Here is a 103,063-nt window from a genome sequence, read left to right on the forward strand (position 1 = left end):
TTAATTTTCGTAAGGGTTACTTTGGTTGGGCTATGACCTTTGATTTCTTAAGCCCGGTGCACACTGTGAGATTTCAGCCACAATTTAGCCAAATTTTGAAACCCTAAAAGATTCCTGGAGTCCTTGGCTAAAATCTGCCATCTTTGATCGCCTGTTTGACATGTTCATAGACAGCCGAATAATAAAAGTTTGCCATAAAAATTATCCTCTGACAAAATTATGTCTGGAACAATGTTCATAACACTTTAAATGTGTTGATGTTACTTTGTCAATTTAATGTTACTAAATACTTAATTCAGATGCTTTTTATGGGTTTAAGATGGGAAATATCCCAATAACCCAGATTGAGATGTCTCATCAGGAAAACAATCAACTGTCTCTCGATCTGAGCTTCTCTGCGGAGTGTATTTATTTAGGTTTTAATCACTGGTTTGGTTCATTCCGAAGGTCGAACCTCACAGACTTTCACAATGGTAACAACATCAGAGATTTTTCTTAGTCTAGAAGAATAGGATTGTCTACATTCTACCAAAAACAAAGATAGTAACTAGATGATGTAGCTTGATGATGCAGTAATCAAAGGTTGTATGATAACAAAAGAACATTCTACCCACTATTTCACCTTGGCAGTTTTTTGAGTAGCTAGTAAATATGATTCTAAGCAAAGGATTATACATTCATAAATGGTAACATAATGTATTCAAAAATGTCATAATACATTTTCTCCAACAGGTTTAGTTGCCGCACTCCTCTTAAAAATCAAATGATCAGTGGCCGGTTGCATAGAAAGGCGGATAGAAAGGTGGATTGGTCTAATTTAAATCCAAATAAAAACCTGATTAGCCCTAACTAATTGCTAGTTAGTCAAACTCATTCTCAAGAAGCAGTCTTAACGTCACAGCTGTTTATGCAACCGGCCACAGGTTATGTTGTCCAACTGACCTTCCATTTATCAGGGCATAGTGAGCGGAGATTGCAGCAATGTCTATTTAATAGTGGAGGGGGACAGCCTCCTCTCCAACCAATGCTGAAGGAAAGAAAGCACAATCCTGATTGGGCATTCTCAGGGGTTCTCTCGTCGCTCCTAGAGAAACGAGACCCGTCTCCTCAGATCCGCAAGGGTCGTGTTCCTTCAATAGAAACATGACGCCTTATTGAAAGCATCCTCATCGTGCTGAATGCACAAGCACAAAAGACAGCGTTCATGACCATCCGTGGGACTCATGTAAATGCCGCACCTGGACATCTTTAAAAAGATGCAATCCCCCATGACACGAGAGAATGGCTGTCTTTAAAAAGACACAAATTGAACTCGTGTTGCACTTTTAAGGAAAACACTCTTTTTGGGTGGTCAAGTGATGAAGTAAACCCCAATGTTGTCCTTACTAATGAAATCAAGTTTCCACAACTTGATATTACTTAAAATATCACTTTTTAGCATCAAAACTTAAACAGATGTGTTTAATGTTTAATGTGTTTAATCGCTGATCAATGAGGCACTGGCAAAAAGAACCAACCGAAAAGAGGATGAGTCTGGATTGAGATTGGTAAGTAACTTACATATATAAACTTCTCTTAATTGCTTTTAAATGGTTTATTTTGAGGTTATTTGCAATATATAAACACCTTTACTGTTTTACTTCGGCAGCAGCACTAAAGGCAAGTCGTCGTAATGCAGTCAGTCAAGAGATTCGTTAAGGGGCACGTTACGCTTGTAAGTTAGTTTGCTAAATAATACGTAAATTAGACTTAGTTTGATTTTATAGTGGTACGTTATAAACAACTTTAAGTTGCTTACTTTTCGTAAAAATATAAAAAATTTCCCACTCAAGTTTACGTTTTCCTACCGCAGCGTCACCAGCAGGTAGGTGGGGATCCGGTGAAGAGAGTCGTCATTATGATAAATACCGCTGAAGTACCCAGGTATGTAAATGTTTAACATGCCTGTAAGTTGTACTTTATTGCCTGTTCAAAGTTTCGTTTTATACTGATGGACCAGGCATAATAGGGTTTAAGTTTTTGTGAGAACACGTTTTTGTTAAGTAAGTTTACCTATTTTGATATTTTAAAGTAATGTTTCTTTTAATTTATAAAAGTTGGTAAAAATCAGCTTTTAAACATCTACACTGTAAAAAAAACTTTGCTGCCTTAAAATTTTTTGTTAAATCAACTCAGATTTACAAGTCATGTCAACAAAAATTTGTTGTCACAACTTATAAAATATAGTTGAGAAAAGTCAACTTAAATTTATAAGTTAACAACTCACCTGTAGTTATAACAACTCCTCTCTAGTCAAGATAAATAATAGTAAGTTGAAATGACTTTTTAAGGCAGCAAAGTATTTTTACAGTGTATATTATAATAACACTGGGTTTGTTTTACCATTTTTGATAAATATAATTTGCAAACTTTCATTACCCCATAATATAAAGAGATAATTAAAAATGTCATACAAAACACGTTATTAAAAATAACACCCTTTTGTTCTTATTCTTTGTTAAATGTTTAAACCTGTTTAGTATAACAATTAACGTTCAATGTTTGATTCTTTGACTTTAAAGAAACTTTACATCCAGTAAAGTCTTTAGATGTGTGCCATCAACACATCTCGGGGCCATCTGTGAAATATGCGTGTCTCTATAGACATAGGAGCTGATGTGACAGTCTTTGTTCATTGTTAGTTTGTCTATTTTGGAATTTTAAAGTAACTTTTGTTTTTAATTTACAAAAGTTGGTGAAAATCAATTTGTAAAAATCTATATTATAATAACGCTATTTTTGTTTGACCCTTTTCTATATATAGAAATTACAAATACATTGTTGTTGTGTTGTTTACACATTGACCCCATAATATAAAGAGATAAAGAGTTAAAAATATACAAACGTTTGTTCTTATTCTTTGTTTAATGTTTCAACCTGTCTAGTATAACTATTAACGTATATAGGAACCAAAATATTTACCCCAAAAATATCTTTTGTCTGCTGTGTGCTGCTGTCATACATCTAGGTATGTAGACTGAATTAACACAGACATTAATTAAATCAGATGGTTGGAAACCCTGTACATTTGTTAAATGTCTGATTATTTGTCTTTAAAGAAAAGTTTTGATGTTACAAACAACTTCAGATGTGAACATAAAATCCGCATGGGCGCTTCACCTGTGAGGACTGGTCATAAAACCCAAAGATAAACAAAACACATACAAATAGTGGTAGATAACAACTACTGCTGGGATTCAAACCCAGAACCATTGTGCTGCTGACAACTTTTTGCCAGTTGAACTATATAGGATTACAATCAGTGATCATTTAGCAGGACCAGTCAAACAAGCATAGTACAATACAAGGTGAGATCTATACTGTAGATGCCTATTTTTGTCATGTGTCACATGAGTACTGACTCAGCCGTTTTGAGTATTTTGTTGTATTCATGCAAGCAACAGCATGTATATGACTAACTGTTAAAATATTAATTAAAGGGTTTTACATTGTAAACATATTATCACTTTCACAACAAGTTATATAAATAACTATAACAAGTTATACATGTCAGTAAGAGGAGAGGAGGATAAATGATCCCAATCTGTCTGCAAGCTGCTCCTCCAATCGCAGTTGGTCACTGCGCAAACGTCTGCTAGTTCAAAATATTCATGAACATGCTGAACAAATAATATCATACGGTAACAGAGATAATAGGGTAGGATAAATATAGGATAAATGTTATACAACATTATAAGCATAACCGTTTCAGTAAAAAGTTAGAAATTGTGTGTGTGTACCCAAGGCCGCCTTAATGCACGGGCTTACCTGGGCTGAAGCCCAGGGGCCTCCCAAGTTCAGGGGCCTCCCAAGTTCACGTTCATATTGTTTTGTAACTTGTCAGGTTATCTGTCAATCACTCTAACTGCACGTTACATGGCTGCTGATTGGTCCGTGGTAACTTACCGTGAAATAAAATATCAGACGTAACAGATTTTTCTATTCCGCGTAATGTAATTTAGTGCGCGTTGTCAACTTGGCATTCCTGCATGTTAGACTGAGTGTGACAGAGAAACGGGAAATAATCCACCATCAAATGAAAGAGTAATTTCTAAAATTTCATAATAAGCACTAGTGAGGTGCAGGTCTCTCTCTCTTTCGCGCGCGCGCTCGCTCTCTCTGTGCTCGTGCAGCTGAGTCTCTGGCATGCAGAAGCCTCTCCGACTCTGCGCAAGATACTGTGCCGCGGCCAAGGCCGCCTTAATGCACGGGCTTACCTGGGCTGAAGCCCAGGGGCCTCTCAAGTTCAGGGGCCTCCCAAGTTCACGTTCATATTGTTTTGTAACTCGTCAGGTTATCTATCAATCACTCTAACTGCACGGCTGCTGATTCGTCTGTGGTAACTTACCGTGAAATAAAATATCAGACGTAACAGATTTTTGTATTCGGCTTAATGTGCGCGTTTTCAACTAGGCATTCCTACATGTTAGACTGAGTGTGACAGAGAAACGGGAAATAATCCACCAACAAATGAAAGAGTAATTTCTGAAATTTCATAATAAGCACTGAGGTGCATGGTCTCTCTCTCTTTCGCGCGCGCGCTCGCTCTCCCTGTGCTCGTGCCTTCTCTGTCATGCAGAAGTCTCTCAAACTGTGCGCAAGATACTGTGCCGCCAAATAAAGAAAGGTGTTCGTTGTCATAAGGTTTAAGTTTACTCGCGTTTATATCAGTGACGCGTGCGCAGCTGTTGCGATGTAGTTTGACGCGATGTTGGCTCACAGTACATCTGTTGGTTTAGAAAGACGACGCAACGGTAAATGTGCAAGTCAAAGCGCGACAAGGCCATCTCTAATGATCATCCCGATCATTCATATTTATAATCTCCTTATCTAAAGATCTTATATACATGTATGTTCCCTGTCTGTTTTGTGCATATTCCTACGTGTTCGTTTTACATGCTTATGTATGCATAAATACTAAATACAATGCATAGGCTACTATATCTTCAATAGCCTACAAAATAAATAATTGATTAAAAAATAAGATTCTGTCTATAAGACTTATCTTTTGTTTACATTAATGCATTTTCACTTTAAAACTAACTTTAACTTCTTATATTTTTAAAACTGTTCTGAGCATTTAGTTAGTGAGTGGCAATTTTCTGCAAATTTGTATATTCCAAAAACTACATAAAGCTTATAAACATATATACTCTCACACAAGTTGCTGTGTGTGGTTGTTAAATAAAGTGTCTTGTGTTTATGCTGCTGAAGTGAGCTCAGTGATATGTTAATAATGATATTATGGTGTTTTCTGGGTCATAGAGGGAAAACTCACTGTTGTATGGATTGAAAGAAACTAATGCATTTTGTGATGTAGATTACCTAGATATTACACTTTTTTTTAATGAGACTATAAATTGAGGGTATGGAGGGCCTCCAAAACCTCTCAGCCCCAGGGCCTCACATTAGGTTAAGGCGGCCCTGTGTGTACCTGATACACTCTCAGAAATAAAAAATACACGAAGGTACAAAAGTTGTCACTGGGGCGGTACCTTTTCAAAAAGTACACTTTTGTACCTAAAAGGTGCATATTGGCATAACAGTTTTTACGTAGGCATAGATGAATAATAAGAGTTCTGTACATGGTAATGACATATATCATGAGCCTCAAACACGATTGTTTCCTCCTTCTCATATATACCTCGTGCATGCAAAAGACTGCTGGAAAACAGGCCAATCTCAACATAACCCAGACTGTGGCATTACAGTCGAGATGTACACCCCAACATTTAATTAATGCTTTACATTAATAACATTACATTTTAACTGTTACAGTGCTAAAAACAAAGTTATAAATGCTGAGTTAGCGCTGGTTAATGCTATGCTAACATTTAGGCTGGACGTTACAGTTACGTTTTGCAGTAACAAACTGCACTCAGAAACATCCATTAACAATCTTCAAAGAATTAATTATTCCTCGAAATCTGTATCTTCGTCTTATTTGTAAGTCGCTTTGGAATTGTAAATGTAAATGATGCTTTGAGGTAAAGTCAGTCACACTTACAGGGAACTTGCTCTTTACCTGCAAAACATCCTTTACTTTACACTGTACTTTATGTTGAATTTATCAAAAACACAATTCAATTATTAAGATCAATGTGTAATTGTATATCAAAAGACAGACGCCACTTTATTCTAATTAACAATGTATGTTAAATAAACACCATACAAAACTGATGCTTGAATGAAATTTTGCAATAAGCACAATATAATATAAAGAGCTATAAATTCTGTTGTGGATAGTACTCATAGATAAATATTTATCATACTGCTATGTTTTGGGTAAAACCTTAAAGACACACTGAAAGCCATAATGTTGTTTGGTCTTAAAAAGCCAATTAATCATGACTAAACATTACTTAAAATGTAGCATTTTGGATTAATAACTTATACAATATTAACTTATTAACTTACAAAAACTATAAACTAAAACATTCAAGTTGCAATGAACTTTAAATTATCAGTAAAAAAAAAAACTTGTGTCGTGGAATTTTAGCCGCATCAAATAATACTCACTAAGAGTCAAAGTCAAGGATCACACAGACACACTGTCGACAGAATTTTCTTTGTCTGAATTTTATATATTCTGCAGAATAGGCTCTCACCCCCATGGTGCAAGAAGTTTAAAAACCTAAGAGCCCCGATCACAAGGTTGAAGACACATTTATAGTAAGATGCTGAACCACGTACAATCATCCGTTTCTACGTCATTTAGAAGATAGCCTTCAGTTGTGAGTGATTAAGAGCAAAAACCGTTAAACATAATCATAAAGGACAGTACATGCTGGTACATGATGTTTAAGTCCTTCCTTGGACATTGTACTTGCTGAAAAGACAGAAAGAGCATAATTCTGTACGTTAGCAGAAAAACATGATTCTCATGTGAAACACACTCAATGAACTTTGTAATTAAAAAATGAAAAATAGGATGAAAAATAAAGCACAATAATAGGAAAAGAAAGCATAATAAAAATCCTCCACTACACTCCTCCCTTTTTATGATTTATTCATAACTTCATTTACTGTCATCGTTACGTAGCTCTGGTTATTACCCTTAACCATAGTGTACATATAGTTCTGTGCAGTTGCAAAAGTAAAAATGCACACACACATAGTATGATCATGAATCTCATTTTTGAAAGAAGAAAAATAGTTCGTTTTCTTGAAGAAATTGAGCACAGTTAGAGTTGGGGTCGTGAGCCCTTGATGATTCCGGATTGAGCACAGTTAGAGTTGGGGTCGTGAGCCCTGAGCACAGTTAGAGTTGGGGTCGTGAGCCCTGAGCACAGTTAGAGTTGGGGTCGTGAGCCCTTGTTGATTAATTTCCTTTGTAGGTTCGGGTTTGGTAGGACCACACGGTGCAGTCGTGCCAAGCTATCCTGCTTTCTTGTTTGAATGAAATTATCTTAGTGTCTAAATTAATGTGGGGTCTCAAAGCTGGTGTTGTAATTACAGTTATTAAGCTGCAAGCGTTGTGTCGATTACCCACATTAAAGATGTCGTGTGCATGTGTCCAAACCAAACCCAGAATACTGGAGTCGTCCTCCAATACTTTGTGAGCTGTTGCAGTTCTCTCGTGTCGTTCTTCGTATAAACTTGCAGTATACAGGTATCTGTGGTTCCCACCAATACGAAAAAGTGGTCCGTAGCAGTCGACTAGCCGTCCTCCCTTTGGTTTACACCTTGCAGTCCAGGACCAACCCTCCGGCAATGGGCAACGTGCACCCAGGTGGCACGCTCCGCGACCTTCACAGCGGTGTGAGTCGTCAGCAGAACCTGAAATGGCCCCTCCCACCGTCTGGCTTTCCAGGATTTCCTCCTGAGGTTCTTTACCACCACGTAATCCCCTGGTTTGATGTTGTGTAACATTTTTGATTTGGACCCATCCAAATCCCTTCAGGAGTTTTGGTTGCTCCACACGATTTCCATAGAGCTATTTCTGTTGGAAGAGAAAATGTTTGCATGCTTATTAGTAACTCCTGTGGTGTTTCGGCTTCCTTTTCCTGGGAAATCTGTGTAAGAGAAAGTTTTTGTTAGCAGTCATGAGAGATGCTTCCGCATCCGTGCGTGCATTTCCTCTGGAGATCACGTCCTGTTCCTTGGTGTGTGCTTTGCATTTGCACACAGCTATTTGAGAAAGGAGTAAAATTTGTTATAGGAGAGAAACTGTCAGTAAAATCAGCAGTCAATGTAAATGGTTATAGATTGATTAGTAGCAATTTTACAAGCTTGTGTTAGTGCATGCAATTAAGCCACCTGTGCAGATTTGTGAGGTGGTAAGCATCCGGATTTCACTACTTCAAAGTCAGACACAACTGCCCACCCCATCCTATTTATGCCTCTGTCATCTCTGGAAGAGGACCCATCCACATAATATGTCAGGGTGCAATTAGGTATGGGTGTGTCAGTAAGGTCTGGTCTTGGTGTACATACTTCCCGTAGGGCAGACAAACAGCAATGTGGTGTACCTTCATCAGGTGTAGGTAACAATGTCGCCGGGTTAAGAACTGTACATCTTTCAACTGTGACATTAGACATTTGTAACAATGCACAGGAATAACGCAGCCACCTTGCTGCAGACAAGTGAGATGTGCGCTGTTCGAGCAGTATGTGAGACCAACAGTCGTAGCTGTGCATACCCCACAAACTCACTGCTCGCTTGCACAGCTTTCTCTGCAGCTGCCACTGCCCTGAGACATCCTGGTAGGCCCCTGGCCACCGCATCAAGGCGTCCTGAAAAATACGCAACTGGTCTCAACTTGTCACCATGCTCTTGTAACAAAACAGAGGTCATACAGCCATTTCTTTCATCCACAGTTTGAACAAAAGGCTTTTTCGGGTCTGGCAAACCTAAAGTGGGTGCCTGCTGTAATGTCTGTTTTAGTTCCACAAATGCCTTTTCAGCCTTCTCTGTCCATTCTACCTTCTCTGATGGTGCCAAAGGTTTCTCATAAATCATATCATGCAATGGTTGTTGCATCTCAGAATAGTTAGCAATAAAAGTCCTGCAATAAGATGTCATACCCAAGAATGACATCACCTGTTTCTTTGTAATGGGTTTTGGTATGTTAGCTATTGCCTCTATTCTCTTTGGAGAGAGAGACTTACCCATAGGTGTAATTTCATGTCCTAGAAAGGTTACTTTCTGGACAGAGCACTGTACCTTTTTGGGGTTGGCCTTGTGGCCCTCCTCAGCTAGATGAGTGAGCAGCCGTATGGTGTTGGCTGTGCACGACTGCTGAGTCGGTGCTGGCACCAAGAGGTCATCCACGTACTGCAATAAAGCAACATCATCATCCAACACAAGTTTCTTTAATGAACAATGCAATGCAGGGTTTGTAAATAGTGCGGCTCTCGCTGTACCCCTTAAATGTAAAATCAAACCAAAACTGGCTATTAGAATGGACAGGAACTCTGGAAAATGCACTTGAAATATCCACTACACTGAAAACCACTGGCCATCAGCTGGTATCTGTCAGAGAATTGTGTAAGGGTTTGGCACGTGAGGTGCTCTTGCTTGTACCACAGCATTTCCTGCTTGGAGATCTTGAACAAACCTCCACTCTGTGGGCTGACCTGCATCCCTGACCTTTTGTACAGGAAAAATGGGTGTTCTCACAGGTGAGTGTGGGCAGGGAATAATTATCCCAATAATGCCTAAAATACTGGCCTTATCCCCTCAAGCGCCTCCCTTTTCAGAGGATATTGGGGTTTACATGGTCTATAATCACTCTTTGGGGTGATAGTTACTGGTTCACACCCTTTAATCAAGCCCACATCATACTTGTCTTTAGCCCACAGGTAATCAGGTACATTGTCAAGAACTTTTTGCGGTAAATCAATACTAGCACACGTCATGTGTACTGACAAACTGTTTTGTGAGTTGAAATCTGCAGAAACAGCTTTCTGTATTACAACTCTCTCAGCCATGAAAAAGCAGCATAATCTCTTCTGTGTGCTGATAACTGCTCTGAGAACTGTATGCTATCTGCCAATGGTTCCCAATCAACAGCCTCGCTGCAGGCCTTTGCAAATTCACCTGCATTTCTAACGGCTGACTAGTATTTTTTGCAATGGAGATGTGGGGTACTGAATTGTCAAAATCAAAAATTTGTTCCTGCTTTCCTGTCAACTGAACGAGTGCCACACACCATGAGTCATTCCAGCATATATGGGTTAAAGTCAAAACCCTCTGTCTTTACAGAAAACCATCTCTCTTGCCACTCTCTTTCTGTTATGTCAACAACATGAGCTTGTGCAATGCATGTTTTCAGCTGGAATGACCTCGCTGGCTTGTGGCAATCTTATCTTCCCTTCAGCATGCAACTCTTCATTCAGAAAGGCCCATTCATACACATATACAGACAGAGACATACATATAGATGACATTCTGGGATCCCAACAAGAAATATTCAGGCCTTGGTTGTTACATAAGATGCTAGCATTAATTTTACACATCAAATCCCTCCCCATGAGGTTTACCAGACACGCGTCAGATAAGAGGAACATATGCATAAACTCGTTACCGTCATGCATACAACAGAGTGGAGCAGTAAATTCTTCCCTCACTATATGCCCCGTAGCACTCATAGATGAGTTAAACTGCCCACTCAAGGTGACAAATGGGAATTCATCTTTGCGTATGACAGAGTTAGTTGCATCCAGAGTCTACCATAAACAACAATACCTGTCCCTCAACCATTATTTCTTCGAGAGGCAGTTTAAAGTATGCCTCTCGATTAAACATCAAGCAAAGCAAGTTCTTCATTGCATAGAGCGTTTCTTTCCCTTTCACACACATCAGAAAAAACAGAATCAGCAAGCAGATAATATGGCATTTGAACCGCAGAAAAAAACAAGATTGGACTTACCCCCTTCCGTCCGATTCTCTCTTTCCCCCTCCTGGCTTCAGTCCCCTTTTTCTTTACACCCCGCAAAGTTTCCCGCGTCCGCCTGGGATTCTGGTTGCTCTGGAGAATTTAGGAAATGAAAATGTCACAAGGTGACGATCTTTTAAGGGCGGAACCAAAGTTTGGGAAGTTTTGGTTCCGCCCGGAAGTTTCCCCACCGGGCCGCATATGAAGATGGACCTTGTTACTTCCTGGTTTCCAGGGCGACGCTGTTAGGGCTTCACGAGCCACAGGTGTAAAGAGTTAAGCGAGTGAAGTGTGATTGGAGGCTGTGTGAGAGGGAGATGAATAAGTAGCTCTGCAAGAACACAAAGCAGGGGACTCAGACACGAGAGGCGAGTGACACGGGGAAGCTCCTTTGCCAATGGCAGACAAAGACACGCACCTTTTGAAGAGCCCGAAGCTCTGTTGATCCGGCGACCGCTGAAGCGGGCGGAAAGAGGACAGAGTCACAGAGGGTGAAAGGAAGGCAAGTCGTGGATCTTTTAAAAAGGAGCACCCCGAAATCGCTGATGTTATCCACTGATGTGTTGATCGATGGAAATGAGGACATCGAAGATCTTAAAGGTGAAGTACTAGCCGGACACTGACATTGTTTGAGAGAAACGGAAGGAGAGGAAAACTTACCACTGTGAGTATATATCTGTGGGAAAAGTGGTGTTTGTGGCTGGAAAGCGCCCTGTCTAGCTGCCTGAGTTACTGTTGGCATGAAGACAACCTAGGACGAAGAAAGATAGAGATCGTGAGTAACCAAAACCCTTGAAGTGAATGTTGATATACATATTGGATTGATTCATTGTTTGAGTGTTCTTAAGAGAGAGATCGAGTGGCCCTACCCCTGGACCAGCGTGGTGGGTGAGCCGAAGGTTTCCGTGGGAAAGTAGCTACAGCAACGACAGCAAACAAACGCTAGGCCATTTACCATCTCCCTATTTCTCGCCCAGAGCGACGTGGAAGAGGACGGGTGTCTATTGTGTGCACTGAGCGTGGTGGGGTGAGTCTTTGGACATTTTCACTTGAAGTGGTGCTGTGTAATGCCGTGTATTGCAGTGTGAGTGCTGTGTCCTGTTTGACGTAATCCCGTTTTCAGTCACTCGTCCCGGGGCGATGAAGAAGAAAGAACGGCGCTAGGAACAACCTGTATAATAAAGCTGTAGTGTGCTTTCAGTCCCACAGAAATACAGAGTGGCGGCGAAGAACTGTGCGAGTGGCAGTGTGTGTGTGAGTACCGCACCTACTATGTTTACCCTACTTGTGTTCTTTCACCATCACAGAGTAGAGGCAGGAGAGATCCGCTGGCCCGAGGTCTCGACGAAAGGGCGCCCCGGTCCAGTTTTCGATTGACCAACGGGTCTCGAGGAAAGGGCAGCGCTCGACCCGGTGTGCCGGCGTGGCTTCCTCGCCCCTCTGTCCATCAACGAGTTCGCCGAGAGGGTCTCGGCCCCCGGCGTCCCATTACAAAGCATTGCTAAATCGCTGCATTGAAGAGAGCCAACGTGAACACGGAGATACTGAACTGTGGAGAGAAAGAGAGTCATACCTACCTAGAAGCTGTAATCAGCGCAGAGGTGAGCAAACGACTTGAGAACGATTCACTGTGTCCCTGTATCCTAGCAGCCATCTGTGGAGAGAAAGAGAGCCAACGTGAACACTGAGATATTGAGCTTTGGAGAGAGCCATACCTACCTGGAAGCTGTAATCAGCGCAGAGGTGAGCAAACGACTTGAGAACGATTCACTGTGTCCCTGTATCCTAGCAGCCATCTGTGGAGAGAAAGAGAGCCAACGTGAACACTGAGATATTGAGCTTTGGAGAGAGCCATACCTACCTGGAAGCTGTAATCAGCGCAGAGGTGAGCAAACGACTTGAGAACGATTCACTGTGTCCCTGTATCCTAGCAGCCATCTGTGGAGAGAAAGAGAGCCAACGTGAACACTGAGATATGGAGCTTTGGAGAGAGCCATACCTACCTGGAAGCTGTAATCAGCGCAGAGGTGATCAAACGTCTTGAGAACGATTCACTGTGTCCCTGTATTCCAGCAGCCGTCTGTGGAGAGAAAGAGAGCCAACGTGAACGCTGAGATATTGAGCCGAAGGAGGAGAGCCTAGAGTGGCCGTTATTTTAAGTTCCCCTGTTTCCCTTCCCTATTTATTATTTTTAAGTAAATTAAATAAAGTATATTTTAATTTATGCTTACCTTGTGTGTCTGGTCATTGGGGTGGCTTTGGGAATCTCCTCGAGGTGGAGAAAGGGGCGTGACCTTATTTACACCTGGGTCCACCCCTACCTGTGACAGATTTGGCGTAGTCGGCAGTCCACCTCGGGTTGAGACCAAGGTCCCCCAATGGCCTACCACGTTTTTAAATAAAATACCCTTTTAAATTTGTAGCAGTCCCCATATTGACCCGTTCTCGGGACGAGAACGGATTGGCGGGGGAGGATGTCACAAGGTGACGATCTTTTAAGGGCGGAACCAAAGTTTGGGAAGTTTTGGTTCCGCCCGGAAGTTTCCCCACCGGGCCGCATATGAAGATGGACCTTGTTACTTCCTGGTTTCCAGGGCGACGCTGTTAGGGCTTCACGAGCCACAGGTGTAAAGAGTTAAGCGAGTGAAGTGTGATTGGAGGCTGTGTGAGAGGGAGATGAATAAGTAGCTCTGCAAGAACACAAAGCAGGGGACTCAGACACGAGAGGCGAGTGACACGGGGAAGCTCCTTTGCCAATGGCAGACAAAGACACGCACCTTTTGAAGAGCCCGAAGCTCTGTTGATCCGGCGACCGCTGAAGCGGGCGGAAAGAGGACAGAGTCACAGAGGGTGAAAGGAAGGCAAGTCGTGGATCTTTTAAAAAGGAGCACCCCGAAATCGCTGATGTTATCCACTGATGTGTTGATCGATGGAAATGAGGACATCGAAGATCTTAAAGGTGAAGTACTAGCCGGACACTGACATTGTTTGAGAGAAACGGAAGGAGAGGAAAACTTACCACTGTGAGTATATATCTGTGGGAAAAGTGGTGTTTGTGGCTGGAAAGCGCCCTGTCTAGCTGCCTGAGTTACTGTTGGCATGAAGACAACCTAGGACGAAGAAAGATAGAGATCGTGAGTAACCAAAACCCTTGAAGTGAATGTTGATATACATATTGGATTGATTCATTGTTTGAGTGTTCTTAAGAGAGAGATCGAGTGGCCCTACCCCTGGACCAGCGTGGTGGGTGAGCCGAAGGTTTCCGTGGGAAAGTAGCTACAGCAACGACAGCAAACAAACGCTAGGCCATTTACCATCTCCCTATTTCTCGCCCAGAGCGACGTGGAAGAGGACGGGTGTCTATTGTGTGCACTGAGCGTGGTGGGGTGAGTCTTTGGACATTTTCACTTGAAGTGGTGCTGTGTAATGCCGTGTATTGCAGTGTGAGTGCTGTGTCCTGTTTGACGTAATCCCGTTTTCAGTCACTCGTCCCGGGGCGATGAAGAAGAAAGAACGGCGCTAGGAACAACCTGTATAATAAAGCTGTAGTGTGCTTTCAGTCCCACAGAAATACAGAGTGGCGGCGAAGAACTGTGCGAGTGGCAGTGTGTGTGTGAGTACCGCACCTACTATGTTTACCCTACTTGTGTTCTTTCACCATCACAGAGTGGAGGCAGGAGAGATCCGCTGGCCCGAGGTCTCGACGAAAGGGCGCCCCGGTCCAGTTTTCGATTGACCAACGGGTCTCGAGGAAAGGGCAGCGCTCGACCCGGTGTGCCGGCGTGGCTTCCTCGCCCCTCTGTCCATCAACGAGTTCGCCGAGAGGGTCTCGGCCCCCGGCGTCCCATTACAAAGCATTGCTAAATCGCTGCATTGAAGAGAGCCAACGTGAACACGGAGATACTGAACTGTGGAGAGAAAGAGAGTCATACCTACCTAGAAGCTGTAATCAGCGCAGAGGTGAGCAAACGACTTGAGAACGATTCACTGTGTCCCTGTATCCTAGCAGCCATCTGTGGAGAGAAAGAGAGCCAACGTGAACACTGAGATATTGAGCTTTGGAGAGAGCCATACCTACCTGGAAGCTGTAATCAGCGCAGAGGTGAGCAAACGACTTGAGAACGATTCACTGTGTCCCTGTATCCTAGCAGCCATCTGTGGAGAGAAAGAGAGCCAACGTGAACACTGAGATATTGAGCTTTGGAGAGAGCCATACCTACCTGGAAGCTGTAATCAGCGCAGAGGTGAGCAAACGACTTGAGAACGATTCACTGTGTCCCTGTATCCTAGCAGCCATCTGTGGAGAGAAAGAGAGCCAACGTGAACACTGAGATATGGAGCTTTGGAGAGAGCCATACCTACCTGGAAGCTGTAATCAGCGCAGAGGTGATCAAACGTCTTGAGAACGATTCACTGTGTCCCTGTATTCCAGCAGCCGTCTGTGGAGAGAAAGAGAGCCAACGTGAACGCTGAGATATTGAGCCGAAGGAGGAGAGCCTATAGTGGCCGTTATTTTAAGTTCCCCTGTTTCCCTTCCCTATTTATTATTTTTAAGTAAATTAAATAAAGTATATTTTAATTTATGCTTACCTTGTGTGTCTGGTCATTGGGGTGGCTTTGGGAATCTCCTCGAGGTGGAGAAAGGGGCGTGACCTTATTTACACCTGGGTCCACCCCTACCTGTGACAGATTTGGCGTAGTCGGCAGTCCACCTCGGGTTGAGACCAAGGTCCCCCAATGGCCTACCACGTTTTTAAATAAAATACCCTTTTAAATTTGTAGCAGTCCCCATATTGACCCGTTCTCGGGACGAGAACGGATTGGCGGGGGAGGATGTCACAAGGTGACGATCTTTTAAGGGCGGAACCAAAGTTTGGGAAGTTTTGGTTCCGCCCGGAAGTTTCCCCACCGGGCCGCATATGAAGATGGACCTTGTTACTTCCTGGTTTCCAGGGCGACGCTGTTAGGGCTTCACGAGCCACAGGTGTAAAGAGTTAAGCGAGTGAAGTGTGATTGGAGGCTGTGTGAGAGGGAGATGAATAAGTAGCTCTGCAAGAACACAAAGCAGGGGACTCAGACACGAGAGGCGAGTGACACGGGGAAGCTCCTTTGCCAATGGCAGACAAAGACACGCACCTTTTGAAGAGCCCGAAGCTCTGTTGATCCGGCGACCGCTGAAGCGGGCGGAAAGAGGACAGAGTCACAGAGGGTGAAAGGAAGGCAAGTCGTGGATCTTTTAAAAAGGAGCACCCCGAAATCGCTGATGTTATCCACTGATGTGTTGATCGATGGAAATGAGGACATCGAAGATCTTAAAGGTGAAGTACTAGCCGGACACTGACATTGTTTGAGAGAAACGGAAGGAGAGGAAAACTTACCACTGTGAGTATATATCTGTGGGAAAAGTGGTGTTTGTGGCTGGAAAGCGCCCTGTCTAGCTGCCTGAGTTACTGTTGGCATGAAGACAACCTAGGACGAAGAAAGATAGAGATCGTGAGTAACCAAAACCCTTGAAGTGAATGTTGATATACATATTGGATTGATTCATTGTTTGAGTGTTCTTAAGAGAGAGATCGAGTGGCCCTACCCCTGGACCAGCGTGGTGGGTGAGCCGAAGGTTTCCGTGGGAAAGTAGCTACAGCAACGACAGCAAACAAACGCTAGGCCATTTACCATCTCCCTATTTCTCGCCCAGAGCGACGTGGAAGAGGACGGGTGTCTATTGTGTGCACTGAGCGTGGTGGGGTGAGTCTTTGGACATTTTCACTTGAAGTGGTGCTGTGTAATGCCGTGTATTGCAGTGTGAGTGCTGTGTCCTGTTTGACGTAATCCCGTTTTCAGTCACTCGTCCCGGGGCGATGAAGAAGAAAGAACGGCGCTAGGAACAACCTGTATAATAAAGCTGTAGTGTGCTTTCAGTCCCACAGAAATACAGAGTGGCGGCGAAGAACTGTGCGAGTGGCAGTGTGTGTGTGAGTACCGCACCTACTATGTTTACCCTACTTGTGTTCTTTCACCATCACAGAGTAGAGGCAGGAGAGATCCGCTGGCCCGAGGTCTCGACGAAAGGGCGCCCCGGTCCAGTTTTCGATTGACCAACGGGTCTCGAGGAAAGGGCAGCGCTCGACCCGGTGTGCCGGCGTGGCTTCCTCGCCCCTCTGTCCATCAACGAGTTCGCCGAGAGGGTCTCGGCCCCCGGCGTCCCATTACAAAGCATTGCTAAATCGCTGCATTGAAGAGAGCCAACGTGAACACGGAGATACTGAACTGTGGAGAGAAAGAGAGTCATACCTACCTAGAAGCTGTAATCAGCGCAGAGGTGAGCAAACGACTTGAGAACGATTCACTGTGTCCCTGTATCCTAGCAGCCATCTGTGGAGAGAAAGAGAGCCAACGTGAACACTGAGATATTGAGCTTTGGAGAGAGCCATACCTACCTGGAAGCTGTAATCAGCGCAGAGGTGAGCAAACGACTTGAGAACGATTCACTGTGTCCCTGTATCCTAGCAGCCATCTGTGGAGAGAAAGAGAGCCAACGTGAACACTGAGATATTGAGCTTTGGAGAGAGCCATACCTACCTGGAAGCTGTAATCAGCGCAGAGGTGAGCAAACGACTTGAGAACGATTCACTGTGTCCCTGTATCCTAGCAGCCATCTGTGGAGAGAAAGAGAGCCAACGTGAACACTGAGATATGGAGCTTTGGAGAGAGCCATACCTACCTGGAAGCTGTAATCAGCGCAGAGGTGATCAAACGTCTTGAGAACGATTCACTGTGTCCCTGTATTCCAGCAGCCGTCTGTGGAGAGAAAGAGAGCCAACGTGAACGCTGAGATATTGAGCCGAAGGAGGAGAGCCTAGAGTGGCCGTTATTTTAAGTTCCCCTGTTTCCCTTCCCTATTTATTATTTTTAAGTAAATTAAATAAAGTATATTTTAATTTATGCTTACCTTGTGTGTCTGGTCATTGGGGTGGCTTTGGGAATCTCCTCGAGGTGGAGAAAGGGGCGTGACCTTATTTACACCTGGGTCCACCCCTACCTGTGACAAAAACATTGGTTTTTCAAGTGTTCTTTCTGTCCGCAATACCAGCAAATCTTCTCTCTCTGATTTTCTTGCCACTGCTTTCGCTCTTTTTCTCTCTTTCTCTTTGTTGCCAGTTCTCCTGGAAACGTTGTCCTTGTGAAGGGAAACTGTGCTGATTATGTCGTTGCTGGCCCCATTCGCTTATCTTGACAAAAGCTGAAGATAGTTGTTGATTTGCCTTTCTCTGCTGCTTTCGTTTTTCTTCATGCAGGCGTTCAGCATGTAGAGAATGTGTAATGACCTCACTCAGCTTTCCTGATTCCCATCCGATGCAGGTTTGCTTCACCTTTGTTGAAATTACAGGTTGAAGTTCCCCGAGGAACATTTGCTTTAGGTAGGATTCCCAGGATGTTACCTCTCCTGTGTTGATGTTTTTATCTGGACTTCCTCCTCTTCCTCTTCCAAGATGCTGTCGAGGAGGATTGGTGGGTTTAGCCCAGGTGATAGTTCTTGTGCTGGCGGTGGCGGGGGTGCAGTTGGTATTTTTGGTAATGCTTCTTGTGCGGGTGGTTGTGGGAGTCTTCTTGGAGGGGGTTGGAGATCACCGTCTAGAAGAGGTACCTTTGTATAAGAGAAATGTACCCCAGGTGGGGTACGTGCAGGTGCATAGGGAGGAGGAAAAGACAGAGAATTAGTTTCATCTTTTAAACAATCTGATGCAGGCAAACATTGTGCCTTGTTTTCTTTTTCCTGCTTCCTTTGATTTTGTAAGGCCACTTCTAACCATTCTTTTATATTCAGCTCTGACTTAGTCTGAATCAGCTCGTCCTTGGTTCTTATCTTACTCTGTGCTCTCATTTCTCTGCCATCCGCAATGATCTTTTCCCTTAATAAAGTGAGTGCTTTTACACTCAGTGTTCCTTTAGGAGGAAAATCATACCTTTTCTCCCAGATTTTACGCTTTCCAACGCCCCCGTGCCCTTTGATTTGATCACTCGAGCATACACGCCATTTTCCAGATCCATTGACTTTGTACTCCCTTTCGAATTACCCTGACCCATGGTCACGAACGAAATAACGCTTACCGTATTATCTATTCAGATGCCACCACAACGGTTCTTTTCCAGATTCCGTCAGCCTTGACTTCAGAACTGGTTGAGACTCTCCCTTCCCTTAGGCCTGGGGTACGGAGCCCGAGACCTCTTGTCTCAGGGGTGATCAGTCAGTCTCTCCCAAACCTGGAGTCTACAGCTGTGGAATCCGCATCCTCGTCGCCATTATTGTCGTGGAATTTTAGCCGCATCAAATAATACTCACTAAGAGTCAAAGTCAAGGATCACACAGACACACTGTCGACAGAATTTTCTTTGTCTGAATTTTATATATTCTGCAGAATAGGCTCTCACCCCCATGGTGCAAGAAGTTTAAAAACCTAAGAGCCCCGATCACAAGGTTGAAGACACATTTATAGTAAGATGCTGAACCACGTACAATCATCCGTTTCTACGTCATTTAGAAGATAGCCTTCAGTTGTGAGTGATTAAGAGCAAAAACCGTTAAACATAATCATAAAGGACAGTACATGCTGGTACATGATGTTTAAGTCCTTCCTTGGACATTGTACTTGCTGAAAAGACAGAAAGAGCATAATTCTGTACGTTAGCAGAAAAACATGATTCTCATGTGAAACACACTCAATGAACTTTGTAATTAAAAAATGAAAAATAGGATGAAAAATAAAGCACAATAATAGGAAAAGAAAGCATAATAAAAATCCTCCACTACACTTGCATCTGAAAATTTGGTCAAAAAATAACAACTGATGGGACATATAAACAGTGGTATACATGGACCATGTTCAACTCATTGTATTTCTCTCCACTAATAAACGTGAACTATGCAGTTTGTTGTGTGCTTCTGTGGAGAACTAAGTAAATTTGTTGATTGGCATCGTAATTTCAAAATATGTGTTCTGTGCGTCGAGTGAGCCTGTGTGCATCATGTGTTTTGTCAAAATAAGTGTCTGCTGCAGACGCATCTAAAGGGTTTATGATAAAAGAGACGCTCGCATTTGCCAGATACTTGCATAATCTTATGAGTTTACTGTTAAGGGAGTGTCTTGCGTATATTTTGTGAACGTGAGCGTCTCTTTTATCATAAACGGTTTTGACGCATATGCAGCAGGCACTTATTTTGACAAAACACGTGATGCACATGGTTCACATGACACAACAAAGACATATTTTAAAAATGCGAGCAACACACATGACACCAGTGTTCGAATTGAAGGGGGTCTGGGGGGTTCCCGGACCTGCTATAAGCCTCGAGGGACCCCTCATAAGCCACAAAAATATAAATTAGGGGGGCCCCTTAGTTTTTATAAAAATTAAAATACAACATGAATTTAAAATTCTCATGTTGCGCTGTCACAAAGCGATAGGCTATTGGCCGTTATTTGTCCCAATCTCGCAATAAACTAATTCAAATGATTTCAGTCTGAAATAAATATAAACTCGCAAGTGCGCCTCCTGCTGTTTTCTGGAGGAATTGACAGACGAGTTAATGTCTCTGTCTGCATGTTGTGTGGATTATTTTCACCTCAGTGACGGTAAGAATGTTTAGTTATCTTTAGGGTTAAGTTGGGTTTTTTTTTTATTCTTCACAAACTATTATTTAACAGTGGCGAGGCTACACACCCAAATTGACAGCTGTCTGGTCCACCAAGTCAAAAGAAACACAAAATATTTTATTGGGAAAGCAGAAGAAATCACGCATAAATGATAATAAATTATAGTCTCTTTAATACTAATTGCTCTAATACGTGTGGTTTTAAACCTTGCAAATGTTAACATGCAAGTGATTTTAAACAATTTGAGCACAAGATGCTAAAGTAAGCTGTTTTATGTGCGCACAGACAATGACACACACACATATTCAAATGGACGCACACTCAAAAGCGGACGCATGGAGACACGCGATTCTAAAGCATGCAAACACAACATTTTCTCGAAATCCCACAGTCTTGGCACCTATTCTCATAAAAACATTCAGTTATGTCTTAAAGTGAGTGCAAATAGTTCAGAAAGAAGTCAAATCTTTATGTTGGTCTGAAAGTAGCAGTTCTTATCTGCTTGTGTTTCTATCATTTATATTAATTAAACAACAGAAAACAAAGAAAAATCACTTCAGTATATGAATTATATTTAATTTATATAATAAAGAAGACAGTGTTAATGCTTATTTGATTCTATTTATGTACCTAAATACTACTGTTAGATCTTACTTTATTTGTAACTTTGTTCTTTTCTATTTTTATATGCTCATCATTTCTTAATTTGTTCTAATTCTATTTTCCTAGCCCCAGTTTTGCTGATCCGAAAATTATTCGATCTATAATTTAAAAAACGCAATGTAATCCATTTAACCACTACTATACAGTAAAATTATGTAATTTTTAGAATGAGGTCCACCCTATTTCACCCCTATTCTGTTGAAAATTTCTGGCCTTGCAGTGTTTCAAATCACAGCGACCCTATAATGAGGGGGTGTGGCTTGGCCAGGGGGTGGGGCTTAGGTAGGGGACCCCCCCTTATGCTTTGACATAATTCGAACACTGCATGACACCCAAACATATATTTTGAATCTGCTCCCCTCGGGAAGAGCAGTCACGAGCCGCCACTGGTGGCTGGTAAGCAAAAAAAAAGTCAAGCCCTGAATGAATTCAAGTAATTGTGTATTGTTAAAATTTGTTAGAATCAAACAAATAAAAAAGTAACCAGTTGAAGGTCTTAAGAAAGAGTGATTGACAATTTAATAAATGACAAATAACCTCTTCTTGTTTAACATAATACAATTGCTTAAATTGAACCATAAAAGGAACCATACACACCATACACACTTTTAAAGAAAGAACTGATAAACACACCGCCACAACTCTCACCTATTAATAAAGATAACTTGGAAAAAAAATTATAACTGAAAACCTAGCTTTGCTTATTATACTTAATGAAAAGCTCTAAAATATTATCCATTCTTGACACCAATATTATAGTAATAAAACACATGGTTTTAATCAAATCAAGGTAAGTATTCACTGCACACTAATTTTCACTTTAAATTTCTACTTTAAAAATAACTTTAATTGGTAACATTTCAAATCTTTAAGTTTTATCAACTTGTATATCAAAAATGTAAGGTGAAAAAACTAAAAAATTACTTCAGTTCATAACACCTAAAAAATATAAGCTTTTCCAGTTGAATTTTTTTAGGTGACACCAGTTGAAGTATTTTTTTAAACCAACTTTCACTTTGTAGAGCGTAGTGAGACCTAATGTATTACCTGAACTGTTTTCTAAGCCTTAGATCATTGATCTAACATTTTTGCCAAAGTCATCCTGTTACACTGATCTTACATAATAAAGCTGTGTTGATCTATCAAGTTTAACAACTGCATAATTTAAATAAAACAATTAAGGAATATATGTTGTTTACTGTATCTCCTGAATAACTGCAAAGTGATATGGGTTGTTTATACAAGGCACTTAAAAGTATTCATATACATTTGCAGTCACGTGTAAATCAATTTTCAATGTCCCTATCACTATCTTAAGAGCATGTGTGTCCAGTACAATTTTTATTCATATTTCACGTTAAAAGTGCAGTAAACAGTTTATCTGAGATTTATTCTAATTCTATGTTAAATATGTATATTTGTATTTGTTATATTTAAAATGTGTCTCAGTCTAATATGAGCTGGCCTATGGCTACTGCATGTTGAGTACAATATGTTGTTCCATGTGCCACCCACTTGATATTGGTTGAGACACAATATATTTATTTAAACGCCTGAATGAAACCGTGTTCTGCCGTAAAACGAATTGCACAAGACTAATCCTTTGATGATGCTTCCTGAAATGTTTGATACACCTTTAGGCCTACTGTTCTTACAACGACGGTTAACAAATCATCTGCTGCCGAATAAGAAGACAAATTTGTACCTCCACACATTTTCATTATCTGCATTTGAAGACCATTTGCAAGTACCCCTTTTGCAACATCACAACACATTTTAATGGCTGTATTCTTAAAGTCATTTTTCTCCTCATGTTGTTTCTCTAGATTTTTTCTCTCTTCCTCAAGGTGTTCAGCTTTCTCCTTAAAGCCTTTGTTTCGAAGTGCTTCCTGCTCCCTCAATTTGCTGTCCAGAGCTCTATGCAACTCCTCTCGCTGTTCCTCCATCTCCTTGTTGAACTTCTCCTTTATCTGCCTCATTAGCTCTTCCATGCGCTCTTGCTCAGCCTGCATCATTTGGTGACTTTCAGTTTGTTTCTCCTCTTCCTCTCTATGCTTCTGTTCCAGCAGAGCCGCCTTCTCTTTCTCCTCTGAACATTAAGTTAAAAGAAAAAAGAGAAAATGAGAAAGATAAAAGAGAGAATGACAGAGAAGTTAGTGTTTGGCTTAAATTTGGACAGTCCTGCTCTGGCCTCACACATTTCAAATTTGTCTTTATTTATAATTGATAAATTAAACTTGGATGCCTCTAAGTAAAGGTTTACCTTGGATCTTTCTGTCGTTTTCAGTGAACTTTTTATCAGCCTGAAGGATGCTGTTTGCTTCAGGTCCTTTCTCATTTAAAAACTCATTCAGCACAGCTTCAGCCTGCACATAAACAAGTACAGTAACTTACTGTAGAACACACAAACACACACAATCTATTAAACACAGATACATACTGTACATTCACAAACCTAATCTCACAAACACACACATACAGGAAGTGACCTCACCATGACTCCTTTGTTTGGTTCTCTGTGGTACTTTGTAATGATGGCGTCTCTTTCACTGCTGTAGACTTCATATCCTCCACACTTAATGTATTCTCCATTCTTCACTCGTTCAGTCATATCAAGAGACAGATCTTTCAGCAGCTCTCTGCACTTTTTCTCTGATGTCATCTCATTCTCTTCCATCAGAGTTTCACAGCAAACATTTATTGCTTCCTATATACATAAAACATAACAGTTACGGACATAAATGAAGATATAGCACATATTCACATATGACAATTTGTGCGGGTATGAATGCTATAACTAGCTTGTAGTTTGCTAGTATACTCGAGAATATCATAAAATACAGTTTTATACCCAAATATGATGAGCACAAATGCAAAACCCTCTAAGTATCTAAGGGTGTGTGTGTGTGTGTGTTTGTGTGTGTGTGTGTGTGTGTGTGTGTGTGTGCGTGCGTGCGTGCGTGTGTGTGTGTGTGTGTGTGTGTGTGAATCTCACCACCAGTTTCTTCAGGTATTCTCCTTTATTGTCTTCAAATGAGCGTTCAATGAATTTAAAGGTGGCCAGACTTCTGGACTTCTGATGCTTTGAGGTAAAGTCATACACACTTACAGGGAACTTCACCTGCAAAACACTCTTCACTTTACATTGCACTTGACAAAAAGTGATTATTTGGGCCAACATTTATGTACATACATACATATGTACATAATGTATATATACAGCCACAAAAAAATTAAGAGACCTCAGTTTTGCCTTTAATTATCATTTCTACATGTATTGTGATCATTTCAGTCCAGTGTTGAATTCCAACAAAACCTTTTGTTGGAATTCAACCAAAATACATAAAAGATGTGATACAAAAAAGATGTGGGGCCCTATTTTAACGATCTGAAATGCAAGTGCGAAGCGCAAAGCGCAAGTGAGTTTGTGGGCGGATCTTGGGCGCTGTTGCTATTTTCCCGGCGGGAGAAATAACTCTTGCGCCAGGCGCAAATCAATAAGGGGTTGGTCTGAAGTAGGTTCATTATTCATAGGTGTGGTTTGGGCGTAACGTCAAATAAACCAATCAGAACGCTATCCAACATTCCCTTTAAACGCAAGGGCGCAAGTTCCATGGCGGGTTGCTATTATTATGACCGATTTACCAGGCGCACGCCAGGAGCGGTTCACAGCCGAGGAGACCGACGTTCTTGTAAGAGCAGTCAAAGACAGAGAAGTTGTTTTGTATGGGGATAGGAGAAACCGGCCCAAATCAGCGTCGGTTAAACAGGCGTGAGAGGAATTATAGCCACAATTGTCTCATCAGCTGGCATCCCCAGGACGTTGCGCCAAGGGCTACAATGATGTCAGGAGACGGGGGAATCCCAAGCTTGCCAGCATAAATCGGGCACGCCGTGTAACGGGAGGTGGATCTGCCTCTATACATGACCTGACGCCAGCAGAGGACATCGCTGCGTCCACCCTCACCACTGAAAGGGTTTGGGGCAGTGGCGGTTCAAGGGAGGGGCCAGCGGGGGCCAGTGCCCCTGTGACAACAAGCTTGGACCCCCTTTTGGTCCCCCTAAATGTGGGGTGTGAAATTATTTTTACAAATTTTTTGCGGTCATTGTTTTTTACATCCGTAATTAGACAGTAGCATAAACATGGTATTTGGCCTCTTAATATCTTTAGTGCACACTGCAAAAAATTATTTTCAAGAAAAAAAGCTTTTTCTTTATGAGCAAAACGACCAAAGAAAATAAGTCTAGTTTTTAGACCAAAAATATCAAATTTAAGTGATTTTATGCATGAAACATGTATTTAGGGTTTAAGAAAAAAATTTAAGATTTTTTTCTTACCCCATTGGCAGATTTTTTGCTTGTTTTGCACAAAATCACTTACATTTGATACATTTTGTCTAAAAACTAGACATATTACTAGACTTAATTTTTAGATATTCTGAAAACAAGACAAAAATACTAAGTTTTTTTTTTCTTGAAAATAATTTTTTGCAGTGCAATGCAGAAAATAATATGACAAGAATAAGGTCTAAATGTAATTGGCCCCTCTAACAGTACAACTGACCCAGATTGGCCCCCCAGTTGAAATGGTCTAGATCCCCCACTGGTTTGGGGGCTTTGAAATCGGACCCAAGAAACGCAAGCAAGGTCCAACCACAAAGTACATTTACAAATCAAGTTCATTCATATACATTAAGGTTTCTTATGAAAACATTTTAATTATTATTTACATAAAATAAACGTAATACAGCCACACAACATACTTATGAAAATATTTTAATCGTTATTTGCATGAGAATTTTTTAATGCAGCTACACGCATCTCATGTGTTAATATTTTTATTGTAAGAATTTATGATTTGCAAAAATAACTGTTGCATCTGTGTAGATTAGATAAGCAAAGTGTGTGCGCGTTGTGCAAGCTATATTTTTTTGGTCAGTGGCGCAATTGTTTTTTGAAACTGCAAAATAGCATCAGGGATGGTTTGCGCCGGAACACGCCTCCTTTTTTGCGCTGAACCGCCCCAGGGAGCGCAAGTTCATTCCCTAGTTTGCCGACGTGCGTCTGTGGAGGGAAAAACCCGCTGTGCGCCGGTGCAAAATACGAATGATACATGCGTCACTGACAAAGTCAATTGCGCTGGGTGCAAGATAGGGCCCGTGATCTTATTCCATCAATTATTCATTTTTAAATTGTTCCTAAAATACATTAGTACTGTGTTCAAATGAATATAAGTATGTTTTCTTTGTAGTATTCAAGATCTGAAAACATTGCATGTTTTTGTTGGTTGCCTGTTTTCTACAAATAGATGCCAATTAAAACTTTTTTAGAAGTTGGCAGAAATGTTGTCACTAGTTGACAGAATGAAACAAGAAATTTAACTTAAACACAAAATATTACATTTAGATAAACTGAAAATAATCTTTTTGCAGCTGTACACACAACACACACACAGTTTGTCTAACCTCTTTCATCCCATTCTTATACACTTGTAAAGCTTCTTCAACAGCTGCCTGGTTCTCCAAATTTGCAAGAGCAACCACTGCATTGTCCAGACAGGCCACCTGACCACTGCTGATTGTGTCTACATAAATCTGAGCCAGTTGACCGAGCACTGACAACATAAAAAATTATAGATCAAAATAGATTAAATGAATCAATAAATTAGATTTTATCTTTCGATAACATTCACCTTTTCACAAATAACAGTTATGATGTCATGAGGAACCTTAAATACTCTTTCATAGGCTGGATTAGTTTGAAACAAACAAATTTGATAAAATACTAACTTTTTCCAGTAACTCTCCGACCCCCTTTCAGTTTTTTTACATCACTTTTGACAAAGATGTATTCACAGAAATGATCTGTGGCCTCTAGAAATCCTGGCGCAAGGTCCTGCTCTTGAAGGCTCTCTAAATGCGTCATGTTCTCTGATGAGGTCGGAGATGGGAACACGAAACACTTCCGGGATGGAAAATATCTCCGGATACATTCACGAGGCAAGTTGTATTCACTGACTTTCTTTGTCAAACCTGAATGAGTAATCAAGAGTATAAAATGACAAAAATGTTACATTTTCAGCTATATTTTTCAGCTTTCATTTGTGAACCATCTTAATAATGTCAAACACAGTATATTGAGAAAACAGCCAGATCTGATACAAAGCAAGTAATAATAAATCATTTATTTGTGAATTACCTTTCTTCAGCTGTAGGGCAAAGTCGAGGTATTCGTCCTCTGTAACTTTATTTCCATTAATGACCAATTCCAATGTGAAATCTCTAACGGCCCATACAAATGATGGGAAAAAACACACAAACTCAGAATCTTCAACTTCCTCCTCTTCATCTGCTCCTGCTGATGGTGATCTGATCTTGATCTGCTCGGCGAGCTTGGTAACGTAGCTGCAGAACATTAAGAAATCTTGTGTAACGTGTATATCTTGTGTAACATGTATATGTATGTAAGAGATGATAAAGGATACTGCAGCTTTTCCACTGCATCATTATCAATGGTTCCTCTGCTGTTGTACACCAGAGAGCTGCTGAGCAAAACCGCCAGACAGAAGATCCAGCCGTCATTCTCAGAGTCTCCCTGAAACACAGCATACTACCTTTAGATGAAAACAACTCAATATTCCCAATTTTTTAATAACTGTAATAGCTATAGATGATCTATTTGTTGTCTGTAAATTCATAACATTTATTAAATTTAACATAGACCATAATTGGCATGCAGTCCCAGGAAAGGTCTCAGAGCTCAGTATATTTATCCATATATAACCCAGAGTACTCCCCCCTCCTTAACTGAGATAGATATAGGCCTACCAGCTAAGAGTAAGGTGATGGAGTGGAGGAGGGATGCTCCAAAAAATATAAAAAAGGCTTAAAAGCTACTGAGGTAAGAGATGAGTGACTTAATGGAGAAAAGTTGAATAATACATTTAAAGGGTAGGTCAAATGCCTCAGAGTATGGCATTAATAGAGATTTATAGATTTTAATTGGTGGTTTATAGTTACATCTTTAAATTACTGACATACTTGAAAAGGAATTGCATCCAGCAGTCTAACTAACCAGCAATGAAGAAAGGAAAAAAATAATTAGATTTGCTGCCTGGCACTTATAAATTGATCACGACTGAGATTTGAATAGCCATAAAAAAGCATTATAGTGGGGGACCACAGAAAGGCCTAAGGTTCTTATATGAACACAGACCACAAAATCATTCACAAATGATTATACTGCAAGCCTTTGTTATAGGGTATAATAATATCATTATTTTATAATAATTCAGCTGTCTGTGGTATATATGGGCTATAATGGCAATATTTTTTTTAAATAATATGGGAAAAAAGAACTATAAATTAGTTCATTTTTGGAACTGTGAACTAGTTCAATATTTTGAAATATGAATTATGAACTGAACTAGTTCATTTTAAAATTTGTGAACTGAACTTTGAACTAGTTCATGTAGAAAGTGAACTTTCCCAACACTGGTTGCAAAGATATCCATCTGGGCATTCTATAATTCCAGTCTATGGAATCAGTTTCTAGGGGGCCCAAAATGGTTACTAGGGTGAACTTACACACCCCATTGTGGGGTACGTTCTTAAAGAGTCTAGCACCCTCTTCAAATTTAGTAACAAACATGTTAGACAGTACTGAGCCTGCTGTCTGTGTCAATAATGTTAATCAAACAACAGAAAACTAAGAAAAATCACTTTTGTAGCCTTTAAAAATATTCATTTTATCCATTTTAACCAGGGAAGACATTGCTCTTATTTCGTTATTGACTGTTCACTCTTTTTTTTGCCCCACCCCTATCTGTTTTCTGAAAGCAAATCTCAACATCATTCCCATTTTTGTGCTGTTTGAAAATGTTTTTCATGTGCAGGAAAACATCAGAAATCGTTTTAAATCCTTAAACATTAGAACAACTTATTTTCATTCATAAAATAATGTAAAATTCAAACAAATAACGAGTAAATAAAATACATTACTACACTTTGATCTTGTTAGTCTTTTCAAAGTTTAATTCATGTCAACCATAACTTCCCTTAACACACAATGTCCAACCTTTAAATCTGCCCTTTGAACCAGCATCAACTGCCAGTAGAACACCAGTGATAACACTGCATGGAAAGACTTTATTCAACACCATTTTTAAACTCATAGTTGAAATATTTTTCAGTAGTTTTTCTTTGTAGCTTTGTGTTTTTTCTAAACTTTTGATTTGTCTGTGTTTAATATATGTTGATTTGTTTGTGTCTTCTGCAGTGTTGGGGAAAGTTACTTTTAAAAGTAATGCGTTACAATATTAAGTTACTCCTCGAAAAAAGTAACTAATTGCGTTACTTAGTAACTTTTTATGGAAAGTAATACTTACATTACTTTTAAGTTACTTTTAAGTTACTTTTTCTTACTTGGTTGAGGTCTTTTATGATTGAAAAGTTCTGCATTCAGAAACTGCATATTTCCATCACAAAACTTTCAAGCTCTGGCCTGCCATCTCCATTTCTCATTCAAACTGTTTCCACTTAGACGCGCAGGCATACGCATGCGTAATTCTACGTATACATTCAGTTTAATTCTGTACATGATTTTTGTATCAAATTAATTAAACTGAAAAGTAACTTGCATTACTTTTTTTAAAAAGTAACTCAAATATTAATGTGTAAATTTATAAAGTAATGCGTTACTTTAATCGTTACTTCAGAAAAGTAATATTATTACGTAATACACATTACTTGTAATGCGTTACCCCCAACACTGGTCTTCTGTAACGCTGCTTTGCAACAGTATAAACCGTGAAAAGCGCTATACAGGTCGGTCCGTGTATCTTTTGGTCATTTGATATCCTATCTGAAATCAAATAACGAGAAACGAAAAATGGCTCATGTTTCATTTTTCCGTTTAATTTAACAAACGAAAAACTAGATTACGGCTCAATTTTTCATTTTTTATTTGTGGTGTACAAATCAATTCATGGTTTCTATTGCTGAGTCCCAATTCGCCTACTTATACTACGACCTAAAAGTATGTACTGTTTTTGTGAGGAAAACGTACATGCTTTTGAGTGTGTAGCAAAAGAGTATGCACGTTCTGGGACATCCCACCCAGCACAAGACGTCATTTAGACGTTGTTTTTTGGGCTAAATCACGTCGGCCCATCATGACCTTCATTTAGTCCAAAAAAAGACGTTGAAAAGTGGTCTTTGTTTGGTCCGTCTAATTCGGTCCAAATTTAGCCTAAAATAGACGTCTTTTTCGGACCACTTTTCAACGTGTCTCCATTCAATAATAATCCTGACAAAATATGCATGAATGTATACGTAGAAACAATAAATAGCACATTGAACGATAATGAAACACATGCTTTGTTTAAAGCCTATTAATATTTCTGTTTATTTTAATTAAATAAATATGTTAAATGTGCTCTAAATAGGTCATTTTGGTCTGGTACAGCACTGATAGAAGCACTTCATTTTCATCTTTTAACAAATATCTTTTTTTTTTTCTTTTAATATGATATTATTGGCAGAGGCGCGCGTCCGTCTCATGCTTTGTGATCACGTGATTATTCAACCGGAGACGCGCGTTGGGGATTTACCGATTTTCTCCTCAGACAAGTGTTTCTGTTTTGTGGTCGATTCTGGGCTAAGTTTCCTTAAATTCGTTGTTACTTTATTTTAGCTCGAGCGCTGTCAGCTTGACTGAGCTCGTCGCGCAGGTGTGAGCTAATGGAAATCTTTTATGTGTCTTTATATCTTCTATATAATCGTGTTATGCTTGTTTTTAAATGTATTTTAAATTGTTTAGTTAATTATAATGCAAGTTTACTCCAAGTATTGTAGTGTGGTGGGCTTTTTTCAGTTTACGGCTAGCCTGATTGAGCCCGTGGCACAGCTGTGAGCTAACAGTTACTTCGCTGCATCATGCAACGTGAACGAAAACGTGGTTGCCTAGTTAGGCACACCACGACTGTTAACAATATTTCATTCATTCTTATAACTTATGTCCAATATAATTTTATTTACTATTCCCATCTTTTTTCTCATTGTTTTTTTTTCACAATACATTTTACAATGTGTTCTACCAAGTTGAGGAGTGAAGCAGAGCGTCATCGTGCCAAACGCAGGTCGTTAGTGAGGCGGCTGGTTCTGAGGTTCATGTGCAATGTGTGTAACGAAAGCTACTTATTTTAAAGTCAAAATATTTAAAGTTTATAGTATAACTATTGTTTAACGTATTTTATAGTATATAACTCAAAAATACCCAGATGAAAATGAACCATCCCAGCAAACATTGGTCCGACCGCAACGTCGTGTCCCTGGCCAAAAATAGTCGCGGTATGACGGCACAAATCTGTGAAAATATGTAACACAGAACATTTCATAAAAATGCATTCAGATACATTTGTACATGTCTATAGTTCTATGGGGTTGCATGTATAATTGTTACTTTGACTTTTACTACGCGTGCTTCAATATTTATACCCTGTTGTGAATCGGTTGTAAGAGGACGTCACTAGGTGACGTCTTTTACACGTGCATTTATAGTCCATCATGACCCTCTATAAAAAATCATAAACCTTCTATAAAGTCATTGTGAAATATGCAAATGCTGTGCTTACACCTTGGTTAATACTGCAATAATTAATTTAAGTGCAAAAAGTAGGTTTTTAAGAGGTTGTGAATAGACGTCCACTGACGTCTTTTACACGTCTAGACTAGACTAGTAGGAAAAAAACAGGATAATCTTTATGAAATACACGATTTGTATACAAAGTAAATATATTAACTTTATCTTGTTTAAATAAATTATAATCACAAAGTGCCCAGTGTGATTGCAAAGCCACACTGCATTTTAGTCATTATTCCAAGCTGTTTTATTATTGAATGTATGCATATAAATGTAAAACAGATACATATCCGGTCACCATTTAGGTCTGAGTTGGATGTAATTTCAAAAACTGTGCTATTAATTTAAGAAATATAGTGATAAATCTGGGGATATTACAAAATCCCGCGATAGGACAGATTATCTCGCGAGATAGTGGTGACGTCACGCGTTCTTCCGGAAGTTCACATTCAAACACGAGGAGCGATTACGAGGGAGTTTTGTCTATATATCATTCAAAATCTACTGTTGGGTAAGTAGGCTACATTGTGTATTATTTGATTAACGTGCTTAAGTTTTACTTGTTTGACACGAAGGCTCCGAAATAAACGTTGCCAGAATTGTCCACACTGAGTATTGCAATAATTAGCTAGAAGGCTAAAAGCTAACGTACTTTGAACTTATACATGGTATAAAGTATGTTTAAGGATACAGTCAAAGTAACTTATTAATGTAGCCTCTTGAAAGTCTCTTTCAGAAAGTAAATTATCTGAAAAATAAAAGTTATTTGGCATTAATGGAATTACAATGATTTGATTGCCTAAACATTGCACATGCAAAATATTAAATACTGTTTTGCATTAAAAGTTTAGCAGAAGTTTTTGTTTGATTAACTTCCTTTGCTTTTGTTTTGTACAAAGGAAAAGCAGAACCTCATCCAAATAAAAAATAAACAAGCTGTTAAAGGCACTGTGTCCTACACAGACCCTCCAAAATATAACCACCCAAAACCCAAGTCAGGTAAATGTCTCAGTTTGAAAATACATTAACAAATTGGAGTTGTTATTGTGGAGTTAATATCAATAATTACAATTTCGTTTTATTTACAGTTGAAGGTCAACACAAACCAAATAAAGATGTGCATTCTACAAACAATAAAAAAAGGTATGGAAAACTGTAGATATTAATTTTTGTAGATATGACTTAAACAGTCTACACATTTGTTAATGTTCTAATGTTTCATATGTCCTTGTTTGTGCTAAAGATCAAGTTTTGTGTCCACCACACTTAGATGAGGCGTGCCCGACCCCTGACTTTGTCTACCCTACATTAAGTTGTAAGTTTTTGACTGCTTTTGCTTAATACTACGAAAAAACATGATTCTTTCAAAAATGACTTTTATATATTTTGATATGAAACTCAAAAATGTATATAAATTGTTTTGGTGTATTTTGTTTACACAGGCACACTTCATGACAGTAAACATCGGTATCACAATGGTGTGATTGATCTATACCCTAGAATAAGCTGTGACACTATGAGACGTACGTGCTACTGATGCTTTTTTTGGTGCATTCCCACACTATACAAACACATTGCTTGGCTCCTAAGTGCATACACTTTTGCCTTTTATAATGTCATTCTCATTTTTAGGTAAAAATGTATTCCATGAGTCAGGGTTTTGCCTGAATGTCAACATAATATCCAAAAACTTTGATATAAAAAGTGATTTATTTTAATATTTTACACTACTATGTATTTTTTAAAATATGTTTATTGTACTTAATGAAATTACATGCAAGGTGTCATGCAAGATTTTACATTAGTGACAACAAAGCTAAGAGTATAAACATATTTACATTTCTCTGAATCTGAGTTAATAGTTACAAATACAGAGCTTATAATATCTGTCATTGCTCAACCACAAAGACCTAAAAGTACAGCCAGCTGATTTCATAACTAATGCAGTATTACACTGTGAAGTGATTTACTGTTAATATTTTAAACTACCATATAATTAACTCTATTTGTACAGGTGAGGTAACACAACGAAAAAATTACCGGATGGAGACTACCTGATTCTTCACCTATGGCCTCACCTTCAAATGCAACATGTAAGAAATGCTATATGACTGTGTATTGTGCATTATGAATACATCAAATATGTTGATAACAAGGTGATCTGCGTAAGTTATGACATAAAGAATATGTATTTATATTTCCATCTATCTTTCTATAACATTATTTCAATTGTTTTCACATTTAGGTCCAGCAACTGTCTGAGTTGGTGGATATTCTGTCAGAGACTGCGTGAACAACGTTATGAACAGTTATGTATTTCTCTTGATTTGTGTAATCCTGCATAATATTTAAGGAATATATATTGATTACCACCATAATTAACCCAGCTATTTATATTACTTCAATTCAGGATTTAATCCGTCACACATCACTTGTTGAGAAGTTTTAATGTTCGTAATGACTTAAACAGTCAGCCATACTGAAAACAAGAAATCAAAACATAATTTCAGTGTAAGCCATTACTTGTCACCCAAAGTTAGGGATGAGGATATAGTTCATAGCACTTGTTACATGGTAGATGAAACAAGTGAAGTTGTGAAGTGTTAACACATAGTGTATGTTTAAACATTTTATGCAATTGCTCATTACTGTTAATTGTGATTTATTGACCTTTTAGGTTATTTGTCTAAGGTGAAGTAATCTTACATTTCTTTCACAGAATGATGTCAAATTGTCTTATGGCAAAGTTCAATATGAGGGGTGGTGGACATCTGGAAAAGAAGTCTTTTAAAGGCACACCTTTGTATTATGTTATTCAAGGTAATTTGGGGAATGTTGATCTAAAAAAAACTTGTTCTTGTATATTGATTGTAATTTTATTGTTATGCTTGATCTATTCAGGGGACATCACAGCTCACCTGTCTTTATCAGAAATATCCTGTTCATTTTTTGACACACCTAGTTAAGGGTCTTTCTCAAGGGCACCACAGTGGTTTTGTAGAGGGAGGGGACAAATGCTGTATCCCCCACAACTGATCTAACACTTATTTAAAGCAGAGCATATTTTGTACAATAATATATATAATATTAATATATCATTTTAGCTGTAGACCATAAATATTTTGAAAGTAAGTGCATGTCATTTACCTCAAAATTTTAATTGTATTTATTTTAAAAAGAAACATATTCTTCTCTTCCTTCAGATGCTGTGAAGAGGTGGAGCCCAAATGCCACAGACTCGGAAATAGATGCAGCTATGGCAGACCACCTCAAGCACGCTCCAGGAAGAGCTGGGGGTGGTGGATACAAAAAAGCCAAACAGCTGTGATGTGTTAAAGAGAGAGTTCACCAAAAAAGGAAAATTGTTATAATTTTCTTATCCACATGTTTCAAACCTGTATACCTTTATATTTTCTGCTGAACACAAAGATTGAAGAATGTTTGTAACTTCACAACCAATTAACTGTCAATATTTTTTTTTACAATTGTAGTAATGGGTTGTGGGATCTGCTTTGTTAAAAACATTCTTTCACATATCTTTGTGTTCAGCAGAACATAGAAGGGTATACAGGTTTGAAACATGAGAGGGAATAAATGACTAAATATTAATTTTTGGGTGAACTATCCCTTTATAGAAAGTGTTTTGAAGTTGTTATTATAGTTAAATGGTTAAAAAAATAAAAAGTGCTAAATCAGAACATGCTTCTTTTTTTGTTATGGCCACAAATAATGTATTCTTTAATGTGTTTGTGAAGTACACGTGGTTAAAACGGTTTATGGACGTTCAGGTCTGACTGGACCAATTTTGAACCGATTTTGAACCTTTGTGAATATGTGTTAAACCTCAATACAATTGATTGCCTTTCACGATGTTACACAATGGGTGTATATTCATTTTATATGCATACATTTAAACTATGCAGCAACACATTTAAACATCCAGAAGACGGCACATTTAGACGTCCAGGGACGGGCAGAAAAGACGTGTAATTCACGGCCAAATGACGTCAAAGACGTCCGCTCAACTTTAATTTAGGGTATTTTTCAACCGCGATGGGACGTGACGAAGGGTCATCTTTTCAACGGTCATAAAACGTCCACATGTTTGCTATATGACGGCTTAAAACATATATTTAAACTATGCAGGAACACATTTAAACATCCAAAATACGGCGCATTTAGACGTCCAGGGACGTGCAGAAAAGACGTGTAATTCACGGCCAGATGACGTCAAAGACGTCGGCTCAACTTTCATTTTGGATATATTTTTCAACGCGGACGGGACGTGACGAACGGACGTCTTTTCAACGGTCATCACACGTCCAAATGTTTGTTGGGATGCTTTTACTTTAGTAAAAGTTAAACTCTGCACCCATCTGACGCAGAAATATATATATTTCTGAACACATAATTAGTGCTGCTGCAAAGCTTCGCCTCTAATGTACCACATTTAAAAGATCGCAAGCCAACAGTATGCTGACACATAGTTTGGTGTATCATTTATGTGTCCTGGAGCAGTGTATCATTTTTGTAGTTTACGTCAAATGAAATTAAATATTGCATTATCTCGCAGTCTCACACTCGTATTTAATACACAACCTCGGTGTGCGTGTGTCACATACAAATAGTGTTTCACTGAATTTTAAAACATTATTAAACATTCATCCTCCTCTGATACTAAGTTAATTGTGTGTTAATGATCTGATTAGCCCTAAATAAAACTAAAAACACAGAATGCACGTTTACTTAATGTTATAAAATTCATTAAAAACAGATTTTTAAGAAAACCTTTGCAATTGTTCATCTAAAATGTGTAAAATGTTTGTACTGAAACCTCGTTGCTTTAACAATGTTTTCACCAGTAGGTGTCGCCATGATTAGGTGTTTCCAAATTCCAATGCATTGAAACAGTGTTTCAAATTTCGCTTTGCTTCTCCCATCACTAGGCCAGTAGATTGTGGCAGGCACGAAAGGCCTGTTGTGGGATGGGAAGCGATCTAATCCAGATGTAACAACACTTGTTGACAAATGCTGTTACGGGACAGTCACAGACGTGACAGATAGCTATAGACCTCTTCGTGCTGATTAGTTGGATTACATGATAATCGTGCTTCTCCTGACCTTAGTTTAAAAAAAAAATTATTTGTTTTGACGAAATTATGTTCTCACTTTCTCTACATCTCCCAGTCCTTCAGTGTCCAGCAGCACCAGAGTGTGTCCTGGTATAGATGGATGAGGAACACACCACATCCAGATACCTTTGGTTTTCGATTCAATTGTGTTACCAAGAGCAAAGCCTGTTGAAACCACATTTATGTAAATTGTTACAACACCCTTCAGCCATGACTGCAGTCCCACCATGGCACTGCCTCAAATACATTTTTTAGGTAAATTAACACAATAGCCAAATAAAAAATCAAGGACAAATGTGTAATTTTTAGTAAAATCATTAAAAGCTGTCATTAATTTATAGTCCCTGAAATGTTAATATAATGTTATATATTATATATAATTGAAATAAAATATATAATAAGTAATCATGGCATATCATAATCATGTTTATCTTACCTGTCTTTTGTCCTGCTAGACGGTTCATAAGATAAGACTTTCCAGTACGATAGAGTCCTACAATAGACACAACCACCACCGGCTCATTGATCCCATTCAAAACCTCAATAGCATCTTTACAAACTTCGAGAGATCCACCACACACGTTCTTCACCAAACACATGGGCTCTTGCATCAGTCCAGCTCGAGACATGTTGACTCTATGTATGTAAAAACCTAAATGTTTTGAAATCACAATTGAATCTCAATTACTAATTAATTTTAAGAATCAGCCAAATCAATAAATGAAGGTTACTTCTGTAACTAAAAGAATGTTTCTAATGTGCCAAATAATTAAAAGGTCTTATCGATGCATCTATGTATCCTAGACTGAGATCAAGCCAGCTATAGTTTGAAAACAAATAGTTCGAATTTCTAGTGTCCACCCAGTCTTTGTTAAATAGGTTGGTGTTACACAGGTGTTCACAGTTTTACTTTCACATTTGCAGTCTTTTGACATATGTAGAGAACAAAACAAAGCCACAAAGACTATAGCAGTGTCTGAAAACACTTCTTATGTCTGTCATTTTGTTATAGTGTGAAGAACTTTACTTCCTGCTATTTGTTTACCATTTTATTTACATTTATAATTTATATATATATATATATATATATATATATATATATATATATATATATATATATATATATATATATATATATATATATATATATACATACATTTTCTTCTGGCACTGAAATCACGATCCCACCCTTCATTCAAATTGCCATCCAAAGCCACGCCTCCTCCAAAACACATGAACACACGCACAGACCAGAAGCCCACTTCTCACATCTAATTTAGTGAAAAAACTTTGCAGTACAAAGTGATTAACTTACCAAAATAACAATAAAAAACACTATCTGTTAATAAACATAAAGTTAACTTATCAGTATTGAAAGTGTGGTACAATCAATCAGTTTCTATTAAAGACTGTTCTATTAGTCATCTCTCCTGGCAGGACATTACATTAAGGTGCAGGACCACCACTCTTTATATTTTGCTTTTTTTGGTTGCAAAATACATATTTTAATGGGGACATTTCACAAGATTTTATTAAGATGTAAAATAAATCTTTGGTGTCCCCAGAGTACGTATGTGAAGTTCTAGCTCAAAATACCATATAGATAATTTAGTATAGCATGATAAAATTGCCACTTTATAGGTGTGAACAAAAATGTGCCATTTTTGGGTGTGTCCTTTTAAATGCAAATGAGTGGATTTCTGCACTAAATGACAGTGCTGTGGTTGGATAGTGCAGATTAAGGGACGGTCGGTATTATCCCCTTGTGACATCACAGGGGGAGCCAAATTTCAATGACCTATTTTTCACATGCTTGCGGAGAATGGTTTACCAAAGCAATGTGTGCCCAATTATAGCACTTAAACATGGAAAAAGTCAAATTTCATGATATGTCGCCTTTAACTAATTTGCTTGTCTTGTAAGTAAAAATAAGTAAAAATGAAAATGTTAACAAAAACAAAAGATATTATTGTCATTAATTATTAAATGATGGATAATAATTATTATGAAGGAATTTTTGAAAGTCTAACACAACGTTGTGTATATTTAATTTTATTTCAAATTGTGAAATAAATTGCCTTCACCTCTGTATAATCATTTTCCTTACATAATTTCCTTACATAAATGCAAACACAAGTACATATGTACATGAAACAGATGAGTCTTTTGTTCTGACTCTAAAGACAGGTTAAACAAACATATAAATCCAGATATACATGCCAGTACAGGCACTCTCACTTGTACACATTCAGTCATAAACAATAGCCACTGCGTCAACAATCTGTAAATAGGACTATAATCAGAATTCAGTGATACTGAAAGTTGACACATGGAAACTTTATTGAGGTGTTGTCAACATTGAGTCATGAGCCTAAATATTCTCTGAAGCCAAAAATAAACTTCAATCTAAAAATAATTTAGGGGATCTGTTGACAATTCTTAATTCAATGTTTTTGTACATGTTTAAATTAAAACTTTTAAGTTGCACACATTTTTGTAATTCATTTTGCTCACGCATAATAATGTTTAATTATTATCAACCTTTTTTATTATCATGTGTAGTTGTGTGTTGAATTTCAACTTCAATATGTGTTTGTTAACAAAATGATCTTCGTTATCAACATATTGAGGGCTCATTTTATTCAGTATACAGAAAAGATTTAGTAAATTTTTTGGTAGAGAAAGTTTAAGGCTGCTTGCTTTAGGGCTTATTATTTATTTTTATTTTGAGTATGCTTTGCATGATTGTTTTGTCCAGTGTGTGGATGGTAAAGCTAAAAAAAAGTCACTTTCAGCAGCTTAGATGGTTGCCCACTGAAACCGATTAATATTGCTGAAGTTAAAGATGGTATATAGAATAATAAAAGAGCCCCAGTATATTTTCATTCTTATTTCTCTCAGGTTAAACTACTAACTAGACAGAGCATTATGAATCTCAACCTAAGTAGGTTTATGGACATAGGACATTTTTTTAGTCAGATGCACAAGAATGGATCAAGTTGCCCTTGAACGTTAAGGTCATAAGGAATTTTAAGAAAAAAGTTTTTTTGTCATTTGTGTGGTAGCGTATGCCACCTGTTGTCACAAGATGAAAAACAAGGAACACAATGGTAATGCATTTGTTAACTTTAATGTGCTAAAAGTGTGATGCAGTTGTGCTGCTTTTATGTCTAATGACCTCCACTCAACCCATCACACCCTTCTAGCATTTCTCCTAACAGAGTTTAACAAAGCTTTGATGCCAGAGCTGAAAATATTTGTACTAGTACATGTGCAAATGAGTCAGAGAATTACATTCGTGTTTTCTCAGTGTTTTTTTTCTCTATAGAATTTGGAGGCGGTCGAATTTGGTGCCGCCTCCAGCTCTCAATAGGTGTCTTGTCAATCATGTGTCTTCACAAAATACACGAACAATCATTGCACTCTGTGGATTTTCATTTGTAACTGTAGTTGCGTCATTACGCCACTACGATGGCGCTGTTTCGTTATCAGCACAGTGGAGTAATGCCGCAACTACACTTACAAATGACAAATGAGACACTGTGATGAGCGCAAATAACGCAAAATATGCACAAAAAAAACCCTGCTTCTAGGCTATTCACTTATTTTATTAGAGGTCCAAGCACCGTAGGGAAGAAAACCCCTATTGTATCCAAAAACTCTTTTCCCTTTTCATAGCATTCAGGTAAAGACGTATTTTGCTTTACTTACTGTATGTAAAATACCACTTTGCACCTGGTTTTACTTTGTGTCAAGCTTGTGTCAGAGCGACAACCCATAAGCATCACCACATTCTGAAAGACTACTTATGTTATCCTCATGTCAGTTTATTATAAGCAAGAAAAGACTTTAACCTTTTTAAGTGGTTGCAATCAAATTATTAAGCTACATTTTAAACAAAAAAGATTAGTAAAGTAAAATAAAATATAAAACTTTTGTTTAAATGTAGCTTAAATAAATTGATTCCAACCACTTACCTTAAAAAATATATAAAATTCAATTAATCGTTTTTTTTTTCAGTGCACAGTGGCAATAGAGACAGAGCCCCGCGCGTCATAAGCTGAAAACCACGCCCACCGGGGGGGAAACAATCCAACCGTCTCCAATTGACTTTGTATTGCGAGAGGCTGCCTCCTTGTCATTTCTGGCTTATAACAAAAAACAGAATAATGCCTAAAAAATGCTGTGTGACAGTATGTACAGCTAACAAGCCAAAGATCCCAGAAATAAGTTTTTATAAGCTGTCGAGCCGTAAAACCCAGCTTTTAAGGAGAAAAAGTCCCTAGTGGACGCAGTTCTACTAATAGTATTACTATGAAAAGTTGCCTGTTTCCATTTTTGTGTCTTTTAACGCTCGTTTTTGGGGTCGACAGCTTATAAAAACTTATTTACAGATTAAAAATTAAAATTAAAAACAGAATAATACATAAAAGCTGCTGTGTGACAAGGTGTACAGCTAAAAAGCCAAAAAAAACCAGAAATAAGTTTTTTTTAAGCTGTCGACCTCATAAAACGAGCGTTTAAAGAAACAAATGTGGAAACAGGAAACTTTTCATAGTACTTCTATTAGTAGAACTGCGTCCACTAGGGGGAAACGTAGTCGGCGATCCACTTTATTCTCCTTAAAAGCTGGGTTTTACGGCTCGACAGCTTATAAAAACTTATTTCTGGGTTCTTTGGCTTGTTAGCTGTACATATTGTCACACAGCAGCTTTTAGGCATTATTCAGTTTTTTGTTATAAGCCAGAAATGACAAGGAGGCAGCCTCTCGCAATACAAAGTCAATGGAGACGGTTGGATTGTTTTCCCCCCGGTGGGCGTGGTTTTCAAATTTGCATATCGGCGCTCTGTCTCTATAAAGTTAAGGTGTACATATATTTCACTGCTAAAAACAACGTTATTTTGTGTATTTGGTATAAAACAATGTGTAAATGGTAAAAAAAACACATTATTTTCCACATACCGTAGCCTACATTTTTGTAGCTCCAGATATCCCTGTCTAAGAAAGAGTGATTTTGCAAATAAACATTTTATTATTACACAAAAAATAGCTTGAATATATCTTTAAAGAAAACCAAAACAGTTTTTAAAGGTAGAAAAACTTGTCGTAGCCATTTAGTTATTTTTGACCTTCATATGCATAATCAAGCTTTGAGTAATAGCACTTTGTAAGTTATTCTATAATTATTATTTGATGGTTTTGAATGTAGGCCTATGTGTTATTTGGTATGGGTTTAAATGTGTGTGTTTACTAGTTTTACAGTAAGTGTGCCTGTTTACTCTTAGTTTTACGGTAATATGGAATACATGTGCAACTGGGAAAGGATTATATAGTAAGTTGCTTTTGTTTTAGTTAGGAAACAGGCCACACAAATGTTGGGTCTGTTGATACAATCTTTTGACCACTTTTCTCACTTATGTAACATTTCATGCTGGATTGGAAAAAAAGCATTTGGTTAATATCACAATCTCATTTTTGACGGAGGTGGTGTGTCATGGTCCCAGTCTGTCTGTCTGCCTGTTTTCCTATTTTTTCTTTGTGTGCCTTCATCTGGATTACATTCCCCATGATCCTCCACGATCCCTCACATGTTCATTGTTTGTATTATTCTCAGTCATTACCTTCACCTACTCCACTCCGTAGTACTATGTCTGTTCTTTCCATTGTTGTCCATTCATAAATAATGGTAAACACCCAGCAGCTGGTACGCATTTACTCCCATAGTATTTGGTTTCCTTCTACAGTATGGAAGTCAATGGGTACCATCAACTGTGTGGTTACATCATTTCTCTAAATATATTTTTTGTGTTCAATAGAATAAAGAAATTCATAGAGTTTTCATTTTTGGCTGAACTATCCCTTTAAATGAAAACGTTTGCTTTGCAAACATTTTTGTGATTAGTTGTGCTGGCTTAGTGATGTTGTTACATTAAGATGTATAACTCAATGTAATGATGAGCATGATTCTTCATTTGCATTAGAAAATCTGCTGTGATAGTTGTTGAGAATGAAAATGGTAGGCCCAACGTTTCGTATCAAAAATGTAATGAATTGTCATATTTTTTTATTCAATACTGTATATCCAAATATCTTATTTGTGACTGCTCAAAAATACTTACCAGTTAAAGGAGCTGTAAAGGCCCATTTTAATTGTGATTAGAGAAAGACCATAAATCTAAATGTAGAAGAGGCCATTTTTTAAGAAATAAAGAAGGTACTGCAAATAAAAAAAATTTCTGTGGTCCATTCAGTGTTACCTAAAGCCGGTGCTTTAACTGTGTCATCCTGTGGGTCAAGTTAAATCAATAAGGGAAAACACTCAAGAAACAGACTTTCTGCTGTGTATCTGAAGCTCGAAAGTTCCCAAAAAAATGCAGCACTTCCAAGAATGACTTACACAAGCTGTGAAACATTAAAAACTTTATTTCAATACAGTATTTGTGTCACTGCTTTTTTAAAAAAAAGCATCATGCATTTTAACAAATTGATTTTTACTTCATCTGTATAATGTCCACTGAAGACAAAAATGATTTTGTGGTGCTGCTGGTCATTTGATCTCACAGAGATTCTTCTGCACAGCCTTAGATGTTTCTCATATTATCAAAGTTCAGAGCCTGACATGAGTCTCCTGAGCGTGTCCGAGGACTCAGCTCGAACCCAGGGCTCTGTATCTATGGAGCCGGGTCTTCCAGGACACCGTAGGTTAAAGCGCTCATCACGTTGGCCAACTTCATCCTTATCTTCATCAGAGCCGAAACCTAAACACATTAGAATTACTGATATGTATCTTTACATTACTACACAAACACACCATTACATCCCCCTGCAACACAATAGCGCACCCTTTGATTGTTTGTAAAGTTGGATTCAACCGTCTAAGGCTGCATTTACACTGCCTGTTAGAAATTACTCAATTATTATTTTTCCCCTCAAGTGGCATCAATCAGATATGACGCACGGACGTGTAAGCAGGAAAAAAGTCTGTAATTTACAGATCTGGTTCAGGCCTCATTCGTATTTGAAAAAAATCGGATATGAAACGCAATGTTAGCGGACAGATCGGATATTCCCATGTCAAGACGTGTGATGCGTCATTAAAAAATGCAAAGTTGGCGCATGACATCAACTCAGAGGACACTACCACCAATCACATTACTCTTCTTATCAGCGCATCTTTGGCACGATGGCTCCACATAGTGTAGTAATGTTGAAGTTTTATCTATTATCTCGTATAATCAATGTGTCTGTGTCCATTGCATATCACAACGTTTTACTTCCTCTGTGGTTATTGTTTTGCCAAAACAAGAGTCACTTAAAAGATGATGTAAACAGGTCTTCAAAAACAAATTGGATATAGTCAACAAATCGGAATTGGGCATCAAGATCTGCAGTGTAAATTCAGCCTTAAAGTGTTCGGAGTAAAAATGTAATCATTAAGAGCCTTTGGCATTTCACCACAGGAATGAGATTTCTATCCTGTGGTTAAATTAGTGTAAACTGGGTCTATCTGCATCACCATGGTCAATGTAGAGCTGTTATACACTACTCACATGGGTGATTAATGACTTTTGACTTTTAATTTACATCAATGTATGAAATATCTGATGATCCACAATGTAAAAATTTCAATGAGAACCTGCAGTGATGTTGTGATGTCTGTAGGACTGTAGTTGGTTCATCCTGAACGTATTTGTTTCTCTGGGTTTCTTCATGTTGAATGAATGCTGCTGTACCTGCTCCCTTTCTGTAGCCTTACACACAAACACACACACGCACAAACAAATGAAGAGACTAAAATCAGAACTGTTCTTAAAATTGTATAAGCAAGGTTCAAAGTTAACTTTAGCCACACACCTGCAAACGTTTACCAGACATAGTGACTCAGTCTGTGAAATGCAGGCTAACGTCTTATGCACAAAGTCAATATTAAAGATATCAAGGTTATATTTAAAAAAAAAAATCTATTATTATGTATTAAGGATGATTTTATGTAGAAAATCACAAAAAAAGACTTTGGCTGTGTTTAGTGTGTTACAATTAAGTAAATCTGTAGTAATACAGACTATGTTTACATGGCAGGTGCTTAAAAAAACTTGAAGTCACAAAAAAAAGTTTTAATGCCAGTGTGAATTACCGACTGAAGGTTTGCTAATCTGCGTCGTTCTCGTGCCGACAGCTGAGAACATTTCCTCTCAACATCTGGAGGAACTGGGAACGCAGCTCCGTTTTGATCTAATAAGTAAGTAAAGCAATTAAACCAAGGAAAAGATTTCAGTGAGCAACATTAGCAGTTAGCAACAAGACTTCAAACCATCCAATCAGTCCTTGATGGACGAATTCAAGTCCCGCCTTACATTTTTTCCCATTTTAGAAGCCGTTTCACTTGAATATGGGTCATTCTACAAAAAAGGTGGAAATGCTTGTCCCTTGCTTTTGCACACCCCTTAATCATTTAATTTGACCGAATAATCCCATAATGATCTATATTTAATAAATATAGACTGTCCTTAAAATTAGGAGAGAGTTTATTTATTTAATGTTCTTTTTTTCCTTTTTTTAAAACTTTTTTTAATCTTTTTTTTGGTCCTGAAAATTGCCCTGTCCCTTTGATCATACATGGAAGTTGAACTGTGTACTTATTATTTAAAACCATGTTTTTTATAAAACAAATCTAATTTACATTTACCTTTAACCCTGCATGAATTTACTTCAACAGTGAAATGGTAAAAAATACACTATTAATATGAATAATATCAAATAAATATTTGTCCACCAAATTTATGTCATTGGTGTCACCCTACCCAAAGCACTTTTATTTTGAAACAATGCATCAGAAGTGCAGTGGAGGAAGGCAAAAGGTTTGTGAGATGTCTTACCTTATTTGTCGAAAATATCATGATATATCTAAGAATTTTGAGAGAAGATTTTTTGGATGTCATTAGTGTTACTCTTTTTTTATAGATGGGAGTGTTAAGATCTTTACATAAAAATGCATTATACTGAATAAGTGTGTGATTGTTACATCTCTGATGAAATAGCACATGGCTAATGGCAGCCATTTTGTTAAAGTGTTAGTTTTTTTCTGTAAATGGTCATTGGTGTTACCGTCATTGGTGTTACTTCTCTAATGAGTACTTCCTAAGCACTATTCCTTTAACTGACCAACATAAAAGCATAAAAACAAAACAAGATGGAAAAACGCTTAAGTTTATAAGTTTTACCATATTCATTATCTATATTATATTCTCATTTTGTCAGGTATTGAAGATACAACGTCATGGATTCTTTATTAAAATGTATTAAAAAGTTAAACATAGATTAAGCTCCCCGTTTTGCGAATTCATAGATTTGACAAGTTAATTAATGCTACTAAAGAAGTTTTGGGTATGTTGAAAGAAGTTCATTTAAGCAGATTTCCATCACCCGAATTCCACCTTTTCTGTAGAATGACCCATATACGTCATGACGTGAAAAATGATGTCATTGTGACTTTAAGACTTGACTTGAACATGTCTAGTTTGTGTTCTCACCAATAAATTCACTCTCTGACAGAAGCACAGATCCACGCCCTCCTTCGACATCTCTGTACCTCTGTGTGAGATGAAATGGAGACATCATGTTAAACTTCTTTTAAATTCTGCTAAATTCCTGGAAAACTCATATCCACAGGAAGGCCCTACTTACAGACTGCTGTGTTCTAGAAAGAGGCATAAGGACGTCTAGAAAAAGATAAAAAAAAGTTGGTATAGTTCTGTACTAGATTTACCTTATTTATAATTAGCTATAACAGCATATCAAAATGTATAGTATAGCGAATTCTTACCCCTGTACATGATATCATCATTTTCCTTAAAGCTGATTGGCTCATTGCCACGAGACGATGGGCCTCGGACAGGCATACGCAAACGTGCCATGTCAAAGACATCTGCTTTGTGCCTTCACAAATACACAGATCCATTTAATTTGACCTCTAAGGCATAATTGTAGCACAGATGGTAGAGCATTGCATTAGCACACCAATAGGTTGCAGGTCCGATTCCAGGAAACATGCGTTTGGCAGATGCTTTTATCCAAAGTGATTTATAGCGCTTTCAAGGTAAACATTTTATCAGTATGCATGCGACCTGGGATTCAAACCCATAACCATTGCAGTGTTAACACAATGCTCTACCAAATAAGCTTCAAAAATATCACCACACAATGCATGATTATATGATATCCATAAGAAAGATTATTTTAGTGATGTCTCGCAATAGTAATACAGTAAAGGACTTAACATATTAAGAACATTATTACTTAAACAACAATAGACCACAGATAACTTCTACCTGTCAGTGAGGGGGGAGGAAAGTAAATGATCCCAATTTGTCTGAAAGAGCTGCTCCTCCAATCGCCGCTGCTCGCTGCGCAGGCGTCTGCTTAAAGCACACAGCTCCTTAACCACCTCACTTCTGTCCGCTGGCAAGAGAGAGAAGTCTTAAATATAGCATACACTCAAAGTGTAATGATATGTGTTTGCTAGACATTTCAGGGGTTCCTACTATAAGGTCATGTTTTACTTTAATAATGTTAACTGGGTTGTATGACGCTGTTTGGGGATAGAGGATAAAATACATCAGTTGCTGGATGTCTAATACTAATATAGTAAAACAAAGTGTGTTTACTCTCTGCTCTGCTCAGATGGTTTTTGTTTTCTAAAGATGGAGGAGCCTGAGATGGAGGCAAATCCTAAAAAACAAAGATTTAAATGAACATGTTTGAAACATTTGTATGTTGAAAGAAATGTCTATGTTTAGGTGTGAGGCTGTTACCGTATTATGTGGCGGGTTGCGGTGTTTATTCTGTAATGTGGGGATGGGAGGGGAAGGCGGACGTTCAACCTAAAAAAAAACAGCATGAAATGATTAAAGCTGAACACTAACTACAAACACATATACACATATTTACTTGAGGACATACCATATACTGTTATTTATGTCAGATTTCTACACACACCTGCTGTCGCTGTATTCGTCGCTCTTGCTCCTCTTGTTTTTTCATAGCGGCTCTCTCTTTCTCTTGTTCTTCTTTCTTCTTTTTCTCATCTTCCTTTCGTCTCTCTTCTGCCAGACGGGCGAGTTCTTCATTTTTCCGCTTTTGCTGCAAAGTGATCACAAATCTCAGTTTGTGAGCTCAGAAATGCATTTTGGATGCAACAGCAGAAACCCTCCAGACACCAAGGATCTCTCTAAATCTCTATAGACTGTTTCATTACTTTAAAAGGACTTTGTTGTTATTTATTCTTCGCGGAGTTTACTGGAAGTTAAGTGATGACCATGAAAGCCGCTTGTTTATGTGGTTACTGCTGAAACCGTCTATAGATTAAGATAAATCTGGAGAACGATTTAAAAAAAAACATTGGACAATTGTTTAAATATAAAATATATCATATTATGAGACCTCCATCTCACGGCGCCTCCTGCTCTCCAGCTCTTCTTCATATTCCCTTCTGATTTTCTCTCTCTGTTCTGCCAATCTTCTCTCCTCCTTCTCCTCCTCGGCCCTCTGCCGCTCTCTCTCCTCCGCCTGCTTCCTGTGCTTCTCCTCCATCTAAAGCCATGCAGATCCATAAACACACATTCAAAAGCATGAAGAAATCATCATATCTGTGGTGCTTAAAGGGGACAGAGAATGAAAAATACTTTTTACCTTGTCTTTGTTGAATAATGGTAGTCTACCCGCATTCACAAACATACAAAAAGTGCTAGACATGCTAAACATCTCAGTCTCATAGAAATTCCTCTTTTAGAAATGTCAGCCAGAAAACGGCCCAATCTGAAAAACTGATGCTTATGACATCACAGGAATCTCACTGCCTCTCCACTTTAAAATAATTGGCTACATTTTTTGAGTGGCAGCAAAGTCAGCCAATCAGTAATGAGATTGCAAGTTAAGCCAGTAGGGGGAGCCAAATAGGTGCAAAACCACTTGTTTAAAATCCCCCACCCTAATAGAGCTATCTGAGAGAGGTTTTTAGGAAGCTTCTAAGGCATTAAAGACCCAAACAAAGATTTTTGTCTACATGTCACATCACAGAACAAGGATAAATACCCCGTTCAATCATTCTATGTCACCTTTAAATTTATTTGTGGTGCCAAAAATATTTTTTTTTATATATGCTATATACATTTTGTAAAAAGTAAAGCTTAATTAAATAATTTTTTTATTTTAACCTTGAAATATTTCTTAATGTATATCAGGGGCAACAAATATATTTCTAGTTTCACAAACCAAAAAAAATATATAAATATATAAAAATATATGGGGCACTTTCCAGGACAGGGTTAGGATTAATCCAGAACTAAGCCTTAGTTATTTTAAGACATTTAACGTGGACATTTCACCAGACTTTTTTAAGATGTCATGTCAAATAAATTTTTGGTGTCTCCAAAGTACGTATGTGAAGTTTTGGCTCAAAATGCCATAAATGTTAAAATTGCCACTTTGTAGTTGTGAGCAAAAATGTGTGTTTAAAATGCAAATGAGCTGATTTCCTCACTAAATGACAGTGCTGTGGTTGGATAGTGCAGATTAAAGGTCGGTATTATCCTCTTCTGACATCATAAGGGGAGCCAAATTTCAATGACCAATTTTTTTACATGCTTGCAGTGAATGGTTTGCCAAAATTAAGTTACTGGATTGTTCTTTTTCACATTTTCTAGGTTGATACCAGCACTGGGGACCCAATTATAGCACTTAAACATGGAAAAAGTCAGATTTTCATAATATGTCCCCTTTAAGTAGTTTTTACAAACAAACCTTACAAAAAACAATACTGGTGTGCATCTTGTGATAAAAAATGGCACTGATATATGTTAGGATATGTCAATAGATTAGGGCAGCTCAAATATGCATTTTAGTCTGGGACTAGGATAAACCCTGTCCGGGAAACCGCCCTTTAAAGTATATTTTGCAGTTAAAAATATATATTTAATTTTAATCTTTTCAAACCTGTCATGTTTCCAATGCGACGTGAATATAAATGCTTGAAAATATATTTATTTTTAAAATATTACTAAATATACAAAAAAGAGCAAAAAATATATTGGTGAAAAATACATTTTTGTTAACATATTAAAAAAAATATTTCAGTACATATATTTTTGGCAATTTTTCAAATACATTTAAAATTATATTTGAAAATATATTTTTTCCTGTATGGTATACAATATTACCAAGAGTGAAAATGCTGTAGTAACCTTTTTAACAACATAATAGCTTAAGTAAAAAGTAACAGATGTATATGTAAGTGTGTGTGTACCTGTTGTCTCAGGTAAGCTTTGTATTGGTCTTGCTCTAGATGTTGTTGGGGTGATTGGAGATGATTGGTGGACTCACTCACTCTTGTGAACTGTGGCGAGTGTGTCTGGACAAAACCTTTAGATACACACATATAAATGAGAAAATTAGAACTGTATATTCACTAGTTACAGTATTTTGTTTGTGTATGTTTAAGAGGTTGTGTGTTACCTGGTCTCTCTTGCCTTTGCACTCCTGCGGTTGCATTTAAAATGTGCATCTGCTTCAGATCGGCTACACAAAGACACACAGACATCATCAATATAGTCATGTTTCATAATTAATAGGTTAGCATGTTGTTTTTATTTTTAAAATATTGAAAGTCATACTAATCAAATTTCCAGTGCTGTCTCTAAGTGGAGCTCCGCCTCCCCCCCTTCCCCAAGGTTCATACGCTCTCATATCGGCCTCCAACTCCGCCTCCAGTCTCCGCCTCTCTTCTTTCTCCACCCTCCTCTGGGCTGCTCGCTCCTCTATCTAAACAGATATCAGATGTATTCTGTCAGACATTACTTCTTAAGTCAACCATCTATCCATGTTTCACATCAAGAACATTTTCTTGCACATTTGGAGATTAAACTATCACGGATTTCTGTTGTTAATGAGGACACACCCACTGCTGACTATGTCATCATTATATACTGTTTAATATTTAAAGGATAATATATAGACAGCAGGTTGATCAGGACTCGATGCGAAGCGGAGGGACTTGTATCATGCTGAATTTCGCGATATTAACTGGCTGTCTGTACATTATCCTAAATTCAAATCCATACTTTTATTTTCTAAGATTTGTTATAAAAACTGATTTTTTCCATGCAATGCAATAAATCCATGACAAGGTTTTTTTTTTCAAAATGCTATAAATCTATTGAATCTTTTTGCCATGTTATATTCATTTGGTTTACTAGTGGTATACACTGATTAAAAAAACATTTATGGCATTAATCAAAACACTTACTTTGTCAAACTAAGAACACTCTCATTATTGCTGTTATACTTGGGACATCGTCGCTGAACTTTTTTTGACAGCGATCAGCTGTAAAATGTTTTGGTCCTGCTCGATTTTAGTTGACTTTGCGTAAAATAATGTAAAGTTTTTCATAAGATCCTCTGGGGTCAATGTGTTAGCATGACAGAAGCTTGATCCTGTCGGGAGGACAAGCAACAGCGGGCATTTTTCTGTCTCCCGAGTGCCTCTCACTTAAATTAATCGATTTTGATGGCTTACGTTTCTTCCCCGCCACAGAAAACCACCACAGGTTTATCAATGCATCAAAGTATTATTTTGTTTTTATTTGTCTGTTGATCACGAATTACAAAGTAGATGAGGAAGACTAGGATTCAATGCGCCACCATTGTTTGTTTACAATGCGTAGAATGGTGCGTTGTGATTTGTTGAGCGGATTTATTGCATTCTGCAGAAAAGGAGGAGTGGTGTTTATCGCATTTTGGTAAAGATTTTGCGTAAAATTAAGAATTTACCTTTTAATACTGACCTGATACAATACTGATTTTCGCAGCAACTCATTTTTTTTAAATGGCGTTTATTGCGTTTTGGAACCAAACTCTTCATATGCACAGTATAAGAGCACACCTGCTTTCTGAGCTCCTCTTTATAGCCGAATCTGTCTGTCTGAGTCTGATGTGTAGGGAACACTGGCAGACCTGAATTTACACCTTCATTCTCAACCAGAAACTTCCTGAAACACAACAAATTAAGATGTAATGTGTATTACAGGAAATTATGAGTTGCATATGTTGTATACACTCTTACGATCTGTAAGTGTTTCTCCTGGGTTCATGGTGAGGAGGACTGAGTAAATGCGTCTCTCGTGATGATGTTGGAAAAGAAACTCCCGCTATTGGGCCATCTGAAAACACAAGCACATCCACTGATACAGGAAGACTGATTCAACAGATTTGTGAAACTACTGTACAGTATGTATGTCGTACAGGCTGTGCTGGGACTCAGTGAATTTTCAGCATCATTACTTGGACTCTTGTAGACCTCTGCAACGGATGGCAGATGAGAAGATGCCCTGCGAGAACGAAACAAAAACATGAGTAAATACGACACTGCATGTGCATTCCAGCTTTGGGACCACAAAACCAGTCATAAGTCGCATGGGTATATTTGTAGCAATAGCCAACAATACATTGTATGGATTAAAATGATCGATTTTTTATCATAAAAATCATTCGGATATTAAGTACAGATTATGTTAATGAAGATATTTTGTCAAATTTCCTACCGTAAATAAATAAAAAATTTATTTATCATTAGTTATATGTGTTGCTAAAGACTTCCTTTGGACAACTTTAAAGGCGATTTTCTCAATATTCAGGATTTTTTGCATCCTCAGATTCCAGATTTTCAAAAAGTTGTATCTCGGCCAAATATTGTCCTATCCTAACAAGCCATACATCAATGAAAAGCTTATTTATTAAATCTCAATTTAAAAAATTGACCCTTGTGACTGGTTTTGTGGTTCATATTTGTGTGTGCATCTGTATATGAATGTATACCTGCATGGAGACGAGGGATCTGTTTTATACTGTAATAGACATTCAGATGGCTCAGCGGTGTCCAGGCGAATGATGTCATCTCTTGGCAGCTTTCTGTCCATCTCACTGATCCGTCTGTAGTCAGACGGCTCGCTCACAAAGTGCTGTTTTTATAGGACCGGTACCAAACATCAACATAAAAACTTCACCAACATAAAATACACAAACACACAAACCTTTTTACCTTCCTCTCCAAATCCATTACAGTAAGTGGAACCTTGAGGTCCAGTTCCCTCTCCCTGAAGACGCACAATCACAAAACATTACAATAATGCTCACAATTCTTAAAATCCAATTGAATTTTTGGATAATTACACCAGTTAGATTTTTACACACACACACCTCCTCTTGTGCCTCTGTTTCTCCAAGATTTGCTCCTGTAGTTCACGTCTATAATGCTCCTTTCTCCTTTGCTTTGTGACCTCCCGATCGGCTGCACCTGTCAATCAAAATCTCCTGTCATTCAGATATCCGAGTCTCTGAAAGAATTTTGTGTCCAAAAAAAAAAAAAAAATGGACATATGTCCATTTCTGTCAAGGTGAGCTGGTTATTTCCTCAATAAAAAAAACAAATATCCAGCATTGCGTGTAAATCTATGGTGCAGTGACCTTCATCCAAACAATTAATACCAAAATGTAATGTTTACCTATTAGAAGTCCTGTGGTACACACGGTGTCCTGACTGGCCACAGATCCGCATCTTTCATTGGATTGAGTTGCAACAGATGCTGACGTCCTACATAAAAGTTAATGGAGCAACAATAAAGAAGAAAAGTAGAAACTGTTGCCTGGGATTGGCTTATTCTCACAGAAAAGTCCAGACTTTTAAATCTAATATACATATTTTTTAAATCAGGCGTGCCCAAACTTTTTTCTACCAAGGGCCAAAAATTAAACCTGATTGAGGGTCGTGGGCCGAAAGTAAATGTTGCTGTGTTATATTAAAATTAAGGTTTCTTCTAATTTATAATTTTCTAATACTTTAAATATATAAGCAAACATTACTTTGTTAATGCATAACTCATGCAGTTTTATTTTCAAATGTAATTATTTGCCAATCATTTTTAAATTGAAAAGTGTGCCACTGCTTCGACCTCTCCATTATTAGCCTATAGTACCCAAGTTCATTTAGTTTCGTGATGCATGCTATACAACTTCAAGTATGCATGTACATTAAAAAAAATATTCACTTCAATTCCTAGCATTTTGTTTGTAATGTACAAATAAAACAAAAATTTTTACATTTTAGAACATGTTTAATTAGAAATATAAACATCTGCATCAATGACGTTTATCATTTTTCCTTATGTCACGTGGCATGACAGGCCAAATTAAAGGTTATTGTGGGCCAACTTTGAATAAATATGAATAAAGCAAAAGGTTCATCAGTGTTGGTGTGCCCTTTACCTGTTTCTGTATTGTAGTTTGCTTGTGGAATGGCTTGTTTCTGTGTAACATTCCCCTCTTCTTCTGAAAGAAAAAATATGAGACAGCTCACATTTGCACATACCAAAAATCTTTAATTGTGCAACATCACATATCAATAATTTTACAATAAAAAATGCACTGTTCTGAGAGCTGACAAATAGTTGTATAGTAAAATATAAACTATCATACAATAAGCATCTCATTAAACATTTAGTCTCAAACAAGGTCAGCCCAAAGGGGCCAAACAATAATATCCCTGTCTGTCTTTTCTCACTTGTTTACAGTCCTGGTGTCTCTTTCTCTCTGAAGCCGCCTCCCTTGTAAAAGTATGAGTTCTTCATCACTGCAGTCTTCCTCGGAGCTGCAAACACCCCAGCCCAACCCGCACACCTCTGTAAGGGTGGCCGCATCCCTCACTCGGACAGTCTAAAAGTAAGAGAGATATTATGAAAAAGTACAGTTATGATACTGTATGAATAGTGTATTTATAGCATGTATTAGTAATAGCATAGTATTTACATGGTACTGTCCAAAACTATAGTGTTACCAGATGACATTGTATTTCTTAAGGGTAACAAACATTACTTTTCAACACGATGCTTCATTTTAAACCGCATTCAAATTGGAAGTTATGTAAGCTGTCACTAATGTGCTTTACTAATCCCTCGAAAAACACACCTTGGATAATCTTCTTCTCTCTGGAACAGTGTGAAAGTCACCAGCACCCCACTGATCTTTCTGTAAGTGACACAACAATTATATTTCATAATTTAATAATACAGGCATTGAAAACATGTTAAGCATGTGCGTGTCTCACCTCTGCCATGAACTTCCTGTAATCTTTCCTGAGCTCTTCTTGCAGTTTGTGTTTCTTTCGTTCATATTCCTCACCAAGCGGCAGACTCGCTCCATCTACACACCAATGAAACAAACGCATGTTTCTTTAAATCAGGTGCGCACACACAAAGCTAAATATGGAATAATAAAAACACAAATACCTTGCTGACTCGTGATTGGATGTATGTTTTCTTTTTGCAGATGTCCTCTTTCTTTATGTCTCTGGTTTAATAAAATATCAAAAAGTTTTGAACACACATATAGTTAAATGATCATTTATTTATAGTAGCTGCGTCTCTTAACTTGTGGAGTTATCATCAATTTTATTTTCTCCTAATATGTGATCTAATTCAAATTTAAATTGGAGATGACATAAGCATGTCTCTCACCCTTATCTCCATATAAGGGGGATCCTGTTTTAGAGAGGCTTTCTCTTCTGCTATCTTTATCTTCTGATCTTTCAGAAATTTCTCCAATACCTCATCCATCTGAAACAAATATTAGAGCAAAACATACAAACTGTAGATCTATAACATCTTTTAAAACATCTACAAACTGTGCATATATATTTGCATACAATAACTTATGTCTGAGACATTCTTTAAGTTTGGCTTAAATATTTACTATTCTGGGCTACTGACAACACATGCACGCGCACACAGAGACAAAGCACACGTGTACACACCTCGCTGAACTCCGTCCTTTCTCCACTTCAGTTGTTAGAAATCATATCAAATCCTTTCCAACATATTTAACAATTTGTGCACGTAAAGTCTCTATATGACTACGTGCCTTTGTCACCAACCAAAAATACATTTGTGCTTAAATGTATCATCTGATCGAATCATCTGTCATTGATGAATATTTTGAGTAGCATGTTATGCTGGTCCGATCACACCGAAAAACAGCATTCCTCTTTTCCTGTCTTCTACTTCCTCTTTTCCTGTCGTCCACTTCCTCTTTTCCCCGTTCCTCTCTTCTTTTCGTTATACGTGATACGCAGACGCAAAATAGCGGCAGCTTTCGGGAATATCATCAGGAAGGATGGAGAGGAGAGAACAGAAAAAATGAATTCACGTTTATGAAATGTGAAAGAATTATTACTGATGTTGTGTGTGTTTTTATTACTGCTACAGTAGCTGTTATATAGCGATAGAGGGCGCTGAAGTTGATCAGGACGAGAAACTCATTGACTTGACAGTTATATCACAATTAAAAAATTACAATGAGTGCAATTTTTATGTTTATTTGTTAAGAAACAGATTTGTGTCAATTAGTTGGATGAGATTTAAAATTGTATTAATATAAAAATAAAGAAATCAAAGGAAGATTAACAATGTTAGGCGAATGTGTGTTTTTACTGTTTAAGAAAAATATTGTGATCCATTGTTTTATATCCTTGATCATTAAAGAGAAAAGCTATTCAGAAAAAAACTCATGGAAGAACATTTTCGTACAGGAACACCCAACAGTCAGCAAATGTAAAGAGTTGTCAATAGATTAATCGCATTTAAAAATAAGGTTTGTGTTTGCGTAATATATTTGTGTGTGTACACACGTACATGCATTTATTTAGGAAACATTTTATTTATGTATAATTTTTTTAATGTATATATAATATAAAAATATAAAAATCTAAATAAATAAATATATATACATGTAAATGTTTCTTAAATACATAAATGCATGTGTGTGTGTGTTTATACAAAATAATTACACACAGTGCGCATACATATTTTATGCAAAAACTAACTTTTATTTTGAATGTGATTAATTCCAATTAATATTTTAAAGGAAACAATATCTCCAGTTTCTATTTATAATTAATTCCATTAAATAAATCACTTACAAACATCACTGAAAGGTCCGTATTATTGTAAAGAAAAAAAAATGTAATAACACTTACAATTAATTCTATCCGTTTTAGTATTTGACTTTTTATTTAGATTGTATTTGATACAATTAAATACAATCAAATTGTATTGATAATATTAAAAAAACACACGCAGTTACATTTTATTTCCATTAAACTCCTTTCGTTACTCAATAAACATAACACAATCTTTCCCATAGTTTGCATTGTGGACATTGTAGTTTTTATCGAATCCTGTCTAATTTGACTTCATTGTATAAAACGTCGCGTCATATAATAAATAAATTACGCTTTCAATATAAAACAAAATGCAACATAAAAATATTTGTATTATATAAAGTACATTTTAAAATCGTTTTTGAAAAATACTCCTGTGGAAACTTTTACGATGCTGTCGATTGAAAACGACAACTCCCACAATGCATTGCGGCATCCATAGGTCACACAGTGATACCGCTTCCGTGTTGTGTTTGTTACTGGAAAACAGAAACTGCGTGAGGTGACATAATTTTCTCTCGCCCGTCGTTGAATAAACAACGATGATTTTGTAAACCGCTCGGACAAAAGAAATAACATTGGATATGTCGTTAATTCCGGGCTCGAAGCAGAAAGACAGGCGCATTTTATGCGGGATGTGCCCGGACCCGCAGTGCCAGGCGAAGCTCTTCTTCCCCGCACACACCTCCATCAGCATCGAGTGCACCGAGTGCGGCCAGAGGCACGAGCAGAAAAATCTCTCAAATGTGGAAGAGGTAACCGACCCAGATGTTGTACTTCATAATCTGCTGAGAAATGCGTTGCTTGGTGTGCCGGGCCCTCCCAAAAAGGGGACGGAGCTGGTGAAAGTGATGGGACTGTCTAACTACCACTGCAAGCTGCTCTCACCTATTCTCACCCGCTACGGCATGGACAAACAGTCAGGCACTGCCAAACTTTTGAAGGACATGAACCAGGGAGACATTTTTGACTGTTCGCTTTTAGGGGACAGGGCATTTCTCATTGAACAAGAGCATGTGTCCACCGTTGGCTATGGTAGAGACAGGTCAGGGAGCTTGATCTACCTGCATGACACTTTGGAGGAGATCAAGAAGGCAAATTCGAACAGAGAGTGTTTCATTCCCGTGCATGTGGATGGAGACGGACACTGCTTGGTCCATGCCGTGTCCCGGGCCTTAGTTGGACGTGAGCTTTTCTGGCACGCCCTTAGAGAAAACCTAAAACTCAATTTCAAGCAGAACCTGGACCGCTACAAAGCTCTGTTCCAGGACTTCATAGATGCAGCAGAATGGGAAGATATAATAAATGAATGTGACCCTTTGTTTATTCCTCCGGAGGGCGTCCCGTTGGGCTTGCGTAACATCCACATATTCGGTTTGGCGAATGTGCTTCACAGACCCATAATCCTTTTGGACTCCCTGAGTGGCATGCGCAGCTCGGGCGATTACTCTGCCACCTTTCTTCCGGGCCTGGTTCCAGAGGAGCAGTGCCGAGGAAAAGACGGCGCTCTGAACAAGCCCATCTGCATCGCGTGGAGCAGCTCTGGCAGAAATCACTATCTTCCTTTAGTGGGTATAAAGGGCATGCCGTTACCCCGTTTACCCTCTGCACTGTTGCCCAAAGCTTGGGGCGTCCCTCAAGAGCTTATATGTAAATATGTGAGTCTGGACTCCAGTGGCAGCTGCGTGATCGGCGGCGATCGGAGCCTGCAGGATAAATACCTGCTGCGACTTGTCAGCGCAATGGAGGACGTCTTCATGGACAAGCACGGCATCCATCCTTCACTAGTTGCTGACGTTCACCAGTACATATACAGGCGCACCGGAGTGATCGGTGTGCAGCCTGAGGATGTCACGGAGGCGGCGATGAAATCCGTTCAGGAGGGACGTCTCCACCGTTGCCTTGTCTGCAACGCCCTCTCGGAGCTCCACGTGCCGGCTGAGTGGGTCATACCCGGGGGTAAGCTCTACAACCTGGCCAAGTCCACTCATGGCACTCTACGGGGTGACAAAAACTACAGCTTCCCTCTGAATAGTTTAGTTTGTTCCTATAACCCAGAAAAAGACGTGCTGGTGCCTGATTACAAACTTAGCTCTCTTACATCCTGCGCTTGGTGCCATGGAACTTCCGTACGACGGGTGCATGGTGATGGCACTGTGGTTTATTTGGATGGAGATCGGACCAACACAAGGTCAGAGGGGGGTAAATGTGGCTGTGGGTTCAAGCACTTTTGGGAGGGGAAAGAGTATGACAATCTACCTGAAGCTTTTCCAATCACTCTGGAGTGGGCCGGCCGCGTTGTGCGTGAGACCGTTTACTGGTTCCAGTACGAAACGGACCCATCGTTTAACAGCAACGTTTACGACGTGACCATGCGGCTCGTCACAAAGCACTTTCCCGGTGAGTTCGGCAGCGAAATCCTGGTGCAGAAAGTCGTAAATACCATCTTGCATCACACAGCCAAGAGAAGCCAAGATGAATACAATCCGGTTTCCATAGAGGGCGCTCACGTGCATAATAGGGCCGAGGGGGCTGAATCGGCCTCTCAGCCTCCTACTAAAATCATCTTGACGGGACAAAAAGGGAAAACACTTCATAAAGAGGAACTGGTGATGAGCAGGACTGAAAGGGTCCTGCAGCACAGCATCAGCGAGCAGGCGGCCCTCTCCCAACGGCGCAGCACGGACCGAGCGCGTCAGCAGGACAAAGCCGCAGACCCTCGCCCTTCGTCCCCTTCCTCTTCGTCATCCTCAGCTCCTCCCACTCCGACTAAACTCCCACCCACCAGTGGAGAGAAAAAGATCCGTGTAACCACAAGTGACGGGCGGCAGGCCATGCTTACTCTTCAACAGCACACCACCTACAGCGAACTGCAAAACTCCATCGTTCAGCTCTTCAACTTGCCAGCCGGCCAGCTGTGTATCCGTCACGGCTTTCCGCCAAGGGAGCTGCCTCCGCCACGCCCTGAGGACCAAAACCAGCCGGTCGCCCTACAGCATGGTGACCGGATCTCCGTAGAAGTGCTAAAAGAGAGCTCGCCTGACACTAATGTGAGCCAAACGCACGCTCACGCCCCTGAAACACACTCTGACCCGCGGCTCAGTCGTGCAAGCAGCAGGGAAGTCCAGGACAATATTGACCTTGAGATGTCTTCACTTTGTCTTCTAGCAGCACTCATGGGTGAGACACATCCTCCTATTAGTGGTATTTTTTTTATTTGATTACTTTAAGTTTCACTTAACTGACTCTGGTGTCTGTATTATACACTGAAAGAAGTAATCCTGTTTCTATAAGTGTGTAAGGCATCATCACAAAGATTACACAAAGTCTTAATCTGATTCTGCATATGTAGTTTTAAATCAGATAAAAACTGAACTGCTAACATGTGTTTCCACTTTTTTCTAGGTGAAGATGTCTGGTCTTACGCCAAGAAACTGCCTCACCTGTTTCAGCAAGGAGGAGTCTTCTACAATATTGTCAAGAAAGACATGGGTACATTTCTGTCTCTCTCTCACTCACTGTTTTTATTTTATAGTGCTTTTAAAATATAAACAATAGAATTAGGTTCCAGTAAGATAAAAAATTAATAGACCACTCCAGTTTTGCCTTTAATCATCATTTCTATATGTAATGTTACCATTTCAGTCTAGTGTCTGATAAATTCCAACAATAGAAAACCACAGGAGCGACAAAGTCAACCAACGGCATGTAAAACACTGAGAGCATCCCAAGACACATAAAAGATGTGATTAAAAGTCAGGGTTATTGCTTTAAATATTCATTTTTGAATTGTTCCTAAAATAAATGTAAAAATAGCATTGTATTGAAAATGAATTCGAAATTCTTCTTTACAGTATTCAAAATCTAAATCTTTTTATTATTCTGACAATCTTTCCCCATTAAATTTTCAGTAAATATATATATATATATATTTTTATTAGGAAATTGGCAGAAATGTTGTCAATAGTTGACAGAATTAAACAAAAAATATCATTTCACTTAAACACATACCTATAAAATTTTAAATTTATATAAAAATAATGAATAAACTGGTAATATACAGATCAAAACAGTGTTTGATTTAGCAAATGAAGAGTTTGGTTCTAAAACGCAATAAACGCCATTTTTGAAAAATATAAGTTACTGCCAAAATCAGTATTATATCAGGCCAGTATTTAAAAGTAAATTCTTAATTTTACGCAAAATACAATATCTGCTGTGTTGTTCTGTCATCTTTTCTCCCTTTTTTCCCCAAAACGCAATAAACGCCACTCCTCCTTTTCTACAGAATGCAATAAATCCGCTCCACAAATTACAGCACACCATTCCACGGAATGTAAACAAACAATCCTAGTTCTAGTTTTCCTCATCCACTTTGTATTTCGTGATCAACAAACAAACAAAAACAAAATAATACTATAATGGCATTGATAAACCTGTGATGATTTTCTGTGACCGGAAAGAAACGTAAGCCATCAACATCTAATAATTTACGCGAGAGGGACTCGGGAGACGATCGCTTGTTCTCCCGACAGCATCTAGCTTCTCTCGTGCTAACACATTGACCCCAGGGGATCTTATGAAAAACTTTCCAAAATTTTAGCCAAAGTCAACGAGAATCACAGCTGATCGCTGTGAAAAATGTTAAGCGACGACGTCGTCAAGTATAACTGCGCAGCAATGACAGTGTTCTTAATATGACAAAGTAAGTGTTTTGATTAATGCCATTAATGTTTTTTATCAGTGTGTACAACTGTTCAACTAAATGAACATAAAATGGCAAAAATGAATGCACATTTATACATTGATTGAATAGATTTATATAATTAAAAAAAAAAAAACTTTTTTGCATTTTGTGGAAAAAAATATTCGTTTTTAAAATAAATCTTTGAAAATCAAGTTATGGATTTGAATGTTTTATGTTTTTATAACCCAAAGATGCTATGTGAAAGTTTGTAACAGAAAATAGTTCTTTTCATCTCGTCACTTTCTTGGTATAGAAAACACGTTTTTACCGAAATTTGTCAAAATGGATTTATTGCGTTTTGGAACCAAACTCTTCAAATATACCTATTACGGATAGTAATAGGAAAATAATAATGTAGGATAATACGGATGGGTGATTCTCACGAAAACTTGGTTTTAAAAATGTCAAGCATGAAAATGTAAAAATTGCTTAAATTTACTTTTTTTCCCAGCAGACATTGAAAAACAAAGTCTGGAGTAAATGGGAACATTAATTTAAACACTTTTACTTATCATTTAACACTTTTTGTAACATAATTTAAAAAATTATTCCTAAAAAATCTCATTACCGCAACAGTAAGAAAACATCAACACTGACATATTTTCAAAATGACATGACAAACCTGAAAGAACATCATTTGGAGATTCTGCACATGCATTTAAAATCAAAGTATTATGCTTCTATTAATTAAATTAACATTTAATAAGCATCTGTTGCGGTAATGATAATCAAGATGTCGTGTAAGCATTCTGACAAGACAATATTTCAAATTAACTGTAAAATAAATGATCTTACCTGGTAGCCATCTTGAAGTAACTGGTCCATGTGCTTGGTCACTCAAAATCAAACTTTATTAAAATTCTGTATGTGTGCTTAAACTGTTCTCAAAAAGTGTTGCGGAGGATGAGAACATCAGGCATGGACACATCATTTTCCTAATTTTTCTTCATTATTATTATACATGAATATTCAGTAAATATTTTTTCTGTCATCTAAAGTAGTCTAGCAAAACATCCATTTATTTTTTTTCTAAATATTTTTGTGTTAATTTGATTAAATTATAACATAACGCATGTTCAAACACAGCCGGACACATTGCGGTAATGAGAATTTCAGCAGAAAATGAGATAAAATTGACAAATTATAAATTCTTATGTTGAAATCACACATTGTGCAAGGTAGAACACAGTATTGTGTTAATTCTGATGCTTTTTAATATTACTATATTACACATTTTATAGCTAAAATCATTAGTGCCGTGGTGTTTCAATGGTTTCGTGAGAATTACCTGGATAGTAAAAGGATAATAATAATGCAGGATAATACAGATAGTAATAGGACAATAATAATGCAGTGACTGTAATTTATTAATTTGTGAAAAGAATATGGAGCAAATCGACGCAAACCTATTATTATTTATTTTATTTTTTGATAATTTTATGTATAAAATAATACTAAATTGCATTATTTTTACTTATTGCAATAAATCTAAACTGCTATAAAACTTTTTTCTAATTTAATGTTTACCTCCAGACACTTCCGTAAAAAACTTTAAAGTGTCTTCATTAAAACAAAACAAAAATTAGGCTTCTAGACCTTAAAATGCCAGAGTTATATTAAAGGTCACGTTCTTTTTTGATCCCATTTTTTAAACCCTAGTTAGTGTGTAATGTTGTTAAAATATCATAAATAATACCTGTACAAAATTGATAAAGCTCAAAGTTCACTGCCAGGCGATATATTTTCTTAAACAGAATTCGCCTTTCAAAGCCTACAGCGAACAGTCGGTTTGGTCTACAGCCCTCTACTTCCTGCTTTATTGACGTCAGTAGAACAGTTTGACTAAACTCCGCCCACAGGAATATGTCAGTCGCCAGCTAAGCTAACGGCAAGCTAACCTGCTATCGAATCACAACACACTTAACAAGCTACACAATCAGATCTCGCTACATATTTCTGAAGGATAGACTTCATAGAACAAGGAAGACATCAGCCCGATTTTAGGACAGTGAAAACAGCGGTATTCAGATAAGTAAATTGTGTGAAAAATACAGCGTTTTTTTTTTTTACGTGAAACATGAACACATGTTATATTGTGCACTTTAAACACAATCAATGCTTCAAAAAATCAGAAAGAATGTGACCATTTAAAGGGGTACATGATCTTTTCACCCCCCACTCAAAATGGGCTACGTCGGAAAAAGGGTTAAATCTGTGTTTGATGTTTTTCAAAGCGTATAGGACGATATGGAATGACGTTTGAGATTTTCAGTGTATTTTTGATCTTTTATCACAACCTCAGCATTGTCACAGTGACCCCTGACTCCTTAGAAAGTCTGTGTGCATTTGCTTTTTCTATGGCTGTGATCACTGTGGCTGTTTCGATTCATTCGTCTCTGCACGCCAGAGATTTCACCAGAATGTTCATAAAATGCATTTGTGTAGCTCTCTCTCATTATCTCTCTATCTCATTTCCTTTTTCACATTCACAATATTTAATTTAAAATTGATTAGCGTCACAAACTCTACATTAATACCAGAACATTTGCAAAAGTGCTATTCCCAAAGCATAGGGGCAGGCAATGAGCCAATTTAACAATAAACCGGTAAATCCACAAAAAAGTCACAGAAAATATTTGCATTGCTTTTAGCCGCAATAATACAAATGATGTTCCTATTAGTGTTTGTTCTGTCACTAGCCAACATTGATTTAATGTCATTGAATTACCTTTGAAATGATTAAATATGACCTACTTTATCCCTGCATTTACAGTATAGGACCACTAGTAAAAATGCCTTATATTGCATTTTTGTTTTTGTTGTAAAGACAGCATGCACTTGTACTGGCATAGATTGCTGAAGTTTGTGCAAAAACCTGCTGATCCATGTTAGTTCCACATGATTTAAGACTGCTCTGAAAAGCAATGACCTGTTGCACAAAGTGGTTAAGATTTGCTAATGCGTCTAACGTGTTTTATATAAATTAGCATTTTTTATCAGGCTTATGTTTTGGTTCAGAAACTTTACTTTAATGGCAATGAAAAAGTTATTAGTCAATAACTTAATTGCCTTATTTTCACAAATGCAATTTCATTGGCATTTAACAAATTAGACTGTCTTTTGCTGCAAAACCCTCTAAGTGCAAGCAAGCTTTTTTGCAAAAACTCAAGACCGAGAAAAAGCTCACATTAGGGGGTGCTGTGATCCATGTGACTGACATATTCGGGTTGTATTCAAGTCCAAGTACTCAAGATTGAATGTGGTCTACGATCTGTTAATTTCATTATCTCATTTTGGACGGAGGTGGCATTTGACAGCTTTTGCATCTGAGCTACTTTTTTCTTCAAATAACAAACAGCAAAGAAGTCCTATCAACAGTTACAATGAAATATAAATAATGCAAAATAAAATAACAGTGTTGTATAAACATTTTTATATATGTGTGTGTTTGTAAGTGAAATCTAATTTTCTCCCCCATCTGTGTTCAGGTCTGATGGACGGGAAGCATTGCACACTGCCCCACTTGTCCGGAAAGACGTTTGTGTTTAATGCGGCAGAGGATCGACTGGAGCTGTGCGTGGATGCAGCTGGTCATTTCCCAGTAGGGCCCGATGTGGAGGAACTTGTTCAGGAAGCGCTTTCCCAGCTCCGCACCGATGCAACCTCTCGTAGCCGTGAGGGAAGCCCCGCCCACAGCCTGCGATTGGGCGCTGGTGGCGCAGTACGCAGGAAAGAACAGAACATCGCTGCCTTCCAGGGAAAAGGTCACTCACTTGGTTCTGCCCCTCCAGAGCACCGGCCAATCCGTCGACAGCACAGCAGCGGCGTGGATCTCAGCAGCAGCGTTCGAGGGGAGGGGTTAACTTTATCAGGGGAGGAGTTGATTCGCGTGGCCCCAGGCATGCTTACTCTACGCGAGGGCCACGGCGTAGGGCTCGAGCCTGCTGCGATCGAGGCTCAGCGGCAACGTTTGCAAGAGATGGTGTCGAACATACAAGCGTCCATGGACAAACACCTGCGCCAGCAGGCAGCAAGGCATGATGAGAAGGAAGAAGAGACTACTGAGAAGCAAGAAGAGATGGAGAGTCATGGGACAGATCCTCCCAGCACTTTTGAGCCCATGGACCAATCCTGATGCTTCATTACGCACACAGCAGAGCGAGCCTTCTTTAAAGCGTAACAAACACACATGCACACACACTGTGATTTAACTAATCAATATTGGTGCCGCATATTTACCGGTACATGCGTCTGTTCAGTGCGAAACGCATTCCTTAAATATTTTCAAGTCTTAAGATGTGAAATTTGGAATTGGTTATTTGCTGATTCGTGTGATGGCTTACATCCACCTTAAATGCATACTTGCCCCAAAGTGCACAACTTAACACTGATTTAACATCACCCCTAAGCTTTGCTAGTATGCACATGTGTAGTACTTAAATAATAATCTTAAAAAATAAAAGTGCACTTTGACCCTCATGCAGGTTGTTCGGCTCTGAACTAAAAATCTAGTTTAAACTTCAGCCCTGTGTTTACATAAATAAGTGAATGTGTGTGTGATTAAAAGTGACCATCTTCATCACAGTTTGTGTCCTTAGCGCAGTTTTTTTTGCCATGAGGAACAAACCTGGTGTCAGACGTCATATCGATTATATAGCCTGCGTTACCCATAATGCACTGTGGTTAAACTCTAAAGAGAACTCACTAAATCTAACAAGCTTTCATGTCCTGTTAAACACACACACATGCACAAGTTCAAACACTTGTCGTAGCAGGTCAACATAACGGGACCATTATTCAACTTTTTGGTCTTGTCTGTGTTGCCTTTTCTGCAGTCGAAGACCTACCAGGGTTAGCAGTCAGGTCGCATTGCCACAAGATAAAAATTCGGTTTTGTTGTGCCCTTTTGCATGTACTTATTTTTTTCAACACTGTTTGGTACAAGACGATAATTTTTCTTAGCACTAAAATGCAGTGGTTTTGGCTGAAGCCAGACTGAATGTAGCCAAGAGGTTAATGTTTTCAGGATTGTTTAATTTAGCCTGTTTTAATTCAGAGGAATTTAAATGGTTAAAATGGCTTCACTAATTTTATTTGAATTCAAATAAGACAGAAGGGATGTTAAACAAATCATACAAAATAAATGGTATCCTTAATTCATAGAGCTGTAGAGAGTTGATATCTATGCTTCGGTGAGTGGGTAAAGTACCAACCTGTAAATCCTAAATATACATGCAAAGTTGTAGAAATTAAGTTGAAAGCAGATGGAAACGTCACTACGCCACTACGTATCTGTTCAGGCTTTGGTGAGCTGTTGTGTTTACCCTGGTGTTGCCAATAACAGGTGAAGAGACCTGTTGTGAACAGCCTTAACAAGTCCCCTCCCCGGCTCTGATCTGCAGCGTTCCCAGATGGTCAGACCTGAGAAGAAACAATGCCTGACCTCAATCGTAGGTAAAAGGTCTGCTAGTAAAGCATGTTAAACGTGCTTGAAGGCTCCGCAAGCTTTTGCTTTTTAATTGATAGTTTGTTTTAAGTCAGCGATGAAACCAGAGCACTTTTTTTGTGTGGGAGTGTTTATTAGCTCTTAAACATTATTGTTATTGTTGGTGTAAAGAGCAGCACATAAGAGATGTTTTACTGCGTCATGTAACACAGACTCAAGTGCAGATTGGTTCTCTGTGACTGCTGCCCTTATGATATATTGTATTCTGGTGTACAATAGTGGTATATATTGTATTATACTTTCAGCTGTACAGATATCGAATCAGTTTTTTGTTTGTTTTCCTCTGTTTTTTAATAAACAGTTGGATGAGTCTACGCAGCTGTTGAATCTGCTGTTTGCATGCATGATTACTTTCCAGCCTAATAACAATAAAGTTATTCCATCTGTATGAAATTATTTGGTCATCGTTTCTGACTCGCCCAGCAAACTTACACTCTCTACTCTACAACAGTTGAAATAAAGTTTAAATACCAATACATTATAAAATGTTTCCATGTGTTGCAGTATTCTGTAGGATAAACACAATTTGTGCACCATTAACAATTAATTTTTGTATATATACATATTTGAGTTTAAGAGATTGCATTTGTAACAAAATATGCAATTTCCCACCATACCTCTTTTAATTGCAACACTTTTTACTCAGATGAAGTGGTTATATTGTGAATATAGGCTACAGATTTTATTTAACACTTTTTTTTTTAAATATATATATTTTGTAATATTTAAGAAAAAAGTAGGGTCACCCAAATTCATGTCTGTGGTGTTACAACAATAGACCCTTTAACTGTTTGTACACGATGATGACCTGCCAACGTATGCGCGCGCATTTTGGCAACGGAAGTATGGCAAGGATCAGCAGTGAAGCAACACAGACAGAGAAGTTCTTTTAAAACCTTGACATATCAACTTTTTCAACACAGCTACCAGATCCGTGTTATAAAGTGGAGCTGTAAAAGGGTCTATGGATGTCGCCCCTTTAAGAAAATTGGGAAATCTATTGGACTACTTCCTGACTGTGTGTAAAATCACTGCAGGTGCTGGTTGATCTGAGGGGTGCATGGTGAGTGGATTCTTATAATTTTCTGAAAGTTAGCAAAATTTCTGACAATTTCATGTATCACACTTTATTAGTGTATGTGGTGTCGCAGATTTTAAAAATTTTAATCAAAATTTTGACAAATACATACTTATTGATATTCTTAATGTCCCTGATCTTGATTCTAGTACGTTAGTAGAAGAATGTTACACAATGAAATCACTTATAAAAATGTTTAATGCGCATGTATGCCTTTAATTTTTTATAACCTCGCGATCCTCCTCCATTAATGATTTCCTTGTCTTTCTATATTAAATAAAAACGATAAATTAAACTAGTCAGCCCTCATTCATAAAAGGCGCCGTGTTAAACGATCAGCGCGTGACACCGCACTACCGCGAGATCGATTTGAAAGCCTATGTAGTCCGCTACTCTCAAATCACTCTCGCGCGACTGTGATGTCACAAGCTAGTCGGCCTGTCGAACAAACCTGTTTACCTAATTAACAAGCTGATGAGTTGAACCAGGTGTTTTATACATGGAGACTTCTAAAAAAAATTTGGAGGGTGGTCGTGAGGACTGGAGTTAAGAAACTCTTACGAAAATTAACCATGTTTTTTGTGGTAAAAATGTAGTATGTAACCACATTTTTTTTCTCCTGTATTGATTACTATTATCAAAACTATGGTTTTACTACAGTAACCATAGTTTTTTGGGTTTTATCTGTAGTAAAACCATAGTTAATTTTCGTAAGGGAACCCTAAAAACCATTTAATAAAAGCAATAACGTTACTTATTTAAGGTTGAAAAACGTAATGGATACAGCAAAGGACTTGCTATACAAACAGTATATAAATAAGAAAAATGGTTTAAAAACTACAATGTTTTACAAAATACATGGCATTATTGCACATTTTTACATCTACATTATTAATATAATTAACAGTTGTCTGTAGTATTATATTTGGACTGTTATATCTATAGTGCTTTTAAAAGGGTGTCTCAATATATTGTCAAATAGCAAATGAAAAACAGATAGCAGATGTGTCACAACAACAGATTTGTCAAAATATGGCAGAACCCAAGGACAATGCTGGATGATATTTAGCTTATATATAACTAAGACACACTTGTTGTGACATTGTGTGGCGGTTTATGACCAGTTCGTCTGTGTGTGGGAGGGGTGTTCAATAATAAATAAAAATTACAATGTTATGATTATAAACTTTTTACTGAAAATAACTATTACAATATATTTACATATGTACATTTGGGTCAAGTGGATACAATCATAGTGCATTTTCAGTGCCTAAGACCAGGTCAAGTAAAATGAAGTTACTGTACATGTGGACTGAACTGTTTTAAACTGGCTTAATTTCTGTTCTTCTGTGATCGTAAGGTAAAGGAGGAGCTTAGAGGTCTGGGGGTGGAGCTTAAAGCGAATTAAGTTTTGGGGCGGAGTCAGTCTTGATGGAATGCAGGATTGATGGAGCCGATTAGATGTGCTGCCTGTCCTTCACTGCGTCGACGGGGTCGAGTGAGCAGCCGCTGAAGTAATCGAGGTGAACCAGGTACTGCTGATAATGATGCTCGCCTTGGCAGTTTCAAAGAGCGTCTTTTGGAGATACAAATACCAATTTAGTAAATACACAAAATAACCAAACTGAGTTACAATAAAGACAATACATCACAAACTCTCACTCTGTGCAGCCACGGCGATCACGAGGAGATTCCTGTACGGAGCTCTGCTTAGTCACGATAGGCGGCAATGGTTCTGGTTTCTACACAAACAAAAATAACAAATTAAGCTATATGACCAAACTTGCATGAACACCCCTTTTTAATAAACACCCATTTTTAAAAGATGCATAAAATCCAGCAAACTGCGAGAATGTCACAGAATTTAAAGGAGACTTTTTTAAGATGTCTAATAAATGTTTGGTGTCCCCAGAGTACGTGTGAGGTTAGGGTAAGGGTTCTAGCTCAAAATACCATATACATAATTTATTATGCCATGTTAAAATTGCCATTTTGTAGGTGTGGGCAAAAATGTGCCGATTTGGGTTTGTCCTTTTTAATGCAATTGAGCTGATCTATGAAATGATCACTAAATGGCAGTGTCGTGGTTGGATAGTGCAGATTAAGGGGCCGTACATTTTATGACAGCCCACATATCAAAAAATAGTCTGACTTCCATCGGCCACGTCAGTACCTGACTTTACTAATGCTCATGTCTAAATGTGATCTAATCCCCACAGCCATGGTCCAACATCTACTAAAAAGCTTTCCCAGAAAAGTGCAAGCTTTTGCAGCAGTAACGGACAACTAATTTATTAAATGTTCGCATACGTCAACTTATTTTTGACTTTATGCATTTAATATTCATTTTGTATTTGGATGAGACATGCTTTGTGTGTATTTATATGAGTACCTGTGTGAAGCATGCAGTGGGCAGGTATCCCTCCCGTCCATTCTGCAGTCGAACATAACACCATTCAGCATCTTCCTGATATATCAGCATCACGACTTCACCGGCACAGACACACACCTCATCATCATATTCTGCATAGTATCCTGTCAGGACAACCACCTAAAGCACACACAAGCACACAAACGTCACCATCATTCATCATAAAACAAAAAACTATTGAATCTGCAAATGATCCTGCAGATCTAATGACTAAAAAGCATGTGTGTGCGATGTACCATTTCTCCTTGGTGCTTGAATATTACTCTTCTCCGACAAACTGAAACCACCGACATACAGTTAGACAACATGCATTTTTGTTCTAATGATCTGTAAATTACATAAACAAGAAAGATCACTAACCTTGAGGAGACATCACAGTGGTGAATACTTCAAATTCTTCATGACTGTGTGTGTAGATTTGCTGCATGTTTTCGGTGATATAATGCCAAGTAAAAACAAGCTCCACTTCTTTACCGGCTGACACTTTACTCTTATAGAATCACTGCTATACCTTTACTTGTCTTTAAATACTCTCGCACACACAGTGTTTTGATTCGATGCTTTTCTGAGAAAGTAAGTCTCTTAAGTCTATTTAAGTCTGCTCTATTTGAGTGTTTACCTGCCGCAGGTCACAGTTCTGATCAGCCAATCACATGCTTCTAAAACTTTATGGGGCGGTTTCCCGGACCAGGATTAGCTTAATCCAGGACTAGGCCTTAGTTTAATAAGGAAATATAACTAGTTTTAACAAACATGACTTACTAAAAACATTACCTGTGTGCATTTTGAGGTAAAACAAAGGGCACTTATGTATTTTAAGATATAGTGCAAGTTGTTTTCAGTTTGGAGAGCTCTTAAAAGTGTTTAAGTCTAGGACTAGTCTAATCCCTGTCCGGGAAACCACCCCTAAGCATTTCATTTATTTAAACTTTTCACACTTATGTCATTACACTTCATACCCAATACCCAGTCTCTTAACAGAACAGGTACTCATGCGTTTCGTGCATACTCTGAATATTTTCATATTATAAAGAGCTCTTCTGCATAATCTGTCAATCAAAAACTTGAGGTTTAGGCTCACATTCTTCTAAAAATAAGCATAAATAAAATGTATGACTAAATGGAAAAAGGTTTGATTATCTCGAGTTTCTCAGTTGTCTGCAAGTAACAAACACTGTAAAAAGTAAAAGTTGGATCTACTTAAAGAAATTACTTCAATTGGTAAAAAATAAGTTATATCAACTTAAATTTGTCACTTAAAGTGTGAAAATAAACTTAAAGGTGATTTTTTTATTACTTCAATTATTAACCCCTTAAAAATGTAACATTTTAAAACATAAAATATTCCCTTAAAGTGGGAAAATTTTAGTTGAATTTTTTTGCTAGTTACTAGTTGAAGTAATTTTTTTTTATTAGTCCAACTTTTACTGTTTACAGTGAAGCAGACTGAATTTGCACATAAGGTCAAAATACAAATATAATGATTAAAAAAGTACATTGTAAAAAAAATTGTTGTTGCACATTTTTAAGTTTAATCAATTTGAATTTACAATTAATTTTAACTTTCTTGACTAGTGAGGATTTGCTATAGACGGTTTCAGCAGTAACAACATAAACAAGCGGCTGTCGCGGTCGGCACTTAACTTCCGGTAAACTCCGCTAATAATAAATAACAACAAAGTACTTTAAACGTAGTTTATTTATACCAAGCAAAAAAACAACAACAAATAGATTACCTAGGAAACCAAAACATTTGTTATTTTCGACGAGGCATTTGTTCAAGAGATCAGTTTAGCAACTAGTCAGACCATTAAAAAAACGAAACCGGAAGTAAAGTTCGGATCCAGACGTGTATCACGTGCGTCCGATGAAACCGTCTATAAGTTTATAAAAATTAAGTTGAATTAGCATACGTTATTTCAACTTTTATTTTATAATTTATAGCAACTCCTCACTACAAGTAAAAAAGTTGAAATTTATTGTAAATTCAAGTTGATTAAACTTAAAAATTCAAGTGCAACAAGGAATGCATACAGTGTACTAACTGAGAAACATTGGTTTAGGTTAAAGGACCCCTAACTTAGTTGTTTAATCCCCACAATGTGTCTGTAAAGTTTCAGCTCAAAATACACCACAGATCTTTCATAATACGGTGATGAACATGGCCATTTGTGGCTGCAATGAAAAACATGCTGTTTTTTTGTGTGTGTCTCTTTAAATGCAAAGAAAGCTTCTGTTCCCCTCCCTTTATGCAAAGCATGTGCTAGAACGCTTACACTTGTGCTTTGGACTACATCAAAACATGTGTCTCTGGCAAAAGGTCAAACTATGCACTCATAAGGTGGAGTCTGTGAGTGGTTATGGTTGGTTTAATCAATGTGACATCACATTGATATGGAGATCCCCAACAGTCTGTTTTGTGTGACTGTTGTGGATTAAAGGAGATTACACAAAGAAGAATAGATAGATTTGTGTTGTAACACTTGTGTTGTTGACACTGGCGACTCATTTTCTGATAGAAACACATTTAAAATTGCATTTTTTAGGTTAGGGGGGCTTTAATATAGTAAATAACACAATCTAAATTTAATCTAAACTAATTTTGTTCCGATTCACAAATCAGTCACACATGTACAAGCCTAAGGTGTGTGGTCACAAATATAATTATGGGGATTTGTTTACAGCATATCATCATGATCTGTTACACGTGTATGCGTTTGTGACTCGATTGAAACACAAGAACATGTGCATTATTTACAAGTACAGTATCTGACAGTAAGGCACTACTGCAAACCCTGAAAGGATTAATGGGCTGTGCACTTAGATCAGTGTATTTGCTTACATAATACATTTAGCACAACTAATCTGTGAGTCTACGCTTCTGAGAACTGAGTTTGTTTTCAGTCCAGTGCTAAAATCTTTAGGGTGCTCAGTAGAGCTTCATGGAGGCAGCAAACAGATCAGCCAGATCCTCTTGACTGTGAGTCCTAGGGGACAGTTTAGTGACCCTCTCCTGCAAAACATACACATAACACAATTCATTACTAGTCTGAGAAACATACGTAATGTGCCATTGTTCAAATATTATTTGTGAGATTATCTGTTCTGCACATTTAGTTTTATAATACAAGACATTCAGCAATTTACCTGCATTTAATATAGACAGATTGAATGGCTGACCTGAGGTATAGTGCCCTTCACCAAAGATGGGATGTCCTCTTTAGTGTAGCCAATGGCAGACAAGCCGTCCTCCACATCCAGGTCATATAAAAAAGTTCTGATAGTGTCAGCCAATAAACGGCCAGCATCTTCTTTTTTAATGTTATGTACATCGACGCCTTATAAAACACACAATGTAAACCTTAAGCCATGACCAACATATTAGTGTAAATCAAAACATACATTTAAGATTGCAGGTTTTAAATGAACACTATAACTTTGCAAAAATGTCCATACATTACTTCTAGAATGAAACTCAGCCTGTGAAATCCATCATTCATTTCACATTGGCATGGCCTTACTCAGTCAATATTGAAGAGATCAGGGTTGTCTTTCACATAATGTTCTTTATATTATGTAACATGCTTTTATGTTAAAACAGTAAATCATAATGAATGACTTTAGCTTTGCATGTCTGTTACCAAGTATCTGTGCTGCCTCTAGATGGCGCTCTGGGCACATGCTTGCAGTAAAGGCAAAAACAGCAGGTGATGTAAGAACTACAGACAGTCCATGAGGCTGAAAAAAATGAAAATAAATTACTTAACAACAATACAGAAACAGGTTTCCTTATTAATATGTAATGCATTCTACAATATGTTACGTACTGTACTAGTATATAAAATATTTACCACTATAGGATGGTTAACATTGTAGCCTTTGGCCCTGTGAGTTTTGACATTCCCAGCAATAGGGTATGACATTCCGTGACTCATAAAAAAAAGAAATAATTAACAATTTAAAGAAAAAAAATCACCAAATAGACCATTACTTTTCCAGAAACATTCACAAATGTAAGCCAAATTAAATTACCCTCCCAGATAGAAAACTAGTCTTGCCTTTTACGTTTAAATTATAAGCACATTATCATAAAAGTCACACATTTTCATGAAAGTCAATGTCTGATTTGTTAGTCATTCCCCAAACTCTCACAGCAATGAGTTCGGTCCACCTGCACTGTCTGATATGCACAGGTGTAGAAATCAAGAAAATTATCGCAGTGTAGCACTAGCATTTTGATAAGCAATCTGATAAGTGCTCTGTGATTTAACGCTTGCAAACTCATTACCAGAATCAATTATGTTCTGGATGTTAGTTTGGTTTAATTACCATAAATGGACTCCAGCATTGCCGAAGCCAATTCCTGCGAACACACTGGCCAGGTGCATGCTGGACCGTGCCTCCACATCTTCTGGATCACGCACTGCCCTACAACACACATGTGCTTGTATCAATTAAAGGGCACCTTTTTCATTGCTAAAAAACAAAGTTTTTTGTGTATTTGGTATAATACAATGTGTTTGTGTGGTTCACGGTTTAAAAAACTTAAATTTTTGTAGCTCCAGATATCCCTGTCTTCCTGAAACACACTGATTTTGTACAAAACACATGGATTTGAAAAGCACTGTGTCCCTAATTGGCCAGCTAATCTGTATGTTGTGATTGGTCTGAATACCTCTGACGTCATGCGGAAATGTGACGCTCCTTACCATGTTTGAAAGATTCGGTCACAATGCAATGCTGACAGGAGTTAACTTACAGGCTATGAGTCAAAAAAGCGGGAGGAATTATGATAATGTCGGTCTTGTCTACATCATCAATCCCAGGAAGTAAACTGTTGCTTACAATCTGTGTGTTTGTTGTAGTCCTAGAAAAAAGATTTACGTTGGAGACGATAACTCGCGTATCTTTTGCATATCATTAACGTACTAATACACACTTACACACCAAAGGGAATGTAAAATTGTGAATCAGATGATAGGTGCTCTTTAACAACATTATAATTTGCATTTTGGATAAAGATGCTCTTAATGAAAAATTAACTATACTCTTCCACACACAGAAGCACGTTTTACAAACCCAAACACAGAAACATACCTTTTCAAATATTTGGCAACAATCTTGAGAGCATGTTTTGCCCAAACATCGCTGATTGGATTACTGCCCTGGTAGGCGGGGCGATTGATTGGGTTGGATGGGCAGGGACTCCTTAGGTTATAAGGCAATGCAGTGAAAGACTCTAATGCATGACTGAAAAGAAAGATTTACACATGATAAACATATTGCAGATGTAAACATACAACACATGTAGTCATATCAGCATGCATACCATGCATAACTATTTTGCTTTGATCTTGTATCTAAACACACACCAGAGCACATCAAACCCGCTGTTAGCTGCCACTCTGGAAGGCATGTGAAGAGTGTGCAACGGATCCACCATACCCAATGTTGGTTTTATTACTCGATTCGCTATGCCTAAAAACACACAAATATTGGGTTTCAGTGAAATATGCTACATAGATATTGACAGAAATGATATAAACCAAAACGCCTCAACTTACACATTAACTGTGAACGGATTGCCAGAAAAACTCGTCATTGGCAGGGAAGCTAATGGCGGGGAAAGTGTTCATGTATTGTATCCAACCTGATCTCACAAAGTTCCGTGGGATAGTAACAGAATTTTTTGCTCATTTTTTCATGGCATTCTCACGGATCTCCGCATTTTTCCGTAGCCCTGCTACGGACTGTCTTTTTCTGTGGCATTTTCACGGATTGGTTACTCAACTGCTTTTTCCTATTTTCAAACCATTTTTGCTTCGGTTTAGGGTTACATTTAGTGTTTGCGTTAGTATGTCACTTTTTTTCCGATTTATTCTTTTATATTTTCTAAACTTTAAACAATTGTGGCCTGGCGTTGGGGTTAGAGTTGGGTTTGGGTAGGGATGTCAATTCATGTAAATCTAACCCTAAACTGAAGTGAAAATAGGACAAAACAGTTGAGTAACCAATCTGTGAGAATGCCACAGAAAAAGACAGTCCGTAGCAGGGCCACAGAAAAATGCGGAGATCCGTGAGAATGCCACGAAAAATGAGCAAAAAATTCCGTGACTATCCCACGGAACTTTGTGAGATCAGGCTGATTGTATCGTAGGCTATGCATCAACATCGGCCTTAGTTATGGAGATGCACATTCATAATAAATGGAACTCACAGCAGACAGACAGTTGGAGGGGGAGAAGTTAACAAATCCTCCACCCAAAACGTCAAGCTAAGGTCATAAGAGAAGGTTCGCCACAAGAGAGTGGAAGTACATTTTCAGATTTTGATTAAAGTTTCAGGTCAGGCGTGTGACAAAAAAAAAATAATGACCCACACAAAGAAATAGTTTATAATGAACTCTGCAATATTCTATTAAACAAAATAAGAATTATGGGTTTTGATTTCATGGTGATTTTGAGTTTGGGCCACAAAAGCCATTTGCTTTTGTTGTTGCCGCTGACAGGGCCTATAGACTTTTAACCTTTGACCACAACTCTGACCCATAAACTTCTAACACTTATGCTGCGTTCCAGAGCCCATCCAAACCAGTGCGACGTTGGACTTATCCTACCAACTAGCGAAGTGGAAGTGGAACCTCCTACCGGCAAACTCGGGAGTTCGACCTACGCCGACCTCAGCAAAATTAAGTCTGAGGATAATGGCGGCGCCCATGGAGTCTCGCGTAGTGAGAGGTAAAGCTTCAACGAATAGGCTGTAAACTGTACTTCTCTGCTTGTAGGGTTGTTTAAGACACTGTAATTTAAACACAACTTGTTTTTTATATTATGGCGTGAAATTATGTCGTTATTACCTGTTGGCATGAATATACGGTAAAAGTATACCCAGTTACCTTATATAACGTTAAGCGATATGCAGCGCTTTTACATAATGGCTCCATACCACTTAGTGAAGATGTTTTAGGCTTTGTCCACACGAAGCCGGTGCATCCCCTACTATCCGATAATTTTTTTCCTCGTTCTAAAAAAAGTAATCCGTAAACACGGCGTCGTCTCAAGAAATATCTGCGCACACATGAAACCACTGAAACCGACTGAAAGCGGTGTAGTATATATACCAGACCAGTATGGGGTGCTGTAATTCTGCCACAGATATACACTATACATGGAGAAGAAGACTTTGAGCATGTGGATAACCTTGTGCGCTGTATACGAACCAAGAAGAAGAAGTGATGGTGAACGCAACAACTTCAAGAGCAAGAGCGGAGTCTTTCTCCTGGTTGTCTTCCGCGGTGGATCTGAGAGCATGTGGCGTATGGTGTTGTCCATTATCGCTTGTTGCTCACCACAATTGCAAAGAAGCAATAGATTTTGCTGTAATTAAGCTAGTAGGCTAGTAGCTTCTGTAGCACTAACACAATCATGTAGTCCGCCATTATTTTTGTTGCCGTTACGTGTGCCGCTGCCGACACATGATGTGATGATGTTTTCGCTTCACAAAATATACAGATTGGCTGTACACACGAAACCGCAAGGGTGTCGATTTCAGATTTATCCACTTTAGGACCCGGTCTCAAAAAATAGGGGTTTCAGTCTCCCAAAACGCTGGATCCGTGTGGACGAAACACCAATACGATAAAAAATGTATACGTATACAGTGATTCGCGTCTCCGTGTGGACAGCCCCTTAAACAAAGCGGGTATCAGCTTAGCGTAGCAGTCGCCCATGTTTTCTGTTTACATTCCACTTCAATTGCCTGGAACGCTTTGAAGTAGAAGCTAGTACTTATCCAGAAAGGATAAGCCCCACGTCCCACTGGTTTGGACGGGCTCTGGATTGCAACAGAAAGGGCGATTTATAGCCGTGCGTAGGTCCTACGGCGTAGCAGCGACGGGTAGGTTCCGCGTCGGTTTTCATTTATACTTGTGTGTCGCCGTCCGCGTCGATGTGCAAACACACGCAAAACCGCTTGTTGGCAGTAATCACGCGTGTAACCACAATAGCAGCAGAAGTCATCACAGAAGAAGAAGCTAAGCAAGTTAACCCACAAACGAAGAAGAAATAGCAACTTGTTGTGTATAATTTGAGAAGACCAGTAATGATGGAAGTAAATAAACAGCGACTTATGTTGCAGTTTGAGTTAAATCACTCCTCAACTTGGCTCATCTTTGTTTTCACCGTCTCAAACGGAAATACCTATGACGCAGTTTTTTTTACCTGACGGGAGGGGTTCTGGTGGACCAATCACAGAGCTTGCGGTCCGCGTAGAGCCGACGCGCTGTTAGAAATTTTGTGAGGTGCACGTCAGGCTACGCAGAGCTACGCACAGGCTACGGATAGCTACGGCGTAGGACCTACGCACGACTATAAATCGCCCTTAAGCCTTAACTTATCTCAATCTCATTTTAAACCTAAACTCTCGACACTCAACCCCTCTCTTAATGAATACAGAGCACAGTGAAAAGATGTTAATGAGTAAAATGTTCCTGCAAACCGGTTTTAGCCTTCATGTCTTCAAAATCAAAGATGGCCACTCCTGTGGTTTCACTTCCCGTACCAGCCGTGGTAGGAACTTTCATGGACACAGAAAAAAACACATAAAATGTTAGTTTAAAATAATGTTATTTAGCAGTGTGTGTGTTAACATACAGATGCACTGAGTTTTTATACCAGCAATAAGTGGCTTCAGTATGCCTGTGACAGGTTGTCCTTTTCCAATTGGTGCATTTACAAAGTCCAGAAATTCTGCATCTGGGTGTGATGCATAGAGATTAGCTGCTTTGCAGGTGTCGATCACAGAGCCCCCACCCACAGCAACATAAACATCAAAATGTCCTTTTTTGGCAAAGTCGATTGCTTTTTTAAAACTGTGAAGAGAGAGAGAGCAGTTTACACAATATTGCACAATCATGTTTTTGGTTGTTTGTTTATTCTTAATGCCATTTTTGCGTGCGTGCGTGTGTGTAAAGAAAAGAAAACAGCACTTTATTCTGCTATGTCACGTCTATGTATAGATTCAAGTTTATCCTTATATGTGCATTATAATTTCTCCATCGAGTAGAAGTCACCGGTATTACTGCACAGCACGCAACAACTTTGTTTTAACAAGATTTTTCGACAAAGGAGAAGAAAACCTTATTAAGCTTTTCTGCCCTCTGTCTTAAGACTACAGTGGATGCAGTTAATTTTTCCCAGACCGCAACAGATTTGCAAATGGGTTTATGTTTGTTCCCTGACTGCATTTCGGAGAGGACTGCTTCACAAACAAGCCTCAGTTTGACACCGGATTTGCCACTTGTTTACAACTGATGGAGCGGTCCCAACTTTAAAGCAACACTATGTAGTTTCCATGTAAAAATGACTTACAGCTCCCCCATGTGGTTGAAAAGCGCAACAGTGCCTGGTATCAGACACTCTTCTGCAGGCAGGGGGAGGGGCGGGGCTGTGTTTCCTACCCTCCACCGCCACTTTCAGAGTGTGCTTGTAGCAGCTAGGAGGCTGCTCAGGTTGCAGCAACAGTACAATTTGTCCAGTTAAAAGTTGTTCTATCACTGAAATAATTTTAGAGACATTATTTAAAGGTAAAAAAACTACATAGTGTTGCTTTAACTCTTTCCCCGCCATTGACGAGATATCTCGTCAATTAAGAGAAAACGCTTCCCCGCCAATGAGGAGATTTTCCGTCTTTACGCAATACCGCTATTATCCACCAGGTGGCGCCCTTCCGCAACTTTTTAAAACCGGAAGTATTGCCCTATGGCAAGCTGCTGCATGTCCGTGTCTGTTTTAAAGATCGCTCTGAATGGGATCTCTATGAAAAGTCCGTCATAAAAATTGAATTATTTCTGCTTTTTGCTCAAAATGTGGTGTTTTTGCAAAAACCTACCCATATTCAAAAGCTGATTGCAAAAGAACCACTAAAGGTAGGATGAAACGGGTTTTTTTTTGTTTGAAAGCAGAGGGTCTGTTCTTTCATTTGGTATATTGTATGTTTATATATTTAAAGAAGAACATTTTCTGGAAGGCATTAAACTTTGGTGAAAATCATGAAAAACGCTGGCGCTGGCTGGCAACTTTTTTTAAAAACGCTGGCGGTGAAAGAGTTAAAAGACCCCATTTAGGAGTCGCAACCACAGGCGGTAAGTAAATAAAAATACTTGTAACTCTTAAGCTCCGCCCACCGTACAGCTTTTAAGCGGCCATTCCCAAACTGTGGTCCGTGAGGGTACTGCAGGTGGTCCGTGTAAAGGCAAAAGAAATTTTAAAATAATATATATTTTTAAGAATATCTATATAAAGAATATTGATATAAGAATATTAATATAATTTTTTAATTAAATTGTCAGTTTTCAATTGTTCGAAATAAAGAATTCATTAATTCATAGCCTTTATAGTCAATTTATATGATACAAAATTTTTATAAATGGAATGAATAAGGCCAGTTATTATTTTAATTTCCAGTTAGTTTCTTGATCTCTTGATATAAGGTGGTCCGCGAAAATTCTTGATTACAAATAGTGGTCCACACACACAAAAAGTTTGAAAACCCCTGCTTTAAAGAACTGAAAAACATAATAACTGTATATAATAATTTTTCTTTTGGATTGATCTCTTTTGGTTGCACCTTTTGTCTGTTGGTTCAACTCTGACATCCTCAAAGATCTGATAATTCACTCCATGCTTTGTCATTGAATCTATTACTGCTGCAACCGGTGGCAGTCGAGCCAGATTTTGGTCCGTCATGAGACAGACATTACGCGCTCCCATGTTCTGCAAATCCTGATAAGAAAAAAAATCACAAACAGCCAACTCTCTAACCAATAGACTAAAGCAGTGGTTCTCAAACATGTTCAGCATGCGGCCCCCCCTTTTGTAGGGTGCATTCCTTCGTGGCCCCCCAATGAAAATTTATGACAAAAACATTTTAATTAAACAAAACATAAAATTGTATAGAGTATTGCTGTTGGTTAGAACCCTTATTTTTTTAGGTTTAATTACACAAAATTCATGATAAATTTATGTATTTTATAAAATGTCATAAAACTGGGCCCCCCGGCACCATCTCGGGGCCCCCAGTTTGAGAACCACTGGGCTAAAGAACAAGTTTTAAACAGAAATGACTTGAAACAGATATTGCAGGAATTTTGGAAATCAGTTCAGATTTACATATCAAACAAGGTGAATAAATGATGACCAAATTTTCCATTTTTGGGTTATAATATTTCAGAATAAATTGATATTACCATTCCAATTTCTCTGGTCACTCCCGGCCCAAATCTGATATTTGAACAAGCCATCTAAAACAGAAAATCATGAAAAATATATAGTAGTAATTACAAAGTGAGAAAATAACATGTTACGTTATATAAATAAAATTTGATATCAACAATGTGTTCTCTTTGCTTGACTGGTTCATTCATGAAAATAATTTTAATTGATTTATAAGTGTTTACTCTAAAAACTATGTTTACTGTAAGTTAGTTTATTTAAGTATAGAGCTCTTACTTCAAACGCGTAGTCAGTTTTCCGCTCATGAAGTTTACCTGCAGAAACTACACACACACATAAATCACACTCACAACTTTTCATTTAATCAGAGATGAATAATGACTGAACCTTACCTCCATGATGAATGTGTGAATAAGCTTGAGAATGAGCAGGACATCGGCATCTATAAGACATTTGCGTGCAAACATTATATGAATTATTATGATCCTGATACTACATATTATGTATATAAGGGGTCTTATTGTGTGTCCTTTAAAAGGGGTTGTTTACACTCTCAGGTCATCGAGTACAATATGCATACATACTTGCATAAATATTAAAGTGCATTAACTTAACACACACTTTAACAACGCGGATAGTGTGCATATGATTAAAATATGTAAACTTACGACGCGCTTGCCAGCTGTCGCATTAGATGAGCGACTCTCTCACCGCCTGCCATGATTTCCAAACTGCAATAACACTAATGGCGCACTGACTGAACTTTAACCGCTCCGTATGCGCTCCTGCCACCTGCTGACAGCTATGTGCGCATGACTCGCTCATGAATCTATCGATCAATCTAATACATATTTTTATATATACTGAATATATAACTGGCTACATTTAGGATAAGGCTGGATGTATAAACCTGAAGGCAAGCATTTACAAATTATATTTATTTGTACTGCAGCAACTACAGCAGCTTTACAAAGCATTCTGCCTTATGAACCCCAGTGAGTGAGATTAAGGAGACTCTAATAAGGAAAATACACTAGAACGATACAAAGCAATTGTATGTAGCAAGAAATAATTTTTTATTTTTTTCTCTGAACTTTTCTGGAGACCCCATTGAACATTTTGGAGGTCCTATAGGGGTCCCTTTCTATTAAAAGTTTTTAAAAATAGTTATTTCATTCCTATTTATAATCTGTAGAACATTTTTGCACTACAAAAATAATTTATGGAACCATACAGCCTGACAAATAATGTGTTAGTTAGAAACCAAAATGTATTCTTTTATTCCTTTAAATTTGATAGTTTTTCAGTTGCTTATTTGTTGCATTTCTCAAATCATTCTTATAATTTGCTAAATAATGTTTGCATTTCTCAGAACAATTCTTACAAACTGCACAACATCATGGATGACCTGAAAAAGCCTGTAACTTGTTCAAAATCCTTAGTTCATCTCTCAATAGTACATTTTTATGTCAGTGAACATGTCAGTCCCATTAAAATGGCAAGTCCGTGTGTCATTGTACATAAACAAGACAGTCAAAATATTTAGTTGTCAAATACCAAGTGTACACAATCATGTGTCAATATTTTCTGATGTAAACTGTGGACGAATTACAGTTTTTCTCAGTCGCTTTGGTACATTTCTCGAATCATCCTCGACATTTGCAAAACAATAATTCTCAAAACAATTAGTACAAATAGCAAAACAACCTGCTAAAGCCACTACTCAAAATCCTTAGTTCATCTCTCAAAAGTAAATATCTGTGTCAATGAACATCTCGGTGTCATCAGAATGACAAGTCCCTGTGTCATTGTGTACGGATAAGACAGTCAAATTGTTTAGTCATGTTGTCAATATAAGAGTTTACTCTGGAGGGATGTTCATGATAGTTATGGTAAATAAATTGTAGGTAACACATAGTTAGCCGTCATTTCACCGTCTTGGTTTTTGCTTGCTGGGGACGTTTCTGTCTGTTAGAGAAAGTTAAGATTTACCTGGGAGCATTTACCAATTCAGGACAGATTTAAAAATAAACGTCTGGAAATTAGATAAAAAAATATGTTTGACCACACCCTGTATTATGAGATTTTGTTAAACCGTTTTGCATATATTATACTATATACTAATGCCTAATGTTGTGGGGGGTGAGACTATTCAACAGAGACCCATTATAATACATTTTGATCAACATGACATAAGAAACTGATAATGTAGGAAAAAGCAGAGAATTGTTCATAATCATTTGCATGGACGTACCAAAGCATTTGCAACTTCTTCAAAGAAATGAGAAACTGCTTTTTTTATGTGCACAAGTGACACAATGATGTGAGAATAGAACAGGAGTTTTGAGAATTTCAATTCTGATCTGAGAAATGTACAAAAGCGACTGTGAAAAACTGTAACATTTTGCCTTTTTTCTGTTAACAAATTACACACATTTTCAGTGCCGGTCTTTCCTATACGCAAAGTACGCAATTTGCATAGGGCCCCGCACCACTAGAGGGCCCCCTTGATCTCAGAATTATTTAAAACCATTATATCAAAGAAAAATTATTATTATGTTTAATGAAAACAAGACGCTATAATTTAAATAATTTGCAAACTTCCGAATTTGTGCGGGTTTTTAAAAATACTTAATGATTTCTTAAATCACTGATATGTACTCGGACAACATGCAGGCAGTTTCTCAATCCGAAGGCTGCAGCCTTCAGAGGTCACATTTGTAGGCTGCATATGCGTCATAAAAACGTATTTTAGAATATTAACAATTATAATGTTGACTATTATTCTTAGTTAATGCTTAATTGTTATATTATGCTTATGACTTGCAAATGAAATGCTTATTTAACTTAAATAAATCAGGCTTGATGACGTATGCAGCGCGCATATGCGACATGATCCGGAGGTTGCAGCCTTCAAATTTAGAAACGGCCGCGTGCATGACGCAGAAGAGTGATTTGGTAACGATGCGCATATTATATGCCCACCATTGATTTAAAACAAAGACAAAGCTATCCGTCTGGAGAAGAATAAAGGGAAAAAAACGTGAAGCAAGGGAACAAGATAAAGGATTTGCGCGAGCAGATTAAGTCAATGTAAAGACACGCGTCTTAGCATGGGGCGATTCAAATGACGCGAATTGGGTGACACAATTGCCGCGAAAACACGCGCTTTTCCTTTGAACTTCAAGAACGCGCTCTCGTGCAGGATAATTTGGAGAGAGAGAGAGAGAGAGAGAGAGAGAGAGAGAGAGAGAGAGAGAGAGAGAGGTAAGAATGGTGCCCACGTCGAGAAAACTTAATAGAAGACTTGAAATTTGTAAAGGATTAAAGTATATGTCACTCGTTTAATTACAGTATGTTAACTGGATAACACTGGATATAACTCATTGTATAGATAATAAAATAATGTATTTTGATTACACAAATCAAACCTAACTATATGATTGTAGCTGCTGACCAGCATATGGAATCTCTATGGCTAATTTCTAAGACATGTTGCTGATACAGTAATGTGTGTTGTACCTTATCTTGTTAATTGAGTCTTTTTGGGCATCTTATGCCTAGAATTATTCAAGGAGATTGATTCTTTTAACTTCCTTTAAAGTTTGATCAGTTGTGCATAATGACATGTGCAACAAATGGATATAGGGTGTCAAACTCATAGATTTGCAATATTTAAAATCAGACACTATTTTTAAAATATTTGGGGTCAACCTCTGTGACAGCTTTAAAGGGACACTTCACCCATTTGCATTAAGCTTTGTATAGTTAGAACTCCAGTCATGTTTTTGAATGGTCATGCATCATTTCCTCAGTTGCCGCTGAGACTGGAGAAATACAGATTTCAGTGTTGCACATCCTTCTTTCAATGATGTAAAAATCATCATTTTGCATCATTGAAAGAAGGAAGTGCAATGTCTTTGTTGAGGGAATGAGACTACAAACACCCCTTTTCTCTGTCAAATAGGCACCAAATTCTAAATGTATGTTACATTTCGACTACAAATATGACACACTTTCAATAAAGATTAATGTTTCTACGGGTGAAATGCTCTTTTAAAGCTGAAACTTATCAAATCCTATCAGAGGTCCAGAATGTCATTGAAACACACCAGTGGCTTTGCTGTCATCAGTATTAAACATGTTACCCCTCGAAGTACCCCTCCCCACAGAGCCCCCCCCCCCACATAACAAATCCCAATTTAACCCCTGTGTATTAACAGTATGTATTTATATGTAATTTAATTTGATTCATTACATTCATTTAGATCAGGTAAATTTTTTAGTGCTTCTCACAACACATTTTAAATCAAAACAACTTATCAGCAAATACATGTTTCATGTTATAATCAGCAAGTTTATCAGTCAGGGTTTCAAAGTAATGTGCATATGGGAATATTATACAGCTATAAGATAATACACTATGTGGTTAGTTAACAACTAACTAACAGCAACATTGACTGGGTTTTACCCAGATAGCACAGGTACGTCTGTGAGATGTCTGGTAAAGATCTGGAGATCTGGAATACATCTGGTGTGTAAAAACATCTTATAAAGGAAAAGAGCTGCTTTACATACATTCTAAATCAAAAACGTCTTGCAGACATCTTCAATATGTCTATATGACATCTTTTAGAAGACGTCTCACAGACGTATTGCAGATGAGAAAACAATTTAAATAAGACATCTTGCAGATGTAAACGCAGACATCAAATAGACGTCTCCGAGATGTATGTGTGCTATGCTATAAGGGTCTGAATGCACTGACAGAGGGCCCCTCACAAAGCTTTGCTTAGGGCCCCCCAGCATCTAGGACCGGCACTGATTGTGATTTTGAAAAAATATTATCTAATTTTACAGTACATATAAAAAATTACAAAAGTAGATTGATTCACTATAAAAAATGTCACATTTTCTGTAAATCAAAATTTCAAGATTCACTTGACGATAATTTATCGATACAGTTCACATATAAAAAAAACCTAAATGTTTTGAGGTGAAGACTATTCAACATAAACCAGTGATGTATTTTGATGAAAATGACAATTGAAAATGTAGCAAACCGCAGACAATTGTACATAATCACCTGCATAATTGTGCCAAAGCATTTGCAATTTTCCAAAACAATCAGAAATTGCTTTTACTGTATGTTGTGCGCAGCTGACTTGATGATGTGGATGTAGAACAAAGTATTTTGAAAAAAATATTTCTGATCTGAGGAATGCTCCAAAGCGGATAAGGAAAAACTGTAAACTTGTGTGTTTGTTTGTGAATATAAATTTTCCAATGGTTTTTGCAATGCTAAATACTTTTTTTAAATGCCAATGGGGGATTAAGAGAGGGTGTGTATTTCTTGAGTATTATGTTAAGGAACATGGTAGGCTATGGTAAATATGATTATCTTGATATAAACATTGTGTCCATAAGAAGTTCAAATATACCTTCTAAACTAAGTGCAGGACAATGTGTCCTTAAATTTCTGTGACTAACTTGTTTAAAGAATAAGAGAGGAGGAGAACAGAACTTATGCCAAAGCAAATAAATTAGTAAATGAAGGCACATTCATATTTGTTGGGGATACTGCAGATACAAGAATGAATGTCTTCAACAGACTGCGACGTCACTACATCATCTTATTTCTGAGTTTAATGACAATCTGTTTACTTGTCTATATCAAAACCTCACAAAACATGGCCTTGAAAAGGTTGTGTTCTTGTAAGACTTGTGTAATGGACTTTATGGAGGATGAGTGGGTCGTTTATCATTTCAACCTCAAGGTTCCACCTATGCTCAACAGGAAAAACAGTGAGCTACACCAAGACATCTACAATTGGTGGATGGTAAGTCTACAACAATAGATTACAATAATAATCCAGAAAACTAAAATAAGCATCTTACATGTTCTCATTTAGATCTTCAGATACTTTAACAAACAGTTTGAATATCTTTTAGTGTAATAATTATTAGTTTTATACACACACACACACACACACACACACACACACACACAGCATTTAAAGTGAATAAAAAAGTTCATCAAAGTTGATCTAGGTCATGAACGGGTATTGTTCAAACAACTTTAATGAAAAGTTTTGATCCACTTCAAATGTGTGTGTGTGTGTGTGTGTGTATATGTATATGTATATATGTATGTATATATATATGTATATATATATGTATATGTATATATATGTATATGTATATATGTATATATATATGTATATGTATATATGTATATGTATATATATGTATATGTATATATATGTATATGTATATATATGTATATGTATATATATATGTATATGTGTATATATATATGTATATGTATATATATATGTATATATATGTATATGTATGTATATGTATATGTATATGTATGTATATGTATATGTATGTATATGTATATGTATATATGTATGTATATTTATATATATGTGTGTGTATGTATATATATGTATACTGTAGAGACATGTATTGTACTATAAGCAACACAAATTGTTGAATTCATATGAGGAAATTCATATCCTGATACAAATCAGACACATGATCTGTTGATCTTCTCATTTGTTTACATTGTAACCCGGTCTTGCTGTCTTGAGTGAGTGTAGTTTTTATCTTTTTATAGGGTCTGCAATATTCAGCAAAAAAATTCAACTACACAGAAGTTGTGGACCAGCTGTTTTCACTTTTCCCAGATAAAGAACACTTCTCAGATGGTGGTCCAGATCGCTGCAGAACCTGTGCTGTGGTGGGGAATTCTAGGAACCTCCTGGGATCCCATTATGGGTCTCTCATAGATATCCATGATGTTGTCTTTAGGTAGTACATCTAACTATAACTTTGAATGAATCATCATTCTGATTTTCCATTACTAATCAAAAATGACACTTTGTACTGAGGATATGTCCAATGAAAGGTTTGTTTAATGATAGGTTAAATTATTGGCATTAAAGGTGCCAAAGAATGCATTGAAATTATATGTTAAATTGTTATCTATTATCTACTTAAAATGTATGTGACTTTATTAATTGCACTTTAAAAATGGCTGGGTTATTTTTGACCCATAATGGGTAAATATTGGACAGAACACGTGCTGGGTTAAAATTGACCCAATGCTGGGTTATTTTAACCCAACTGCTGGGTTATTATACCCCATGGTTGCATAACAACAACCCAACATTGGGTCATTTTTGACCCATCATGGGGTCATTTTTAACCCAGCATGTGTTCTGTCCAATATTTACCCATTATGGGTCAAAAATAACCCAGCCATTTTTAGAGTGTGCAAAAAATATCCAGAAACAGTTTTACATGTCCTTTTACAACCCTAGGATTTGCCTTTAGAATAAAATGGTCTATTATTACCTTATTTGAAAAGGTCATGAATAATAATGTTGAGCTCTGCTCTGATTGGCTGTTTCACAGAGCAGATCCTTTAATAGATCTTGTGTGTATAAATACACCTTGGGCCCTATTTTAACGATCTAAGGGCATGGTCTTAAGCGCACGGCGCACAGTCTATACGAGTGTGTCCAATTTTACTTTTGCTATTTTAACAACGGGAAAAATGGTTTATGCGCCAAGCGCACAGCCTAAAAGGGTTGTTCCTATTCTCGTAATGAGTAATGTGTGTGTTTTGGGCGTAACGTGCAATAAACCAATGAGAGTTTCAGCTCTTATCCCCTTTAAAAGCCAGTTGCGCCTGGCGCCATGCCTAATCATCTCTATTTAGAAAGTGGAATTTGTAAACTGAAGAACTAAGCAGAGGAAGAAGACCACCAGTTTAAGAATAATGTAAAAAATTGTGTTTTTTTCATTTTTATTGAAATCATTTTTTTTAATAAAACCTTTAAAATCCGTTTTCTTTCAGTCAAGTAAAAATAGCAGGCTTTGAATTGCTGTAAATGTATTGATATCCTACATAATCAATGTAATCTCATAAAATAATTTGCAAATATGCAAGAAAAGATTTGTACATGTTACAAACGTGCGGAGAGCCGTTTCAGCTCGGACAGCGTCATGGGTTTTTTAAAAGCATTACTTAAAAAAACTTCTCATCTCACCATATCCAGAGTCATCATATACAGTAAATCCCTGGGGTAACATAAAAAAACATTTAAAAATAGATGCATTTGTTTAAAGCAAAAAATTTATTTACTTATCTGGCGTCCAGGGCTGGATCGTTTTTTATTTTGTCTGTGGTGTGGAGACCTGATCTAACGCAATCATCCATATTTTTTTATTGACCCGAATTTTTTTAAAGCCCCTAACCCAATCCAAATATCTTACAACAGTGTGCCTTACATAACACCGTTTACCTCTCTTAGGATAAATGAGGGTCCAACAAAAGGCTATGAAAGGGATGTAGGTTCTAAGACCACTCACCGGATTCTTTATCCTGAGAGCGCTGTGGATTTGGACGACTCCACTCACCTGGTGCTTTTTCCTTTTAAAATCATGGACATGAAGTGGCTCATAAGTTCCTTCACCACCAGAAACATCACACGGTTAGCATATGAACTCACAAAGTCTAATGCATTTTGAAAGATACAATATCTGTCGTAAGTGTTTGCATAATTTCTATGTCATGTATTTGTTTCTCAGCACATACATCCCAGTGAAACCTTTCATACATGCAAATAAGCATAAGGTGAGTAGGTGAGACCATGTTGCCGATTTATAGCTTCACAATATGACCCATGTCGACAAAATAGTGAAACATTTATTATAAGAAATGAATGCATGCAATTGAATTGCCCTGACAGAAAGATCTGATGTTCGTATCTAGGTGATGATTCTCCATCCTGGATTTATAAATTATGTCCATGAGAGATGGTTGCAACGTTATGGCAGATATCCATCCACTGGCTTTGTTACATTAATCTTAGCCTTGCACGTCTGTGATGAGGTAAAACTATGATCTAAATGTGATGTTTCGGTTTACAATTGCAGGTCGTAAAATAAGGTTCAGTTTGTAAACAGCTTACTGAAATCTCTTTCACTACCATAACAATAATTTGCATTTGAATTCATTCTCTATATTGAGAATAATTGAGAATAAGTGTGATATAAGTAAATTATATCTTTATTTTAGGTTTTTGGTAGAGGTTTAATATCTATCCATTGGCTCAGGTGTTAATTTAGTATTATATGTCTTTCATTCTAAAAGTTTGTTATTTAAAATGCATCATTTATTTTGCTTCTGAGTTTATATTGACAAAACAATCATTTTGCATGTAATCTGTTTACAGTCACATTATCTTACATTTGTAAATTACATACCTTTCTGTAATGCACAGGTGAATGTTTTTGGATTTGGAGCTTCAAGTGATGGAACGTGGCACCATTACTTTGATGAAACTAATAATCACTATAATGGAGGCCCTCATGTTGGAGACTTTGAAAACAAAACAGTGCATCAACTTCTTCAGAGAAAAAAGATTTCATTGTATAAAGGATTAAGATAAAGAAATGCATATAAATGTGTCTTGACAATGTGTAACACTACTTTCTGCATCTTGGTAATTTAAAATAAATAAATATGGTATTCAATTACACTGCTACGCAAATCCACCTCTCCTTCAAACCTCTTAGACTGCGTTGCTGAGATTAAAAAGTGGTTCACATAAAAATTTCTTAAATTAAATTGTGTTAAAACTAGATCCTGCTGAATCACTAGTCGTCCCTGTCTCTACATAGGTTAAAACCTTGGGTGTCATATTTGATAGTACCTTATCATTTAAAATAAATAAAAGACCCAGACTAAAATGCAAACAGCTTGGATTGACATACCTTAATAAAATATATCATTGCCATTAGGATGAGTAAATGATGACAGAGTTTTCATTTTAAAGTGAACTATCCCTTTAACAAAACTAATGAAAAACAGAGAACTACTTGCAAGAATGAGCTCTGCAACAACTACCTATCTATATACATGCCTGGATTTTGCATACAACGTTTTACTGTATTTACTTTTTACTCTATTTACTGTAAAAAAAAATGATGATTTTGAAAGATGAAAATTCATACAATAAAATATATTTTTACAATATAACACACAAACAGTTGTGTAAATTTAACAATTATAATAATACATTAAAAATATTATAATCAAAAATATGGCTCCTACAGTGGCCATAATTTAAAGGACACAATTATCAGCTCTGCCTCAACAAGGCAAGGCATAATATTCTACATTTGAATGAATTTGTTTACTCAATTTATGTGTTGATTGGTTGTTATTAATAATAGGCTCAAATGTAGACCAATTGAACACGCCACGTGGGAGGCTCTGCGCAATAAGAATTGCGTGTCTAACTTAATGTTTTGCGCATTAGTGCAAACAGTTTGAGCAGGTGGAGGTGCGTTTCTCCCACCACAAGTAATTTTATTATCAGCTGAGTCTCTCAACTGGCGGCACTTGAATCAGATTAAATGACACAAATTACGTAAAACCCGGATAATTCAGTGGGGAAATTTAATCTTCAACGTGAAACCAAACGCGCAAAGTGGAATATTAGAGTAGTTTAAAGCATTTCTCATGTTGGACTAAATCGAGACGCAAAGCAAATTATTTGGCGAGTCATTCCTGTCATATTTGAAACAGAACAGTGTTCGCGCGCATGTGCATGTTATATAAATAAATCCCACCGATGCTCGCGCTCCAACCACAGCCAGAGGTGCGACCGCGCGCGCGCTAAATTGCGAAACACTCGCAAAAACAAATCTGACACCCGCACTGAGGTAAGAGATATACATAGGCTACTTTTAACATACTGTATTATAACAAGGATCACGTTAACTCGTTAGTACATATTTGTATAAAAAATCAATAATGCTTATTGACAGGAAAAACTAAAAATAGCATATTTGAAATACTTTCCACATTAAAAAATACTGTTTAGTAATAACTACAATATAGTGAATACAATTTCTATATGGTAGTGTTAGAGCCTACTAAAAATAAGTAAAAAAGTATGCAGTGGTATTTACTATAGAGTAAATAGGCTATTAAAGTATACTCCAGTATTTTTTCACGTGGATATGAGCAATAAAGAATATGTCAGATTTGTAGTACATAATAGATTATTCATGTACATATGCAAGCACTAGTTTTACATCTCCACTTATATATCACAATTATCCAGATTCCCGTGAATTTCACTCAATGAAGCTGCACGTGCTGCTTGTGGTATCTGTGGGTGTGATCGTCTCGCGCTCTGTGTCCGCTCGCATACCTACAGTCACGCAGATGCCGCTATTGATGCGCTTAGGAGAGGAATATTTCATCAGGTTGGACAACGCGCCAGACCGGAGACCACCGCCGCGCACCGAGGCTCTTCAGCTGCAGCTTACGCAGAGGCTGTTAGGAAGTAAAGTCGGGAGTGTCGGTAACAGAATCACGGACAGCCAGGAAGAGCGTGACCGCCGTTCCGAGGATCCGGCCATCTCTCTGGATCTGACGTTCCACCTGTTGCGCGAGGTGCTACAGATGGCACGAGCCGAGCAACTTGCGCAGCGCGCAATCAGCAATCGCAAGATGATGGACTTTTTCGGGAAATAACATTTATGAGTGTTGTAATTCATTTTGTGCGTGCGAAATCTTTTAGATAAGTGACTTTCTTTTCTCCTTTGATTTCAAGAAAAATGTAAAGTTTTATACATTCATTCATAAATCATCTTTTATTAATGTTTTTCAATCAGCTACAGTAGTACTTCAGCTGCTTATTAGCTATTTATATTAAATAATTGTGATTTTTACCATTTCAATCACTGTCTACCTATGAAATGCATATTTATGCTTGTCATCAACTCATAAAATTATAGTTAAATTATATTAAAGTACAACAGGCATTTCTGGAACGTCTTAAGCAAGCAGTGATGTACTCGTGAGTTTTCCCCCGAGACTGCCATCACAATGAGGTTGCAGTTTTACAAACTTATTTTGGCGTATTTAACCAGGAAAAAGAGAAAACATGCCGTGGTCCGTCCTCCGATGTCTGGCTGGGACTGGCAGTTACCTAAATGTAATGGATTAAGAGAAAATTGGAGACATTAAGATGCATAAAAACAGCAATTTGCATATATGTGGTCATATGATAAAGTGAATAAAACAATAAAAAGGTATAAGTTAGGGTTTGATGTTAGATGTTTTGTGATATCGCACAAACTAAAAGTTTGCAGGAAAAAATCTAATTTGGATAGGTGCCCATATTTTGGCTTCTAAGGTCTGATTAAGTTTAGCTTGATGTAAGCTGTTGACAAAAGTTGGTATTGTTATTATTACGTTTTTTTTTTTTCTTTTTTTGTTCATAAAATTGCTAAAAAATAATATTTAAATATTGTTGCTTGGGCACTTACAATAAAATAAATCTGATGCACCCGACATTTTCACCCCTTTCTGTAAACATTAAAGATCACTAAAAACTGCATTTGCTGCAAGGTGAACTGACTTGCTCTCATTTAATGGAACAGTTTAATTTTTTAAGTAATTAAGATTATTTTATTATGGTCAGTTCTGGTCCTGGTAGTGGCACTTTAGATTTTTAGGAATTTAATTTCCAAGGTCTCACAAAATGGATATAAGTAGGAAAGTGAAAATCAAAAACAAAAAAGAGACATTATCTTGTTAATCTTACTTGAGCACTTGTGTCTGTGGAAGGGTTGTGGCCAGGAGCTGGGGTGGGCATGATCGAGGGCACAGTCTCTGCTGGTGTGATATTCAATGACTGGTTTGATTTTGATGATATCTTGGAGGACTCGGGTTCCAGCGGTGGGGAGTTTGATACAGGGATTTTTTTCTGCGGAGCAGAGGTGGGTGTAGATGCTTTGGTTGCTTGCGTCTCGGGTTTAACAGTTTCACCTGGTGTTTCTTCATCAGTATCATCATCATCATCATCATCTTCTTCACTGTCATCATCATCATCATCATCTACAGTAAAAAGAGAAGAAGATTCTTATCAGTAAACGGATGACAACCAAACTGGTGCATTGGGATAAGATTAGGGCTGGCTTACCCTTTGTGAATTCAATTTTGAGTATTGCTTTTTTTTCCTTCTTGAAGTTTGCCGTAAAATGATCCATATTCTCATATCCACGCTCCACCTTTTCCAAATGAGACACATTTTTGCCTTCTTCTATCCTGACAGACACAGCCAAAATGAATGAATAAATACGACACCAAGACATAGAAGTGGGAACCACTTCTGTAACCTTAAAATACTTTCATGATAATAACTGCAGTTGTGATTGATTGATTGATTGATTGATTGATTGAATGACTGAATCTGGCTTACTGTTGTAGTAGTGGCTTTGCATTCTGTTGGAAAAAATATACAGATTAGATAAGACATACTTCAAATATAACATATGATGTATATTTAAAGGAGTAGTCCACTTTATAGATGGGGCACATTGACTTACCATAGTATTTTTTGTCCTACTATAAAAAGTCAAAGGACCCCATCTTTAAAGTGGACAACTCCTTTAATAGGGGTGCTCCGATTCCAAAACGGTAAAAATCAAATTTTTAATTCTAGGCGAGCTGAAAAATTTGCACATTTTCAAAAAAAGTGGAGTGTCCCTTTAAGCCACTTCCTGGAGCTGTGTGAACCCAAAGAAGAACCTCCCCGCGTGGGCAAGTAGGGGTTTGAGGCCTAATACACACATATGCACAAACATTTATGCATTTGGCATACACTTTTAACCAAATAAGAGACTGGCAGTAAATTAAATCTATTTATTTTTCATCAGAATGTGTGTTCATAGTGTGTATGGTTCTTCGTCTGCAGCCCACATTGAGTTTCTGCACAAGAGCGCCCTCTGATTTTGGATGTAGCAACATTTCACCGTATTTCATTATGAAGCATAAAGAAGCATCATCGGCGGATCGATCAGAGCATCCCTAATATTAAAGTATGTTAAAAATGGCACACTGTATAAACATGTGACCTGTAAGAAGGTGGCCATCTCAGATTCCTCCATAGTCTGAATTCCCGTCTCCACTAATTTGGCAGAATTATCCAGGTGCTCTCTGTACCTGCACAACGTAGTAAGCAGGTTGAGTAATACAGTTATAGGGTTAAGAATAAATTTTGTAATGCCTTATGCGGCTTTCACATAGGATGCGGTGTGCGCTGCGCTCGCCGCTGGGTTCGGCGCAGCCAAGCGATTTGTGCTCTGATGGCCAGACCAAAGTAGGCGGGGTTTTCAATAAATTACTACAGTGTTTATATTTGCGTTAAATAGTCGACGAGGAATACAGAGACTGATGTTGCTCGTCTCCATTTCACGTTACTTTCAGCATACCTACAACAAGCTGCTTGACTTAAAACACACCTGACATGCCAACTTGAATTGCTACGTGTTTCCATGACAAGGCTTTCCTTCCGATGTCTCTGTAGGAGCATAAACTTGTATTATAAAGCTCTGAGAATCCCGAGTATAAGCTTTCGTCCATTTTGCTTGTTTGGATGCCCCGTTTCTATTGGCCGCGCGGGTAATCGTCACAGAGCGCAGCGCAAAAGTTAAACTATTTTGAACTTTGACCGCGGCGTGAGCGCAAGCTGCGCTCCGCTGCGCTTTGCTCGGCGCAACAAAAAACCGCCCTCGCGCGGCGCAAGCCATTGAAATGAATGGGTTTCATAGCGCAGCGCAGCGCACACCGCATCCTATGTGAAAGCCGCATTACACTTCACAAACATTATTATGTGTTTTTACATCTCTTGCAAATGTCCTTTTATAATTCAGTGTGCTGTTTATCAGAACAAAATAAAAGCTGTTCTTTAAATCATTTCTCATCTTCTATCTAGAGTAAAACGTACATTACCTGTCATCATGACCTTAAAGGGGACAGAGAATGAAAAACCATTTTTACCTTGTCTTTGTTGAATAATGGTAGTCTACCCGCATTCACAAACATACAAAAAGTGCTAGACATGCTAAACATCTCAGTCTCATAGAAATTCATCTTTTAGAAATGTCAGCCAGAAAACGGCCCAATCTGAAAAACTGATGCTTATGACATCACAGGCATCTAACTGCCCCTCCACTTTAAAATAATTGGCTACATTTTTTGAGTGGCAGCAAAGTCAGCCAATCAGTAAAGAGATTGCCAGTTAAGCCAGTAGGAGGAGCCAAATAGGTGCTAAACCACTTGTTTAAAATCCCCCACCCTAATAGAGCTATCTGAGAGAGGTTTTTAGGAAGCTTCTAAGGCATTACAGACCCAAACAAAACATTTTTTGTCTACATGTTACATGACAGAACAAGGATAAATACCCTGTTCAATCATTCTATGTCACCTTTAATTGTTTTTTATTGCTGTTTTATATTTGTTTGTGGTGAATTTTTGTGTGTACTTGCGCTGCAGGCCGCTGATATAATCAAGTTTTTCTTGTTGTTCTGCATTGATCTTCAGTGTGAGTTCCCCTCTGCGCTCCTCCACCAGTGCGTACAGACGATCAAACCACTCACATACGCGAGACTTCTGCCTACGTCCATTTTCCTACAGACACACACTTACACCGTTACTAAAACCGAAATGTAGGAACTGAAAGTTATGAGGAACAGGTCAAAAACTAAGAAAACTTAGTCATTACTGTATACGAATACTGACCTCCACAGATCTGCAGCTCTCTTCCAGCTGACTTATGATGCCCTGAATTCTGTCATTGTTTCCAAGTAACACGCTTAAACCATCTGACAACTCTGTCTGCACACATAATCACATAAAAACACAAAAAGACACATTCATGATAAAGGCAAATTATTATAAACCAATCATCAGAGTGAAAGGAAAATTTCCATAAAGAGCATACACAGAACTTTCATTGTAATGATAAAATGTTTGGGGGACCAAAAATGGTTCTTGCAATAAACCCCTTTCAGCACTTAATTTTTGTGTAAAGAGAGGTGGGGAAGAGATCAGAATCTTACTTTTTGAGTCTCGAAGACAGATTTAAGCGGAGCGACTTCACAGGACTGGTGACGTCCGAATACTTTACATAATGAACAAGTGGGAACAGAGCAGGTCACGCAGTATATATTAATCTTTTCATCCTGATGCTCCTCACAAATCAACTCCTCATTCTTCAAAGCTGGCTCTGGTTTAGTGCTGCTGAAGAAGAGATAAACAATACACTATTACAGCCCACAATGTAGAAACCCCAGATTTAAGGCAGACCCACATATAACTGTATACAGGTTTGGCTTACATAATTGGTGGTCCTCATTAATATTAAAGGCTTATAAATCATGTTTATGATAAATCATGCTTTGAGAACATTAGTCTATTGTCTAAGTCTATACAGTATGAAATGCCCTAGTGAACCAAAACGGTGTTTGTGTCTGTGTGCGTTGGGAAAACTGATAAACACAGATAGTGTGTCTGCTTCAATTTATATACTGTAGCTCCTGGCCTACTCACAAATATAGTTTTACCCATATATAAACCAACCTTACCTCAAGGCATTTTATGGTATAGTGACAAAATATTTGATCTATTTATTTGTGTTCATAAACACAATTTTCAGTTTTTTCGTGTCATTAAGCACAAATGTCTTTTTTGTGTCACTCAGCATGATTTTTTTATAAACAGATCTTCGTGTCCCTAGCACGACTTCTTTGTCGTGTCATTTTATGTATAGTTTTTTCCTTTTCTTTCCTATTTTTAAATAATTGTCGATTGGGGTTTGTGTTAGGATGTAATTTTATGTATTGGTTTCTACATGTTTTTCTTCCAATTTTTTAAACTATTTTCGCTTGGGGTTTGGGTATGTCTGAAATGTAGCAAAGTCATTTTAATCCCAACCCCAAGATACAATGGTAAAAAAATAGAAAGAAAAATTAGAAAACAATACAAAAAATGACATTCATACTCAATGACATGAAAAAAAAAACAGAAAATCGTGTCCATGAACATGAATAAATACATCAAATACTTTATGACGATACCTACACTTGCCTTGATATTGGATTGTATAGACCCATTTTTGAAAAAAAAAAAATGAGTTTGAGGCATTTAATGGAATAATTTCTGGGATTATTTAGGAACCAATTCTTAACCACTGTGAGAAAGTAAGTGAAAGTAGTTTTGGCTGCGAGACATGTTGAGAAAATAAAGGTGGCAGCCATATTAATATTACCTGCTGGTTTCTTGTTTGTACATATCTATGATGTTCTCCACCAGCAGGTTCCTCTGCAGGCCATACACTCCATGCCTATCCAGAACCACTTCATGCCTACAGGATGGGCAGCGGAACCGGCCGCCAGAACCCAAAGAAGAACCTCCCCGCGTAGGCAAGTAGGGGTTTGAGGCCTAATACACACAGATGCACACACATTTATGCATTTGGCATACACTTTTAAGAGACTAACAGTCAATCTATTTATTTTTCATCAGCATGTGTGGGGATCGAACCCATGACCTTTGCCTTTCCAACTTAATGCTGTATAGGCCTACTACACACACATAATAAACTGTTATATAATTTTGATATAAAATAAAAAGGTTATTTATGGTACCTGAAAGATGTCGTTGGCACATTTGCGGCAAAGATTGTGTTGGCACGGTAAGATCACCACCGGTTTGGTGAAGATCTCTAGGCAGATAGGACAAATCAGCTGCCTCTCCAAACTTTCCATGGTCTCGCGCTTTCTATGGAACGTGTAATCCAAACTCACGCTCATTACGCGGAGCGCACGCGGAATCTGCGCTGGGATTTGTTTGTTTTCAAGGTTCAGCGGATGAAAAGATAATAATTTGTAACGTCTTTTTCGTGTAGGGCCTGAGAGTCGCGAGCGTCAAAACGGTTCGTCACCCTTCTCCACGCGCCTGTGTCAGATCTGTTTTTAGCATTGGCACGTCAAGGTTGCCATGATTACGTGACCATATATGAAATGTCTACAGCGCGAGACTGGCCATCTGTTTCCCCCCTCCTCAAACTCTCGAACCTCTAATTCCCCGGAACCACAAGCGCGCCAATGGAAATCACTGCTACACACTGACTGCGATCTCGGTTTAATTTACGCATTTGCTGAACGATTTTATCCAAAGCGACTTGACTTACAGAGCATTAAATCTTTGTGCAATGTGTTCCCTGGGATCGAACTCGTGACCTATATGTTGCTTGCGCTCTACCTGAACTACAGGACCATTATGTCAGTTCTTCGTGGGAGATACATGTTACTTTGCAGAAGATCAACTATTAAGTATCATCCTAAACGTTTCATTTCATTATTTTGCATCAATTTAACTTAGCAAGTCTCAGAGACAGATGGACTGTGATGGGAAAAATCTAACTTCATACAGCAACTCTTATCAATAAAAGCATCCTGAGATGAATCTCATTAAGAATCTGGAGAATCTGGAGTGCAGATTCGTTTTTTTTTTAGTTGTGAATGCCACCCAAGATAAGTCTTGATTTGTCAAAAAAAATTGTTTAAGCTTATTAGCTTCCTATGATTTGTCAGATTTGTCTTTTGTCAGTACCGTTGAGTTATTTTTTTCTTTGTATCCTTATTGTACAGCATTAACATTATGTTGCCTCTGATTTCTCAAATCCGCACACACACAACACACACCCACACACTTTTATTTATTTAGCCTACTTACTTACTATTTATATAAATAGGGACATTTTGTACTTTGCACTGCTAGTTATAAATACCATAACCTAATGTCAACCCACACGCTAACCCTAACTGGAAACATTCTGCATTTTTACAATTAAAAAAAAATGTATTGACTATATTTTAGTGTTTTTACAAATGTGGACGTACCAAAAGGGTCCCTAAAAAGCCTGGTTTTAACTGGTTAAGCTGGTGTAGCAGGCTGGTTTTACAGGGGATTAGGACACTTTTTAGCTGGTCAGACTGGAAGACCAGCTGACCCACCAGCTTAAACCAGCTTAACCAGGCTGAAAGTTGGCCAAGCTGGTTGGCTGGTCTTATATGAAGCTGGTTTAAGATAGAAGTAGCTGGTTTAAGCTGGTCCTCCCAGCCAGGCAAAGCTGGTCAAGATGGTCTTCCAGCCTGGTCAAGCTTCTGGGTTCCCTGATTTTAGCATTTTTTTTTAAGCTAAAAAATGGCCAAAACCCCTCAAAAACCAACCTGGTACGCCAGTTGAAAAATCTGAAATAAAATCGATACATCGGTCATACAGTGCCACTGTGACTGTGAAGTGTCATGTGACAAGTTTGATGATGCGTTCTAAAATAATAGTTGCACAAAAAAACTTCATAATGGGGAGTCATTTTTAAATGCTATTAAGTTGTAAATTTAATTCCATCATTTCAAAAATTCTAATCAGTTTGAGGTGGAACTCCATTCCCCATTGATATTCACTCCTTAAACTCCGTCCCCACTCATTTCCCCTATTTTCAGCTCTGGTTATCAAGTCACAATGACACCAATCACGCAATTAAATTTCTATGTTATGAATTACTACACTGAAAAAAATTATTCATTCATTTTACGCAATTTAAGTGGTCGCAATCAATTTATTTAAGCTACATTTAAGAAAAAAAAGAAAAACAAAACAAAAAACTTTTGCTTAAATGTAGCTTAAAGAAATTAATTGCGAACACTTACCTGAAAAAAATTTTTTTCAGTGTAGAATGAGTAAAAAAATCATTTTCCAATAAAGCAAAGTTTTTTGTGCCAAATCATTTTATGTTTAAATTGTTACATATAATTGGTTATGTAAAGGCAGTGTGTTCCAATAGTGTTTACTATTGTAGTCTATTTATGGGCTGCTAAATATACATTTAAATGAAACTTTTGAAGTTGCATATAATTACGGAAATAGTCTTTATGAGTGATCCCTGCCCCCTACATGTTGTTTAAATCGGTTGTTTTTAGGATGTTTGTGAGGAAGTGTCAGTAATGTGTGAGGAAGAGGAAAAAAGAGGAAGAGTATGGAAAATAAAGTATAGATGTCCACAGTGGTCTCAAAGTCTAAAGTCCTGCAGTTTTTTTTTTTCAAATTAGAGTATATCACAAAAATCCGTTTTTGAAACCAGAGGTTCTCAAACTTTTTGGCATGTGCATCCCATAAAGCAATATCAAACTTGAAATTTGAATTAAACTAAACATGAACCAAAATAGTGCTGTTGGTTAAAAGCAGTGATGTAGCGCAGGGTATACGCATATATATGGATTATACCCACTTCTTTATTTGATGGCATTGGGTATACCCACTTCTACTTTAAAAAAAATTAAGAGTATACCCACTTCTTCAGGCACCATTAGAAGCCTTATTTTTCTGAGATTTAATTTCACAGAATTTATAATAAATAAATTTATTTATATAATGTGATAAAAACTGGGTCCCCCTGGCATAACCCCCCAGTTTGAGAACCATGCACTGATGTAAGCTATCCTGGCATGTTCCCAAAATTGCCACTAGGGTGATCTAAAACACCAATTGCTATTCTATTTTGCATTTATAAGGTGAACATGAATGTACTTACATTATGTCCATAAATTGTTTGGGCTTTGAGGGTCACATCATCTGCCAGCCACCCTCACACATTTTGATTTTCAACATTACAGTTGTCACTTTATATTTAAAAATGTTTGTTCCTGATACTAAATTGGTATATCATTGCATTAGCAATGCAAAGGTTGTGGGTTCGATTCCCAGGGAACACATAATATAAGTGACACATGACGCAGAAATATAAGCATTTATTTATTTTCATTTCTATTATAGTGTTCTGCTTTTATATGTAAATGTCTATACTGGAAGCCTCAAGTACCAAAGAAAATTATTTGTGTAATAAAGCTCTTATTCAAATTTTGCTTCTTGAGAAAAATGTCAACTGTTTTTAAGACATTACTGGAAAACAAATGAAAAGTCATGTTTTTACTTGAAACCCAAAGTTGGTATACATTTCATTTCTCATTGAATAGATTAACAGCAACACTCCTCTCTGGTGGGCATGCCCTGTGAAAACCAGTTTTTGTTACTGGCAGTACAGAAAAGCAAACAGAATAGACAGACCTTGTGGCAGGAC

The 103,063-nt window shown here is 37.7% G+C and overlaps 8 protein-coding genes and 2 long non-coding RNA genes across 13 annotated transcripts; 4 read left to right on the forward strand and 6 right to left on the reverse strand.

Annotated features, from left to right (window-relative positions):
- Nucleotides 1-7,031: 7,031 nt before the first annotated feature.
- Nucleotides 7,032-11,029, reverse strand: LOC135748513 (uncharacterized). The gene is made up of 2 exons (XR_010532100.1): nt 7,532-11,029; nt 7,032-7,421 (listed from the first exon to the last, which is right to left on the reverse strand). It is a non-coding gene; the product is annotated as an uncharacterized lncRNA (long non-coding RNA).
- Nucleotides 11,030-22,531: 11,502 nt separating this feature from the next.
- Nucleotides 22,532-37,802, reverse strand: LOC135747131 (guanylate-binding protein 1-like). The gene is made up of 10 exons (XM_065265814.2): nt 37,445-37,802; nt 37,046-37,173; nt 27,720-27,829; nt 27,434-27,639; nt 27,025-27,267; nt 26,701-26,849; nt 24,231-24,356; nt 23,730-23,942; nt 23,499-23,601; nt 22,532-23,324 (listed from the first exon to the last, which is right to left on the reverse strand). Exons 1-10 carry the CDS (start codon nt 37,635-37,637, stop codon nt 22,831-22,833), a joined length of 1,965 nt encoding a protein of 654 aa, XP_065121886.1. The 5' UTR covers nt 37,638-37,802; the 3' UTR covers nt 22,532-22,830.
- Nucleotides 32,237-35,583, forward strand: LOC135748502 (uncharacterized). 2 transcript variants are annotated; one of them, XR_010532090.2, is made up of 7 exons: nt 32,237-32,387; nt 32,776-32,875; nt 32,965-33,019; nt 33,120-33,191; nt 33,319-33,399; nt 33,891-33,969; nt 34,122-34,573. It is a non-coding gene; the product is annotated as an uncharacterized lncRNA (long non-coding RNA). The 2 variants fall into 2 exon arrangements; XR_012336917.1 differs by lacking the exons at nt 33,120-33,191; nt 33,319-33,399; nt 33,891-33,969; nt 34,122-34,573 and adding exons at nt 34,596-34,696; nt 35,080-35,583 and having other exon boundaries at nt 32,274-32,387.
- Nucleotides 37,803-43,414: 5,612 nt separating the features above from the next.
- On the reverse strand, nt 43,415-56,282 carry cspp1b (centrosome and spindle pole associated protein 1b). Of its 2 annotated transcripts, none has more exons than XM_065266714.2 (28): nt 55,866-56,282; nt 55,570-55,668; nt 55,342-55,402; nt 55,161-55,255; nt 55,022-55,081; nt 54,618-54,769; nt 54,323-54,382; nt 53,563-53,651; nt 53,258-53,354; nt 53,100-53,154; nt 52,877-53,019; nt 52,304-52,389; nt 52,125-52,221; nt 51,945-52,050; nt 50,677-50,824; nt 50,519-50,581; nt 50,310-50,425; nt 48,449-48,598; nt 48,005-48,148; nt 47,821-47,889; nt 47,674-47,737; nt 47,338-47,467; nt 46,833-46,945; nt 46,694-46,728; nt 46,540-46,600; nt 45,144-45,241; nt 44,646-44,760; nt 43,415-43,767 (listed from the first exon to the last, which is right to left on the reverse strand). In XM_065266714.2, the coding sequence occupies exons 2-28, from the start codon at nt 55,666-55,668 to the stop codon at nt 43,610-43,612; spliced, it is 2,664 nt and encodes an 887-aa protein (XP_065122786.1). In that variant the 5' UTR covers nt 55,866-56,282; the 3' UTR covers nt 43,415-43,609. The 2 variants fall into 2 exon arrangements, with proteins under 2 accessions (XP_065122786.1, XP_065122780.1); XM_065266708.2 differs by having other exon boundaries at nt 54,323-54,385; nt 55,866-56,281.
- An 862-nt stretch (nt 56,283-57,144) lies between these two features.
- On the forward strand, nt 57,145-67,696 carry vcpip1 (valosin containing protein (p97)/p47 complex interacting protein 1). The gene is made up of 3 exons (XM_065266703.2): nt 57,145-60,230; nt 60,456-60,542; nt 65,286-67,696. The coding sequence occupies exons 1-3, from the start codon at nt 57,635-57,637 to the stop codon at nt 65,930-65,932; spliced, it is 3,330 nt and encodes a 1,109-aa protein (XP_065122775.1). The 5' UTR covers nt 57,145-57,634; the 3' UTR covers nt 65,933-67,696.
- A 1,923-nt stretch (nt 67,697-69,619) lies between these two features.
- Nucleotides 69,620-72,126, reverse strand: LOC135748455 (uncharacterized). Its single transcript, XM_065266695.2, has 5 exons — nt 71,173-72,126; nt 71,049-71,089; nt 70,774-70,932; nt 70,044-70,123; nt 69,620-69,957 (listed from the first exon to the last, which is right to left on the reverse strand). Exons 1-5 carry the CDS (start codon nt 71,237-71,239, stop codon nt 69,804-69,806), a joined length of 501 nt encoding a protein of 166 aa, XP_065122767.1. The 5' UTR covers nt 71,240-72,126; the 3' UTR covers nt 69,620-69,803.
- Nucleotides 72,127-73,444: 1,318 nt separating this feature from the next.
- On the reverse strand, nt 73,445-82,829 carry adhfe1 (alcohol dehydrogenase iron containing 1). The gene is made up of 14 exons (XM_065266664.2): nt 82,712-82,829; nt 82,436-82,485; nt 82,320-82,366; nt 82,058-82,111; nt 81,439-81,593; nt 79,485-79,681; nt 79,309-79,386; nt 76,185-76,290; nt 75,910-76,062; nt 75,142-75,240; nt 74,664-74,742; nt 74,454-74,550; nt 73,993-74,150; nt 73,445-73,825 (listed from the first exon to the last, which is right to left on the reverse strand). Exons 1-14 carry the CDS (start codon nt 82,762-82,764, stop codon nt 73,742-73,744), a joined length of 1,410 nt encoding a protein of 469 aa, XP_065122736.1. The 5' UTR covers nt 82,765-82,829; the 3' UTR covers nt 73,445-73,741.
- Nucleotides 82,830-87,474: 4,645 nt separating this feature from the next.
- Nucleotides 87,475-91,510, forward strand: LOC135748446 (CMP-N-acetylneuraminate-beta-galactosamide-alpha-2,3-sialyltransferase 2-like). Its single transcript, XM_065266693.2, has 6 exons — nt 87,475-87,883; nt 88,669-88,862; nt 90,371-90,550; nt 90,648-90,693; nt 90,832-90,951; nt 91,343-91,510. The coding sequence occupies exons 1-6, from the start codon at nt 87,638-87,640 to the stop codon at nt 91,508-91,510; spliced, it is 954 nt and encodes a 317-aa protein (XP_065122765.1). The 5' UTR covers nt 87,475-87,637.
- Nucleotides 91,511-92,676: 1,166 nt separating this feature from the next.
- Nucleotides 92,677-93,616, forward strand: crha (corticotropin releasing hormone a). Its single transcript, XM_065266698.2, has 2 exons — nt 92,677-92,789; nt 93,194-93,616. The coding sequence occupies exon 2, from the start codon at nt 93,214-93,216 to the stop codon at nt 93,607-93,609; it is 396 nt and encodes a 131-aa protein (XP_065122770.1). The 5' UTR covers nt 92,677-92,789; nt 93,194-93,213; the 3' UTR covers nt 93,610-93,616.
- A 93-nt stretch (nt 93,617-93,709) lies between these two features.
- Nucleotides 93,710-100,191, reverse strand: trim55a (tripartite motif containing 55a). 2 transcript variants are annotated; one of them, XM_065266685.2, is made up of 10 exons: nt 99,570-100,191; nt 99,191-99,363; nt 97,983-98,160; nt 97,663-97,758; nt 97,406-97,551; nt 95,997-96,084; nt 95,342-95,364; nt 95,063-95,187; nt 94,685-94,977; nt 93,710-94,066 (listed from the first exon to the last, which is right to left on the reverse strand). In XM_065266685.2, exons 1-10 carry the CDS (start codon nt 99,732-99,734, stop codon nt 93,986-93,988), a joined length of 1,368 nt encoding a protein of 455 aa, XP_065122757.1. In that variant the 5' UTR covers nt 99,735-100,191; the 3' UTR covers nt 93,710-93,985. The 2 variants fall into 2 exon arrangements, with proteins under 2 accessions (XP_065122757.1, XP_065122750.1); XM_065266678.2 differs by having other exon boundaries at nt 97,983-98,163; nt 99,570-100,186.
- Nucleotides 100,192-103,063: the final 2,872 nt, after the last annotated feature.

Source organism: Paramisgurnus dabryanus, chromosome 6 (genome assembly GCF_030506205.2).
Source record: "Paramisgurnus dabryanus chromosome 6, PD_genome_1.1, whole genome shotgun sequence".
NCBI lineage: Eukaryota > Metazoa > Chordata > Actinopteri > Cypriniformes > Cobitidae > Paramisgurnus > Paramisgurnus dabryanus.

What these genes read in the sequence shown, in the direction of transcription:
- LOC135747131 (XM_065265814.2), bottom strand. Translation starts at nt 37,637, where the DNA reads ATGTCTCGAGCTGGACTGATGCAAGAGCCCATGTGTTTGGTGAAGAAC. An exon ending in AATACCTGAAGAAACTGGTG is followed by an intron (nt 23,943 to 24,230) that starts GTGAGATTCACA and finishes TTATGTATATAG; the next exon opens with GAAGCAATAAATGTTTGCTG. An exon ending in AAACGACAGAAAGATCCAAG is followed by an intron (nt 23,325 to 23,498) that starts GTAAACCTTTAC and finishes CTTAATGTTCAG; the next exon opens with AGGAGAAAGAGAAGGCGGCT.
- cspp1b (XM_065266708.2), bottom strand. Translation starts at nt 55,668, where the DNA reads ATGGATGAGGTATTGGAGAAATTTCTGAAAGATCAGAAGATAAAGATA. An exon ending in AAACTACAATACAGAAACAG is followed by an intron (nt 53,652 to 54,322) that starts GTAAAGGGCACA and finishes ACTTTTATGTAG; the next exon opens with GACGTCAGCATCTGTTGCAA. An exon ending in ACTGAGTCCCAGCACAGCCT is followed by an intron (nt 52,222 to 52,303) that starts GTACGACATACA and finishes TTGTGTTTTCAG; the next exon opens with ATGGCCCAATAGCGGGAGTT.
- vcpip1 (XM_065266703.2), top strand. Translation starts at nt 57,635, where the DNA reads ATGTCGTTAATTCCGGGCTCGAAGCAGAAAGACAGGCGCATTTTATGC. An exon ending in TCTTCTAGCAGCACTCATGG is followed by an intron (nt 60,231 to 60,455) that starts GTGAGACACATC and finishes ACTTTTTTCTAG; the next exon opens with GTGAAGATGTCTGGTCTTAC. An exon ending in TATTGTCAAGAAAGACATGG is followed by an intron (nt 60,543 to 65,285) that starts GTACATTTCTGT and finishes ATCTGTGTTCAG; the next exon opens with GTCTGATGGACGGGAAGCAT.
- LOC135748455 (XM_065266695.2), bottom strand. Translation starts at nt 71,239, where the DNA reads ATGCAGCAAATCTACACACACAGTCATGAAGAATTTGAAGTATTCACC. An exon ending in TCAAGCACCAAGGAGAAATG is followed by an intron (nt 70,933 to 71,048) that starts GTACATCGCACA and finishes TGTGTGCTTTAG; the next exon opens with GTGGTTGTCCTGACAGGATA. An exon ending in GATCGCCGTGGCTGCACAGA is followed by an intron (nt 69,958 to 70,043) that starts GTGAGAGTTTGT and finishes TATCTCCAAAAG; the next exon opens with ACGCTCTTTGAAACTGCCAA.
- adhfe1 (XM_065266664.2), bottom strand. Translation starts at nt 82,764, where the DNA reads ATGGCAGGCGGTGAGAGAGTCGCTCATCTAATGCGACAGCTGGCAAGC. An exon ending in ACTGAAGCCACTTATTGCTG is followed by an intron (nt 79,387 to 79,484) that starts GTATAAAAACTC and finishes TGTCCATGAAAG; the next exon opens with TTCCTACCACGGCTGGTACG. An exon ending in AATGCTGGAGTCCATTTATG is followed by an intron (nt 74,743 to 75,141) that starts GTAATTAAACCA and finishes TTTTTTTATGAG; the next exon opens with TCACGGAATGTCATACCCTA.
- LOC135748446 (XM_065266693.2), top strand. Translation starts at nt 87,638, where the DNA reads ATGAATGTCTTCAACAGACTGCGACGTCACTACATCATCTTATTTCTG. An exon ending in ACCACCAGAAACATCACACG is followed by an intron (nt 90,551 to 90,647) that starts GTTAGCATATGA and finishes TTTGTTTCTCAG; the next exon opens with CACATACATCCCAGTGAAAC. An exon ending in TACATGCAAATAAGCATAAG is followed by an intron (nt 90,694 to 90,831) that starts GTGAGTAGGTGA and finishes GTTCGTATCTAG; the next exon opens with GTGATGATTCTCCATCCTGG.
- crha (XM_065266698.2), top strand. Translation starts at nt 93,214, where the DNA reads ATGAAGCTGCACGTGCTGCTTGTGGTATCTGTGGGTGTGATCGTCTCG.
- trim55a (XM_065266678.2), bottom strand. Translation starts at nt 99,734, where the DNA reads ATGAGCGTGAGTTTGGATTACACGTTCCATAGAAAGCGCGAGACCATG. An exon ending in TACAAACAAGAAACCAGCAG is followed by an intron (nt 98,164 to 99,190) that starts GTAATATTAATA and finishes TCTCTTCTTCAG; the next exon opens with CAGCACTAAACCAGAGCCAG. An exon ending in CTGTCTTCGAGACTCAAAAA is followed by an intron (nt 97,759 to 97,982) that starts GTAAGATTCTGA and finishes TTATGTGTGCAG; the next exon opens with ACAGAGTTGTCAGATGGTTT.